This window comes from Strongylocentrotus purpuratus, unplaced genomic scaffold, assembly GCF_000002235.5.
Source record: "Strongylocentrotus purpuratus isolate Spur 01 unplaced genomic scaffold, Spur_5.0 spur5_scaffold_13, whole genome shotgun sequence".
Classification (NCBI taxonomy): domain Eukaryota; kingdom Metazoa; phylum Echinodermata; class Echinoidea; order Camarodonta; family Strongylocentrotidae; genus Strongylocentrotus; species Strongylocentrotus purpuratus.
In genome coordinates this window covers 25,185,648-25,329,826 of record NW_022145598.1, presented here as the reverse complement: position 1 = coordinate 25,329,826, position 144,179 = coordinate 25,185,648, and the positions used below count along the sequence as shown (strand labels likewise).

At 37.2% G+C, this 144,179-nt stretch overlaps 5 protein-coding genes and 1 long non-coding RNA gene across 9 annotated transcripts; 3 read left to right on the top strand and 3 right to left on the bottom strand.

Annotated features, from left to right (window-relative positions):
* Positions 1–10,340: 10,340 nt before the first annotated feature.
* LOC115923064 lies at positions 10,341–33,880 on the top strand. 3 transcript variants are annotated; one of them, XR_004063753.1, is made up of 7 exons: positions 10,341–10,615; positions 21,542–21,621; positions 22,767–22,817; positions 23,927–23,977; positions 30,528–30,575; positions 32,267–32,390; positions 33,414–33,880. It is a non-coding gene; the product is annotated as an uncharacterized LOC115923064 (long non-coding RNA). The 3 variants fall into 3 exon arrangements; XR_004063752.1 differs by having other exon boundaries at positions 21,539–21,621; XR_004063751.1 differs by lacking the exon at positions 10,341–10,615 and having other exon boundaries at positions 21,273–21,621.
* Positions 33,881–42,308: 8,428 nt separating this feature from the next.
* LOC105438813 (transient receptor potential cation channel subfamily A member 1-like) lies at positions 42,309–88,522 on the top strand (the record flags this gene model as incomplete). Its single annotated transcript, XM_030983646.1, has 26 exons — positions 42,309–42,489; positions 44,397–44,572; positions 45,050–45,160; positions 46,045–46,171; positions 47,612–47,757; positions 48,708–48,844; positions 51,032–51,080; positions 58,721–58,921; positions 61,994–62,166; positions 64,804–64,968; positions 65,524–65,638; positions 66,523–66,689; positions 67,114–67,198; positions 67,866–67,925; positions 70,981–71,076; positions 71,901–71,971; positions 72,685–72,862; positions 73,393–73,497; positions 75,340–75,509; positions 75,973–76,102; positions 76,613–76,813; positions 77,276–77,455; positions 78,997–79,056; positions 80,399–80,526; positions 84,500–84,664; positions 87,594–88,522. Coding segments are annotated over 26 exons (3,378 nt in total), but the record flags the coding sequence as incomplete, so codon positions are not given.
* Positions 88,523–90,223: 1,701 nt separating this feature from the next.
* LOC100893565 (ganglioside-induced differentiation-associated protein 1) lies at positions 90,224–97,572 on the bottom strand. 2 transcript variants are annotated; one of them, XM_030983782.1, is made up of 5 exons: positions 97,500–97,572; positions 96,528–96,723; positions 92,884–93,054; positions 91,367–91,570; positions 90,224–90,453 (listed from the first exon to the last, which is right to left on the bottom strand). In XM_030983782.1, the coding sequence occupies exons 1-5, from the start codon at positions 97,551–97,553 to the stop codon at positions 90,236–90,238; spliced, it is 843 nt and encodes a 280-aa protein (XP_030839642.1). In that variant the 5' UTR covers positions 97,554–97,572; the 3' UTR covers positions 90,224–90,235. The 2 variants fall into 2 exon arrangements, with proteins under 2 accessions (XP_030839642.1, XP_030839643.1); XM_030983783.1 differs by having other exon boundaries at positions 90,224–90,450.
* A 3,001-nt stretch (positions 97,573–100,573) lies between these two features.
* On the bottom strand, positions 100,574–106,878 carry LOC763157 (ganglioside-induced differentiation-associated protein 1). Its single transcript, XM_030983645.1, has 5 exons — positions 106,453–106,878; positions 104,977–105,172; positions 104,035–104,177; positions 102,703–102,886; positions 100,574–101,499 (listed from the first exon to the last, which is right to left on the bottom strand). The coding sequence occupies exons 1-5, from the start codon at positions 106,504–106,506 to the stop codon at positions 101,120–101,122; spliced, it is 957 nt and encodes a 318-aa protein (XP_030839505.1). The 5' UTR covers positions 106,507–106,878; the 3' UTR covers positions 100,574–101,119.
* Positions 106,879–114,652: 7,774 nt separating this feature from the next.
* On the top strand, positions 114,653–129,331 carry LOC762584 (acid-sensing ion channel 1B). Its single transcript, XM_030983230.1, has 11 exons — positions 114,653–114,688; positions 115,222–115,499; positions 117,431–117,601; positions 119,563–119,742; positions 121,667–121,791; positions 122,918–123,105; positions 123,698–123,842; positions 124,648–124,704; positions 125,678–125,861; positions 126,344–126,435; positions 128,020–129,331. The coding sequence occupies exons 2-11, from the start codon at positions 115,267–115,269 to the stop codon at positions 128,124–128,126; spliced, it is 1,482 nt and encodes a 493-aa protein (XP_030839090.1). The 5' UTR covers positions 114,653–114,688; positions 115,222–115,266; the 3' UTR covers positions 128,127–129,331.
* Positions 129,332–130,600: 1,269 nt separating this feature from the next.
* On the bottom strand, positions 130,601–143,141 carry LOC576823 (tubulointerstitial nephritis antigen-like). Its single transcript, XM_030983229.1, has 9 exons — positions 142,793–143,141; positions 141,962–142,028; positions 140,753–140,860; positions 139,436–139,668; positions 134,252–134,402; positions 133,645–133,807; positions 132,990–133,035; positions 132,165–132,337; positions 130,601–131,338 (listed from the first exon to the last, which is right to left on the bottom strand). Exons 1-9 carry the CDS (start codon positions 143,067–143,069, stop codon positions 131,207–131,209), a joined length of 1,350 nt encoding a protein of 449 aa, XP_030839089.1. The 5' UTR covers positions 143,070–143,141; the 3' UTR covers positions 130,601–131,206.
* Positions 143,142–144,179: the final 1,038 nt, after the last annotated feature.

Here is a 144,179-nt window from a genome sequence, read left to right as displayed (position 1 = left end):
TAAGTTTTTTTGCGTAGGCCTCCAACAGAAAACCCAAGTATGTCTTCTTTTATCAATATTGTATTCAAACATATTTTTGGAAGAGATCTTTGCAGAAGTGTGCCTTAAACGACATTCTTTTTCACATTATGATACAATATAATTCAAATTTGTCTCTAAATGTTTGACGAATTTGGGGCTCCCAACACTTAAAGGCCCACTGCACTACTGGTAGCTACTTGCGCCCTCTATATAACAAACAATGCCTAATCGGTGACCATTGGTCCCCCACGATCCTCTTTTTCTTATGTTAACTGAGAGCTGAGTTGATGAGATAACCACCTGTCCAGTGACCTTGCAGAGCGGTCTAATCCCTCCTGTAAACTACGGCAGATAAGCTTTAAGAGGGGCTTTAAAGAACTTACAAAACCAATATCCCCATATATCAAAGTTTCTGAAGAATTTCTTTTGACAGGTGAAAACCGAATGAATCTGGAAAACGGGTTGCTAGAAGCAAAGCAAGGCGAAATATACACACCGACAAAATATTAGGAGAAGGGCGGGAGAGGGGCTCTTGACCGAATCATAGTCAACTAGTTTGTTTATTGAGTGAAAGACTTAAATGCTCTATTTCAGAGAATTCTTTATGAAACAAGACATACTAATTAAGATGAAATATATTGCAAATCAGATCAGATGACGGTTGTTCAAAATGTTTGTTATTTAAAGACTGACACAACTGAATTCGCACATTTGCACATTGGCACATACAAATCCGTCCTGATTTTTATATGCTGTTACATGCCATATTTAGAATATGAAGGCATTCGAAGAGCCATGCTTTTCAGGGAACATGTTTTATGTGATGTTCTTCCACACTTGCATAATAACAATAATAACGCTCACAAAATATTGTTCACCTCTTCCCAGAACTCAACCTTCTCTTTAACAACTTTGTTGAAAATGATTTGAGCTAACCTACATGTATGAAAGGCTAAAGAAGAGTTATTTCATTTCCCAAATCCGTTTACGAAGAAATTGAAGGCCTAGTTTTAGTAACAATAAAATCATTTTGTTCTGTCAATGTTTTTGTCAAGGCCCAAAAATAATATCTGTAGAAAAAGAACAAACGAAACATCATGACGAGCAAGGTAAAACCCTTTTCAAATTGATCTACGCGTCACTTAAACAAAATGACGTCATTTTATATTACGATTTGATTATTTGATCTCTTCAATGCATAATGGAAAAGAAAATTTGATGGTAGATCAAAATATAAATAATTCTTTGAACACCTTGCAAACGGGCTTCGACATTGGACGTACTCAATCAAAATGTATGTCACCTTCAACCTCCACTTTTAACGCAGTGCCATGTGGATTAAGCATATCCAATATTATTCATTGCTTTGTCATTGCTTGTCATAAATGTTTGCCTCGCTGTAGAAATTAATTGGGATATTTAGGATTTGAATATTGATAATCGAGACTGAAAGTGTAGAAGCAACGTCAAGGTCGTCTTTCCCGTTTGTTACTTGGAGAGCTATTGCATTTATTAATCGCAGTATTGTTGCTTTAAGGGCGGGTCGGAAGGGTGGGGCTGAGGGCACCTCCCCCGGATGAAGGGCCGGTAAAAAAAAGTAAAAGGGAGATAAATAGAATTAAAAATGACAACATGTAGGAGAGTGAGAGAGAGAGAGAGGGACAGAGCCAGTGTAAAGATAAAAAGAAAAGGAGAAACAGAAAGAGAAAGTTAAAGAGTGATATAGAGAGAGAATGAAAGGAAATTTAAATTCCTTACAAATATTGAAAGCGTAATGGTTTGGTATATATTTCACGCAAACACATTGTATAATCAATATGATATACATGGTATACCCACCCTACATCACATTCTTTGATAGTCTGAATTCGATAACAATTGTAAGGAAACATATTCTTAATTTTTCTCTGACGAAATCAAAGTATATTTCCATGTGTGTTTTTTACAACAAGCTTCATATATTTCCTATATATTCTCTCAAGTATTTGCAGTCAATACAAATCTAATATCAAATGATATGGAAAGGCATAGATGGAAAACACTGTCGAAAACCGGAAGAACTGGTCATTTTGTATTCAGATCTAAAGTGCGTTTCTTTCTTTCTTTCTTTCTAAAAAAAGAGCTGTCGGTTCTCGTATGGAAATCGAAAAAACATCAACATACAAACAAATAAAAAGAGAAGAAATCACTGTGATATAGCGAAAGGAAAATCCTGTTCAAGTGAAAGGAAATCATTCAGCTTGTATAGGTTCAAATGCCATATAAACCATAAACTCTGACTGCCAAGAGATGCACTTAAGTGTCTGGTTGTCAGACTTCTCAAGGGTCTAATAAATATACAAACCCTCTATTTTAACATTCTTATATTTCATGTTCTCTCATGTGTTGGTGAACCATGTTTAGTGAACCACATCTCCCTCGATAATTCGAAGATTGACGAGTGTTGTTATGGAAAGGCGTTGGCAATTTTGACAATAATACAAATATTATAAGAGGGAATAAAGGAATGTGAAACAAAACAAAGATGCTCTACAAATAAATGATTTCAAACTTGCTGATGTCTCGGCAAATTTCACCTGTAACTTCTTGTTGCTCTGAGGATGCAGTCAAGTAATTTTCCAGGACCCTGAAAACATTACATGTATTTTACATCAAGTGCAAGATCTTGATGTAGTATGTTATCCAAATATTATATTCAAATAAACTATGACCCAAACCAAATAACATTTATCAAAAAATTCAGAATGCCTGATCGGCTAATAGACCAATCATTTGTAAAAATCAGGGTATCAATTTATAAATGTTGTACTTAAAACGTTTTGTTTAGTGTGAGGCCGTTCTTTGACTGACTGTGCACCAATGGAGCTTTTAAGTAGAAGTGTTGCATCCGTTGCAGTAATATTAAGCTGATAAAGAGTGCCGAGAATACAAGCCAGCATCGATTCTTAACTTGATGATGATCTCTCACAAAAGATATTAACTATTTACAATCGTGAAGACAGACAATCATGTCATCTGATTCTTGTTCTCCAATCATGTCCATGGAGTGTTTATTTTATTGGTGTTGTTTGTCGTTATGAGTTAATTTCTATCTATATTGTTTGAAGTATGGCAGACTTGGCCGCTAAACAAGAACCCATTCTTTTTCTTCTTTTCCTTCTTTTCCTTCTTCTTCTTCTTTTTCTTTCCCTTTCTCCTCATTGTCTCCCTATTTCCATTTTCGTTTGTACCTTTCTCCTTCTTAAGGAAGAGTGGGAGAGAAGGTGAGAGGCGGAGAGAGAGAGAGACAGTGAGTCGGACAAAGAGAGGTAGTGAGAGAGTCTGAGAGAGAGGGACAGACAGAGAAACATGGAGATGGAGATAGACAGAAAGACAGAGACCCACATATAGAGATAGAGAGATAGAGAGATAGAGAGAGAAGGAGATAAAGAGAGATAGAGAGAGAGAGAGCAAGATAGAGAGAGAGAGAGAGAAAGAGAGAGAGAAAGAGAGAGAAAGAAAGAGAGAGAGGGAGCAAGAGAGAAGGGGGAGAAGTAAAGGAATGGAGAGAAAGGGAGAGATACCACAAATCGCACAAAGATCAATAAGGGGCTAACTTAAGAAACGCTTGACCTGAATCTCTCGCTGTGTCGGCCTTGGCTTCCTTAAAACCTCTAACACCAGAACGCGACGAACCCGTGGAGACAAGATGTTAGGTGTCATTGCACTTCAAGATCATGTCCATTTGCAGACATTGGGGGACAAGACAACCACAATTCACAAGTTAGGCTTCATAAAGGTGTGCTCAATACCACGTAGAGCAATGGCATTTGACATAGCAATGAAGAAATGCGACGTGATCCCGTCCACTCTACCAGACCAATTGACCGAGGAGGCACCACGTGATGTTAATATTTGACTTCGATTACAAGCAATGGTGTCCTATGGATGACATTATCAATTAATGTTTATTTTTTCTTGTAGATCGACATTCAAAACTTATATCTGTAAAGCAGTTTAAGAGGGCCTTCGGTCCTGAAAAGCGCTATATAAGAACTAGCTATTATTATTATTATTATTAAAGGGGCACGTTCCCGCCAGTGTAGTTATCGGAACATGCCATCTGCGTGAGAGCCGTATTCTGTTGGTGTCAATAGGCAGCTATAGCACCGTCCGCCAGCGCGTACGTATTTTGAACGCCCTCTGGAATACGGGGAATATGCCCCTTTAACATCATCGAGTCAAGTGCAGTGCCGAATAGCAAATGCACCTTTCTTTTGAATCAAGCAATTTTGATAATTATAGTCGCAAGTGATACCGTAACCGTTCAGTATAGACGATAACCATGGTGATAACTGCAGCCTGTTCAACTAATAACATGAATATTTCATATGTTATTCCGCTGTGATGAAACATTCATTACGTTTTGACGCCTAAAATAATGAAGAGGAGATAACTTGCGGTGATCTAAACAGATACAACTTATATGAATGCGTGTGCAGCCGCAAAATTTAATCAGTTTGTAAGATAGGAATATAGCCGCCAATTTATTTTAAGTATGATGACATCTGCAGCAGCAACCAATGAGAAAATACATAAATAAATATTTCCAACCCCACCCCTCTTTCTCTTTCTCTCTCTCTCTCTCTCTCTCTCTCTCTCTCTCTCTCTCTCTCTCCCCATCCACTTCTCTCTCTGTCATAATTAACGTATGACTAGTAATAGTTTTCATGGAATTAAAAGTTTGTTGTTGTTATGTCTATACTTCGTAATACTACACTACCATGAGGATTTCGGATAAATAAAATTTCAATTTATTTTAACACGACTGTGGCTCAGATCTTTTTCCCCGTCTGGATAACGTTTGAATAACAACACACTATTCTAACAAGATACATGTGGACGTCATTATTCATTCTACCCTTCAATTGTTTTTCCCGACTCTAATATACTAAGAACACGCCACAAAGAGACAAGAAAGGAATGTCTAGATGACAAAAAGTGCACATTGCAATACCCGTCATGCCCCTATCCCTATTCCTCCACGTTCTAGTGTATTTTCCAATACATACTTTCTGTGTCTTTGGACTCTATCGAGATTATCATGTGCATTTGGATCTTCGATGATGTATGTCAAATAATTGAATTTTGTTAAGTAATCTTTCCAGTAAAATCCAATTTTAATTTTGGCTAAAGATGGGGCAGACAAACAAAAACTTTAGCGTTGATTTACCTGTCTTGATTATGTGTGAGTGGTGTATTTTCAGCTGGGGGTTGTTTCACAAAACTTGTCATCAGTGACAAATGACAATTCTTGTTATAAGCTACTGAAATCCTTGCTTCTGATTGGTTATCAGCAGATTTGTCACTGATTTTTGTCATGTGTCATTGAAAAAAAGGCTTTGTGAAACGGGTACCTGGTATTCAAACAAACCATTGAGTCATAGCACAACCGGTGATAGTTGTAGACAACTCATGCTCTAGTTTTGAGTCATCCGCTTACGCTAAACCCTGGAAAAAGTATGGCGCATCCCGGAATTGATAGACAAGGGCGAATATGGGGATGGGGCTAGACCCCCCCCCCCCCCCTCAGATCGTAATACGAGGTCGTGTGCTATAGACCATGTGCAAATATAATTGATTTCATGTTCCTGGTTATTCAAATAACGGTTGTACTGTGTGTTACATGCCCCGTGCAAGTCTCATTGATTCTATTTTTCTAGGCCTTCGGAGGACGAGGCGAAGGGGGGGGGGGGGGGGGGGGCGGATACGCCACTTAAGAAGCAACCATTTCGAGGCTAAATGCTAGACGCCTTTCCTTAAACTTTATTGATTGAAGCCCTGCGTGCCAGATATGTGTGCTAAATAAGACAAGGTTTATACTCGTGTTTGTCAATTGTAAATCTTCAGATCTGTTTCTCCAGCAGACATATACTTTATAGAGAATGCAAAGGTCGGTGTTTCGAATGAAGCATGGGAGGATGATATACATGGTTTTGATTAAAGGTCAAGAAAAGGCCATGGAAATATCCTTCCTGCGAATGTTCTAGACTGAACTTACGCCTCCTCGGCCTAGTTCGGAGATTTTTTCTTTCTTTGAAGATGACATTATGCGTTCGGCAAGCAATCTATTCCGACCATTTCTTTTCTCTTCCGAAACGTGGAGCACCTAGGACTACATGAGCGGAATTTTCAAAGTACAAATATAAAGAATAAATATTTATTCTTTATAATACAGAGAAATGCAGAGGTTTACTTAAAAACTACTACACGTACAGTTTAACAACACAATTATTCAAACCCTTACCGAGTTTTGTATCTTGTGTAAGCACGTGAATTTAAAAAAAAAAAAAAAAAAAAAAAAAAATATAATAATTTTTCCAGATTCATGTTTCTTGAGAATGTGACATATCACAGCTTACACCTAAAATTATTCAACCAGTCCTCCTATCATTCTTGAGTTACGAAAATCCCACACAAACATCAAATTTACAAGGAATAGGAACCATTCGGTTGATAACTGTGTGTACAGCAGGATGGCTGGTATCAAGGCAATGTTTAAGTTGCTGAGAACAAAATCTGACGTCGAGGGAATTGCGGTATTGCTAGGTAACTCCCTTATCAAATTCATCTCGAGATATGTAACAAGATGAATTCATTCGTTTCATACAGGCCTATACTTTCCTATAATCTTCAGTACGATATTGCCATATTGCATCATTCCTTATCTTTATATCGCTGTATCGTAAATGGCGCCTGAACTGTTTTATACCACGAACTTCTGGTTTGTGTAACGTTGGAATTTCTTTGGATAATTCTGCCCAACTGTCTGTGCTCAATCTAAAGATATATTCTCCTGGGATTGGGGGAAGGAAGGGTACTTTAAGCTGGATTATTCCAGATGGTTAAAAGGGTATGTGAGGAATACATCTATTTAGTGAATAGCGCAACGTCAGGTCCTCCATTCAGAGGGTTTTGGTATTATTGAAGGTGGGGGGGGGGGGGGGGGCTGAAGGCGAAGAAAAAAGCATTGGCAATCCAGTGAAGATGTGAAAGATGTGTGTGTGTGTGGGGGGAGGCTCGTATCACTATTTTGTTTAACGCTACCACTCTACCCCTCCTGTCCTTATCCTTCTTTTTCACTTTTCCTTACATTCGTCATTCGATTGTGGGGGGGGGGGGGGTGCCCCAGTGTCCCTGCAGCTATGCCTCTGCTTCTACTGTTTCCCTGCATGTAGTGTACTTCAGCGCTGTGTAGGACGTAGTTAACGTGAGCCATGTAAACAAAAGAAAAAAACAAAACACAAAGAAATGGAGGATAAAACTTGCGTGAGAAATTTTTCACCCTGATATTCAAACATGCATATGCAGAATACATTAAATGCATAGTATATTTAGATCCAAAACAGAAATTTCTGGTGATAATTTCATATCATATCTCATGTTTTCATGCTTTGCACTGATGTTTAGTGTTCGATTGTTTGCTTCGTGGAGCACATCCTTATACATAGCGTTCTTTGATATAAATTACATGTACGTTCACACAATACTAGCTTTTTTTGTGAAATAAATTGAGCGTTCAATCATTTGTAATATCTATAAAAAGATATGCATTTTATTCTTTCATCGTGATTTTCATTTTTGTCGATGAGTGATGTCGATTTCCATCTTTTTAATCATAGCTGAATGTATAGTAAATAAACAGACTGAATCTCTTCTGTCTGGTGATGTTTCGTATTAGGATCAAATAGTAAAATGCACCAACCATCATGTTCATATATACCATAGGTATACGTTCAAACAAAATGAAAAAATTATAATATCCAAGAAGTAAAGAAGAACATTAATGGATTATGGTATCTTTCTTCATTGAATGAACAATCTACTTCATCTCACCGTAGAGACTTAAAGAGAAGATTGAGTTCTGGGAAGAGGTGAAACATAATTTGTGAGCGCTTTCATTGTTATTATGGAAGTGTGGAAGGACATCAGAGAGAAAAAATGTTCCCTGAAAAGCATGACTCTTCAAATGCATTCATATTCTAAATATGACATTGCACAGGTTAAACATGAGGACCTTATGCTACATGTTTATGTAGTCCCACAAACATCTCTCTGTGTACAGTGCTTGTTACTTTACCAAGACTGGGCCGATTTTTAAATAATATTGATGATTCCAAAACCTTGCAGTACAAACCAATTATGCTACATGATCAACTTTTTCTGATCGACTCTACACAGTTTCCTTCACAATGCATTCACATGACCAGAACTCAACTTTATGTTAAAAACACAATACATAGCTCTTTTAGCCTTTTTTGGAAAGCCGATGTTTTATGAAAACATTCTCCAACATTTTCGAAATAAAGCATTCGTATAGATCAGTAAGATTGAAACAAGAACCCTCAAACACACAAACAAACAAGTCAAGACAGAACAAAACTAGGTCATATTCGCATAATGCAATTTCTTCGATGCCAATGACACCATTTAAAGCATGATAAGTGCGAATGAGTTTCTAATAAGTCTGGTCTCTTATCACCTCTCATTTTTTCCACTGTCCGAATGATTATCGACCGAATTAAGAACCAACGACAGTTGTCGGTCCGAAAGCCATGGCCCTCTGCACATCGGTCCGAATCATGCCGCGGACCAATTTGCCAGGCATTTGACGCTTGGAGGCACGCTGACCAGAGCCGAGTTCTTTGGGTTACCAAATGAACTTAAACGTGTTAAAGAGGAGATTGACTTCTGGCAAAGCGTATGAATGTATCAAGTATATTTATCCTTTTATATGTCATTTATTTCATGTTTATTATGTATAATGCTGTATTTTAACCACCATGATGTATTTTACCTTGTAAATAACCATGCAATTCAGCTTCGGCTGCAAGAACGTCATGTTGAATAAACCCTTATTGACTGATTGACAAATAATATGTGATCTTACTCATACAACATCGTACTATGTAAGTTGGAAGAATATTATAATATAATTTTCCTGAAAAGGATTGCTCTTTAAATCCCCTCATTATATTACGAAAAGTAGCTGATTCGTTGAGACCAATATTTCTTAAATTTAAAGAGGACATCACATTCTGGAAAAGAAATGGATGAGCTTCTTCATTATTAGGTCAATTTGCAAGAATATCGCAGTAGAAAGATTAAACGAAAAAGATTGCTCTTAAAATGCCTTTTTATTCGAAATATGGCGATAAAAATTTTACAAAGCGAGAAAACAAGGGTTAGGACTAAACTTTCAGCATGTTCATGCTTCATACGTGTGTGTAGTCCCTTATACCCATTGTGTAGCTATGTGACTTCCAGCCAAATTTAATCATTAACAAAAAGACAACAATATTTTGATCAATCCAAAACCTCTAAGATTGCATATATTTGTATGCACTATTATAGCCGACCCTCCAATTTCTTTCCAGATAATATCTTCGACAATGTAATCCCGTGACCGGTACTCGATTTCGTCTTTAAGGACTCCAAAGACTTATTTGTGTCCCAGGACATAGGTTTTAAGCGTTTAATCACATAATGGTCCCACTCGTAGATAAATTCGCTGGTCGACCGATGACCCGAGTGTTGGCGGAAACGTTTTTACCGAATTGCGGAATGATTCTGACATAAATGGGTCCATTGAATGACGTCACACCTGATTTCATATCAGCAATGGATCTTAAGCCTCTCTATATATATATATACCAATGGAAGTCAAAGGGATAAATGGATAATAGATGTATAGATAGATATATGGATATATAGATAGATAGGTGAGGAGATAGATAAATGAATGAATAGATAGATAGATACATTTAACAACTAAATTATTCATACCCTTTGTAAATTGATGTTGTTTTTTGTTATCTCAAGAATGAAGGCAGACGGGTTGAATAAGGGCCTTTGTTGCATACTTTTAGATGTAAGCTTTTAAAATACACATTCTCAAGAAACATTAATCTTCAACCATTACTAAACTTGTTAGAAGGATGAATAGTTGAATTATTAACTGTAGATAGGTTGATAGATAGATAGAGTTGGATACAATTTGGAATGGATAGGGACAGAGGGAGGGGAAGGCAAAGACGGAGATATAAATATATATACATATATATATATAGAGAGAGAGAGAGAGAGAGAGAGAGAGAGAGGGAGAGAAAGTGTGAGAGAGAGAGAGAGGAGTGAGGAGGATGAGAGGGGAAGATAGAGAGAGAGAGAGAGAGAGAGAGAGAGAGAGAGAGAGAAAGAGATAGAGAGAGAAAGAGAGAGAGAGAAAGTGAGAGAGAGAGAGAGGGTTTTCCCATGTAAACTTGTTGCCAATTTTTGGTAAAGTTGTTGCCTGTGAATGGTAAAGTTGTTGCAAAAATGGTAAATGTGTTGCTTTTTTTACCGATTTGGTAAAGTTGTTGCCCAAAGCAACAACTTTCCATATGAAAATTGGTAAATGTGTTGTCATCACCATTGACAATACACACGAGCCTGCTCCTGCGTGTATTATCGCATAGACTTTAAAAGAGACTACCAAGGCGCTTGATGGATGCGCATGCTGCATGCATGGAGTCCTACATATATGTATGTACAGTTTGACAGAATGATGGTGTTATGGGTGAGTAATTATACTTGTTGCCTTATCATCTTTGTTGTATTGATTATCTTGACTAATTGATTGCCACTGTGACTGTGACTGTGCTGTCGTAGAACGGTTAGTTATAACACTAGTAACAGTAAGATCAAGTAATGTGTACAACTACAAGTCAATGTTAATTAAATCAGGGTAGGCCTAGCCGCCTACATACATTATTGTATGTATCTTCAATAAATTAGCCCTAGGCCTACATCATGTACATGATGTACATGTCAGATCATGCAGGTACTAATATACTATAAATACTAGTACTATAACTGTTGTTTAGTGTTACTGTGTTGTTTGATTTGGACTAGTGTAATGTTAGGTTTGTGTAGTATCTGTAGAGGGTCTAGACAAGGACAGGTACCTAATTTATATAATGTTATTAAGAAGAAATCACTGGGGGAACGAACAGCTAGCAGCTACATCATTAGACGGGGTCCAGACAACTCGCCACAAAGACATCTCAACCCTGGACAACTCGACACAATACCCTGGACATCTCGCCACAATACTCTGGACAACTCGCCATGGTCGAGTTGTCTAGGGTATTGTGGCGAGATGTCCAGGGTATTGTGTCGAGTTTTCCAAGGGCGAGCTGTCTTTAGGGCGAGTTGTCTGGGATTACTATAGGCTAGATCTACATAACATTAGTACTGATTTAGTCTTATTTCAGTAATTATATTCACATACTACAACCCTTGAAAATGTTTCCATCATGTCATAAATCCCGAACATATGCACTGGCGTAGCTAGAGTCAGAAGTTGAGGGGGGGCTAGCTGGCATCATACGGGGGCACAGGTCTAGTCAGAAAATTGAATGCAAATTTACGATCAGGGGGGAAGGGGTCTAATCGTCTTCTTTTATCTTCCTTTTCCTTTCCCCTTCTTTTTTTCTCTCTTTTTCTTTTTTCTTTCTCTTTTTTTCATTATTCGATCGGAGGGGGGGGGGGGGGGGAGGGCCTCAATCGCCTACATGTATGTATTCTAATAATAGATGCACAGACAAAGGGCTCCCCATCATACAACTACAAGACTGAAGCTTTGGTCGAGTGGGGGGGGGGGGGGGGGTCCATGGCAGTTTCTAAGGTTAAAAACTAATTTTTAAAAAGCCAACCAATCTTGTGTTTTCAGCTAATTTCTTTCACAGTACTGGTACTTTGGTTTGTTATACATCCTGATGTGGATAGTTGTGAAATTTAGAACGATAAATATCAACAATTCAAATTTTCAAGTCCATATTGTTTTGATGCTCGTGTATGGGCAAGTCCAAGGTATTTGGTAATTTTGTGTCATATGTGTTTCATAAGTTATTCTGTAAATATTGAATCAGAATCAAATTAGTCTTTGCTTGGGTAAGCAGAGCAAGTACGTTTTGAAAAGACTTTACATTTTTACATTTTAAAAACTGTATTTTTCCACTATTTGTTAGTCGCTTCTAAGAATGAAATTTCAAATCAACCCCCCAAAAAACTTCCCAAAACTAATTGTGGGGGAGGGGGCAGAGGGCCAATTGGCTCTGCTGGTTAATATAGCAGCCCTTTTACGTACCCCTTGTTTTGCAAGGGTGATCTACAGGGGTAACCTCGCTATTCATAAAACGGAAAAGGGGTCACTATTCATAAAGGCATGATTATTTATAAGGACCGCTATTCATAATGTGAGATGAGGGCAGCTATTCATAATTCACATTAAGGGTCATTACATAGTATACAAATAATGAATGGTTATGAGTTCAATAGTGCGAATATGTTCATGAGTTGAAAGATTAACATTCTATTCAACGAGGCGTCAGCCGAGTTGAATAGAATTAACGTTAATCTTTCAACGAATGAAAATATTTGCACTATTAAACGAATGAAAAACATTCATTATTTGTTTTATACAACATCGAAGAAGACCTAATAGAACGTTAATCAACAAATTATGCTTTACTCCTTATAAAGATAAATTAAAGTTCGAGTCAAGCCTTTTCGATTACATGCAGATTGCCTTCGCGTCAGATACACGCAGGGATACGCGCACTATTCATAACACGGGAACAGGGTTGCTATTCATAATACTAGAAGAGGGTCGCTATTCAATTCTATGAGAAGAGGGTTGCTATCCATAATACGAGAAGAGGGTCGCTATTCAATTCTATGAGAAGAGGGTTGCTATTCATAATACGAGAAGAGGTCGCTATTCAATTCTATGAGAAGGGGTTGCTATTCATAATACTAGAAGAGGGTCGCTATTCAATTCTATGAGAAGAGGGTTGCTATTCATAATACTAGAAGAGGGTCACTATTCAATTCTATGAGAAGAGGGTTGCTATTCATAATACGAGAAGAGGTCGCTATTCAATTCTATGAGAAGGGGTTGCTATTCATAATACGAGAAGAGGGTCGCTATTCAATTCTACATGTATGAGAAGAGGGTTGCTATCCATAATACGAGAAGAGGGTCGCTATTCAATTATATGAGAAGAGGGTTGCTACATGTATTCATAAACATGAGGAAGGTGCGCTATTTATAATACGAGGAGAGGGTCGCTATTCATAATATGAGAAGAGGGTCGCTATTCATAATATGAGAAGAGGGTCGCTATTCATAATATGAGAAGAGGGTGGCTATTTATAATACAAGAAGAGGGTGGCTATTCATAATACGAGAAGAGGGTAACTATTCATAATATGAGAAGAGGGTCGCTACTCATAATACAAGAAGAGGGTGGCTATTCATAATACGAGAAGAGGGTAACTACCCATAAGGACCAAGAAGAGGGTCGATATTCAATTCTATGAGAAGAGGGTTGCTATTCATAAACATGAGGAAGGGGCGCTATTTATTTGTATTGAGGGTCCGTACCCATAAGGACCGAGAAGAGGGTCGCTATTCATAAAACAAGAAGAGGGTCGCTACTCATAATACGAGAAGAGGGTCGCTACCCATAAGGACAGAGAATAGGGTTGCTATTCATAATACAAAAAGAGGGTCGCTATTCAATTCTATGAGAAGAGGGTTGCTATTTATAAACATGAGGAAGGGGCGCTATTCATAATTTGTATTGAGGGTCACTATTCATAATACGAGAAGAGGGTGGCGATTTATAATACGAGATTATCAAGATTTTTGGCCAAATAAGATATGATTTTGTGACCGTCACGCCATATGCAATCAGTGCTGGCGTCCCCTGTATTATGTCTTTCTTTAAAGGTAAAGACCAGTAATGGTCATGCGATTGCATTGTGAAAGAAACGTTGTGGAATCGATCAGAAAAGGTTGATCATCTAGCATCTAGCATCTGCAAGGTTCTGGAATCATCAAAATGATAGGAAATTTGGCCCATTTGTCGTAAAGTTACAAGCACTATACACAGAAAGATGTATATGGGACTACCCTTTATCTCTCACCAGACCATGAGAGAAACAAATTTACCAAATATATGAATTAGTAGGCGGTTTCCCGGCAAATTTGTTATCATCATGTATTAGTCAAAACATATTCTTTCACATGATTGGTAATGAGAGCTTCCATTTCATTTTTTGAAATTGGGGCGTTTCCAATACTGGTCTTTACCTTTAAAAGTATATATTACCTTTTATCTTTGATAATTATATAGAGACATCCTCATAACCTAGCTAATATATTTGCCCCACTTCTGTGATGACAAAAATAAAGTAAAGCATAACAACTTATCCTATCATAATTTGTCCCCATTGTGAGAAATCTTGCCCCACCACTCTGCCCCTTACTGATCTTATCCTGGCTACGCCACTGAGACATTAAGTAGAACAAGCAGGCCCATGCTATTTTAGAAACTAGTAATTGTTTATACAGCAATGTTTTAGTAGGAAATGGTTTTAATAGGACCTATGGACGTACAAATTATATAGCCTTAGCCATATGTCATATCCAGTGCCAAAAGTCAAGGACAGGCACCCAGAAGCTTTTCAATTTTCGCCAATGTAGAGTTTCAAGATTTTCAATACATACACCTGTACCTCAGGATACTAGTACCGGTAATCATACTAATTAACCTAACTCTATTCATCCACAATCTTGATTTCCTGAAACTTTCCTAACACCAAAAACATTAGGAGTTGGACTGGACCAGAAGCTAAGTAATTCCCTGTAGAGAGTCGGGGAGGGGGGGGGGGGGCACTTTGATATTGTGTTTTGTTTGGGGAAAAGGGGGCTTGAACACTTTTGGACCTTTGAGGTTTTTTGCAGTAATGCAATCTGAATATAAACCAAACATTTACTGTCTTTTTTTGTTGGGTGGGGGTGGTGATGATGATGGGTAAGGAGGTCTGATATAAGGTCTAGTTCAACAACAACAACAACAACAAAAATATGTGAGAAATTTGGTTATGTTATTATTTTGGGGGTGGGATATCTAGCCCTTGTAGCAACAAGGGGGCAGGATATAATGATAAATACAGAACAAAAACAGGAAAAATATGGAATGTAAATACAAATATGCGTGCAGGTTCAGAAAAAGTTTAACATTAATCAATTTGAGACATGATAAATTCAAAGCAAACACGGAAAATACACGCAATAATTAATCAAATCCATTTCTGCATGCATTCTGGTTCACACACGATATATAAAGAATCAATAACTTTAAACAGCCAAACCAAAATATAAAATTACAATAAAGTGAACAAACCAAACGAGGTCGACATAAATTGTCATGAAACAAGATAGATAATTGCAGAACAAACACATCATTACATATGAAATATCCCCTGCCCCCTGCCCTGCCAATGATGACAACTCGGACATTCAGATGTCAGACATTTATATTTATTTCCGGGGGGCTGATTGATGATTGGGGGCCCGGGATGATGGGTTGTTTAGATTACTGGGGCATGCCTTTTTTCTTTAATTGTTCAGAAATGTATGTTTTCAATATAAGTTTTCAACAAATATTCAGGGCCATGAGCCGCCCCCTCCCCCATAGCTTTACCATAGCCGTGGGGGTGTCCCCCATCCAATATTTCCCTTTCTTATTATCATTCTGTCTGCTTATTTAATTTTTATGAATAGCGACCCTCTTTCCATATTATGAATAGCCACCCTCTTCTCGTATTATGACCAGCGACCCTCTTCTCGTATTATGAATAGCGACTCCCTTCTTCGATTATGAATAGTGGTCCTTACGAATAATGACTCTCTTCTCGTATTATGAATAGTGACCCTCATTCCACATTATGAATAGCGACTGTCTTCCCGCATTATGAATAGTGACTCTTTTCTTGTATTATGAATAGGGACCCTTAGGAATAACGACAAAAATTTTGTATTATGAAATGCGACCCTATTCTTAGATAATGTTAATTATGGATACAAGAACTCTATTTCAAGTCAGGAGAAAACAAGTTGAAGATGCTATAGAGAACATAGAAAATAGAGAACTTCTAAAGAAAGTGATATACTATTTTTGTTTTGTTTTAGCTAATGAAATAAGAAGAAATGATAAAGACACTACTCTATAGAGCAATGACAAAAGGAAAGGATTATAAATAATTAAAGGCAAAGCAGTGAAAAATTTAGAAGAAAGAAAAGAAACTTCAAGAAAACTTGCTCTAAAAGATATATGTATAAGAAAACTTACTCTAAATGAAACTACCAGAAAACTTACCGGTACTCTAAAAGATAGTGATCAACATTTGAGATGAAAAATACAGTATCATGTAACCTGTAAAACTTGCAGTAATAACCAGGATTTGTTATGTTGTATAATACAAGTCTACTGTTATTACTTTATGCATGACTTTTCAGTTGCCCAAAATAACACTGTAGCTCTTAAGTTTATTGTTCTCACAAATATGGCAACTAATGATGAATATTTGAACTGGTTTTTCATAGCAGAGGGACTGTTAATGGATTTATGTTTTTAGTGTATACCATATACAATAGTTTTGTTGGTTATCAATTTATTTCATTACTATCAGATCAGTTTGGTGAAAACATCCCTCTTTTTAATCCAAGCTTCAAAGAAGGTGAAACAAAATTACTGAATGTCACAGTTCAAAACCTCTTTTATATATACATTGCGTCCCAGAAAAAACGAAACCGAGAATTATCAATATTTAAAAAAAAATTAAAGATATTGAGAATTTAGATATCAAATTAGGTGCAGATATAGATAATACTGAGCTTCTTGACAAAAAATAATGAAAAAAAATGATGAAACCCAAGGTTTTATTGTTCGTTCTCTAATCCAATGGACTGAAGAAGAGTTCCAGATATTTTTGTAATTTATAAAACAGAGTAGAAGAAAAGAAGAGTATATTTAGATTAGAGAATGATAGTAATGACATTATTGTAAATCAACAAACGATTTTGGGAGAAATTCATTCATTTTATCAAGCCCTGTATAAGAGAAGATGCAATGATAATAATTTGGATGGTATAATGGTTAATTTCTTAGATTCCATTGAACTTCCTCAATTAAATGAAGTTCATAAAGATTTTCTTGAAAAACACATTACTAAGCAAAAATTGTTGGAGACACTTAATTCAATGAGTCATAACAAATCACCATCACTGGACAGTTTACCTGTGGAATTTTATATAGTTTTTTGGAAAGACCTTTCTGATATGCTTTTAAACTTGTGTAAATTTTCTTTTCTGCAGGATGGACTAATGTCTACCTCTCAAAAGAATGGAGTTATTACTTAGATTCCTGAAAAAGATAAAGATACTTCCTATCTACCAAAATTTAGACCTATTTCCTTATTAACAGTAGACTACAAGATTTTAGCCAAAACTTTAGCAAACCGTTTGAAAAAATGTCTGTCATACTTGACCAATCTTTTTTTTTAAAGGGTAGGAATATTGGAAACAATTTCTGGTTGATAACAGATTTAAATTGAATCTTATACAGACTCAAAGAAAATTCCAGGTGCAATTGTTCTGCTTGACATTCAGACAGCTTTTGACAGTGTTTCTCATCAGTTCCTTCTTGGTGTATTACAGCATTTAATTTCAGTAATAAATTCAATAACTGGATATAAATGTTTTATTCTGGTCAAAAAAGTTATGTATATAATTATGGAAATTTGATAAATTCTATTAACATGAGAAAATGATATTTTTCAAGGAAGTCCCATATCTTCATACTTGTTTTTATTAGTTATTGAAACTATGGCTCTTACTATTAAACAAAACTTTCAAAGCGAAGGAGTACCAGTTGAAAATAATATATATCTTTATAAATGTAATGCTTCCTGGGAGAAATTTAAATTGTTTAAACAAATTGCTGGCTAACACCCAGTAAATAAAGATTGATTGATTGATCTGTAATTAAAAAACAAGTCAGAAAAAATCTTGGAACTAGTGGGATTTGAACCTGCATCTACTGGGTGTAAGCCAACAATTTGTTTAAACAATTGAAAATATAATAATAATGTAATAATAGTGTAAACTATAGAGCCCACACACCGTCCAGGGACGCTCATGCCTCTAGCAATACATAACAATATCTTTGTTAGCAGATGATTCCACAGTATCTTTTATTGATGGCTCAGTTACCTCCTTTAGATGATTGTTTGACACTATTGGTAATTTTTCTGATAGCTCTGGTTGTAAGCTCAATATATCTAATTCAGAAGCAATATGGATTGGTTCTAAGAAAGGCTCTTATGCATTTCCTTTTCTGTTAACGGTTAAAAGTGGAATAACTCTACTTTAAAAACTTTAGGTGTCCATTTTTCTTTGAATTTAAATCAACTATATGAACTTAATCATAGGACCAAACTCAAATCCATTAAAAAGACTTTAAAGTGCTGGCTGGTAGAATCTTATCCCTCGTTGGGAAGTTCTGTGTTGTAAAGACCCTATTGTTGCCACTACTCCTTTTTTTCTTCCTTCTGTCTTATGTGTTAAAATACCACAGAGTTTTTTCAAACGATTAAATACTTTGTTGTTTAGATGTATATAGAGTGGTGGAAATGGTAGGGCCAAAAGACAATACATGTGTAATGAATTTTCTTTGGGTGGTTTACGAATGATTGACCCCTACTTTCGTCTGTTTCACAAAAAATGTCATGGGTTAAAATGCTCCTTCATGATAATTATGACAGTTGGTGGAAGTCTATTAAATTTCTGTTTGTAACAATTTTAGTGATAGTAAGGATATTCTATGGAACACACATGCATCTGAATATGTTCTTAACAGATTAATCTCAAGTCAATTGGCCAAGTCTCTCCGAACATGTTATATATTTAGGGGAAAAAATTTGGAAGCTGAATTTGATTCACCCTTTTCCCAATTGGTTCTTGTCAGTTTATTTGGTTGAATAGAAACGTTTGCTCAAAATGAAAGCAACATTTCATATATCAGGATAGCTAGGTTAGACAGAGGTAACTATTTATTAGTGATTTACTCAACCCTCCTCACCCTGGTAATAAACTATTTGAGGAGCTTATTCTTGATTATGATATTAGTGCACAGGACAGGAGGAAATGCAACTTTTGAATGTGAAAAATAAACAAAATGAGAGGTTAGTCTCACTTAACCCCACATGAAATTATTGAAGAAATTAGAACCACAGTCCACACTTTTGAAAACTCAGAAAATTCCAAAATATGCATACAGTGTCATGTTAAAACCAGGTGTTCCATACAAACAAATGATATTTAGGAATGATTTTCACAACTCTGATGAGGTCAAATGTGAAAAAAAATCATGTAAATAATTTTAAATCCACCATAAGTACATGTATGCACTCTTTCTATTTAAATTTATTTCTTAAAGCACTAGGTTTCAATGATATTTTGTATAAAATCAAAAGAAAGGACTCCCCCAACTGTTCCCTTTGTAACAATTAATGCCCCTGAAACCTATATACCGGTACATCTTTTTATTGAATTTCCTATTGTAAAACACATTTGGGATGAAAATATGAAAGTTATTTTTCAGGAAACCAAAAAGCCTGATGTACAAAATGTTTCAACATTTGAAAAGATGTTTAGTTATAATGTCGATAAATTCCTAATATATTTGTTTCTTTGACCTAAATATTATACTTACATGTATGTTTGCAAATTCAAAAATAAACCACCAACCTTTTACGGTTATAAAGCATGTACATGTATTGCCGTTAACAAAGATATTGAATATCGTATTGCTAAGAAAAATGACAAACTTCCAATTCATTTTCGGAAATGGAGATTTAAGTTATGAGTACAGTTATTAATTTCTGAAACTACTTTTTTTTTTAAATACTTTCTTTTTCTCCCTCTCTGGAAGAAAAGGAAATTTAATTGTTATGATCTGTAATCCTGTCTGTATATCTACAAAAGCAAAATTATTATGATGATTGCTTTTTTAATCTTTCAAATTCTACATACTTGATACTTAAATGCAAAAATGTTTATCCCTCTACTAAATTAGACACTTGTTTTTTTTCTAATTACAGAGGATAGATATGTGGAAGAGAAAAAGTGACTGCTTTTATTACATGTAGATAGTTACGAAGCACTGTTTTCGTTGTATGCTGTTGTATTGCTGCATTTTGTTTGTTTTTTGTTTGATTGACTTGATTTATGTTTGATATCTTATCAACAAATTATGAAAACCCAATAAAAGTGGCTAAAGGCAAGTAATTGCTGCCTTAATATGAGCTGGTTGCCCTGAATTGGGGAAGGGAAGGGAGTGGGAGGTTTTGCATCCCCCAGCTTAGGGAAGTCATCTAATTCCAGAATATCATTGTCCTCTGATTTCCTGCCTGTTTCACATCTTTACTGCAGGTTTAATTAATGGCTGTCAAACAGGTCTTGTATTAATTATGCTCATTATCAAGCTAGGTATACATTAGTAAACTCTGTTTCTGTTGGTCCTTTGGAACTCCATCAAACTTGAAAGAAATTTCATTCAGATGGAGGACAGGAAGTACATTTTGTTTAAGTGAGCAAAGGAAGCAGGTTGAGACAATTTTACACTTTACCGTTTGAAAATGTATTCTTTAACTGTTGTTGTTGGTAAATCACACATGATGTGGGTACATCATAATCAATTTTCTGACAATTTTTCCAAAGCTAATAACAGAGCATGATGCTTAAGTTTTAAGCTCATATCATGTTGTCCTGTTCTTTGGACCTAAATGTAAATATAACCAAATATAATCAAAATAACATTGGCAGACACATTTTACAACTGACTAAAGATTACAATTCTGTGTGAGTGAATCAAGTGAGTTGTGATAATTTTCACACATTCACAACTGGAAAATGGTATTTCTTCTACCATTTTTGTTTGTAAATTATACCTTTTGTTGGTATGTGTGTTGCATTCTGTCAGTTTGTTGTACCAATAACGTCAGTTTGGTTTACCAATGTTACCAATGACTATGGAAAACGCCATAAAAACCAACAACAACAAATAAGTTTTATCCAAAAGCATTATTAAGGAGGCATGTGTCGCCCTGTCCCCTGGCTACATTAGTGCGAGTAAGGGCATGGCCATCAGCTTGATAAAACCTCAATAACATACTGTACACATGTAAATACCTATGATGTGCCCATACTGGGTGTTTGTAGATTTAGTTGAGAAGTGGAGTTGGGTCTAGAGTCTAATTTAGATGTATCTTATGAATTTCAGAATTATTTAGTCACAGAAAACATTCCAATATATCTAATTTGTATTTGTTATAGTATGTTGATTTTCTATTTTAATAATTAAAACTACCATTTTTAATCAACTTTAGTTCCAACTTTATTTTGCTGAGCTTGCTGAACTTGCTGAGCGCTATTAAAGTTTGGAGTCATACCAGTAATGCTCAATAATCACTACATGACATAATTGGTTTCAATTTTAAAAGAAAAATTTGATGTTTCTGCTAAAACTAAGGTAATGTAAATTTAAGGCATCTCTTGAATGTACAAGTTTTGGTCATTGTCTCTTAGCAGATGAATGAGATGAGAATTACGAATGGAGGTGCTCCCAGTGATTCCAGAGCTGTTCTTCCAAGAGAGTGTCAACTAGCACTGTAAGTTTGCCAATTTTTTTTACACAAATGAAAGTCCTTTTCTATTTTTAATTTGTATTGTAAGTTAGGAATCTGGCTTTTTGTTTGTATCTGTAACATCTCAGTCTTTACCCCAGCCTGAAAAAGCTGTAGACTTCCTTGTTGTTTAGGTTGAACAAGTTTTGTTTTTCTGACATCGCTTACAGTTCTGTCAATAAGGATAATGATTTTTAAAATAGGGAAGTACCTGTATGTAACACCAGTCATGAAAGTGGATGTCCATCTTGTTATTATGTTGGTTTTAAAAAAAGCAAGAAACAAAATAGTGAAATCTAAAGGGAACTCTATATAAAAGCTAAGACATTTAAGACATGTTAAAGTTTTCAAGTTGATGAGTTAAACACAATACTTTGTAATTATATGTTTTCTCTTGAGAGAAGCCTTCCCATTAATTATCACAACACAACCATCCTTAATTGATCAAAGGAATAGATCTATTTTGAAGAAAGATCAACATAATCAAGAGTTAGTAGGCACTCCCTGGTTCAATAGGACACAGGTGCTAGAAAATGATTTTTTGGAAAACAAGTAGAAATTGATGACTATTTCTCTACCCCAAAAATTGTAGACTTTAAAATATTTTGCAGATATCCAACTTCTGATTAATTGAGCATACTTTCAAATTTCATAACTGCTTGTATTTTACACTTCCCTTTTTCTTCAGTTTTCACTGATTGCTTTCTGATGTTTTAATGATGTTCATTATTATAATACTCGTGGGCGAGACTCATTTAAATTTTGGCCAGGAAACAACTATATTTTTTAAATCTGTAAGAAACAATTTTTCTGTTATTTGGAACCCTATTCCTCCTGACATATCCTTAAGCACGTCTTTACTATATGTCAATGATTCTACCATTTTTACTTTGTATGTCACATATGTTTTGAATATATCTTTCGAACATCGTTTGTAATTTTAAATGTTTGTTTTAAAAAAATGGTCGAACCAATCAATGAAATGAAATGATATTCTTGTAACAATAATTACATTGTACAACATGACCTATAAATTGTTTTCAAACTTATGATTTTCTAATGTTTACTTCCATTTGTATTACCTGCCATGAACGATGCCCCTGTCATTTTTGTTTATGTCCTACATATAGGAGCCTGGATGTAAGGATGTTCCTTCTGGATCAAGAAGCGATTTGATTGTGGTAAGTTTCTGGCTAGTGTATTGATATGTAAATACCCCTCATAAAAAGTTCTGCAAGTCAGGTTTGAGCACTGATATTCCTCATTTTCATTTACTGCTCTAATTTACTTATGTTTACGAAGGGAATCCCCCCCCCCCCTGCAATGATGCCTATTTTTAATGATGTTTTCTCATGGAATAAACAGCAATCCTAAATATATCCAAAAGCAAAATGTTTTATACAACACTGTTATTGTCAACGGTGAATTCTTCTTTACTTTTGAAGATGGATTGTGTTTTTAATGATGTTCAGGTAGTTAATGCCAATAATGTTTGTAAGATGAAATGCATTTGTAATCAGCTGATTGAGAAATTGTCATTGTGTTTGAGTATCATACATTTGTTGCATTTTGTTTGAGTACATCATACATTTGTTGCAAGTCTGTCAGTTTACAGCTTTTAGTCCTGCATATAATTACTTTGCAAGGCCTCAACATCTTTCAAACAAATGTAGAATGCGTTCCTGACAATTACAATGCATTTTGCAACATTTCACTTTTAATTTTGCCTTAGACTCATGTTTATTGCACATTCCATGATTACATACGGATAATCATTACAAATGGGGCATCATTATGAAGGGGAATAAACACCATTTAAATTCACACCAAATTCAAGGATATTGTTATACGAGAGACATCATCAGTCAAACTTGATTTATGAACATTGATTTGTATGTGACTCTTAAAACTTAAAATAGTAATCCTGAGAGTAGGTCTTTGTAACTCTTTCAAACATTTTATGTACCTTAAATCTTCACGTCCTTTCACTTTATTCCTATTGATTTTGTTTGTCTTTTAAAGCATATCAGCTTCTTTTTGTTATTGCTTTTGCAAATTAAAATATGTTGCAGGTGCAGTCAAGCCTTCGAGCTTGTAATTTTGAATGTTTGTTTTAAAAAAATGGTTGAACCAATCAATGAAATGAAATGAAATTCTTTAACTAAGAATTACATTGTACAGCGTTACCTATAAATTGTTTTCAAACTTATGATTTTCTAATGTTTACTTCCATTTGTATTACCTGCCATGAACGATGCCCCTGTCATTTTTGTTTATGTCCTACAAATAGGAGCCTGGATGTAAGGATGTTCCTTCTGGATCAAGAAGCGATTTGATTGTGGTAAGTTTCTGGCTAGTGTATTGATATGTAAATACCCCTCATAAAAAGTTCTGCAAGTCAGGTTTGAGCACCGATATTCCTCATTTTCATTTACTGCTCTAATTTACTTACAGTAGGCCCCTATGTTTACGAAGGGAATCCCCCCCCCCCCCTGCAATGATGCCTATTATTAATGATGTTTTCTCATGGAATATACAGCAATCCTAAATATGTCCAAAAGCAAAATGTTTAATACAACACTGTTATTGTCAACAGTGAATTCTTCTTTACTTTTGAAGATGGATTGTGTTTTTAATGATGTTCAGGCAGTTAATGCCAATAATGTCCCATTCTCATCAATATAGCTGTTTTGAATGATGTAAAAAGGGCCATTTATTCTTTAAGGGCAATCTTTTGGTTTTTTGCTTTTGCAAATTAAAATATGTTGCAAGTGCAGCCAAGCATCGAGCTCGGACTATATAAGTGTGGATGGGGGACCTTTTTGTTTGGTGTACAAATGAGCCCCCCCCCCCCCCATCCACACCTACTTCCAGGCCCATTGTTATGCAGCCTCTGGTTGCCTGATGTGAACTCTCAAAATGCTCTCTCTTTTATTTCAAAAGCTTTGAAGCTCACTTATGTAATTTTCATAAACCTAGTTGTCCACAGTTTTTGACATTATCATGGTGATTTTGTTTCACAAATTGTGATTGCAATTTATCTTCACATTCATCAATGAGTGTGATTAGTTAATGTCAAAGAACTATTTGTAGTTGGAAGGCCTGTAAGACATAATTAGATATGATGGATTGTTTTAGGATATATTGTGGAGGGTATCACAGGTGTACTGATAATTGATAAAGTTAAGTTCCCATCATTACTTATTCAAATAAGAATCAGTGATATTCTCAGTCTCTCAAAGTGGGAGATAGAAATCTTGTGTTGACTTCCCAGTACTCTTTTGCTCTTCATATAAGAACATCATGAACTTGTCTAATACAATCACTTGCCAATGTTAGTCAGGGAAATTGGCTTCCCTATCAGATATATTCAGAATTTCCAAAAAAACTTTAGATTTTATAAGGCACTCACTGTTTTCTTAAAAACCAAATAGCTAAATGGCTCTTTGAGAGCCTGAAACTTTTCAAAGATAAAGTATTAGAAATCAGTTGCCAATTTTTCTTGTAGTATGGACCTAGATTGACCTCCCATAGCTTGATGAAAAATTGTCAACTTTGCTTTATGTGCATGAGGTATCCCTGAACAGCAAATTGTTTACAGAATTTTGTAACAAAATTGACATACCATTTTTGGTTGGAGCTGAAAAAAATATGTAGCTACAAACAATATGATTATTTTCTATTGATGATTAATGAGCATAATTGGATCTTAAAGAGAAGGTTCATTGATTTTAAAAACTAACTTTATTGTCATTATTGCAAAGGTGAAACTTTGATTGGACAAGGTTATCAAAATTCAAAGCTTGGAAACATTCAAAGTAACGATTATTATCAGTTACAAAACGCTTAAATAAAGTGATCCATTGCTTGTAAACAAAATAAGATGCCATTGTATTTTCAGCTGCAACACTGTGGTAGTTCGGCGTTTCAAAAGGGAACATATGCTGTCCATGCTATCATTCAGGGTTTTTTCAATTTGAAAGTGTGGTTTCTTTGATTGATCATTAACCCCTATCCTGTGTATTTACAAATAAAAGAATTTAGAATCGGTTTCATACCCCTTTTTGAATGGTGTCAAATGCCATCACATTTATATTCACTAAACTCATTATAATTTGAGAAATAATAGCATTGCAATTATGTTCATTCTTTGTGGGATGTCGTCTGCTTGGGCAGGGATGGTTCATAATGTGACATCATTAAAACATCGTTATTTTTCTGGCGAATCTCTCGTATATCCCAGATGCAATGGAGGTGGTTTTATATGTATTTTTATAAATCACCCGATATGCAGTCGACCTCAAACTTGTACGATGGCCATCTGTTAGCTTACCAGTTTCTAGTGAAGCGTTATTTGCCATATATTTGTGATTTTCTTTGAACAGGGACTTTAAAGAAAGTTAACAGTAATCTGAATCATCTCCTGTATTTTGATGGAACAGTACAATTGAAAATGTTGCTTCAGATGTTACATTTTCTGTAAACAATGTAGATCCCCAATTAACTCACTAGAAAAATAAATTAATGAGATTGTATATAGTTTGAATAAGCTTATTAGTTACTCCAAGTGATTCTATGAAAATGAAATGAAATCAAATTATAGTAGTGCATATTAGAAATAAAGTCAAAAATTGAAAAAGTTGTCTCAACGTCCGAAATTTTTTTCATTAGAGGTAGCAGAAGATATGAACTGCAGGAACTATCTATCATAACATTTTTGAACATCTCAAGGCAGCTAACCACCAAAACAAAGAAATTTTGCAATGCATCATTACAATATTTTTTATAGTTAAAACCAATTTTCTGTTAACAGTTTACTTTTAATGTCTAAATCAAGAAATATCATTTTAATGATGATAATCCATATTTTAGGATATCTGGAGTTCATAAATGTTTATTAAATGAGTTATCATAAGTCCTTACACAAGTCAAAACACAAATCAGGTCTTTCTTATCCAATCATTTTTGGGTAAGCACAAGAAGGCTGTTTCGGACATTACACAATTTCATTGTTAACACCATTTTTGATCATATCTGCAAGTTACGATTTCACAATGAACACTCCTGTTAAGGAAACTATTTTGATAAATTTATATAGGTTTGAATATAAAGATATTAAGAAATATGATGCTAAAAAAGTAAATCAAATTTTCTGTAAAATATCTCAACTTTTTGCGAAATTGATTTATAAAACATACAATATTGAAGCCACACTTTGTGATGCAAGGCATTGCTTGCTGCTTTAAACAGTAAATCCATAATTGTACTTTATCTGAAAAAATCTCAACAAAAGGGACTCGTAAAAATTATTCAGCCATTTTAACAGCACTTTCTGGTATGCTGTTAGCACGTTTCGGACGTTACACTAGACTGTTAACACTTAACAGACATTTTCATACTTTAACTACAGTAGTTTAAATGAGGGGCAAATATAGATGTAAGATTTCAATTTTTCAACCTCTCCTCTTGATATTTTTATTGTTGTGTGTTTGCAAATCATCAGGTTTTCATTTTCATAGAGCGTGTTCCAAATGATGTCATATAACCAAAGAATGTAGATGGTCAATTTAAACTATTTGGTAGATAACAAAAAGCTCAAAATCACCCACTTAAACAATACCCAGTGTACATGGCATGGATATGCTACAGATATATAAGTGTGATAAAATCAAGCAAATTATGATCAAGTAAATGTTGTTTACAAAACCCCTATATAATGTTACAGTGGGATATGTAAAGCAAGATTAGTGAGTTGTATAACATTGTAAGAATAATGGTTGGCAAGATGTCTTTTAGTTTACTCATAGTTCCTATTGTTCTAGACACTTTGCATAGAACTTCATAGACGTGTGCTTTCCACTTTATCTTTATCAATATTAAGAACTTTGTTAAATTTGTATGTTTAATCAAATTCCCATTCATATATATTTTTACTTCACTAGCACACATCTTTGGAAAGTAAAACAACATAACATTTGCAGTTTATTTGCGCTTATCCACTCACTAACTTTTAGGAGTTCATTGTTCAGATTTTGGGTCAGGCATTCGACATCTTTATGCTTATAAAATATATTGGTATCGTCCGTGAACAGTATAAAATTCAAAATGGGAGAGACTGAATGTAAATAATTTAAATGAATTTAAGAGAGCAGGGGGCCTATAATTGACCCCTGCAGAATTCCACAGGAAACTGACTGTAAACTTGAAGTTTTAGAATCGAAAACAGTGAATTGTTTTCTATCATTTAGATAACTGCAAAATAAATTTGAGGGTAACTCCACGAATTCCATAACAATAAAGTTTTGAAAGGAAGAATATCATGGTTGATTGAATCAAAAGCCAGCTTAAAATCTAAAAATATATTACAATATCTTTTAAAAAAGCACCAAGTACATGTAACTAATCTATGTAGAAAGGATTACTACTGCCATTATTCAATACTTAAATTTGCATTCACAGTGCCTGTTCAAAGAAAATCACATATATCTGTAAGTCCGTATATATATATATATGGCAAATTATGTATCACTAGAAACTGGTAAGCTAACAGATGGCCATCGTACAAGTTTGAGGTCAACTCCATATCGGGTGATTTATAAAATTTTCCTCTTGAAATGCCGAACATACCACCGTGGATGCTGCTGAAAATAAAATGGCGTCTTATTTTTGTTACATGGATTCCTTAATTTTTAAATCGCTGCATTTTTTATCAAAATAATACCATGCACGAGGTTTAGAGTGAGGCAATATAGATTACATTTAGCCTGAGGGTAGTGAAGTGAGAGAAATAACTGAAGAGAAGATGACAAAACAGGCAATGAAAATGTTTGAGATGTCATGGGACAGCGTCTGCTTGAGCAAATCATATTCAAAATGTGACGTCACACATCTCAAGTGTTCAGAGAGCTCTTCAGGTGCTATGCCGGGGCTGTATTTAAGCGCTTTGTAATTGATAATAATCCTTACTTCAAATGTTTCCAAGCATTGAATTTTGATAACCTTGTCCAATTAAAGTTTCACCTAGCTTTGCAATAAAGTTAGTTTTGAAAATCAATGAACCTTCTCTTAAATGATAACAATTTATCAAGAAATGTTATGAAATAGGCTTGCACTCTACAAGACACACTCATTGGTTGCATACATGTACAAATACAATTGATTAGCACAAGGGCTTACAGTATGTATTCATAAAACAATAATCAGTTCTAGTATCCATTTCCTATTAGAGAAACTTGTAAAACACATGTTCATGTGGCTGTAATTCTGCCAAATTTCCAAATTACAAGAAAAGGGATTACCAATTTGTGGGGGCAATAAGGTGAAGCCTCTTCAAAATGAATTTATTCATACATTTTTCCTTTCATTTCATTACCCTCACATGTACTAATGACAAATACCTTTCAAACGCTTGACCCTTCCAACAAGATTTACATACATGTACATGTATAAAAGAAAACGGCATTAATACCTTATTCAATGATCCTAAACATATATATTGTATCTTCCTCAAATGTATTTTGTACATTTATAAGGTACATGCAGTGTGAAATATACATGTAAATGGGCTTTAATACTGCTTGTCCTTTTTCTCTTGCTTATTTAACCATTGTTTATTGTCAAACAGAGAAATTGGAAAGATCAAGAAGAAAATAAATGTTTTTATGAATCTATAATGTATTATATTTCACATTTCACAGATAACTAGAATGATTGATTTATGCTCTGAATATCTTGGTATCCAAATACATGTTGGAGCAATGTGCAATCTAAAATACATGTTTAACCTAAACTGTTTGTCACTTATGATATCGGCACAGCAAGAGTAAAGATCAATCAACCAACCAATCAATCCATCCATCCATCCATCGGTCATCAAGTAAATAGATAAATACATATTAAGATTAAGAGCGTTATTGTTACTAACTAGTATTAAAACCTGAAACATACAAAATACATGTAAAATGTCCAATTCTCAGGATGAACAATGCATTAGGATTCCCTTTTTCTAAAACTTAAAATGGCTGGGAAACTTTTTACATTTTGTTGTTGTTGTAATTGTTAATGTTTTGCTTGTTCATACATATGTTTCAGTGATATTCTTGAATGACACATTGTACATGTAGTTTATAGCAAAGAACAAAGCAAGCTGATTAAACATCTATAGTGTAGAGTTTGTAGAAATTGATGATCTGATTGAAATGTTAACATTGTGTAACATCCAAAATAAACCATAGAATACATTGTACCCTGTCTTTCATAACATGCAAAAGAGAGTTATGTTTGTAAGTGAATTTTCTAAGGAGTTTTGATGACTACAATTGCTATTAGCTTCATATTTTACTCTGTTAGATCACATAAGCATTTTTAACTACACGTACTTGCAATGAACAGTACACCTTTCATAATTGAGTAGTCAATACAGACAAACTTAGTATATGTCCTAAACTAATTAAAACTGCACAATGTGTAATTTATTTTTTCCATAAATGTTAAAGAAGTATTTTTCTGCAAGCAATTAATGTAACTTAGGTCAATAATTCCTAACAAAAGCAATTGAGGCAAGTTATGATGTGAACGGTGGTGTGACATATGGAAATTATTAGGCAATGCACTGGTTCCCAATTTGTTTGTATGTATTTACCTTATATCATCAGTCATTAACATTGAATGAGTTTGACCCAAGAAAAAAGCATTTTACCTATCGAAATAACAACTTTAATGAATTTCAAGGTAGTGATAGGCTTTGAATTGATCTTATGATAACTTTATTCTTCTCTGTAAGACAGAATGCTTACCCTTAACTGATCACACTAAAATAAGAAGCAACAAAATAGAATGTTATGAATTTAATGCAATTATACTGATTTCATGTTTTCCCTCTTCGTTTACAGCTTACTGTTGTACAAAGTTGGCAACCGAGTATTGGGGAAGCAGTTGTGGTAAGCTTGAAAGAATTATCTTGATACGTTATTAAATGAGAAGAAAAAAATCCCTATTGTTCCCTATGCAAATTTATCCAGTCATTATAGCTAATATATGACAGGACACCCTACAGTTAATTTTAAAAAGAAAAAAATGTTTCCATGACAATATAGTTCCCTTCCCACTGTCCTAAAAGTTTTTTATCTTTTGATTTCTATATTATTTGAGCATGAGAAATTAGTGAAATTTATTTCTTGAAAACTCATTTCTTTTAACCTTAATAGAAGAAACCATCAGCTATAGATATTTTCTAAGGAATTTCTTGAAAAGGTATTGAAATATTTATTTGGGCAGACTTTTGCAACTTATCTTTTTGGGGGAATATGTATTTCTTGCAGGATGTTTGGATATCAAGAAAATTATGAAATTGTCACAATTTAATATAATTGAGCACAACAAAGTCACATGTAAGTAAATCACACTTGGGAGTGTGATTAAAATGGATTTATCATAAGTTTAGATTTAAAATGTAGTAATGTACCTAAACTTGTAAACATTTGTCAGTACTTATAGACCAGCTAGTAGAAACCAAACACTGTACATCCTTAACTGTCCAATAAACATTCTGCCCTGCTTTGTCAAAAGGAAGCAAAGACATATTATACCTAGTGGGCTCTTCTTCCGGGCCAAATTTTATGCATGAACACTCGTCCTGCTTAGAGATATGTTAGGCAAGACATGCTATTGCATTGGGGTCAGTGTAAATGACAGATGCATTTTGCTCTTTTACTCTTTTACATGAAATGTCACTGTTGTCACTTGTTCCTTTTGCCAAATTAGGGCAGCATTTTGTAAACAAGTTTAATCTTATGTGACAAAAGCTCTCAAAACTCACCTTAGTATAGATACTGGGGGAACCTGAAATACATGTAGGGCTGTTTTCTATAAAGTACACTGTATATCCACAATAAAGTGTGTTTAAATGAGACGTGGATTGTAACTTTCTTGTAGATGATAAATAGTCCAAACCAATATTCAAATGATTAATAATTTTGCTTTCCAAGAAAATTTAAGCATAATTTTTCTTTTTGTTATACACATTTCCTATAAAACATTTGTAATGGGCAATTGTCTGTCTTTTCCATCCTACTTACAAATATTGTAGAGGAATTTTTTTGTACAGTGTGTAAGATTTATTTGAATGAAATGTTAGGTACTCTGTGGGATAAAATGTAAACAAAAATTCTGTTACGCCAAACTTAGAAGAAAAAAATACTTGCCATGTAAACAAATGTCACTGCTAGTAGATACATGCATATGTATGTAGGTACTTTAAAGGCATTGTTTAACAATGTTAAATCTGAGATGCACGGCCCTACATGTTATCAGTGTCTGTGATATGGTGTAATATTGAAGCCCTAAAAGAATCACGCTTCAAAATCATCACTTGTTTTCCCCAATAGACTGTAGTGTCAAAATTTGTAATTCCAATCATAAACATCTTGATAATCAGACAAGCGATCGGCTTGTAAAAGCCTTGGGGTTCCTTACTGACCTAAAGGTTTATAATTATCATTGCAGCATGAGCTAATTCCAGGATTTTGTTTCAGAATCTGAGACAAAGTTACCGGATCCCTTTAAGTATTGGAAAGAAACAAAAATCTATTTTTTGAGGAGTAAGAAATGATATTTTCCACATTTCTTTCAGCACACAACGTGTCCTTCAGCGTAGACTCCTCTAACCAGATGGAGAGCAGACAATGATCAAGCTCATTTTACAGGCTGCCCTTTCAAATGCGTCCAAGATGAAGAAAAGGCCATTTCGAGCATTGGTAAGCATAATAATTGTCATATACTACAGCTAAATTATGTGAAGTATTAGATGCATAGATAATGATAATAATAAACTGTATTTGTATAGATCATATCACTTTTCAGTCCCTATGCACTTTAGTAAAAGTGAATTTTCAGTCTGTTTTTAAACTGGTCTACTATGACTGCCTCCTATACAATATCAGGGGTGTGTTTCCCAAAGAGTTAAGTTTGACTTTAAAGATACTGTGTCCCTTTTGCAACCAACATCAAATTATGTAGAACATTGCAGGAATCATGAATATGGCATGTATGTCCTATATGTGAAATTTAAACGTTAGCAAAGTCCTAGTATTCAAATTATGTAAGGAAACCCGTTTACTTTATAGACTTCACTGTCGGACAACATTGAGTGACTGACTGACTTCTTTTTTCTTTGGTAATAACATAGTACATAAATGAGCTGTAACATGCAGCATTTGTCTACATCAATAACCCACTTCTTATAATGGCCAAAATTAAACTGATCTGGTCTATGTGCAGCACAAATTATAAGACCATTCGGTACAAGGGTCTGAAAATCAGACAATTTACTTCAGTGATTGCAATCTCTAATGTCGATTTGACAACTAATCGTCGTTGTTTTCCCACAAGGCATTTTCAAGCCCTTTACTTTTGACAGAAGTTATAAATTAGTAATATCTTCCAAATGCCATTGGAATTTAATCTTTTCATTTATTTGGCCTGCAAATGGGACATTTACCTTTAAAGTGGCACTTAAAGTCCTAGTTGCTTAATCTACCAATGAGATTTTGCGTTTAATAACGTATGCAAATTGGCCCTTACGTATGACTTTAAGTCAAACTTAACTCTTTGTAGAACACCCTTCAAGTCCATTTCATAGTTAGCTGTTGCTACTTGGAATGAGGTCAAACTCGCCATTATATGAAAAAAATAATACATATAATTGAATCATAGAAGTACATTTTTTATATGGTGCATGAATTGAAATTAACATATAATTCATTTTCTATTCCTTATAGACCAATGCTGTGTATGACCCGATGTCTAGGAAAGGACCCCTAGGATGCTCAGCGAAGGCTTTCTACAAAAAATTAATCATGTAACACTAAGGAATCTGTCACTTGTCAACAAAATAAAATGGCATTGTATTTTCATCTGTTCGCCTGTTCAATGCAGGGACCTATTTGCCTTCTATGCAAGGGGGGGGGGGGGGGTTATGTATAACCTGTATTCCCTGGTCCGGGCAAGAAAGTAATACTGTTCGCCTGTTCAATGCACGGAGTAGTGTCGCCTTTTTTATGGCCGGGGGGGGGGGGGGGGGGGGGGGGGGGGGGGGGGTGTGTACAAAAGTCTTGTCTGTTGGTGGCCACGATGCAGAGAGTACTTAGAGTTGGACATGGTAGCTCCATGCTCCAATGTATGCATATGCAGATACTTGTATAAATGGATCGAAAAATTAATACCTGGGTCCTTCCTAGGGGTGGATTGTAGCCAGGGCTCAAATAATTTTTTGTCCACGGGGGCTCTTCCAAAAAAAAAAGAGCCCCGTGAGCCTTCTCACGGGGGCTCTTTTAGTGCTGACGGGGGCTCTTATTTTAATACAATTTTCCATTGAATTGGTACCCATGAAACTCCTAAATTCCTTGGTATTTTATCATTATCATATTTAAGTCGGCATTTTCCCTCTTAGAAATTTACTTGTTACATAGAGCTGTTATTGGCTTTTATCCCCGTGATGACATTATTTCTTCCCGTTCTGCACATAATGTTCACCTCATTATTCGGAGCAACCTTATTTACATTCTTTCTTTAATTTTAGTCTTTACCATATCCTTCCAAAACACAGGGGCGGATTTAGCTTTTTGCTAAGGTTGGGGGGGCGGAGGTAACCCAAATACGATGTGGAACATCGTCCACGAGCCGCGCAGCGGCGAGGCGATTTTTGTTTGTTGTTGCTATTTTGAACCCGTAAGTGATGTTTTCCTGGCATCTACTAACATGCGAAGCATCGTCACGAGCCGCAAAGCGGCGAGGCGACTTTTTTGTGCTGTTTTGAACCCCCGTTATCCTGGCATCTACTGACATCTACTAATACTGTGTAGGTCTGGACACATGATAGCATTTTTCTATGCACATAACATTTTCACTTGGTAGCCAAAGGGGGGAGGGGGGGGGGTTAAACCCCCTAAACCGCCTAGATCCGCCCCTGCAACATCTTTGGTGATTTCCTTCTCAATAATGATTTACAGGTCGAGTTACATTACTTGCTGGTCTTTTAGAATAACCAGATTTCAGAGGATTCAAACTTTTCACAACGAAAAACTTCTCCATGTTTCAGTCCTTGCGCGATCGTCTCCAGCTCCAGCAGATATTGGGCGTCAGCGTGCACACCGGTACTACCGGCGCAGTATATCCTCTGCTGACGGCTGCACTGCGAGCTTCCGTTGTTTGTATCGGTAATACTCATAGAGATGAAAGAGCAATTAGCGCCATTTAAGTTCTATTTCATTGGTTTAAGGTTTGAAAATTGATACTCAATATTGTGTTAAAGTTATATCAGTAAAGATAATGTTTATTTTATAATTCTACGGGGGCGATTTTTAATTTTGCAATCGCCCCGTGAGCAACCTGACGGGGGCGATTATGGAGCTCACGGGGGCGAATCGCCCACCGCCCCCGTGTATTTTGAGCGCTGATTGTAGCAGTGTAACATGTAAAGTCAAAGTACGACAATGGTTTATCCTTGTATATATACACATTACACCATCTCGGAATCTTTGCTCAGCAGCCGACGCATGTAAACTTATCATTCCCAAATCTAGACTCTCAACAGCTGAAAAACGTTTTGCAGTAGCTGCATTAAAGACTTGGAACAACATCCCTCTTTCTATAAGGGAAATTACCTGTCTTGCCACCTTCAAAAGATCCCTCAAAACTTACCCTTTTCCCCAGTGATCTATGGGATCTACTTCACGTGAGAACATTTTGTTGTCCTCTTTTCATATATATATGTATTTGTAAGCGCTATGGTACTTATTGTTTTTAGCGCTCCTAAATATTTGATATTATTATTATATTCAGTTGGGAAAGTTTGTGTTGTAATTGTTGTTATTGTCATGATGTTGATATTCAGGGTAACAAGAAAACATCCTCTATTAAATCTCAAATAACCGCAAAAAACAGATTCTGTTTCTTTCGTTACTGTGAATGTAAATGAACATTTTTGGTAAAGCTCTGTGGGTTTTTTCGGCTACAATTGTTAACCCTTGTTTTTGTTATGCTTAATATGAAAACTGTCTAAAAAGTTATGACTGTGACCGCTTTATACTGTTATATATTTTTGTTTGTCATTCAACCATTAAAAACATTACACAATGCAATATGTTTAAAACAAATATAACATCTTTTGTATATTTTTGTTCTACATATCCTAATGTCGTTTATGATGACATAAGTGTTGGTAGTGAAGATGGCTATGGTGATGGGAATGATTGTGATAATCTGATGATCGTGAAGATGATGCTCATGTTGATTGTGTGTTGAAGATGAAAATTTCACCAAACATTGCATTTGCATGGTGTACTATTATTTAGCAGAATGGTTTTTCAAGTTACAATACAAATCAAATCTCTTAATCGACATATCTCATTTTGTCGAGATATGCTGTTGATCAGATAATCTAATAGATAATGATAATTATGAGGGTGATGATGATTTTGATTGATTGATTGATTGATTGATTTAGTTTACTTAATTATTAATATGATTTCCAGGAACATAAAAATCAAACATTAACAGTGTGATACATAATGAAATATCAACAAGAACAACAACCAATAGTGGTGATAAATATTCATTTCTGTTTGCCCTCCTTATTGGTTGTTAGGCATACATATAAGATGCAAATAAAGCAGATATACCTTCAAGAACATTATGTGACAGGAACAAAACAACAAAAAAAGTCGTGATTTTTTTAAAGACTGTGTGGGGGGGGGGGGGGTGGTCATCAAAGAGGAAATAATGTAATTATGCAGATAAAGATTTTGAAATGTTTTTATCAACTATTATTGATTGGTACATTACTAACAGAAATGAACATTGGGCCTACGTTATTTGGGGCTTGATGGATCAGTGGCTGAACAGTGTTCAAATAATAATAATAATTATAATAATACTGAATTTATATAGCGTATTTTCCATATACATGTTCAAATGCGCTGTACAAATAACTCAGATTTTGGGTTGCAAACTGAATCTGTATGTTAATTGTACTTTTGTAGTGGCATAGGACGAGAAAGGGGGGGGGGGGGGCACAGGCTCCCTTCTCTGCCCCCTCTAGCTTCACTGCCGTTTTTTAAAAGGCATTATTCCTCAATTTCAAGTTCCGCTATACAGTATTTAAAAGCCATGGGTGTCCACAAGTTATTATAAAGCATAATGCTTGCTTTGAAGGAAAAAATAAATAAATAAGGGATAGAAAACTATCACCGTATGAGAAATTGTTTAAATTACATGTATTTTTTTAAATAAAAGAGATTAAAACTGTTTGTAGATGTGATTATTATCAATCTTGAATAATGAAAATTTCAATGCTATGAAAATGATACACATGTAACTAAAATGCAGCATGTAGTATTATTGACTGGTGTTATTTACACACATTATAAGAATAAAAGAATAGTTAATACAAAAAGTAGAAGGCATTACTTTAGAAAACTTTTGGTGGCAGTAGAGGGCGCTATAATTATTTTTTGGGGACTTTAAAAAATGAAAAAGTGAGAACATATTTTCTCTACTACTTTTAAGCTTTAGGAGGATGGGATGATCATTTTCATTAAATTTTGATATTCAAAATATAGGAAATCTTGATAATAGGGCATTTCCCTGTATTATTTGCATTTTACTGTCATTTTTATCTGGCACACATTTACCAAAATAGTGAACTAAACAATAGAAAACAAAGGCGAAATTTTCAAGTAACACGATTAGGGTTAGAGTTTTAGAGTCAAAATTGTTGTTTTTTAGGGTAATTTTTTTTGTTGAGGCTATATGATTGATATTTTCTATATAAATGAGCAATGACATTGAAGAAAACTGTAGAATTGACTGGTTCCTGTGAAACAACTTTACCATGTTATGGTCATATTTTCTGGAGAAAATGACTATGATGCCCAATAAATTCCATTGAGAAAAAATTATTTAAAAAAATATCGCTGTTTATATCAACATACAAACTGTTAAATTACTTTCATAAATATATTACCTAAGTACTAATACCAAAAGAGAACAATGTGTGATAAGATTAAGTGAAAAAAAAGTTTGATCTTTCAAGTAGAAGTAAAAACAATTTTTTACATTTGCTTCACTATGTTGGTCACATTAGGGGTTGTCTAGTATTATGTTAAAGAGGATACTTTTCAAATTTGGAGAGGGAATAAAAGTGGATTACTGTATCATAGTAATTATTATAAGGGAATGGATTATTCCCTCTGCAAAAATTATATTCTCTTGACTTTTCAATGTCAAATCATGGTGAAAAAACCTGTGTCACAACTTTACCATTTTGTCAACCTGGTAATGGGTAAAGTTGTTGTCATTTTCCTATTCAAAGTGCATGAAAATGTCACAGTCTCATAATTGAGTGAGCAGAAAGGGGAGGGGCTCTAAATGCAAAAAGTGGACAACAACTTTACCATGAGAGACGGAGAGAGGGAGAGAAAGTGAGAGAGAGAGAGAGAGAGAGGAGTGAGGAGGATGAGAGGGGGAGATAGAGAGAGCGAGAGAGATAGAGAGAGAAAGAGAGAGAGAGAGATACAGAGGAGGGGAGGGGGGGGGGGGGGGTAAAGAAAGATATGCGAAGCGGAGAGAGAAATCACTGCATATTGTGTATAATGCTCGTGTACTACGCATTTTGGAAGGGAGACCTAAATATCTAGTATACATAAGTATCTAAAACCCTCGAACTGAATTATGGTTACATAATTCGTATAGACTGTAGATGAAAGATACAATTGCCCCCCTAACAAAAAGAAAATGAATAAACGTGACTTGTCCCTCACTTGTTTGACCCTCTATCCATTGTCCGTGTTAGGAGTTGCCGTCAACATCATGGACATGTACAAATATTATTTTGTAATGATTTTTTGTTTAATGCATATTTCGCCAAGCTTTTTCGTGACCGCCTTGCTGTCCTTAAACTTGTATAGTACACACACACCTGTACAAATTACGTATGTACGACACATAACCATACAATCATGCCTCTTTATTCATTCCACATGCCCACAATAAATTCAAGCCATTTTCTCGTTCACATCCTCGCCACAGATGTACATAATACACACGATGACGTCATTTATTATTCATGATGTACCGGTGATGTTTTCAGTCCAAACATCTCGACCTACTTCAATCGCGTTTCTGCATGGAGAAGGTCTCAGTTTTTAGTCAAAATAGTTCCTTAAATGAGTCCCTCTGCATAGTATTTATGGCGAAACATATTTGTCTTGCTTAAAGCTCCTACTTAATTTATGATGAATCATAATGATATAATCTTTTTAGAATTATTATCATCCTATATTTTTAGTTTTATAAAGCCTGCAATCTTTGTGCGTCACATGCGTCTCCGAATAGTTTTCTAGATTTTGTTATCATTATCATTCTTCCAAAAGGGAATATTATTATTTTATTTTTATTCACCGAACATAATGCATAGATGAGGCGTGCTTATAAATTTCACGCATCTATGGAAAAAGCCTGTCTCCAATCTTTTACGTTGATTTGAGCTTTGCCATGCTTATTTAAATAAAATAGATTTCACGTATAAAATGTGTATCCTTATACATTGCAATTTAAAAATATGAAAGAGATATTGGTGAACATTTTTGAGAATTGCCAAAGAAGACAATAACAATAAAAAATGATGGGTGAAAGAAATACAGGAATAGCATTATCCATAATTTACCTGCTGATGTTTTACGTAGCGACATAATACAGTGCGTCCCAGAAAAAACGAAACCGAGAATCATCGATGTTTTATTATAACTTAATCACAATTATAATTAAAATGACACATATTTGGAAGGCTTAGATCCTCCTCTTTAATTTGATACAACTCATATGATGTATATTTCACGCATGAGTGATTAAAAGCAATTTGAAGAGAGGAAACCAAAAAATCATTTGGCGGGCGGTATCTAAATTTGAAAGGGAAAATCACATTTCTAGAACGTTCAATTTCTGCCCTTTCATATAAGACCTCAATCAGGAAAAATGAGCCAGGAATAACAAAGTTCTGTTTGTTTAAAAAAAATGCTTGCATTTTCATAATTTTATCAAACGGGTTCGTTTTACTGGCTTCTTGCCGTTGCAACGAACAGAGTTGACAAAAGACTTAACTCCGTTTCGTTGACGATCAGCCATGCACTTAAAATACGAAAGACCTGATATTATCATGATGAAAATCCATCATATTCAGGTGATGAACAACCAAACACAACCATTCGCTGCGGAATATCATATGCCTGAATTCATTTTTCAAAATACAATTATACTTGCATATCCTTTTCCTACATGTACCTATTTGTGTAACACATAAGTCTGTGATAACTTGCATGCGTTGTCTCTTCGTTCGATAGATACGTCATTCGCAAAAGAGAAAGAGAGAGAGAGAGAGAGAGAGAGAGAGAGAGAGAGAGAAGGAGAGACAGAAAGAGAGAGAGAGAGAGAGAGAGAGAGAGAGAGAGAGAGAGAGAGAGAGAGAGAGAGAGAGAGATTCGTGTATCAATTGTTCTTTTTTGTATGTGACTTTTCCCTTGTGTCCTTGTCGGCATTTGCTCGAAATTCTGATACTGATATAGAATGTTAATGAATATGGAATCGTTTTGCGATATATCTAATGATATAAATCTCAATACTACTTTATGATACATCGCAAAATGAGTAAAAAGCCCAAGTATCAATATGACTAAATTTGAGTCATCTTATCACTTGATCTTCATACTACCTTAAAACTGGGCAGAGTTGTACATATATGCTTTGGCAACGTCATGTATATAAGAAGATTGGGAAATGTTTGTCTTCTAATTAAAGTACTGATCAAGACAAAAATCTTGAATCTTGAAGAGTGAATGGCTGTCACCCTTGAATGATGGGATATTTACCCAGTTCGTACATGCCCTTTCTCCTCTCAAAACACAACTTTTAAATAATGCCCCTTTTGGTGTTCGTTTGTATCAAATGTGAACGGCTTGCCCATGCCAGAGTTGTGTGGCAAATAAGCCCTTCCTGACAAATTGGTCGTAGCCGAGCTTAATTAAAAAAAAGAAGGGATCTCGTGTTAGGGCCTGGGGATGTTTTCACAGTGGTATTGTTTCCTACAGTATATTGCGGTTATTGTTTGATATGAGAAGGAAAAACTTAGGAGTGACTGGGCATTTACGAGAGAGAACGAGAGGAAAGGGGAACATAAACACACAGGGAGAGAGAGGGAGAGAGAGGGGAGAGAGAGAGAGAGAGAGAGAGAGGGAGAGGGAGAGAGAGAGAGAGACTAGAAGAAAGGGACTGTCTCTGCATCCCCGCTCCCCCGAAAAGGGCGTCACACATCAGCTAATAGAATTTTTTTTTAGGCCGAGTGGAGGATAGTTTAGAATCTAAAAGTTAAAGTAGTTAAAAAAAAAAAATGTGGGTGAAATAAAGATATTCATGGAAGAAAAAAAACGCGGCAGGCTAGACTAGGGATGGGTTTTACCCTGGCTAGACATTAAATATACGATATTACCTGTACAAACCTTGACAAGACCCATTACACACTTCCCTTTAACCATGAATCAAGTTCTGTAATCTGTAAAAAGTGATCGCAAGTTTCTTTACGAGTATGTTAGCTTTGCCTAGCTTCTTATAAGATTTATGAGGGCACATGGGGCAAGATCCCAGACAAGATATTTTGTAATTGGATAGATGCTTGTCCTCCATGTGTCACGATGATACGATGTTATTTCCAACGCTAAATGTGGAATCATCTCTTCACCGGCTTAAATGACATGTATGTGAGTAAGGTATTGTTGGTTATCAGTAGGTAAATAATATAAAGACTATTGTACCATATTTTTAATATAATGGGAGGGGGGGGGTAAGTATATTGATACGAAAATGTTAATGCCATTATGTTAAATGATTATATTAGGAGAAACAGCTATACTTGGTTTATACTTTAGGAGAAGGGGTGGAGTTGTCACACAACAATATTTTACCATCATGTCTTATACAAGTATGCATTGCAAACATAAATTTCAGTCTGACAACTCCTGCCAACTGCTATATAACGCGTTTTTATTTTGCATTTGTGTGTGGTTTATATATCATTCTGTTTTATACTTTGTGAAGAAAGTAGTATTACGTTCTGTCATACCGATTTTGGTCAGTTATAGTGATCGGTGACAGATTGAGGTGTTTTTGTTGTTGTTATAGATTTAGATTAATTGTATAATGATTGACTATGTGTTTCATTGAGCAAAATGATTGTGATTTACAAATTGCACCAAAATGACAACGCTCTTGACTTATTTTTAAACTCTTTTTTTAACCTTTTGATTGGAATCATGTTGGAGAGGTGATGAACAAAAATATATATATAGAGAGAGAGAGAGAGAGAGAGAGAGAGAGAGAGAGAGAGAGAGAGAGATAGCATGATATAGAGAGAGGGAGGGTGGGATCGAGTGGGGTTGCAAGGGTGGATAAAATGCACGGACACAACCCCTGCTCCTAAACAAAACTAAGTGGAAGGAAGTTACACCTATATTTTCCACCAAAGTATGCATACAGTAAACTTTCGATATATCCTTCTGTACAGGAAATATAAATTCCAGACTGACCACACCTGCCTTTGACCATATCATTAATCTAATTCTTGCATTCTTCATGTCTGGTTTCCATTTCAGGTTGCTGTGCGGGGTAGCTTGAAGGACTTTGAACGGGTTTATAAGAAGGACACGTCACGTCTGCACCTGCGTGACTCCAGCAATTCAGTCCCCTTCCACCACGCCTGTGGCGCCGGCAAGCTCGAAATCATGGAGTTCATAATCGAGAAAGGAGGGGGTAAGTGACTGAGATGTAACAATACAAGGGATGAGGTGATCGAAAGGGGAGGGGTAAGTGAGTTAAACGTGGGGAACTAATGCAATGGGGGGGGGGGGGGGGGAGATAGAACAGTGTGTGAAGAAGATGGGGCAGTTCCACCGTGGTGCCGGCAAGCTCGGTATCATGGAGCTTATGCTCCAAGGGAAGGGGTATTGTGGGGGGGGGGGGGACAAATGAAAGGCTGCGGGATGGAAGGGGTTGGGCAATTAAATTTATGTGGTGCCGTGAAGGTTGATATTAGGGAGTTGATATTTGAGAAAGGAGGGGTAAGCGAACTGAAATAAGTGAAGGTATGGAAGGGGTGTATGGGATGATTCGAAAACATCTGTGAATTTGGCATGCTTAACCTAGGAGGTTGGATTAGTGTAAACTCCTTGACTCAACATTGTATGGAGTTCATACTTGAGAATGGAGAAAGAGGTCGGAGAAGAATGACAATGAATAACGGGCTACCATAAATGACAGGAGGCAGACAGTTTTAACTACACCTTGTGTCATGTTGGTACATATGGCGAAGTTTTAGGTGAAGCTGAGTTCACAGTCTGTTGATGATGAGGAAAAGAGACTAGATCGCGGGCTGTCGGTTACTACAATATCTTGTTGAACACGTGGTATTTAACTTCGAGACGTAGACGCAAATTTGGGAGGTAGTAAACTGAAATGCCCATAACAAATAACGTTAAACGAGAAAGTAATGTCACGGAATTGGGTGAATGTCTGCTCTACATTGTGGTTGTCCACGTTATAAAGTTGCGTTGCGTGAGCCCAAGCATTGAGGGTGACTAAAGGCATCATTGGGATGAGGGGGTGGGGGGGGGGGGGGCGCTGGTCTTACACTCGGGAAAGAAAGGTTAATTATCAAGGCTTAGTAGGGGCGCTATCATTTGCTATTTGTTGTCATTTCGCCCTCATTCTGTCTTCGCTTCTCTTTTCCTCCTCTTTTCCGCCATTCGAGTGTAAGGGGGGGGGGGGGGGGTAGACCAATGCCATCCGTTGCTACGTCGCTACACCACTAACTCGTGTTGTTGTGATAGAGTTGTTTAAGGGGTAATTGTCCAAGCGCCTGTGATGCTCAATTAATAAAGAAAAATCAGGGGAACGCCGCAATGGAGTGCATTTATGCTAAAGAGCACGCTTGTTTGAAATGTAAGTGAATACAGTGCTTTTTCTACATTCGCACAAATCATCAAAACATCGCATTCAATCACCCAAGCCGTGTCATACTATATGGCTCTTGAACCATACAATGCAGGTGCATTTTACCTCGAGATATTTTTGGAACTGCCTTTCAAAAATATGTAGATGAAATGGGTTTCTGTTGGAGAGGAGAGGCTGGCTGCCAAAACCTTTCCAACAAAATGAGAAATGTTAAGACCTGAGAGGTTCTCACATTCTTAAAGCGACACATGTAGGTCCTAAAATGCGAAGCGTTTGATGAAAATATCTGTGAAGTTTGTATTATGATGCATGCATAATAATTTTGTTAATGTCATCTATTCTCTTGCTATTTGACACCAAGGTAACATAATGATGATAATAAATAATCATAATAATCATAATAATAATAACAATAATACTAATAAATATGATGAGGCTAATATTAAGAAAAGCATTATACCAAACAAAATATATATCAATAACTTAAACATACAGTTGTAAAAATGAAAGTAACTTAAACATTAAGAAAGATGGAAAGAAATAAGAAAAATTACATTTCACCCATATTATGGGCATAAGGGGTATATGGATTCTTTGACAGAATATTCAAAGAAGGTTATGAGAATAACATGTACGGGAAGGCTCATAATTTACTCCATAATTCAATTCTTTAGTTCAACCATGACGAATACATTTGACTTGTTCAGATTTGGAAGCCATTGACAGCCAGGGCAACTCCGCCTTGCATTGGGCAGCCGAGAAGGGGCAGGCAGCTGCTATCGAGTTCCTTATACTCAAAGGGATCTCGCCCAACATGATGAACCATCAGTGCATGACGCCACTTCATACCGCCTGCGATCTTGACGTCGCCGACTCAGTCGATGTGAGTTGAGTTTGAGATATTTGTGAGTTGAGTTTAAGTTAAGTTAGAGTTGAGTTTCAGTAATTCATGGAGTAGAATCTCTTTCTACAAGTGAACTGAGCTTAGTTCAACTGAATTGCATTAAGTTGAGTTCATGTGAGTTGAGTTTTTTAATTTCCTTTGATTTGGATTTTACTTGAATTTGTTATGACATTTTTGGGGTTTAATTGAGCTGATTAATTGTAGCCCAATTTAAGTAGGAATCGGGTTTGGTTAAGTTTGATATGAGTCTAGTTTGGGGTTAATCTAGATTTGATTTGAGCTTCAATTGAGATGATGTGAATTCGCCCTGAACTGAGTCCCTCAACGACTATTTTTGTTCTAGCCTTCAAACCTTCTCCAAGCTACAAACTTTCAGCTCGTCAATTAGGAATCCTAATAAAATGTTGCCAGTAAAATGATAAATGAAATAGAAAATTCCATCATCCTCTTCTATAGGCATTATGCAAGCATCGATCACTGGTTGATATAGACTGTGCTGGAGAGTTGGGGCAGACACCTCTTCACTATTGCGCTGTAAGAGATAGCGCCAATGCCGCGAGGAAACTGGTAAGTAAAATGGCAACCAGACGAGTGTAATTCTTTAGAAACCGGGTGATCTTTGAAATATCACTACCTCAAAACATAATGAACTTGTATTCGAAGATTAATTTTCCTGGAACATAAATGAATTTGATACCCTCGCCCCAAGCTATGCTTTTAGTGGTATGTCCTCCAATTTATTTGTATCTTTCGGAATGAATATTCTGTACATTTTTGTCATACAATGTATTGCATCATCCGTTCATTTATTACTCAGTATATATATATCTATATTGGAAATAAATGTCTTTCAATTGAAAACAAATTGAATTGAATGAAGTAACACGTGCCTGTTTCCACATTTGGCATGCTTATTGGCCAATTATACTTCTAATTACTTGAATACTTGTTTTAATATGTGATCATTTGAGGCTGCACGAGCGTCCGTTATTGACACAATCGCAAAAACTTTCGAAAAATTGATCAAGGGCTATTCCAAAAGCCTTGTTCATCACCTTCCGAAATGTGTGATCATTGCAATTACGTATTACGTATACAATGGGGACTGCTGGGGGCAGTGAGTCGTTTTTTGAAAGTCGTATCGACCGTATTTCGTCTTCCCCCCTTTGAATAGAAATACCTAAATTGTTTAAACCACACGAAATTTTGCCCACAAACATACACAAAGTATAAAGCATCTATAAAAGTATTGTTATTAATATGTTGATGTATACATTTTCATAGACATATTTACCGTGCTTACAAGTATCTACGAATTGATTCACAATTGTTAGTCCAAATGTATCCGACAACAGAAATTTTACCCAATAAGGAATCGAATTGAAATGAATAATAACACATATAAAACGAACTTTTTGTTATTTGTTTGATTGTTTTGTATTCTCCTACAGCTTGAATTTACGTCGGCTCTTTCTCGGCCTGACCAAAATGGCGTATATCCAATCCATGCCGCGGCTACACACGCCTCGGCTAGGGTGATGGAGCTTCTCTTTGCCGGATGTAAGGACACGGAAGATGGTAGGATATATGAAATATGTTGTAGTTTTAATTTCAATCAATGTTTTAACATTTCATGTTTAATACCGTATTATATACACAATGGAGACAAGGTTACAAGTTGCCAGTAGTAGTGCATATAAATAGAGTCTTTTAAACGTTCCTTCGATTGTTTTTATTAAATTTATACTTAGCACCTTGAATATCATATTTGATTTATGACGTAAATATTTGTATATATCTCTTCTGTATTGTATTTTCCTTTTCCCTTCTACTGATTCCACCTGCTTTCTTTTTTTTTTAATATGCTGCTTATTATGTACTTTCTATAAGGGTCAACGTACAATAAGGCTAAATGTTCTTTTTTGTTGACCCCTCATTCGACATAAAATTGCTTCCTGAACTTATTTCTTTGTTAATTTTATTGTATTCTTATTATCTGTAATGTTACCCTTCTACATGTATTTACGTATTCCAAATTTCATTTTTTTCTTTATACTATGTATGTATTGTATATGGTTTTTTAAATGAAGAATGGAATTAATACCGATACTATTTAGGCTTCATGGTCTACTGGTAGTTGCCCATAGGCATTGAGCGATAGTCGCTCCTGACTCAACTAAATTCTGACAGATTTGTGCTCTGCTCAAGGGTTTATGGAGTTGTATTCAATAGTCAGACCAAGAGCTTGTATTACATCCCATCACACCTCTTAACCGACTTCACCCCGATTTCAAATCGACCAAAACTTTACCATTCGGTGTGATATATTATTTTTGTTTGGTCTTTTATCAGTCTCGTTGATGTGACTGGGGTTTTAACAGACTCCACCCCGCTTCCCAATCGGCGACCGAATCCTTTTCATTCGGTGTAAATGTAATTTTGTGTTCGCTATGTTGCTGGTCATGTCTTGGTCTTGTTGCTGCGACTGAGGTACATATTTAACATGTTTAACACAATCAGTCACGATGCTACCATAATTGAATGTGCATAACCTAATAAAAGGTACAGACGACACAATGGCTTCTAATCCGAACAAGCGGTACAATAAGGCTTTGCAAATTACCGTTTAATTTTCTTTTGTGAAGTCAATGCCATCGACAATTTTGATACATAGATTAATTTGGAATGAAGCACGCTGCTGAGATGTAAAAGAAAACTAAATTAAAAGACAATAGCATTGAGAAACAGACAATATAAAATTGAGAGAGAGAGAAAGAGAGAGAAATGATTGGATTAACAACAAAGAAGAGAAAGGTAGACATAGGAGCAGACGAGGACAGATAAAAGAGGGAAGGAGATACATAGATAGATAGAGAGAGAGAGAGAGAGAGAGAGAGAGAGAGAGGACAGGAAAAGGGGCCTAATTTATACTTCTCATGCAGCAATACTAGGACAAAGTTTCAAATATTTGACGAAATTCAAAGATGGCGTCTTTATTCCCCCCCTTCTCGTCCGCAGCCGGGCAGAACTGTTCCGACCGGTCATCGCTCCTCACGGTGGTCGACAAGGAGGGCAATTCGGCCCTTCACTCGGCCGTCAACAGCGGGGATTTCGCCGCGGTCAAGCTCTGCCTCAAGTACGGAGCGAGGATTGATATACAACAGGTACTTGTAAAGAGGTGCCTCATTAATCATGAAGATGTCTCTGATTAACCATGAAGATGCCGTGACGTTGAGTATAACCTTGGTAGAAGAATGAGCGTACACTTGAAAATGTTTCTGTTAGTAGGCTGATACGTTTTCCGGTACATCGTAGTATTCAGTATCCTTAGAACGACACTTTTTTGTTTGTTGGGGGGGGGGGATATGTTTTGGAATGTGGTAGGTGAAGCCGATGCTGATGATGATGGTGGTGGTGGTGGTGGTGGTGCTGGTGGTGGTTTTGTTGGTGGTGGTGGAGGTGGTGGTGGTGGTGGTGATGAAAATGAAGATGATGATCATAATGGTTATGAAGGTGATGATGATGATTGTGGTGGTGGTAGTTGTGGTGGTTGTGGTTTTGGTGGTGGAGGTGGTGATGAAAATAAAGATGATGATGATGAAATGCTGAAGGGATGGGAGAACACTATAGAGATCAAGGTCATGATAATGGGTAGGGGAAGAAAAGAAAAAGGAAAATGAGGGGAGGAAGGTAATCTTCAGGATGGGAAGGGTTGAAGTTTGGGAAGTATAAGACGAGGGTGATTAGGGTGAAGGATGGTAGGAAAGGAAGAGGGGAGGATGGGGAGATTCGACAAGGAAGATGACGGCAAAGTTGGAATGCAAAAGATGGACCAATGTAAAGAAGAGATCCTTTTAAAAAGCCTTTTTATTATTACTTAACCTCATACAGAGTTCTTTCAACTCAGCTTCAAATTAAAAAAAATATGGCTTTTTTCGGTCAGTTTTTGTACGCACAATCACCTAGTTACCCATATGTAACCGAGCTGGTAAAAACTCCGTGTGCAGACCGCTCTTGAAACAGTCTACGAAACCTGTTAACAAAGTCCACAGACAGACAACCCATCAAGTACAAGAAATTAATATCCCAATATGTTATACTGTTTAATCAATAGGCCGATAAGTCAACACCAGTGCACTTAGCCTCTTCTCAAGGCGCTCTGGACATGGTCCAGCTTATGTTCTCCTCTCAAGACGAAAACAGAAAGTCACTTCGACTCAAGGACGTTCAGAACCAAACACCTTTACACAAGTAAGTAATTTTTTTAAACTGTGTGAATTGTCTACTCATTTGTTATTTTCCCTTCTAAATCTAAGGGCAAGTCCACTCCAATAAAAACTTACTTTCAATAGAAGCAGAAAATCAGACAAACCAATTAAAAAAGGGTTTGAGCAAAATCGGATAACTAATTAGAAAGTGATGAATTTTTAATGACATTAACAACTTTGAAAATCACAAGACAAATCGGCAACTTATTCATGAGTCTGTGAAGTCATTGATTCACATTCCACTAATTGTTTTCTTTATATTGATAATATGCATTTCAAATATTCACCCTAAAAATCTTATTTCCTCACACCAGCATCCAGGTATATTGATAGTAACATGTTCTCGTGTGTATGCACTAATATAGAGTAATTTTGTTATTCTGTTAAATCATGAAAAACGTGAATTTGAATAAACTCAATAATTATGAAAATACAGTATTCCGAAAATAGTATCAATTTTTCAAAGTTCATAATAGATTGTGAAATGTCATGCATGCAATATGATACAAATCATATAACCTGGGCAAAGGCATGGGGAAATGATCAAGTTTGCGGGGATAAAAAGCAAAATGAATGGGATATAAATATTTAAAACAATTGATAAATAGTGAAGCAATGACGTCACAAACTGATAACTGAGCGGCAATTTGCGTAATGTGATTTTCATTGTTCCATAGTTTTTCAAACTTAAAAAAAAGTATAATTTCCTTACTAGTGATCCTATTTGTTTGCACTGTTTCTCCTGTTTTTTCTGCATCTATTGAAAGCAAGTTATTTTTAGAGTGGACTTAGCATTTAATCTTATCAGTAAATCCGTAAATACATATTACAAGAGTCTGAGTCAAATCAATTAACATGAACAAGTGTAAAAATATTATCTTGGTGTCCGTTTTCCTTTGGAATTGTCAGATACTGTAAGTATTTTTCTTTTAAAGATGATATTATGACACGATATGGACTTGTATCTCAACATTTTGCCAGTGACGTCATTATGTTTTATCGAGATTTTACGCACAATTCTTCAAGAATCTGAAGAAAATAATAACTTTCTATATCCCCGTTAAGCAAAACGATGACTTAAATTATTTCAGTGCATTAGTTTATTACAGAATATCACCTGCTATACAAAAAAAGATTTCGTCGTGGCAAAACGACTTCACATATATATTCTGACACCATTAGTTAATTCGTGTATATAGCAATATTGGTTGTTTGAATGGGCCAGAATGAACTGGGACTGAAACAAATACATATGAATATTAAATGGTCACGTCTCACACAAATTTTGACCAGTTAATTAAATGTGGCTTTAATTGCAACGAAGGCGCTGACATGAAATTCAGGGTAAATACTTTTATGTTATTGACAAATATTGACCGAGTTAATGAACAGAGGGAAGGTTGATGGTTGTCAGATTTATCTTTTCAGTGGAGTCATCGTTAATTAATGGACTGAGATTAAAGCAAATAGACAGTTTTAGAATTTAAGTGTCGACGACACAATTAGTAATTTGGACCAGGGTTAATTTAATTCATGTTGACACGGAGGGATAATGCAAGAGTGCAGGGGGGAAGGACGAGTGAGGATTGTGTGTGGAGAGAGAGAGAGAGAGAGAGAGAGAGAGAGAGAGAGAGAGAGAGAGAGGGAGAGAGGGAGGGGGAGAAAGTGTGGACAAAATAAAGAGTGCAAGAAAGAGAGATAGGGAGATAGATATAGGAGAGGGAGGGCGAGAAATAGAGAGAGAGAGAGAGAGAGAGAGAGAGGCTGAGAGAGAGAGAATGAGAGAGAGAGAGAGAGAGAGAGAGAGAGAGAGAGGGAGGGGGAGAGAGTGTGGACAAAATAAAGAGTGCAAGAAAGAGAGATAGGGAGAGGGAGAGAGAGATAGGAGAGGGAGGGAGAGAGAAAGAGAGAGATATATAATGAGAGAGAGAGAGAGAGAAAGAGAGAGAAAGAGAGAGATGGGAGGGGTGGGGGCGGGGTAGCAGGGAAGAAGATTAGGAGGTTTGTATATTCAGAATGTCTGAATATAGAGAATAAATTAATGCCAAGTCATTGCAAAGCATGTGACAGAGGCTGGAAGACATAAATAAAATACAAACCTTAATACATTTGTAGCAAAGTTGACATCATCCCTTAAAATAACAATGTTTCTTTTCCTTCTCTCATCCAGAGCCGCCATGTTTGATCATGCTGAAGTGGTCACATACCTAATAAATGAGGTAAGACAAATTGCTAACGTTGCTAATTGATCAATTTCCTGTTGCAAGAACCATTAGAAGGTTAATTGTTGTATCCCTGGTGTTTTTCTCACTCGATATACTTGAATGAAAAAAGCGTATATGTACGTGTGTGGATTGTGTGTGTTTGTGGATTTTTAAATACAATATTAAAGTTTAAAAACGATTTATTATTGTATTCATCTTACCTCTATTCGCTGCAAGATGAGACTTACACCTTATACTCTTTGCAGTATATTGTACCCGCCAGTTTACCAAGAACAGGTCTGCAATACTATAAACTCGTAGCAGAGCTATGATACGACAGTGTACATAGTCTACATCCCTACACACACCTGACAAAGAAAGCAAATTTCAAAGACTTGTCAACGCACTCTCCGTTCATTTCCTCCGCGAGGCAGATTATTCATGTTCGAAAGAAACATAGTCCGGAGGCGAAGAAATTCCCCCACACAGCTCCGCTTATAGGATTACAACTGTCTACCAGGTTTTGAGCTGATTTTCCTTCTTGCCACAGTCGACGGGCGATTCAATTGGATTTTCATTTTACCATTTTGCATAATCGGGATTACCGATATGTTAGCCTTAGGAAACGCTACACGATGGGCGTCTGTAGCGAGCCGTGAATCTCATTCCACTTTCGGGGAATCTTATAGCCATACATAGTCCTTCCCCTACAATATGTAATAACGGCACAAACGTAGTCGTTGCCCGCCATCTGCTTGCTCTTGCGTGTATCCTTTTTACGAAGGAACATGTATATTAATTTTGAGAGTTGTATGTGTATGGTAATGTCTAGTCTGTCTCTATTTATTTATTTATTTATTTATTTCACTTCTTTATTCAGGGTAGTCTGTTCAGTATACAAAAATAAAAACCTGGTCTTCCACAGAGCCCTGATTATAAAAACAGCACATTAAAAAATTACATAAATTACAATTAGAACTGTACAATATCGGATTATTAAACATTTGACACAATATATGCATGGTTTAGATAATAATAAAAATCAACTACAAAATAAATTAAAAAAACCAAACATGGCCATACATTAACTGAATATAAGATTACACAAAAGAAAAACAATTCATTAATGATAATTATAGGCATTATATGGTAATGGAGTCAAGTAACATGACAAAACTGAATCATCATAGATAATGATAAAATCAACTATGAAAATAAGTTAAACAAAAGCATGGGAATACATTAACTGAATATAATATTACACAAAAGAACAACAATTCATTAATGATAATTATAAGCATTGTATGATAATGGAGTCAAATAACATGGCAAAAACTGAATAGATAATGATAAAATCAACTATGAAAAATAAATTAAACATTATATGATAATGGAGTAAAGTAACATTTCAAAAACTGAATAGATAATGATAAAATCAACTATGAAAATAAATTAAACCAAAACATAGGAATACATTAACTGAATATAATTTTGCACAATAGAACAACAGTTTAGAATTAATGATAATTATAAGCATTGTAAAATGGAGTCAAGTAAAAAATGAAAATGAAGTCAAGATAAAAATCAACTATGCAGAAGAACACCTTATCATGTGAGATTTTCTTTTAGAGCTCTCTTAAAGACTGCTAGGCTCTGTGCTTCTTTAAGTTCAAGTGGAAGATCATTCCAAATTTCACTCCCTGAATAAATGAATGACTTCCTGTAAAATTCTGTTTTACATTTTGGCAATCGCAACATTTTCTTATCTGTGTTGCGAGTTATTCGTTTTGAAACATCGTCGACGAGTATAAATCTGTCATAAACGATTCCGGGTGTTATTCTATTTACACATTTATACATTAAACAGCACATTGTTTTCCAGAACAATTTATCAAGAGTTGGCCAGCATAGTCACTGTAATACATCAAGGGACGGTATATCCCATGACTTATTTGATACTATGTAGGCAGCTCTTTTGTGTAATTTGTTTAAGGTATTGAAATTCCCGACACTTCTGCGCGACCATACATTACAACAGTAAAGAACATGGGGTATAATGTACCCCCAATATATATCAGATAATTGTTTAGTAGAAAAATATGTTTTTAATCTTCTTATTACACCTAGTTTTTGTTTCACCTTCAAAGACACCTTTTCAGTATGTAACTTAAAGTCAAGGCTAGAGTCTATGGTTACACCTAAACACCTAGATTCATCAACACATTCAACAGATTTACCCTTTAATGTAACATGCAACTTTAGATTTGAAAATCGATGTAATTTTTGCCTTGAGCCTATTAGCATGACTTTGGTCTTCTCTGGATTGGGGATCAACTTGTTTCTGTCAACCCATTCATTTACTTCTTGCATTACATTGTTAAGCTGGATTTCTATATCTGTTGGATTGTTTCCATAGACGGATATTGTCGTGTCATCTGCGTACATATAAACATTCCCTTTACTTATATGCGTGGGAAGATCGTTTATCATGACTGTAAACAGGAGGGGCCCAAGGATTGAACCCTGAGCCACTCCTGTGTTGACATTCATGATGTTTGACTTTTTATTTTGCATTGAAACATATTGTTTTCTGTCATTAAGATAGGACCTAAACCAAGTGAGACATTTATCAGAACAACCGTATTTAGCTAATTTACTTTACGTAAGTCTATGAGTGCTAATCCATTCACGTACCCTTTATCAACATTCATTGCTAATTCATCGACCATACAGATTAGGGCGGTCTCACATGAATGATTAGGTCGAAAACCGAACTGTTTGGGGTTAAGTAGTCGTGTTTCTGACAGATATTCAAGGAGATTCTTAGTCACTGCCTTTTCTATTATTTTGGATAAGACAGGGAGAATGGCTATCGGCCTATAATTACATACTTGAAATTTATCTCCACTCTTAAAGATGGGTTGTATTCTTGCTATTTTCCATGCAGCAGGAACTACACCCGTTGTCAGTGACAGATTGTATAAATACGTCAGAGTATCTATGACAATGTTAATGTTACAAACATGTTTCAAAATCTTGACACTTAGTCCATCATTCCCTATAGCCTTGGTTATCGGGAAACCCTTAATTTCTTTCTTTACAAACTCGCTATCAATGACTGGCAGATCAAACAGTCCTGTGGGTTCCGACCGATTATCTTCGGCTGTACTGCATTTTGTGGTTATCAGTTCATCACCTGATGCTCCGAAATTGTCTGTTAAACTTTTCACAGCACTACTAAAATAATTACTGAAAATATTTGCTATTTCTTCTGAATCAGTTATTTCATTTCCCGAGACTTGTAACGTTATCTTTTCAGACACGTTTGCATTTGTTAAACTCTTTAATGTTTTCCATAGGGCACCAGGATTACCCTTATTCTCTTGCAGAAGAGAGTCAACATAAGTCTTCTTTTGTTGATTAACCATCCTATTGACTAAATTTCTGTAATGTTTGTATCTATTCCACATTAAATCACTTTTGGTTTGTAGAGCTTTCTTATGAAAGTGATCACGAGTATTCATCAATTGAATGGTGTCACCAGAAACCCATGGACAAGGATTCTTACGCATACGTTTACTTTTAAGTGGTGCAAATTTGTTCACAACTTCCATTGTTAGGTTATACCACTTCTCCCACGCTTCATTGACATCTGTAATTTGAAATATGTCGTTGAAAGGCTTTTGTGTCATTGAAACTACAAATCCTTCATAATCAAATTTGGAGAAATCCCGCCAGCTTATTAAGTTTTCCAAGGGTTTGTGGCAACTCTCACCATAAATTGTAAAAGTTAAGAAATGATCGCTAAAGAAGGTTTTATATACACCAGTGACAATATGTTTGTCTGGGTTGGTAGAATAAATATGATCGATTATCGATTTTGATGACATAGTGACTCGGGTAGGAACATTAACTAATTGTGTGCATAAGAAACCAGTCATCAAAGATGACAAATGTTTTGCATCTGAATTTAACCTATCCTGACATAAATCACAATTAAAGTCTCCCAGTAAAATCATTTCTACATCGTCGCTAATCGCCCTTTCCATCATACAAGAGATTTGGTCGAAATACTCTACTGGAACATTTGGTGGTCTATATAATACACAAATTAGAAGAGTTTCGTTACGAGATACTTTGACCTTTACACATATGGCTTCCAGTTCATTTACATAGTCCAGCCGTGTATAGTTAATGTCTCTTCGTATATAAAGAGCTACACCTCCACCGTGTCTCGTTCTGTCTTTACGAATAATGTTGTAGTCCTCTATTAATAGTTCGGAGTCTGGTATGGTCTCATCACAGTGAGTTTCTGTTATAGCTATAATATCGAATGGATTATATTTTAGAGTATATTTTAGATCATCTATCTTGGCTGGTAACGAATTGATATTTACATGGCAAATTTTTAGACCATTTCCACTAAAAGGCTTGATATATCCGTTTTCCAGACTATAGTATGCATCATTTTCATCTGCAGTATTCGTAGTTAATAGTATTGATCCGTGTAGGGGTATCCTCTCCGAGTCTCCAAGTCGTCCATCCAGTCGCGTGGAAACACTGCTCCTCTCGGTTTCCACCTGTGATTGGTTGTTTGACGATTCTGAAAAGAATGCTGTGGACTGCGATAAGTATCTGGCCGAAGATGTCGTATTATATTCTGCGCAAACATAGTGACCCCGTTTCTATTCAAATGAACGCCATCTATAGAGAGATGAACATTGGGGCGGATCTCATCGTTGTCAATAATCGCCCATCCACGCTCATTGGCCAGAAGTTTTATGTGGGCGTTCACTCTGTCCACAAAGGCGCCATCTAGTGGGGATTCATCTCGGCGGTGGATTATGGTTGATATTGTCATCGATTTGACATCAGTCTGTGTCACAATTTCGTGACATAGCGACGACAGTCAGTCTCCCTCCCACCACATCTCATCATTTTAACCACTCTTTCTCTTTCCGCCTTCGTTTGACATATACACCTGCATCCATACACCCACATACACCCACATACCCTTTTAAAAACTGTTAGAATTTAATCTATATCTACTTTAGATCCTTTAGGACTTAAAGTGGCACAACGTCGAGTAGGCTGATACTGTTAATACTGATAATCTTATCATCTTATCACAATGTAAAAAAACACGTTGAATTCTACCCATCCCTCTAAAAGCTGAATATTATAATACAAAATGTACACATGACATATTTCAACATCGCTCTCTAGAACACAGTGATAGATAAAACTTTTCTTATCCTTGTTGATTACCATAAATATCGTTTTGCTTTGATAGCATCGGGTATTGACAATCAAAATGTGGCATTAGTTCAGAATCTCTTTCCCAAAACTGACGTAGCTAAGTGCATTAAATCGAGTTGGTACACCAGTCTTTTTTCACTGCAACCCGCCTGGGCCGCTCTATCTGATTTGATATGTAGGTGAGAGGGGGAAGGGTTTGCGTTGCGTGCTTTTTAGGAGAAATAGCTGCCCTCTGATACCGGATCCACTGTATGCACACCTGGACGGGGACAGGCTAATACAAACCGGGAAGGAACGCGACGGCATAGGTGTAGGTTGACGGTTGTTTACCGCCATTAAAGCGAACTTCGGGGTCAAGTTCTTCCGGTGATTACTTAATGCAGGGAGAAGGGAGGAGGCAGGAGGGAGGAAGGAGGAGGGAGGAAGGAGGAAGGAGGAGGGAGGAGGGAGGGGGAGGAGGGAGGAGGGAGGAAGGAGGAGGAAGGAAGGAGGAGGGAGGAGGGAGGAGGGAGGAAGGAGGAGGGAGGAGGGAGGAGGGAGGAAGGAGGAGGGAGGAGGGAGGAAGGAGGAAGGAGGAAGGAGGAGGGAGGAAGGAGGAGGGAGGAAGGAGGAGGGAGGAGGGAGGAAGGAGGAAGGAGGAGGGAGGAGGGAGGAGGGAGGAAGGAGGAGGGAGGAAGGAGGAAGGAGGAAGGAGGAGGGAGGAGGGAGGAGGGAGGGGAGGAGGGAGGAGGGAGGAAGGAGGAGGAAGGAAGGAGGAGGGAGAAGAGAGGAGGGAGGAAGGAGGAGGGAGGAGGGAGGAAGGAGGAAGGAGGAAGGAGGAGGGAGGAAGGAGGAGGGAGGAAGGAGGAGGGAGGAAGGAGGAAGGAGGAGGGAGGAAGGAGGAGGGAGGAGGGAGGAGGGAGGAAGGAGGAGGGAGGAGGGAGGAAGGAGGAGGGAGGAAGGAGGAGGGAGGAGGGAGGAAGGAGGAGGAAGGAAGGAGGAGGAAGGAAGGAGGAGGGAGGAAGGAGGAGGAAGGAAGGAGGAGGGAGGAAGGAGGAGGGAGGAAGGAGGAGGGAGGAGGGAGGAGGGAGGAAGGAGGTAGGAGGAGGCAGGAGGCAGGAGGCAGGAGGGAGAGGTGGGGAAAGAAGCACAAGTTGTGGTGGATTAGAGGGAGGGCAACAGGGGTACGTGCCCCTCCATTACAAAAATATTTTAAAAAACTAACAAACTAGAACGAACAAACCAATAAACGATAGGGAAGAGGAGGAAGAGAAGCACACCCAAAACATGATGACCCCACCCCCCCTTTTTTTTGTCGGTTATCACAGAATTTCATTACGTGCCTCCCCCTCCCCGAACAGAAATCTTGATCTGCCACTGGAAGGGGAGATGAAGGCGGGGATGGGTTGTAAAACTGGAGACAGAATGTGAATAGCAGTTTGTCTACATACAAAACACTATATCGGTGACACATCAATTCAGGAAATAATATTATAGTAGGTCCACATCTACTGTTGATTTCGCTACAAATTTTGTGGTTGCTGAAACGTCTATTTTCGTAGTATTAGGATACAATTTACATTACGATAATATGTATGCCTTTATTTATGTATAAGGCATATAAGGCATATCAAAAATAGAGCTTGTACACAAGACATAACTTATACACAGGACGAAATCTAACTGATACATACGACGAAAGGCATCTCACTCATACATACAATGAGAGGCCACTAATTGATACATACAATGAGAGTAAATAACCGTTATATACAATGAAAGACATCTAATTGATACATACAATGAAAGACATCTAATTGACACATACAATGAAGGACGTCTAACTAATACAATGAAAGGCCTGTAATTGATACAGGCAAATAACTGAAACATTCGCAATTTCAATTACACGAAGATGATGTTACGCCATTTAACTTTTTACATTACTTGTTCTTAATTTTTAAATAGTAAGGAATATAGTTTAAAGAATTCAACATAAAACTAAAGTATTTTAACATTTTAAACACCACTTCCTTCTTTATGTTTATTTCCTTTTTTAGGAATGAGTTTGTTTTTCGTCACAATTAATTATCTTTCTTTCTTTTTTTCGTTGGCCTTACGCTTTTTACCATGAATTGTTTACATATCTTATTTTATGAGAATTGTACTCATGATGACGACGTCAACTCAAACTGTGTATATGAAGACCCTTTTTAAAGATATGATTTTATGTGACCACACATGTTTATAAACGATGTTAAAAATTCATTTACCTGTGATGATGTACGTGTAAATGGAACCAAAATTGAACATCGAATCAATTCAAATCATATTATCACACATTGTGATCATTATTAGTAAACGAGTGATTTTTTTATAATTTTAAATTGTTTTTACTTCCACCTTCACATCCAAAGGGAAGTGACTACGATGCAAAAGACCGTCAGTGCCGCACGCCCCTGCTTCTGGCCACCGCCCGCGGTGCCTGGCGCGCCGTTCGTTCGCTGCTTCAACGCGGAGCAGACTTTACACAGACGGATTGTGACAAGCGAAACGTCCTACATCTGGCGCTCCTACACGGGGGCAATCTCGATTTCTTCGGAAGGGAATTCTTCAAGGTGAGTGTATACAGAGAATACATCCACATTGTCTTTAAGGGTGTTTTCGTAGGTGTAAGGGCACACATTCATTTTTCGGCACTCGGGAGGGGTGCGGAAGTGAATTTTATTGCCCAAATATCAACATTCCAATTTATTAATATTTCGAGCGAACTGAGTGACTAAGTAAAACAAGAAATTAGAGAGTTTCAGGTGAAAATGTATTTTTTTTCCGAAATAAAGATACGATTAAAAATTACAAAATTAAAAGACTACATTGTTGCTCAAATCTTAGTAATACAAAGAAAACACAATTGGCCAAGGGGAAGGTGAAGGGGAAGCGGTGGATGTTGTCGCATTGCCTATAGCAGGCGATGTCAGTTTTTCATTTTTTTGTCGATTGTAAATTAGTTTTAATATGCAATAACTGTTGTTGTAAATCAGCAATGTGAGTTCTTTCCAGCACAGAAACTTCCTCTTGGAGATGTTAATCAACTCTTTTTAATGGGAAATTTATGGTAAACTCCGCCCGGCCCTTCACGTTAAAGATGCATATCGTGCCATGGTTCATTTTGCTAACCATGCCACCCAACCCGTTTATTGGATAACTTAATCAATGGTGCAATGTTTGTCTATATTCATTGAGGGGTTGAGAGTGGCACTACTGGCATGGAGGGGGGGGGGGGGTTCTTACATGGGAATGAAATATGAATATGCCAGGCATCCAACAAGGCTCTTCTGCGGAGAGACGCCCTGATCTTTAATCTTTTCTCGTCCTTCCTATTTTCACTTCCCTTTGTTTCATTTCATTCTCGCTCCTTGTTTAAAAAAAAGATGGGGGCGCTACCCTCCTGCCCCTGTGGCTACGCCATCGATCCTAATACCGACAAGCAGGTAGAAATCAATCCTATATTACCAAATCCAGCACAATCCTATCGCCGAACCCCCTCACACGTCACAATACGTTTAGATGTCGAACAAACCTTTTAGGGCCTTAATAGGATAATGCCCTTCTTCGCCTGCCTTGACCTTGTTCGCACCACGTTCAGAGCCAGACCAAATTGATAAATAAAAAGGAATAAATGAAAGAAAAAGTAAGGGGCTTCTAAAACAAAGAATAATGCACAGGGAATATAGAGCTCTCAATGCAAGGCAGTGTGTATGGGGAAAGTTAGCTTTCTGGTGATGATATATATATAGATATATATATATGTATATATATATATATATGTGTGTGTGTGTGTGTGTGTGTGTGTGTGTGTGTGCTGCGGATATATTTCTTTCAAAATTGTTTGCCATTTGGAAGGTATTTTATAAGACCAATCATTAATAGACTTTTAAAGATAATTGAGATACTGTATTATTTTCAGAAAATATATGATACAGCAGGTTGACTGTCCCCAAGCCTTTCGTTCACTCTGCCTTGAACTGACAGATGAGGGCTCTTCAATTCACTCTGCGTTATCCCTGCATTCGAAGAATGTGCCTGTTAGTGTTAGTGGTTATTTCTGACTGCCAACGGAAAATTTGCCTGTGGAAAAGTTATACAGGAATAATCTGTGACGTGTTTGTATATCAGGTGAAGCATAAACAATATCAACATTTCCGAAATAAGTACATGAGTTGTCTACTCAACAGAAAAGAAAGAAAGGCAAGGGAGGGAGACAGAGAGGGAGGGAGATGTAGAAAGAAATAGAGAGAGAGAGAGAAAAAAAAAAAAAAAAAAGAAAGAAAGAAACCCAACATATTATGTATAGCCACCCACAGTCAAGGGCAGTGGCAATACATGCAGCATACCAAAGAGACAAATGCTAACCTCACTTTAAGGTGATCTGAATCATAGTATTTTCTCCTCATCAGGAAATGTCTTTCGCTTTGGGGGTCTGATGGCACAAATTAACCCCTTGTTAGGCCTATCGACAATCCCACAGGGGAGATAGATAGATAGATGGATGGATAGAGAGAGAGAGAGAGAGAGAGAGAGAGAGAGAGAGAGAGAGAGAGAAATAGGGGAGAAGGGGGAATTACTAGATATTTAAAGGTAAAGAGAGAAAGAGTGAGAGAGAGAGAGAGAGAGAGAGAGAGAGAGAGGGGGGGGGGGGGTGAGGGGGGAGGGGGGTGGGGGGGGGGGGGGGGGGTGAGAGGGGTGAAAAGGAAAATATTATATAGAGATAAGAAGAAACGAAATCAGTTACGGTCTCTGTCTGGCAATGGTAATATCCTTCACTTCCACCACCTCATCTAACTCGTTCCCACCCCACCCCCTTCTACTTCTCCTTTTCTTGTTCCTTTTCTTCCTCGTCCTCTTTTTCTTCTCCTTCATCTTCTTCTTCTTCTTCTCCTTCTTTTGATTCTTTCCGGCCCCTCTTATTCCACCATCTTCCCTGTTGCTCATCTTCAACATCCTCACCCATCTCCAATCTCCCTTTCCTTGCATCATCATCACCATCATCATCAATATCATACCCTAAACATCCCTTTGCCCGGTCATTTACGATTATGACGTCACAGGGACATACATAATGGTACATTACACGTATTATATCAACTCGGACGATGACACGTCTTATCACATGGCCGATTAACTTCCTACTCTACTGCTAGCAATTTAGACATTTGCATGTATTCCTGGTCATTCACTTCAACGTAAAGTACAAGTTAAAGCTTTGCTTGATGCAAACAGTATAGTTAAAACAGCGGCGTAGCGGAAGTTCATCCGTGAGGGGGAGTTGGCATCACTTGGAAAATGTTATGCTAATCGAATCAAGGCTTCTGATCAGGGAAAGGATGTGCTAAGGGGTCTTACTGTTTTTGTTCTAGTCCTGTTTCCAATTTATCCTTTTTCCTTTTCTCTTTTCTTTTCAATTTCCTCATCGTTCATTATTGAAGGAAAAAATATAATCTAAATATCATAATGGTGAGAACAAACACTGGCATGAACGACCTGTCATAGTTAAGTCCAACTTAAAGTCGATCTTAGTCTTTGTGAACACACCCTGTTGTGAAACAGCCCAGCACGTGGTGGATCAGAGTGGAGTGTTCTCTTTTGTATAAATCCAATTTTGTCCTTTCTTGTTTCGCCAACTCTCTAAGCAGAAGGAAGGCGCATTGGAGCTGCTCAACCAGCGGGACTGTTCGGGCTGCACACCGATGCACTACGCCACCCAGCAGGGTAACATCAAATCCGTACAGGGCCTCATCGACTTGGGTGCCACGGTTAATCTGAAGAACAAGGAGAAGCAATCGCCGCTTCATTTCGCAGCCAGGTATTGCATGACGTAAGGCACACCTATCCTTTCCTTACTTCCGAAGTCTAACAGCCCCCCCCTCCCCCCCCGCCCCCCGCCCCATGCCTTTCGATTTCAAGTGCATGAACTATTAAAGCGTATAGGTTACCGCAACAGAGGCTTGATAAACAAATTCAACCAATCAGAACGAACCTTCATCATCAACCAAAAAAGGAAATATTTGAAATTTACAAAGTGGCATCACGTAGTTGCTAAACTGCGTTTGATTAAATTACAATTTTTTTTTTTTAAACCCACACCTTGTACATAATCATCGGATCTTTCTCAAACTTTCACTGATCTCTATTTCTTATTTGCATGTTTTTATAAAAACTAACTTAATATCAGGGTAGACATCCCCTTCCAATAGCTAAAAGGGAAATGAGTACGCCTCTGTTTCGGAAATCCCCCCTCCCTCCCATTCCCCAAACTGCCTGCACTCAGCGTAGAGAGAAGTTGTCAACCCGCAACGCCATTGACAGTGCTACATCAAAATAACATGTGATTAATTTCATTGGCTGTCACCTGACACCATGGCATGCATGTGACAAGGAGCCCGGTTTGCTATTGGCTGATTAGTGTAGTGACGTCAGGCAGGTAGATATGGGAAGGTTTGTTTCTCCATTATGAGAGCATAAAAGGGGAAGTCCACCCTGATATTAAGTCGGTTGTAATAGAAGCAGAAAAATGAGAGAAACAGGTCAGTGACATTTTAAGCAAAAACAGATTCAAAATAAGAAAATTATACATTTTAGAAAGTGCAATCATTAAAAACACATTGTCAACTCTGTGACGTATCTTGCGAGTTCTTCTTCTATTCGCCCTGTCCTACAAAACTTAAATGTTCAATCAGACATTCACCCTAAAAAGACTATCGCAGAATATGTTTTTTACCACTCCTGTATGAAACAAATCTATTCCGTCATGAATAACTAAAAAAAAAATGAAAGTTTATGCCATTTTCTGTACAGAGCAAATTGGAAAGGAGCTACCAGGATACATCACAGAGTTGCCAATTTATGTTTCACTGATGAAAACATTAACAAATCCTATTTCTAATCTTTCTAAAAACTATTTCTAATCTGATCTAATTTCTAATCGGATTTTGCTTAAAATTTCGCTATTTTCCCCCTCTCATTTTTCTGCTTTCTATTAAAATCAACTTAATGTCAGGGAAGACTTTCCATTTCAGAAATGCGGAAGGTTTTAAGTCAGCGTGAGCGTGATTCAGTTTTAAGTTTGCTAACGTAATCGTTGTAATAAGTCTTGAAGATTACCACCTGTATTTAACGTTTGATTCAAAAGAAATATTGAATGGCCATTGAAGCGCAGGAAGCATTAGAAGCTAAACCGTGAAAGTATCAATTTAATTAAAAATGTAGGCCAGGCCCCTGTGAATTCTATACAGGTTATTATTCGCTATGTTACACGATTTCGAGAGGCAAATTTGCGAAATATGGGTTAAGCCATTTGCTATGATATTAGATAAAGAATTCGGTGGAGAAGCCAGTTTGCTACTAGAGAGTTAAAAAAAATGCAAAATAATAGTTTATTGTGTGTGAATGCGCCCTTCCTCTGTTTCAATTTGAATTATTCCCATGTTTTGCATGTCTAACGAATGAAAGCCCCAATATCAAAATGGAAATAAATCAGTAGTACCCTGCGATTTTCAAGTTGCAAGTAACCAATCCATGCATGAAAGAAATATAAATGTAAACGATTAAGCGACTCAGTGTTGTTTGAAACCCTATACCAGCACTTTGCACAATTTTTTTAAATTTCAAATTCAAATATATAAATCTTGATTTGTGTGCGTCATTTAAACTACATAAATGATAAGATAACCAAAGTATGATTGGCTGGACACAAAGAATCGCATTACAATAAACAGAACAACTTACGTGAGGACTTCAAGGAGGGGGGTAGGGGAGGGGGAGAACGTATGCGATTGCAATTTTGTTTTGGACAAACCTTTCATTTAGAAACCGTTGGAAATGATGTACTCTCATTCATTTGTTTCGATGCCAACTAAATTAAATACATTTTAGATGGAAATATTTACCTTAAATTAATTAAAAGAATAAGGAAAACATTGGACTTGCATGTTTTAGTTTTGAAACCCAACTTAGGCTTTTGAATGAAATCAGTACAACATTTCATCAGGAAGATGTGATTATTTTTCTTTTCTTCCTGCATGTATAGGCTACTAATAAATAGCCTTATTAGAGATGTAGAAAACTCATAAGTAATTTTTTTAAAGCTCATTATCACGCGATGAATAAATAATTGTCATGTATTGTTATTATATTAAAAATGTGAAGATATAGCTGTTTTGTATAGTGAGGTCCACCTCCTTCGAGCATTTTTATTTCCTTGTGAAATGTCATAGCCAATTATATTACGTTGGCCCGACTGTCCATATCCGTGGGATTTAAAAAAAAAACGTTTATGAAGGTTTATGATTCTTATTAATCCATAAACACCATATTAGGTATTCATAGATGTAGAATGTCTTTATAATTGCAATTCTACCACCAATACGCACATTAATTATGTCAGTACTACCAAATATTGATTAATTATTTTCCTTTAATTTAAAAATGGCTTCCATTTTAGGTATGGTCGTCTTAATTCGTGTAAACGACTCTTGGACAGTGCAATAGGACCCCATATCTTGAATGAAAGTGATGGGGCAGGCAGGACGGCCCTCCACATCGCCTCTTGGAGCGGTCATGTTAAACTGGTACAGCTCTTACTCAGCAAAGGAGCTTTATTACATAGGTGAGAGCTTACAAATTATCTGAAAGGGATATTTTATTCATTCTAATTTTTATTTGTTAGCAGTACAAGGTTTGTATAAATATTTTTGTCGGATCGAAGCTTTAAATTAACCAAATCCCAAACTAGTATGAGCAATTAAGCACTCGTGTTAATTAATTTTTAATTTATACAGATTTTAAGTGTTTAGGATATTATTGGTGCACTTCAAGTCAGTACAATTTTTGAACTCGTGATTATTCATCCGTTTTTGATATCCGAAAAATTATGGTTGCAGAAATCCACTAGTATCAAAGCTTCTAATCTTAACCTTTCAAGATATTAATGAATGAAAAAAATGAATCGGTAACCCATGATAATCAAAAAACAATAATACAATGATATAAATAACCAAACAACAATAATGAATACAGTAATGACATACTTAAAAAATAGAAATGGAATGAATAATTTGCTTTGATCTAGGTTTTTCTACAGTTATGTGTTCACTTCTTGCACACAATATTAGATACACAAAATATGGTATGAAAAAATAATTGATTAATTTCTTTTCCTCAGGGATCATGAAGGTAGAACGCCTCTGCACTTAGCTGCCATAGAGGGCTACATTAATACGATGAAAGGTTTATTAGCTACACATCCTCATCTTATGAACCAAGCAGATGATGAAGGGGTAATCATATCATTCATCTATTTCACCTCTCCCCTTCCTCCTCCTTCTCATCCTATTCATTATTATCCCCTCATCTTAAGTTTCGCACCTATAATCCCTTGTTCTCCTCCTTTTCTAAATTTTGTCCTTCTCTGCAATCATCTTCATCATCAGCAACATCACCTCAAAAGCATCGTTATGTCAACATCTTCATCATTATAATAATTTTGATAGTAACCATCATCACTATACCATTGTTATCGTCACCGTTATCAACATTAATAATGTAATCATCTTTATCAACATCTTTATCTTAACCCTAAATTCTCTTTAAAGGGACTCGGTAACATTGTTCAAATGAGAGACAGTGGTGCTAAGGTAGTGACTTCAATGCTAGATGTACAATTAAAGATAATCTGAAAATTTGAGTGAAAACGGACATTTAAGGGTTGACAGATTTTTTATAGCCTGTTTTATGTCTTTTTTCATGGAAAAATGGTTGGGAAAATTCAAATATGGTTGGGAGAATTAACTGTTCAATATGGTTAGAGGGTGTCATACCTCGACTCCTTCAAAGAAAACCATAGATATCTTCGTGGTTTGAGAATTTTTTCAGGATTTTTTGCATGTCAAAGGATTAGTACAGTAGAAGGAATATAGTAAGTAACATTTAATATAAAAATTAAGCAATTTTTTCATCAACCTTCAACAATGTTACCAAGTCACTTTAATGATTATCCATTTAATTTCTCTCTTCAAATCCATCCTTTTCCCTATCGCGTTAAATTCTCATCTTCTGGTCTATTACGACAATATTCTGCTTGGTTTTTATCAGTAATAATATCGATATTATAAATGTTCAATTATCCTCAAATACGTTTCGGATATTGATGTTGCCCCCTCAGAACACTGCCTTACACCTGGCGGCGCGGGCCGGTCAGGCCGCCGTAGTCACATTCCTACTCGACAGCCAAGCCGCATTATTACGTAGTAATTCAGACCAGAGCTGTATGGAGGTGGCTATAGAATGCAGAAACAAAGATGTCGCAATGGCCTTCGTCATGAATGAAAGGTAAATTGAGGTGCTTGTAATTTCTCATTCTGTTTCGATAGGCGTATAGTTGTATAGTTGTACATAATAATGGCACCAACAGCCTCCCATAGTCTTCTGTCTGCGAAGTGGGAATTTAGGTGTTGGGTCACGTACTGTTGGCAATTCGAACCTAAGGTGGCGCTGTGCAATAAATAGTACGCTAGGTCAGAAAGGGCATCTGTTCAACATCGCTTCAAAGGGGTAGCACTTTTTCATATCTACGTTCCCATCATTTATATGCCTAATGCATATGTCCACTACATACCTTTATTCCTTTTTATGATTTAATAACTTCAATTTAATATCTTGATCTTAATTTTCACATCTATTTGTCCTCATGTGCATCCCTTTATCTACTTTGTCCACAACATCTCCGTTACCATTGTTTACTGTTTTCACGTAGGTGGCACGAAGCAATGGATGACTGTGGAGAGAGGAAGGCCCCTCACATGCTCGGCCTCATCGAGCAGTTACCAGAAGTGGCTTATGTGAGTTTAATCTGCGCAAATTAAGAAACCATCGACGACTGATGTTACCATGATATGTCATTCCAATCAAAATTAAGATGAAGTACATAATTACAAATGAAAAAATATTCAGATAAGAAGTGTCCATGATCATCACGTAAAACGTGACAAAAGAAAATATAATCCTTTACTTAATAAGAAAACACGTTGGAATTCCAGTAAATATATCAAATGCATGTATAAAGCTTTTCAATTGACAGAGCCATTTTGATAATGGCTCTGAATAGAATTTGAATTTTTATACGGAAAATAAAACCAACCAACCAACCAACCAACCAACATGTTCTAATATAAGTCATACAATATTATATAGATGCCTATTTTTAATTATTAGGAGGATGGATTCAGGACTGAGCATATCCTGCTCTGTTTTGCTCTGCCTCTGGAGGGCATGATATTATTTTATGGGAAAACGCCGAATATTTTGGCAATTGCAACACCTCATTCATCCTACAATTATGTAAACATATCTTTACAAACTGGCTCAACTGATTACCTCTTCTACAATAACTGCCCCTGGTATTACGATTCCAAGTCATTGAAAGCCTGCATTTACCATTTCCCGCTACCGAGTCATGCATATAAAATGATAGCAATAAATACTTTTGATCTTTTGTTTTGATGCTAGACTGTTTTAGAAAGATGTCAAACCGAGAAGAAAGCTGACGAGGAAGATCCAAGAAGTCGGGTAAGTTGCACTTTGACTCGCCCTCGGATTAGATTGCTAAAGAGAAATTGAAAAGAAGTGACTTATTAATCTCACATTATCCCCGAATAGTAACCTCACAAACAGTTTAGACAATGACTACCGAGGGCATTTGATAAAAGTTAAAGAACTTTGTCAGTCAGTGAAACGCTGTGTTTATACTGTCCGACAAAGTGAAATTTAAATGGAGATTCATGAAACGGCTCTTCGAAGAAGAATCTACTGGAGGAATGAAATCTTACTGGCTTCTGGAATCGTATATATTTATTTGACTTATTATTACAGAGTGGATGCATGTACATGTATATATCGTAACAGTATGTATATTATTTACTGTTCAACTCCATTATAAATATCATGTCTTGTTTTTGAAGATAAGTTACAAACACACTTCAATAAAAAACAAAAGAATCGTTATGAAAACAAAATTATTTCGGGAATTTCTTTGAAAAAAGTACTTTAACCTTATTTTCAAATCATTTACATCCTGTTTATATCGGGAGCCTCTTCCTTCTCTTATATTGTCTGAAATTTGACTGAAATTAAACTCAAACAAAAATACTCATCAACGTAATGTGATCAAGTGATTTTTTATATAATTTTTTCATTTTTTTCTCCCACGGAAATGCACACCGTACTTGGTAATGATACCTCCGAATAGCCGGTATTAAATCTAAATTTCTCTTTGTGTACTTAATCACATCTTCTTGATTCTTGTATATTCATATCCCAACTAAAGCTGTAGAATTCTAACTTAATTCTAAGACTATTGCTGCTAATCTTTGCCATCATATCCTATTTATTTCTGCTTCTCTCAGACACTTAATATGTCGATTCTAATGTATTGAATAGATTAAGTATTGTTATTTGAGTTGGTAATCTATTCCCACTCTTCTTTGGTATTTGATTGTTTTGGCATTCGATTATTCTCTCTAATTTGTCTTTGTACAAAAGATTGGTATTCGGATATATTTTTCTCGAGTTCCTGTTTTCTCAAATCAAAACTATTCTATGATGCTTAGCACTAACCATCTCTTTGTTATCTTTTTCGAATCTGAGTGCCGTGAAATGTTATACTCCTACAGCAAATAGTATACGCTGTTCGATCTCTGTGTCGTATTTATTCTTTATCAAATCATATGATAAAATATCTTCATTAAGCTCTATTTTCGTTTTCCTATGCTATTTACCTGTGACTGGTGTATCAGTCTATCAAAACTATTACGTGGAGGATTTTCCCCTGCTCATGTTCATATACATGCATTATTCTTGTGAGATACGTCCCTAGAAATGGATATAAAAGCATCAATTGGAAGCTTTCTTCGGTATAATGATAATAATATTAATAATAATAATAATGATAATTATAACAATAATGGTCACATTTGTATAGCGCTATATATTACATTTCAAAGTACTTTACATTGTAAGTATTACTACCCCGGTCATTTGATTCAATTGCTAATCCGCACATGTTAGAGCACCCGCCATTTTATATGCGCACACATGCCAATCCACATTTACGTTCGCATCCTACCGGGTACCCATTTAACACCTTGGTAGAAAGTGGCAAATGTAGATTGATGTCTTGCCAAAGTGCCCCGGTGGGACTCAAACCGCAAACCATGTGGTCCCCAATGTTGTGAAATATCTACTAGACCATGAAACCTCTGCTATAGTTCCTAAATCGATGCCTTCACTCTTCTCAAAAGGGGACCAAATTAAAATATGGTTTACTCTCTATGCAATAGGGGGTGACACCAGTGGCGGATCCAGGGGGGGGGGGGGGCCCGGGGGGCCCGGGCCCCCCCCCCCCCCCTTGAGAAAAAAATCATGTAAAATCACGTGATTTTTACCTTTTTTGGGGGTTGGCGCTCAAGGGGGGGGGGTGCAAATTGAATTTTTTTTTTGAGGATCCAAAATTTTTTTGGCCGGCGCGTTTTTTCAAATTTTCGGGAGCAAAAAGAAAAAAAGAAAAAAAAAAAAATTGTGCTCTGTACCCCCCCCCCCCCCCCCCCCCCCCCCCCACTGAGCGACTTTTCGGCCGGCGCGATTTTCAAATTTTCGGGAGCAAAAAAAAAAAAAAAGTTGGGCCCCCTCCCCTAAGAAATCCTGGATCCGCGCCTGGGTGACACGACATTTGCTCCTGCGACAATTGCTCCGGGCTTTATTTCGTCTAAGATGTAGGGTTAGGGTTAGGGTTTCAATCGGGTTTTATGTTAGGTTTAGGGTTAGGTTTAGGGTAGGGTATAGTGTTGAATCCAGGGTTGAAGTTAGCCATTCGATTAGTGTATGAAATTTACAGCGGAGCAATTGTCGCCGGAGCAAATGTCATGGAATCGCTTAGGGATCTGTGCAAGGTATCTTTCTTCAAATATCGCTCTCCGATATTATTCCTATACAATGTATGTATATTGCAGGTTTAAATAATTGTAATTGCAACTATATGCAACTTTGAAATTAACTCCGAGTCTTGCTAGCATTTACTTAGACAAAATTATACATATACTTATAATGCTCTATAATCTTTACTATTTGGTGGTCTCTTTCATTTCTTATACTGTTGGTGTTTATGTTTCTTTGTTTTTGTTAATAAGGTGTTTTTTGGTGGGGATGGTGATTATTAAATCCAAGTAAACGAAATATGTTTTTGTTATGAATTTCGTTATTATTTGACTCTTAAAATATTTTCCCGAATATTTTGTTATCAATTTGCAAATATCAATGAACAATAAAAATAGCAAAGCATTTGAAGTTTAGGAATATCAAAACAAAACGGGATCTATCGGTTTGATTGCCAGTTGTATTTTTCTTATTCTCTTTTTGGTATTTTTGTTGGTAATGAAAATAAAAATCAACGACAAAAAATGTTTACAATAATATAATATCAATAAAGTAAATGTATGTATACAGAACACGGTGTATTGCGAGTTGTAATTGAGCATTGCGCTTTACACGAGTTTAATCTATCTTAGATACTATCACGTATGTCGCTTGATTAATGGTGGTCTCTGTCTCTCTCTCTCTTTCTCTTTAGCGGAATTATGATTTTGCTTATCTTCGATGTATAAAGGACAAGCAACTCAAGTTCCTTAACAGTGAAGAAGGTTTCGTGCCTCTTCTTGTCTTAAATGTAAGTATAAATTTTATGGATAGTTTGTAGTAATAGAAAAATATGGAATAAAATGATGTAATGTAATCTCTTAGAAGAAGTCCATAAGGATGGTTGAAACAATCAATAATCAATCTATTACAATCTTAAAAAGTTCTTACCAGTGGCAGTTTTGATGAATCTTCTTCAGACAACTTCTTCAGACGTGCATTGAACTGGAGTTGAAGTTAACTACCAGTTTTAGGATCATTAGAAGATGCCGTTTTAACGATCGCTATAGCATACATCCTAGAGGGCAATCCAACCCTTGAAATAAGTTGATTTGTATGAAAACAGAAAATGAAACAAACAGAGAAGTGAAAGTTCTGAAGAAATCGGACCCCTTATAAAAGAATTATGAATGGCTGAAATATGAGATTATTAAATCTCAAATTGGCAATTTTGTCTGCAGATTGTGGCGTAGACTCAGAAAATCCTAATCACTTTTTGATTGCCTCTTAAGTGCTTACTACCTTGGGGCGCTACTCGAAATATATCATGGATCGCATATTAATATAGGTCCTCTGAAGAGAACAGAGCGCCCTGAGTCATACATTTTTCAAAAATTGAAATTCTTGTCATTTTGTGAGTTGGAACGAATGGGAAAGTTGTCCGCTACTGCATCACAGAGAAAAATATCAAAACCATATAAAATGCATCACATTTCATGAATATATAAGTACGCATTTGCCATTCCTATGATGTAAAATCTAGTGTTGGGCTTACGTAATTTCATTTTGCGTGTAATATAACTTTTAATTAATATTTTCGATTATAATTATGTGTCATGTGTGTTTGCTTTGCAGACAATGGTGAAATTCAATAGAATCAATTTACTATCCCACCCTGTGTGTGTTAACTACTTAGCAATGAAATGGTAAGTATAATCTTATTCTTTTACTTACTTGTCTTCTCTAGATATTGTTACTATAATCATAAGATGGAACTGTGGAGGTCAAAATTAAAAGACTAAAACAAAAGTCAATAAAATAAAGACAAAGCTCACAAAACAAAACATAGCAAACTAAAACATAGGACAAAAATATCGATAGAAATATGAAAAACATTTCATCCTTTGGCTTAAATCATATTCTTGTTATTTCTAGGAATGCCCATGTACGAGCCTGGCACATGACTAACATCAACATCTACCTGGTTTTTTCTTTTCTTTCTGAACTGTCTACCCTATTTATTTCCGTCAGCATGGTATTGCTCAGAATTTCAATCCCAAGTCTCATTGTTTATAAGATGATGAAGCGGATCCTAATTAAATGATTGGTCGAGGGCATACACATGACCAGGCATTTATTTTGCCTCACACGTAATTTGACTAGTGACCGGTCATTAGCAAATACGTATGACCGGTCATTAATAAAATCATGTTACAAAACATAATTTTATAAACCAAATAAAAGATCATTTTAGAAAACAAATAATACACATCAGTTTGTTGGGAGATTAGTAAAATTACCCACACTCGGTACCTCGGGCGTGTTAGACCTTGTGTTGGTAATTCTTACTAATGCCCTAACTTCTGTGTATTATTTGTATGATACGAGGGAATGGAAATGTTTTTGTTGCGTTTTCTAGGAATGCCTATGGACGAGCCTGTCACGTGACCAACATCACGATCTACCTGGTCTTTGTTTTCTTCCTAACCTACTTCGTGTGTGTGACCGATGTACCCGACAGCTTCCGGGTCCATAACAGAACCGACTTCGTGCAAAGCGACAGTGTTGAAGAATACCTTCGGTTACCCTACTCAGATGTGAGTATATACCCTCCCTCGGGTAGGAATCTAAACGAGGGTTACGTCGAATCAGGAGAACCACATTCAAATAGAGGACTGCACTACTTTTTCAAGTTATGTGTAATGGAATAAACAGCTTTTACTTTGTAAAAACCGTGGTTCCATACAAGTTATTGGTCGCTAGGAAGAGTTGCTCTGATTATCTTTAATACCGTTGACTTTTTCCCAATTTGTGATCAAAATAATAGTATTGAGCTCCCTGCTTCCACCTTATTTTACCGCGGTTACGAAGGGAAGTCAGTACCCACGGTAAAATAAGGCGGGGGCACGGAACTCAATATTATTCTTATGATCACAAATTGGGGAAAAGTCCACGGTAAGACAAACAGTTTTGTTGGAAGCACAAGACATACTACGTTTACACAAAGTACAATGTTATAATAAAGTTATAATAACACGAAGGTGCATAATAGTCATCGAGTAACTATTGACATTTTGTCCTTTTAACATTCACAACTAAATTGTTACATTTCTTGTTGATTTGACAGTTCACAATGTCCACCATTGTAGCTGTGTGGGTAATATGCGGCTTTGCCTCCATGAATATACTGAAGGAAATCGTCCAACTCTTGCAACAGGCAAGTATAACTGGTGTAAGTTTCCTATCTATATCAAACCACAAAAAAGGCTGCCAATTTGACGGCGCTTCGGCATGCTTTAGAGTTTAGCCCATTGCACCCCACGCACTCGTGGTGAGCTGTCCATAGCATGTACTGTCTTGTTTCGATGAGAGTTTGAGGGTTAATTTCCGCTGCATGGTGAGTATGTATACCGATTGTCTATTAAAGTCAGGACACGAAACATGCTAGATTATCTGGGCTTACCAATACGTAGTTATAGTATAGTAAACCGCATGTATTGATCTAAATATCATCACTAGAAAATTACGAAAATTTAAAATAAAGAATAGCAACTACTTTGCATGACTGTATACAATTATAAATTTAATCATGCTATCAACGTATAGAATGGAGCATGCAAAATATAGCTGCTAAGCTTTGAAGAGAGCCGCTTGGCGTTGTGTTGGTAGTGCCTGTGGTGATGGTAGTGGTGAGGGGATGGGTATTTCGGAGAGTGTTTTCCTATGTAAGGTAGTATAGTTGTCATAAGGTCACCCCAATATATTCTTACGAGGAGTTTAAAGTTTGGAAATTATTTTCTTTCTCTTGGAAACACACACTGAAAAAATGAGTTGAAACACAATAAGACAAATGTTTTCAACTTTACACTAATTGAACATGTATAATTATCTGAAGATCCAAATTCCTAATCATAAATTATTTTGCTAGACAGGTGGGTCATTGGATATCATTTTGTTTAACATGCATGGTTCTGGATTGCTAGAATTAATATAATATTGTGTTGTTTGTAGACAGTGCATACCTTTTGATAGTCTAAAATTAAAAAGATATAGAAGGAGTATAGTTAACACATGAGTAACCTACTACACTATCTTACAGCATATAATAATATCAGTGGTTGAGATATAAAGTTGTAAATTAGTGATTGTTGTATTATATTGTTTTTGATTTCATTTTGCTTATGGTGACGAAGTCCTATGTTATTCCTGAGCTTAAAAATAGGTAGTGCAATTCCTATTCCCAATATTGATGACTACCTACCTGCTTAAAAAAAGTGCTGTTGCAATTGCTCCATTTCGGATAATTATGCTTTTCAGGATCTAGTGCTTGGTGCACACGATGCGTTATTTCATTTCCATCATTCATAGATATTCGGGGAAAAACACCATCGCCCATAAAGTTAGAATAATGTTTTCTTATCTCTTGTTATGACATGATTGTGACGATATGATTCATCCTTGGTAAAAGAAGGTTATGGATCTTCTCAGAACTGTATTGATCCACCTAAACTGTCATAAAGGTTGATTAATAGGATTCAGAAAAGATTTAAACTTTATTTATCAAGATTTGTGTATTTGTCAAGAACAAAACGATGGTGTCACATTCACTTCATGACAAGAAGTAAGAACAAATTGTTACAATTTCATGGGCACATGTCTAAACTCATAGAACAGGTCCAGGAACAATCTCTGGCCTCAGACGCAATACCTTGGACATGTTGAAGCAGAAGGTTTGCGATTTGTCCGAAAATAGATTTTCGACAGGAAAACAGCAAAAGAAGAAGAAGAAGAAATCAACAAAATATACAGGGGTTACAATAATGCGTACATAATTATACAACGTTGTATCAAACTCTGGACGCCGTCATCATTTACGTAGGGCCTGTTCTCTGCCCCAGTTACTGTGACATGAAATCTAATGCTCTTAAAATTAGGTGACGTAATCGGCGGTAATGAAATAACGCATTGTGTGCACTAGGTAAAATTAAGATGAACTTGTAGACATGAATGAAATAATAATCAAAGTTTCAATACCTACCCTCTAATTTTGTTATCACCATCTTTCCTCTGCCAGAAAGGGAAATATTTCTATGAATTCACCAATCTGCTAGAATGGACGTTGTACGCCACCTCGTTAGCCTTCGTCGCCCCTTACCTTGCGGGGGAGAACAAGGATTTCCAATGGCAGTGCGGCGCCATAGCAGTTTTCCTCGCGTGGTTTAATTTTTTACTTTATTTACAAAGGTAAGTATCAGAATATGTGCGAGTTTTCTTTCCATGCATAAGCACTAAAAGTCGGAGCTTTTTCTCTTAAAGGCAGGGTATTTTACAGACGTCACTACCACTGGAGTAACGTATTTCCAATTGCCACACCTTTCGGTGAAGGCGTTCATAGAGCGAATTCAGTCGACAAAGGTTGTAGTGGTAATTTGTAACTCGTATTAAGTTCACCTGAAACGCCTAGAATGTATCTTTTAAGCTTCGTTCTTATATGACATGGCATTAGAACAAAATGATGAAGTAATGTATACTACGCCTTACATTCTTGTATCTTGTAACACAGAGCTCAGTAAAAACACGCTTATAATCTAATTTTTTTTTTTTTAATGCGGCGGGTTTTTTGGGGTTGCAGTTAACCATGTCATATCTAAACAAACCCTCACGAGGGTATTATTTTTACTACTTTGTTCTCCTTAAAACTATATAGATTCGATATATTTGGGATCTACGTAGTGATGTTTCTAGAGATTCTTCGTACATTAGTCCAAGTTCTACTTGTCTTCTCAATCCTCATCGTCGCGTTCGGCCTCACGTTTCACATCTTATTACCACGAGAGGCAAGTAACACTTCTCGACATTGGCATAACGAGGGTCAGGCGGTTAAGGGACACTGGCCTCATTGGGGCGGGTGGGAAGATTGGGGGGGGGGCGTCAGATCATCTTATCATTTCTCCATAATTTTGCCCTTCTCACACTCTTTTGTTTCCATTTTCTCTTTGTTTATTTTCATGATTTTGTCAGGGGGGTTCTAGCCTTCGTGTCCGTGCCTTTTCGTATCTACACCACTGCTTCTGTGCTATAAATCTGTTACGATCGGTTGTCTGCAGCATTTTCAGATAGTTAACGACAATTTAATGGTTTCGATTCATTATTAAGCTTTAGCAAGAGTAAAAGGATTCATATCCTTATATTTACCATGTCTTATTCATTTCATGCACTTACACTAATTACTAAATCGTGTTTTTATTTGGGAAAATCAAATATCTGTAAATCATGCATGCAATTCAGCCATTGGCTGCGATATGATGATGGATAAACACCTCACCTTACCTTACCTTATTATATAGGACAACCACGCACATAACACACCCGCCATGTCCCTCCTTCGCGTTTCCACCGCGCTTCTCCTGGGCGAACTCGACTTCATCAACTCATTCGTCGACCCGCTCAACGATGGCAACAATATCACCATGCCTTATCCAGAACTCACCTATTTCTTTCTCATCGGCCTTGTACTGCTTATGCCGATCCTGCTCATGAATCTCTTGGTAGGTATTGACACCTCTACATCGTTAACGTTGTTAGCGAAAAGGGGTAAGGGGAGGGAGAGTCAACTTCCCAGTTGAACTTTGTCGGACAAATCAAAATTATTTTTGTTCTCGATTGCCCCGTAAAAATAAACATTCAACCATTACTAACTCCTTTAGTGGCAAATGTATGACATTTGGTCCGAGGTCTGAGTCCTACTTTTTCTTTTTAAAACAAGTGATATGAGACAAACATGACAAAATGTCGTCAGTAAATGAATTAGATGAATCCGGACCATTTTTTTATATTTTTTTTTAGGGGGGGGGGGGATTTGTCGTGCTTGGGGGTTGTCTACCAAGTTAAACATACAATCTGTTTCGATATTCAATCACTGGCCCGATTCAAATTATTTTCAAAAGGTAAGAATGTCATTATTGTTTACGGTCGCAACATAATGACTGGTACTCGTTCTTCCTTCATAGATTGGTTTGGCGGTCGGCGACATCGCCTCGATGCAACACAACGCTCATCTCAAGCGTCTCGCCATGCAGGTCGAACTCCACACCGACCTAGAGCAGAAGCTTCCCGCTCGCATCTTACAAGCAGGCGAGAGAGACCAGTACACCGTATACACCCATACCGCCAAGTACTTTATACTCAGGGTAAAGGTGAACAGTTCAGCGTGACATCTCTGTGGCGTGACTAACCCGCACCACCGTTAGGCGTTAACAAAATTTAAAAAAAATGTTGTATTGCCATTTGCGACAGACCCGGAAATCTTAAAATCTAAGGTCGGCTTTTAAAAATTAAAAAAAAAAAACTGTTTTTAAAAGGGAAAAGAAGTATTTTGTTTGTTTAAATGTGATTTAAATGCCTAAAATAATCAAATCCTTACTTGTCTTTTGCCCTCGTTTCGAAATCCTGCAAGGGTAAATAAGTAGTCACAGCCTCGCGTACGTGCATATACCATGCATTGCACCATCTAGAAACCAGCGAGATGTGGATGACGGTCGCTGTTTTGAGTTTTTTGGGTGACGGTCGCTATTTTGAGTTTTTTGGGTGACGGTCGCTGTTTTGAGTTTTTTGGGTAACGGTCGCAGTTTTGAGTTTTTTGGGTGACGGTCGCTGTTTTTAGGCGAAAAAAAGAAAGAAAATATATACGACCGACCGACCCAAGTTCTGCCACCTAAATGGCAATACAACACCTTTTTTCAAGGGCCTTAATCAGTGAGCGAACTCACACGCAATTACACATAGTACATTCGTAGTGTACAGGGTGCTCTGGTATTTTTTTTTAATTAGATCGTGTACTACGTGCGACCACGTGTGAGTTTGCAAAGTGACCCTCTGCAATGCGATTGCGACAGTCAGTCACGCGACAGAGAGGTCACAGTAAAGAGAGCCCAGGCTAAGGAATAAGATGGGAATTTGGGAATTTTGTACTTCGGAAGAAGCGGAATGGGTGAAACAAGAACAAAATCTAAGAAAAATCTAAATTGATAAAAACCGGATAAAAAGAGATAGTAGTGATTTTTTTTGTTCGTTCGTTTGTTCGTTTGTTTGTTGTATGTTGTTTTAAAGTTGATATTTTGAAAATAAATTATGTCCCAATAGCAGTGAGTGGTAGGCAGAAATGTCTGTCCTACTTTTAAATTGGAAAAAGTATCAATTTAGAACACACCACATAGTGTGTAAGATATGACACACAATAGCCACAATGCAACGTTACAGTACAAAAGTTCTCATTCGTTGTAAGAATTTTCTCAATTTTTCACTGAGTTTTGTTTCTTTCCTGCCATCACTCTTACGAAGGATCAACTCAACGCTAAGTTCCGGCAGTCTTTTGCTGAAGAACTGTGCCCCCCTTTTAAAAAATAGATATTCCACCAAAAATGTGTTATGATATTTATAATATATGTATATTCATATACCGGGTAGAAAAACTCTATGTATGCCTGAAAATGAGCTGTGCTGGCGTATCCCTTTTTATCAAGGTGATTGCACCTTTCATTTTCATTTTCATTCATTAACATCAAATTATCATTTTGCACATTTACCTTTCTCTTCATTCATGAATATTCTCTCATGGCAACCTATATTATCATACTTAATTCAGTCATCAGCATGCTTATATTCATACTCCCGTTTTATTTTGTTATTTTGATACCTATGACCCGGAAATACGACCTTTGCAACTGATCAGGCTCATGAGAGAGGGAAATACTTCTTCTATATAAAGATGCTGCAGTACTTCATTTATAGGGTGAGGATATTTTTTGTGCCGTGGGATGCTATAGATTAGTATTTAAATGCTTGCTTTTTATTTTCGTGTTAACATTTTATCGATCCCAGCCATATAAATACTAAGCAGAGGAATTGAATAATCGAATCATATTGTCTAAAACTTACAAATTGTTTTCTTCTTTTTTTCCTTCGTTATATGGGCAAGCTCTAGAAAGCTTTAAGTCATGCCTCAAAACCCATCTTTTCAAGCAAATGTGTAGTCCATGATTTTTAGAGGAGCGGGCGCCTTTGCATGTTTGAAACAGATAAATGGCGCCATACAAATGCTGTGGATCATCATCATCATCTCTATCTCTGTTAAGCGCGCAAAGCCATTTTGGTGATATGTACAAACAAGCTTATGAAAACTGTATTGTATACGTTGCAATGAAATTGTATCTTCCTTTTTACCATCGCTAACATTTCTACTTTTGCAATCATTTCCCGACTTTCAAATTCTTGTACATGATTTTCAAAACTATTTTCGATTTTTGTATTTACTTATATTATGTATCATATCAATAACATGTAATACTTTAAAGATCATATCACTGCTGTCAACAGTTGCACTGCTCCCATCATCATGCCGCTTCAATAAATGCTCTCAAAATTTGATCAGTTTCATGTAACACGGGTACTGTCAATTCCAAAGATTCCATCATTTCTATTCCAATGTTATTATTTGAATAACTCCATCCAGGAATATTGACTATTGCTTATTGTTACCATTTATATTACAAAGTACTTTAGTAGCAACATGTGTTAAAACACCATTTGGGAATATTTCTTCTGGCGAGACAGGTATACTAATATTGATGAGTACATGACTTTATAAAAATGTACACTCTTGTAATATACCTCTTCCTCCTATTACTCTAAACACTACTCCTACTTCTACTACCACTACTACTACTAAATAATAATGATAATACTAATCATCATCATGAATTGCCAAGTTCTTTTACAAAGCTTTTTTCTAAGCGAAACCAACAAGTTATATACGCAAGAACAATTGAATACGTCGGCGGAAAGTAAACTAATAAAAGTGTTGCACTTACGATATATCATGCCTGTTGTCTGTCAGGTTATACTATGGTTTGCTAATCTCAAGGATCGCAGAAATTTTCGAAAAATCCACGTTCGGCGATTTCATCAGCCGTCATGTCCACCCTTTATCGAAATGGGCGAACAATACAAAGACCCATTTTGTAATACGATCATTATTTGAAAAGGGATGTACAAACAAGGTATTGCATTTCTCCGTGCGTTACATTATGGGAACACAAGTTACAGGTCGTGTTTTATATGTTTCGAAAAAACAGATTTGGAATAAAATCCGTGAAACAGCCGGAATGGAAGGAAACGCCATCGGTTCAAAGTTGGGAGGTGATGCTGCAAACGATCCCCAGCTTGTTATACTCCAAAACGAGATGATTAGCCAGAAGAGAAGGTATGTAAACAATTTAGGCGCACCACTCACTCACTCCCTTCACCCTCACCCGCACCCACTCTCACACACACCCACACCCACCCCCTGGTTGTACGACACATGCTCCGGTAACAATATACCGATTTACTGACGTATTACAATTTATATGCATACTTTTAAACAAATATTGTTCTTGACGACCTGAGACCCTGCTCGAGGATTGTCCGACATAGCACTAGGTAATGTACACAGACTGGAGTTCTAGTATCGTAATTCATTCATTATTGACGGGTTAATGGAATAAGTCGTCACCGGGTCCCCAGGAAAGAAACATCCATACATTTATATTACACCGCGGTTATTCATGAAGAGTCAATTAATCCCGAACTTCCATCCCAATTCTAACCCTGTACATTACCCAAATCCTAAAATTTAAAGCAGAATATTTTACCGACATCGCTAACACTGCTGCAATGTATTTTCAATTGCGTAATCTGTCCTTGAAGGCATAGCATGGACCTGTTGGCAGATCAGCCCTGTGCCAAACAACTTATCCAATAATATAGATATATCGACTGCTTTAATATGCAAGTCCTAGCTGTTTCTATACTGGCTCTCGGGGACGTTGCATCCTGCCATGACCCCGAAGCGCCGTAGCAAATGTCGCTTAAAGATAAAGACCAGTTCTAGTCATGCGATTGCATTGTAAAAGAAACGTTGTGGAATTGTTCAGAAAAGGTTGATCATCTAGCATACACGTTTTGCTGTGTACTGCAAGGTTCTGGAATCATCAAAATGATAAGAAATTTGGAAGAGTCTTGGTAAAGTTACAATCACTGTACACAGAAAGATGTATATGGGACTACGCGACACGTGAGCGATATCTATCAGGTCCAAATAGATATAATAATTTACCAAAAATATCAATTAGTAGACGGTTTCTCTGCAAAATTTGTATCATTACGTATTAGTCAAAACATATTCTTTCACATGATTGGTAATAAGAGCTTCTATTTCATTTTTGAGAGGGGGGGGGGCATTTCCAAAAACTGGTCTTTACCCTTTCATCCCATTCATCCCCTTCCATTTCGTTTTGCACCTCCCCTCGTCATTTAGAATGTACTGTAGTTATTAACATGGTAAATTATACACATGTTGTTTGAATATTTGTGACCTTTTTGTTGTTGATTTTTTTTGTGTAAATTGCTTTTACAGTTGTCAACTCACACGTAATGTTTGTGAACTTAAGGATTTGTCATGGTCTGTTTTTGTGTGAAAACTCTTGGATGTGTGGGAAGATTGAAATTTTACTTGGACAATATAAATTATTTAAGAATGGAATGAATGGAATGATTATAATTCATTGATATTTGATTAATCCTGTTTAACAAAAGATTCGTTTTAATCGGAAGTGCATCTCGACTTACATGTGTACTGGATTTTGAAACGTCCTCTAAGCAATGCTTACGAAATTGTATAGGTCACCTTAATTTCAAAGTGACGTTCATAACTGATTTTTATCCTGCTATTTCACGAATTCATCCTTCTTCTTGTCAAGAGGTTCCCAATAATACTAGGTTCCATATTAACGCCATACACCAAGTATGCGCGTGGTATAATCTGTGTTAGATAAAATTTCATTCCGTTCCCTCGCTAGTGTTGGAATGATCGTCATTATCTGCAGTTGTCCAATAAGCTGTCATTTTTTATTTTAAAAAAAATTGTATGTGTTTATGTGATTCATAAATATTACTTAATTCATTTTTTACTATGGACATACTGGCTAATTTTTACTAAAACCCCAAAACTGTTTCTACACCCTTGTTTATCTTTTGACTATTTTTCAATAATGTTATCAACATTATTTGTCAATCGTTGCTGGTCATAATGTATTACATCATCTGTTTTACGTGAACATCGTTTCCCACGTTTTTTGTATCTCTTTATAATTAGTTTAATGGTGGTAGAGCTAAAAAGGAAATAAACAGGTTTGACCAAGTTATAATGATTGGTTGAAACAATATAATACACCGAATCAAAATTCCTTGGGAATGTATCTTTTTAACAAAACAAAATTCAATAACGACATACATTCACAAAGTCGTATACAGTTTACAGTAAGATTTTAAACTTGCCCCATATCTGTAGTAATATAATATGTACTTAATCTGAGGGCAAATTATCAAAATTCCTCAAAATAACCGAGATTCTTTTAATTTTATTAATGAAGTATGAATCATATTCGATTAATTGAATGATTAATGATACTTATTGGCTTTGATTTTAATGTGGTGTTCATTTTACATGATTAAATGATTGACAGTCCTTTGAAACCATCTGGGCATCTACTTTTCCCCATTCTCTTTGTATCTCTTGCTTGGCATATCTGCGGCAGACTAATAACGAATACGGCATCTTCCTTAACTGACGGGTGAGGTATTCAACAAGTAGACATTGACAGTTTAAGAAATAACCAACAAAAAGTGCCTGCGCTTTTAGATTTTGGATATTGTCATTAATTCATCCCGCTTGGGCCCCAAGACCTAGTCTAGACATTACGCCCCCCTAGTCATCCCCAAATACCCTGTAGAGCGAAAATTGCTGTTACCCCCATCCTAATTCATACCCAATGCGCATGCGTGTGCACGTCCCTTTTTTCCAACTGAGTATTAGACCACATAAACAATTTTTTTTTAAAGAGGAAACAAATTAAAACAACAGCAACAAAAAAAGAAGAGAAAACAATATATTTTTCTTTCTTCAGAAAATTTGCTACTAAAAATTATGAATGAATCGATTCTTTAAAAGATGATGTATTCCAACTTTCCGGGCTACTACACTTATGCTATTGTTTGGATAGAATCAAAGGTGATGAAAATTATCGGTATTTTCTCACAACCATCCCTATCCACGATTGCAAACTTGCTTTACACACTGTTTTTCTGTAAATCAGGCAGACCTTTTCATTCACGAAATTGCATGTTGTTACCTCACCCTTCAGTTCAAAGTTTGAAGAAAGACAAAAAATAATCAGAAGTGCAAATTTCCTGCCACTCGTGCATTTTTCTACTCTTCTAAATCTTGTTTCATATTGTTTTGCATTACGTGCATGCATTTGCATTTGTATTTCATTTATTTGTATCATTTGTGTTCTTGTAGACATAATTTGGGCGACATCAACTAGGTCTATTTTACGACAAGATGAGCTGCTTGCTGCTTCTAATGTACTTTTAAGCACGTTTATTTCCTTTAGTACCATATCATCATTCGATCTAGCAGTAATAACGATTATAACATTATTTCAAGTTGTCTTTGAATTATTCTTCGTTCGTTACTAACAACTTAAGTTAAATGTTGAACAAATGTATGATTTGATTGATACTAGAATTTACCTCTTAAGGCATTAATAGGGGTTATCTCAACCCAAGTTCAGCTGTTAATTTCCTAGAACGTTAATTATGGTCCATTTACTTATACTTTTGATTTATTTGTTTATTCTTTACAATTGATATGCTTTAATTTATATGTTTTGATTGATTGACTAATTTATTTTATTTCATTTCATATAATAATTGTTTACACAATAAAGAACAAAGTTGACAAAGTAAGATCAAAATTATGAAATGAAACAGGAACAGCAGCAAATATACCACCAAGATTATCAAAATGCGTTAGCCATATTCAACTGAGTAAAATATTCTGGCACCCCTAAAGAGCTCATTTTGAAGAAATAAAGATGCATTATCCTAGCATGTTTAGACGTTTATTTTACTTTTATTTTCTACCTCTTATTATATTTAGTTTTCGCTCTAAACATCTTTAAAGCGGCTTGTATATTGATAAGTAGTTAATAGGCATTTCGCTATGGGCGGTTACAATACCGTTTCCAAATAGATAGGCTGCGGTGCATTCTCTCTTCCTCCTTCTCCTCCCCTGTATTCGTGCGGAAGTGACGTCATTAGTTCATTTTCAGGTTGACCTTAATCTCCCGCAGACTGAAAGAGGTCAAAGAGCAACTGGACCGGCAGTACGACCTGCTGCGCCTCATCGTGCAGAAAATGGAGATCCGCAGCGAGGCGGAGGACCGCGACGAAGGCGAAGGACCGGGCGAGCACGGCAGGTCAGGGCAGCTTGAATTAGACTGGCTAGCAGAGTACTAGTAAGCACCACCCTCTGTTCCATCTCATCTTACATTCATTTTACACTCTCATATTTTATGTTCTTCCGCCGTGGTATCTCGACATTCTTAGACGTACGCTTTTGCGCGTTTTATTTTGCGAGGTAAAGAGCATCATACCCTACTTGTTTACTGATCGCGTAGTGAGGTCCGTTCTCAAACAGGCCAACTCACACACTCGTTTTTGTCCGCACACAAACGCGCGGCAAAGTAATCGCGATTGTTTAAAAAAAGAAAATTGCACTTTAAGTGCGATTCTGATCAGAATTGAAAACTTAAATTGGAAAGTGTTTTGGACCATATAATGTTTTTGTCCCAATAAATGTTGCAAAAGAAAAGCAGTGAAGAGGGTAGTACTGTAAGGCACGTGCACCTCTGTGCGTCCGAGATCTCACAGCGGCCTGATATCATTTTCATCGTTATTTTAAATAAATCATGATGTACAAAGCCCAGCAAATTTACACTACCATCATTTCCCCGATTTAGTTTTGTATCATTATTTAATTGTGCTGGAATTACTATTGATTCAAATATTTACAGTTTTACAGTATTATATATTTTTTTTTAATTTAAAAGCTATCAACCAGTTTCCGGGAATACCAAAGGAAAAAAAATCTAAATGCAAAAGATTTGGTAATTCATTCAATTTAACTAGAGAGAAAAATTCGTAAAAGGCAACTGATTTCATACACTGTGCAAACAATCAAAAGGTGGATTCCTCTCAGTCTCTGTAAGAAGTGATACATTTCCCTCATATAACGTTATGACTGTTTTATTTCCTGGTATATCATTGCGTCAGACCAGGTAAAATTGTCCAGAATTATCAAAGTGGTTTTTAAAAGTATCTTGAATATGTTGTTGTATAGAAAATTGTTAAAGAATTCGAACATTAAAGGGTAGATATTATTAATAATAAAGTTGCATATAAAACATAAAATAAAATAGGACATATACATAATACTGACTAAGTTTCAACTTTGGGCTATCATGATTTTCTTGATTCAAAATGTGTTTACTCTCATTTGCATTTTGCATGACATTTGTGGATGTGCATGTGTTATGATTTAGGTTTGAAAGTTGTTGATTTGTGCTAAAAAATAGTCACTTTTGTTTGTATTATCTCTGCCATCTTAACAATAAAATAACTGTATTTTTTATAGTATTTTCCCGTCAGGCAAGATTGCATATTTGTTGTAACCTCTTGTATTGATTGTGTTTGTGTTTTTCATGGTTCGAAATAAATGTTGATGATGCACGTAGCGAGTTAAAAAGCCAATCAAAATAAGTTATTTGACTTTTCCGATGGATATTGGCAATAATCAAAGGTAAGGTTGAAAAACAAAATCATTTGAATTTATAAATTGCAGTCTGATGCGTGTATTTGCAGTGTATATGAGCAAGCTCCGAGCTTGTAAAACAAAAAATAGAGGTTGAAATTAAATAGAGAATGCGAGATTATGTTTAAATTACTTGCTGTGGCCCCATCACCGTCACGAATCCTGTTTTTTCTCTCCATTCAGCACCCCCTACTCTTTAGTCTTAGACATGTTTCGACCTTCAGGGTATATACTGTATGTATATAATTCTATTACGCTCTTTTGTAATATATTTAATTTGACTTGATTTAAAATCAGTTAAACGCACACTATACGACGAATCAATGTCGTATTGCATCACGGGGTTCGGAAATGTAAATGTAACGGCCTAATTCAGTGCATTGAGATGCTTGTCGTGTGCATGTGCTAATGACTTCTATAGATTGCCTTGTAGCAGGATAGTAACGGAAAATGAAGAATTTGTAACAATAATGAGTAAGTAAATCATTTTTATCACCCATATTAACATATACTGTTTACCCATCCCTAACCCAAACCTTGTAATTGATATTGGCAAACTAACAATGTCCCCAAATGCAATTGCTACTAATTCTATCGTGATAGTCCAGATATTTCTAGCATTTTTTTTGTCTCAAACAAATATCATTGTCCATCATTGCCTTCCATTCGAACTTTGTCATGATTTCATTGGGGGTAATACCATGAGTACTTTAATCCTTGTAGTTTAAAAAAATAGCTACTATGTTATTTGTCCTTTTGTTAACCGTAACCGAGTAATTTTAGGTTCGCATGCCTTTACATTTTAGACGCTTATTCTGTATTTTCTCAATTTCTTTTTCCATATATTAATCAAAAACCCATATGCGGACACACTATAACCATTGTCATTTTCTTCTATTTCAACTCCACTCCTCCGCCTGCTTGTATCCGTCCTTAACACTGCACTCCCTAATCTCTCCGACTATAAACTCGCCCTCTAAAATGTTTCATTGTTCGTACCGAACATTATTGTCTGTCAATATTTGTGTGTTTCTTTCCTGCAACTTAATAACCACTTCTTGCCAAAACAACCGCCTTTACCCAACATCCACCCAAATAACCATCACTTTGCCATAACATTGTATTTAAACATCTGGTGTTCTTAAATCATCTTGTTGTTGTCCCTGAATGCCTCCTTTCTTTCCTTGTCCACTACCTTATCACCTTTACCATTTACACTCATCACAAACGCCATCACTACCACTTACACCTTCACTACCACTTACACCACCACCACCACCATAATCCTCCTCACCCCTTTCATCATCGCCATCGCAACCATTTGAACGGACACCCCAACCACCATGCCCACCAACGCCTCCAATACCACAACCATCATGACCACCACCTCTACCACCTTTACCACTCCACCATAATTACCACCTAACACCGCCACCACATCTTTCACGGCGATCTCTAATACAACCACCACAACTACAACAACCACAACCACTACCACTACCACTACCACCACCACCACTACCACCTCTACTGTCACCTCTTCCCGTTTGTACTGCTTCATTCTCAAACCTTAGATGGTTACCTTCAGCCAACTACGGCACCGACTTCTCCCAGTTCGTCTCATCTCGCAGCTCCAGGAGCTCCAGTCTAGCGAGTGTCGGAGGGCTCGGCACCGTGATCAGGCAGGACAGCGCCCCCACCGTCCCCACCAGATCATCACCATCCTCTGTGCGTGCGGCGTCCACCTGGAGTTTACCCCGGTCGCGGTTACTTTCATCTTCAGAGTCAACGATCTGAGATTTTCCATTGGCCCATAACCGTTGACATACTTTTTTTGCAGCACGTTATTTAGTGACGCCACATTCGCCTTGTCACTCTATGCCGCACTTCCAAAGTCTGATATTAGTGTCCGTAAAGAAGCATACGTTAACCGAATTTCGATGACTATGTTCTGATTTTGTTCGATATTAGTGGAAACAAGGATGTGCAAAAGCTTTACATTATGTCCAGATTCTTATTGGAATTTCAAACTAACAAATGTAATGTTGAATCGTGCAATGGTTTACGCAAACTGTTTCCCTTACTTAGCCAGGCCAAACAATTATATTAAGCCATATTAAGTCACTTGTTCATGTACAGTACACCTAGGGCCAGCTTCTTGAAACCGTCATAGGTCTAAGTTCGTGGATATCCCATAGAAACGCGTGTCAATTATATAACACACGTTTCAATAAGATGTCTAAGAACTTAGACTTATGACGGTTTCGAGAAATGCCCCCATAGGGCAACGGCATCAGTGATGTTAATACAAGTTCAACGACACGTGTTTCAATGGCCTATCAGTGAAGTTGTAACTCATGGTGGATTCGTGAAATGACGCTATGGACCCGAACACACTGGGCCATCTTATAGTTGTGTACACACGTTACTTATAATTCATGCAAAACTGGGGACATTTTTTTAAATATCATCTTTGATATTTTTATTCCTCGCGAGGTGAGTTCATGTATATGTTCCAAATGGGAAATTACTTTCAATTCATTCAAAAAGTGTTCCTCACCTTTTTTGCCATTCCTGACTTTCGTCTTCAATATTTACATTCAGTAATAGAATGCAACATATTTGATAAGTGCATGTATATTTTTCTTTTTAAATTGTTTCTCCAGACCTTTAAATAAAGGATGAATATTGCATTGTCGTTGGAAGTTGCAAAGATAAAAAAAAAACGGAACAAAGGTTGATGACAACAAATTTGACCTTTTTCTTGTGATTGGTACATTTTAAAGATATTTCACACCTGATAAAGGTTTCAAGGAAACAAGTTTCTGAAATAAAAGCTCAGTCACAGTCGACATAATTACCTAATAAATTATCCTGTTAAGCTATGTGTAATGAACAAAATCATCACACCTTCTTCTGAGACAACACTTTTAAAAATTCTATTACTGTGTGTAGATGGTCCACGGGCTTGACATCTTAGAGAAAGAATTTAAAATTTGATTGTGATTAAGAATATATTAAATCTTCTTTATCTCCATCGCCTTATAGAACCTGGCGTTTCCTGTATCAAAACTTACGCCTTAAATCAATGTTGTCTTTTTATAGTACCCAACGTGTTAAGCTGCTAAGCATTTACTGACTCTCTCTCCAGGCAAATTTGATTTGTAAAATGTATTTAAAAAAAATATTTCTTATCTTTAAACTTTGTAAACAGCCATATCTTTTTCGAAAACTGTAATCTTGAACGTCAATGTGCAATTTATAAAGCAAAAGCATTGTATGACCTTGTAAGGTGATGCTAGGTGAAGAAAAAAGACTGGACAATGAATTTTAAAGAAATCCTTCGTCTATGTTATCTTACACAAAAAGAGACGAAACTTTTAAATGTGATCACAGCGTGAATATTCCTTACAGTTCTCTGAATGAGATTAGGCATTATATGTTTAATCTTTATTCACTAGTGTTCCCGATGTGAATGAGGCGGATACAATAATCGTTGCATCCACTTATAAATTCACAATGTGATGTTCAACAGAAGTCCGGAAACAAAATGCCTCTTTTCTCTACTAAAATATAAACTATTACGCTATGTATTTCTTATTCTGATTTGATACTCACAAGAGTACAGTAGCTAGTTTTACTCGTTTACATTATGGACTGAAGCAGTCTTTGAAGTAAATACAATTTTACGAAATACTTTATGATATTCCTAGCATTGAACAGTCTTATGTGATGAAATGCTAATGACATATTTTTGTAACTGGTACATAATATGAACTTGTTAAAATATATAAAGGTATACAATGTTTAATATTGACTTTGCTTCAGGGAAGTGATCTGATGTTGTACATCACAGTGATAAAAATTAAACAGTTTATTGTGCTGTATTAAATGCTATAATCTGTGATATCACAATAAACATTTTGATTGGAAAATGATTAATTCTTCAAGCGTGTCACTTAATGTCCGGAAGTTGTAGTGTGGTATTTGAATGTTTAAAGATAGAGAGCGATTTCACCTTAGGCACGAGTTCAGCGTTATTATATACAGAATACACAAGCTTTGTCATGCAGTTGGAAATAGAATAGATTGATGTAATAATGACTTATGCCGAGAGCATGAACTAAATCGACACACTTCATTTAGATTTCATCTGGAAATTCGTCTTGAATTGCGTCGTGAATTGGCACAAGAACACTTTAGTAAAAGCTAATCTTCATTTTGTTTTTAAGAAGCGGCTGTTCGCATCGCCACATGCTACCCGGAAGGAATTCCTCTGGAGTATACGGTTGTAGTAGTCCGTCATTAGAGGGCGCTTCGACAGGTAAAACCTTTGGGCCTGACCCACGAAGGTCAAACGATGAAGAAAGCAGGATAGGTGAATATCTGCGACCGTGACGGTATTGCCACACAGCCAGTACTCATCATCACCTGCTTTGAATATAATAAAATTCAAAGAAAAGGAAACATTAAACGCAAGGAAACCGCTTGTTTTTCACATAGCTCTCATCTTTTTTTTCTCGTTCTCGACGTGCCTTCAGGAGCCTACATGAAATCCGATCTACTTCTATTTCTTTCCTCTTTGGATTTCTTTTCTCTCTCTCTCTCTCTCTCGTCACAGCCCCACCCCCAAAAAATCTACCTGTTCTTTACAACACAGGAGTGGAATCCACTTCAAATAATAATTTTTCTGTCAGAAATACTACTAAACTTTGAAACGAAATGAATCATCGTTGCAATGGGAGCATCTCTCAAAAACCTACTACATTCAATTTGTTGTCTTGTTCTGGTATCTTTGCCTGTGCCACCGTATCTCATTAGAGAGACGGTGCTATTACCCTCGTCACACCGATAAGACCAACACCAGACAGACACCAGACCGATCAAATCATTACATTACCCCCAGTGGCAAAGACTCGGTCGGCTTCGTGTCGGTTTGGTGTTGTGGAGATATTTTGTTATTAGAAACATGAAGGAGCAAGTAAAGACAGAACTTTTTTTGTCGATAGATTTGTGCCTTTATATTGAATAATAATGATGACTTTACGCAGGTGAAAAAGGGGTTTAACATCATTACTATGAAGGATTATCATCATTATCCGGTACAAGCTATCATTTCCCCTTTCTTTTTCTGCTTCTTCTCTCTCTCTCTCTCTCTCTCTGCGTCTCTATCTCAACCCTCCCCTCCCCCTCTCTCTGTCTCTCTTTCTCCCTCTTTACTCCCTCTCTCTTTCTTTACCCCTCTCTCTTTCTCTCTCTCTCTCTCATTCTCTTTCGCTGTCTGTCTTCCACTTTGTACAGGCCTATAATCATTTTTAATAATATGAAGATCATATCTTGTTCGTACCGAATTCTGCTTTTCGTTTCTGTAGTTCTTCTTCGACTTCGCCAAAGATTCTGTCGACGTCCTCGAAGACCGCAATAACCCTCTTTTCATCAAAGATGGTGTCAGCCTCGTCGTACAGTCCCCTTCTCCCACTCAAACCTGCCTTCAAATCGGGGTTTTGCTCTTGGACAATAGCTAGGTTTTTTCCAAAGCCCTCAATCCTCGCTATAAATAGTGAGAATATATTACGTTGAAATGATATAGTATGCAATCAATTTGTATAGCGCATATTAATACCTACAATTTAATTTCTATGCGCTTTACATTACAAAATTGGCTAACGCGAACATAACATAAAGCTACAGTCCCATATACGTCCCGGACCATCCCGGACCATCCCGGACCCCATCCGGGGTGATCCGGGATTCGGTCCGTGTTGACACCGTGTTGGCACCGGGGTGGTCCTGGATGGTCCTGGATGGTCCTGGATGGTCCTGGGCGGTCTGGGAGTCGACCCCGGATGTTTTTGACGGTCAAAAACTGCCGGGGTGGTCCGGGACGGTCCGGGACAATAGTTTGATCCGGGGTGATCCGTGTAGCCACCGTGCTGGATCCGGGGTCATCCGTAGTGGCGCCGGGGCGGTCCGTGTTGATCCGTGGCAGTCCGGGAGTGAGTTATTGACCGCCCAGGACCATCCAGGACCATCCAGGACCATCCAGGACCACCCCGGTGCCAACACGGTGTCAACACGGACCGAATCCCGGATCACCCCGGATGGGGTCCGGGATGGTCCGGGATGGTCCGGGACGGTCCGGGACGTATATGGGACTGTAGCTTTTAAAGCATCACACTTTTTTGAACAAAACATCCCGGACCATCCCGGATCAACCCAGACCATGGTCCGGGATGGTCCGGAGTGGTCCGTGCTCGTCCGTGCTGGTCCGGCTTTATATGGGACTGGGGCTTAAGACAAATAAAACTCTAATGCAAGCCTGAGGAGCGAATGTCTTTAGTGCTTCTTTAAACGTATTTAGAGAAGATGTATTCCTAATTGCTAAGGAGTAATTCCACAAAGCAGGAGCTGATGCTATAGAGGATCGGTTTCCATAAATGAAATTAAATCAATTACTGTTTACAGGATTTTCAGCCGTAAGGTATACTGTGATGATGGTCGAAGTGTACGTAATTGAATGCCTATATGAACACAGTCTGATATATAAGAAATAAACACCCACAACAAATTTCTTAGGTCAGAAAACGAAGCAACTGCGGTCGCTGATTGCAAGATGACGATAATTCCCAAAAGCCATATTCAATAATCCAAACATTGATAGAACAAATAAGAGAATTTTAAAATATATTCTACCCTTTCAGCAATGGACTTGATTCACACATATACCAGTAGTCTTTGATATGGGACTGCACAAAACACTGGACATCAAACTTAACTGCTTCTTTATCAAAAACATTAACAAAACAAAAAAGCAAGGCATATAGTAAAACAGAGCAATCAACAAAAAATGAACATGAAGCTTACCTCGTACTTTCTCCTTTGTCATGAGAGGAGAAACTTGGCTGTCAACTGTTAGGTGTCGATGAAAAATAGAGCCATAACTAACGACCCTAACATTGATAGATCCTAGGAGATCGGAGAAGTGTCCTACCCTGTCCCCCATCACTGAGGAATCGTCGGGGAACAGCTTCGGTCCTGGGATGAATTTAAGATAGAGAGTTAGAGAGAGAGAGAGAGAGAGAGAGAGAGCGGGGATGAGAGATATGACATAGACAGATAGATGAAGAGAATGGAAAGGTGGGGGACACAGAAAAGGGGGAAAGGAGGGAGAGCAGTGACAAAGCGAGAGAGAGAGAGAAAGAGAAAAGACGAAGACAAAAAGAAGATCACCTAGGATCTATCAATGGGGAGAAAGACAGGAAGAGAAAGAGAGAGAGATTAAGAAGAAGAGAAGGAACGGAGGGATAGACAGGAAGAAATAGAGAGAGAGAGAGAGAGAGAGAGAGAAAGCTCGGTGACAACGCAATAAGGGAGTTTACAGATAGCACATGGTACAAATGACCCCAAATATCCACAGATCTTTTACACATGGAGAAGTTTCACTTTGAGCATCTTAGAATAATAACTGCCAAAGTCCTAGATGTGCTTCATGAATACCTTTTGTTTGACCTCTTGAAAAGAATACTTCCACCTGCGTATCATAGAACGTTGGTGCATAAATGAATAATGTTACATAACTTTCATGAGCGCACATCCAGTATTCATTTCTGGGTTTTACCATTTTGGTACAAATGACCTTTATCTGCCCATGCGCAGATTGTATCTGTAAACTCCCTTATTAATTTGATTTTACGTCAGAGTTTTCAACATACCCGAACCATGTTAAACAGTAAGATAATTTTGCTTTCATTAATATCATTGTTAAATCTCATGAAGCTTTCAAGGGAAACTCTATTCCCCCACCCCCACCCCCACCCCACCCCCCCCCCCCCAACAAAAAATGATAATAATAATAATAGTGCACAGCGCGTATATCACTGAAATCTATACGAATCCCTTTTCTATTATCACTTTTATTTAAAAAAATACTAACGTATTAATTATATGTTTCTCACGTTCCTTCTTCAAATTGGACTACGTAGAATTGTACTGAGAAAACATCCCCGTGCTTTTAACTTTAGATTTCTTTTGTCGTTGTCTGTTTCACGTATTATTATTCATTTTTCTAGAATTGTTTACGGGGATATAAGACAACATTATATTTAAAACTGTCCATTTTCCAGTCGTGATGTCAGCGTCGTGATGTCAGTCGTGAGGTACATCTACCCTGTATCGTAGTGAAACATGGACTTTTAGCCTCTGATACTTAAAAGCGTTTGGAAAGTTGCGAAATCCGGTTTTTAAGAAGAATGATGAAAATCCCCTGGACTGACAAAGTTAGTAATGAAGAAGTTTTTACACGAGCTGGAGTGCAGGCGCGGATCCAGGGGGGGGGGGCCGAGCGGGCCTTGGGCCCCCCCCCCCCGCAAAAACAAAAAAAAGAGAGAGAAGAAAGGAAAAGAAGGGAAAGAGAAAGAAGAGAGAAAGGGAAAGAAAGAAGAGGAAGAAGAAAAGAAAAGGGGGAAGAAGGAGATTGGGGAAGGCGAAAGGGCCTTGCCTCCCAGGCTGTTGACCCCCCCCCCCCCCCCAATCAAAAAAATAAGAGAGAAGGAAGGAAAGGGAAAGAAAAAAGGAAAAGAGGAGATACTGGCGTACTGATAGGGGGGGGGGGCTTGGGGGAAATCAAATTCAAACGTGGTTTATTTCTAATTCCACAACGGTGGATTACAAATAATGCTGAAATGACATAAGTTCCGAGATTTTTCCTCACTTTTTAGTTGATTCCTACTTGTCAGGGCCCGAGGTACGGCGGGGATCGGGAGCCCCGAGCCCCCCCCCCCCTACTTTTTTGAAAAAGTATATTAAAGAGAAATAAAATAGAATGAGAGCAAGAAAGAAAGAATAGTTAACTGCCAGTGTTGAAAAATAATGAGACATCAAAATATGCTCATCTGACCGTGATTAATGCCTAAAACCCCTAAGCTTCCAGGGGCTCTGCCCCCTGGATTTCACCTAGGGCCCTACGGCGGGCCCTTAGATGCTCATCTGACGGTAATTTAATGCCTAAAACCCCTGATATTTTGGGGCTCCGCCCCCTGGACCCCACGCCAAATAGTGACGTGCCAGTCTCACAAAATAATAAGGTATACAAAAAAATGCTCATCTGACCTTAATTAAACGCCTAAAACCCCTGAGCTTCCGGAGCCGGCTCCGCCGCCTCGACCCCCCCCCCCAGGGGCCCTAAGACGGCCCCTGATTCAGACAAGGATTAAGAGTATAGAGAACGATACAACGCATCGTCTTCTTTCTCTAATAATATAATGAAACGTCAAAGCTTCGCGCAGGAGGGGAGGGGGGGGGACTGAATTCAGACAAGGATTAAGAATCGAGAACGGTACAACGAATCGTCTTCTTTCTCTCATAATCTTATGAAACGTCAAAGCTTCCGCGCTTCGCGCGGGAGGGGGGAACCTGAATTCAGACGAGGATTCAGAGGCGAGAACGGTAATACGAATCTTTAATGATTTAATGAAAGGTAAAAGCTTCCGCGCTTCGTGCGGGATGGAGGGGGAACTAAATTCCGATGAGGATTATTTTCGAAAAACGGTACAACGAATCGTCTATTTTCTCTAATGATTTAATGAAACGTAAAAGCGTCCGCGCTTCGCGCGGGAGGAGGGGGTTGGGGGAGAATCTAAATTCAGACGAGGATCATTTTCGAAAACGGTACAACGAATCGTCTTCTTTCTCTAATGATTTAAGGAAATTTAAAAGCTTCCACGCTTCGCAAGGGAGGGGGGAACCTAAATTCAGACGAGGATTAAGAGTCGAGAACTCGACAACGAATCGTCTCCTTTCTCTAATAATTTAATAAATCGTAAAAGCTTCCGCGCTTCGCACGGGAGGGGGAACCTAAATTCAGACGAGGATAAAGAGTCGAGAACTCGACAACGAATCGTCTTCTTTCTCTAATAATTTAATAAATCGTAAAATTTTCCGCGTTTCGCGCGGGAGGGGGAAAACTAAATTCAGACGAGAATTATTTTCGAAAACGGTACAACGAATCGTCTTTTCTCTCTAATAATTTAATGAAACGTCAAAGCTTCCGCGTTTCGCGGAGGAGGGAGGGGGAAAATCGCCCCTCCCTGCACCGACCCCCCCCCCCCCCCGCATTACGTCACTGTTGGTCACCATTACGTACCAATATTTGGCTCGCAAAATTTCAAATTTGGGCCCCTCCCCCCCAGAAATCCTGGATCCGCGCCTGCTGGAGTGCAAAGGAAAATGATATGTGAGGTGCTGGTTAGGGAGTTGAAGTTCATGGGTCACATTACACGTAAAGAATGCCTAGAGAATCTTGCTTTGACAGGGAAAATTGTTGGTAGAAGGAGTAGGGGAAGAAGGAGGATACTTTGGTTGGATTGTTGGAAGAGAGAGGAGTGAAAGAACTGGGAGTGGTACTAATACAAAAGGCTAGAAGCCGAGGGTTGTGGAACAGCATGATCGCCAAAGTCAAACGATATGGCACTTAGAGAGAGAGAGAGAGAGAGAGATGTCAGCGTACATACCGTCAGATGGTAAAGTGTCCACATACACCATAATGTCACTCGAGTCTGTATAGTACTTTCCATGATGTTCCATGGCCGGTACCATTCCCTTAGGGTTGACTGTCCTCAGGAACCATGCCTCGTGCATCTCGTCTGTCGCTAGGCTGATCAGGTGACTCTTGTAGTCGATGCCCTTCTCGGCCAGAGCTAACCGAGCCTGGTAAGACAACGATTCATGATAATATTCATGATAATAATAATAATAATAATGGCGATGACGACAATGATGATGATGATAATAATAATAATAATAATGATAATAATAATAATGATTACAATAATAATAAAACTAATAGTAATAATAATAATCATGATAAAAATAATAACAATACTTATAATAATGATATTAGTAATAATGATAATAATATTTTTTCAAAAATAATGATAACAGGATATGGATAATAATAATGATAGTAAAAATAATTATAAGGGTATTAATGTTAATTATAATGATAATAACAATAACAACAATAACTACAATACTCAGTTGATATGTTCACGTAGTTTATGCTATCTTTCAAATATGTGAATCACAAAGTCTGGTGAGACAAAGGTTAAAATGTAAAGTAAATACTAAGTGTCTATTTATCAAAGGAAGTAAGTCTGAGGTATTCGTTTTCCTTTGTAAACGTGATCTTAGATCCAGGTTCCAGTTAGGAGTCGAATTAGTAGTATACACGAGGTATACAAGGAGTATACAGGTAGTATACATGGAGTATACATGTACATGGAATAATTACGACGGGTTAATGGCTGTCTGGCTTTTAGCAGACGACTTGTTTTCTTTTGCTTCACTGCCAGTCTTCACTGCCAGACGTAGTGATCTTATAAATCGTAGCTCAAAGTCCACCTTCAATACAATTCTACAATACCACCAGGCAATCCAAACATCCAAACATACAAACATCCAAACATACAAATCCATATCCATACCAGTTGTGAGAAGTAGCCTTCTTCTGCGTGGTATAGAACGGGAACAGACGCCATTGTGGAACGTATTACTCCAGTCTGACTGTCAGGCCTGATATCTGAGGCAAGAACTCAAGTAGATGATGTAAACTTCAGCGCAGGTATATACGATATATTAGGTAGGGCGATACATACGGTTTCTAAGTATTTTCAAATCAAAAACAAAGAGGAGCTGGTATAAAACGTCGGTTGCGGGTAGACTTGTGTATAATGAACTTGACCTCTGTGTCAGACAATCGGTACACATTCAGCGATTGGAAATAAACACAATGGCCCATTTCCGTGATTTAATGCTTCTACTACTATCCAGCCGGCGGCAATTATAAGATAACTTATTTGTTTTGTCCAATTCGTGAGACAAAATATTTACCAGCTATTTATTCAGCCGAGCAGGGGGGGGGGGGGGGGGGGGGGGGGGGGGGGGGGGGTGTGCTGGAGAAGAGGACCACTCATTTTTTTTTCGGGGGGGGGCAATATCATTAAAATATTTGTTAATTTTTTTTAAAGGTAAAATTTACGTTACTATCCTATTTTTGTACCGTTTTGGGGGCTAAGGGGCAATTTGCAGTTTGTGGTATACAAATATCTTATTATTATTATTATTAAGGGGATGGGGCCGTGGATCCGCGCATGACTACTTCTACAAGTAGTAATATTTCTAATACTTCTCATACTTCTGCTACTACTAATTTTACAACTACTACTACTACTACTACTACTACTACTTCTACTAATTCTACTTATTCTACTACTAATACTACTACTGCTACTTATTCTATTAATCCTATCTTTTCTACTACTACTACTACTACTACTACTACTACTACTACTTCTAATCATCATAATCTGTCGTTGTGTAATTTTTCATTTACTTGACTCTCAATCCAATTGTTGAGGTTTCCGAATCACTCCGTACTTACATCGCTAAGATGCCACTCTCCACCCAGGTGTACAGGGTACCTGCCAATTGCTGGGGTAGTAATGATTGTAGGGCACTCAGAAAGAACATATCATAAATGTCAAGTTTCTGTATTAAATCAAAGAATAATTTCTGTTTTTGTTATTACTATTAAAATTGTCATTATTAGTATCATTATCATTTGTTTTGGTTTTGTTATCACGAGTATCATAATTAATAGTATTATATTAAAATATATCTTGTATTTACCTTGTAGGCTTATCAGGAATTTATATAATATTATAATCAGTGTGTCGGGCTTAACAGAAGAAAAATGCATGAGAGTTTAAATGTTTAATGAAATATATCTCATTGTTTATCGATTAGCGTTCAATACATTCACATACCCCCACTGGACAATAACATTCGAGATGACATCTGAGAATGCACGCAAATGTCTTATTAGAACAGCAGCGACATGATGGAATGATGGAAATTGACATGAACAAGAATCCATTTTTTAAATTTTCACTCAAGAAATGGTTTAGTAAAAGAACGAGTTAATAATTTTGGGGGACCTCCTCCACAATGCGAAAATTACGTTACTAATGTGATAGGCGTAGATCAGTTTGACTTTAAAGGATCACTTTTTAATCAGCACATGCTTGCCTAATGATTACACGCAGCGACCATCCATTGCGTGATATTCTTATCTCACGTTTGTTAATTTATACCCGAAGGAGGGGGGGGGGGGTAGTCACATATTAAGACATATATATCGGGATGTGCCGCCCTAATGGGTCACTTTTTCACAAAAATATTGGTCCCATTTTTAACAAAGATATCCTAAAGAATTATGAGAAATGGGCTTTACTTCGAGAAAAATACCCCAAAGCGACCCTTAAAATGGGAAGGAGTTTCGAGGCTTGAGCGGCACACACCCGTTGAAAACGGAATCTGAGTACCCCCCCCCCCCCTGCGACTTTATACTCTATATAATTGAACAACACTTGAGAACGTCAATACAGTGTAGCAATCGGGGTTTGTTTAAAGTTATACGTCCGCTTGTCTTTCCCCCTACCAGCCCCTATCCCCCCGCCCCCTCTCCTCACACACAAAAAGGAAAGTCCAAAGAGTAAGGCCTGAGGTCTTTGGCAATTTGTATTTTATTAAGAAAACTATTTCATTCACATGGAGCATCAATTTTGATATTTGATTTACAAAACACAAGTATACAATAACGAATATGAGACATCACGTGAAGAATACATGGAAACAGTAGGCAGATACGCATTTCTTTAAATGAAAATAAATGTTCGGAAGACAGTCAGCGGTCATTCGTGTAAATCACTCTAAAAATCAATCATTAAATATACCCGCCGAAGTGTTAGATATGGTAGGTAACGTATGTGACAATATACCTGGGAATTGCCCATGTCGGCCGTGAACTTAGTATAGTGTTGAAAGTTACACTTGTGCGAAGAAACTTTTTGTATTGAACAAGTTCCATCGTCGCAGTCTTACAACTTAATTGCCATTGGAATACAATTGAAAAGTACATATATTTACAAGTTAAAAGTACAATAGTCTTAGTCTTCTGCAGGTGGTCAAATTCAAACATAGTACAATTGTGAAATTAAGTATGATCAAAGATATCAGTCGTGCTAAAAGTACAGGAAATTAAAAGACTCGAGACTAGTGAATAGAAAAGGCCCGAAATAGGCGGAGGAGGAAATTAGGATGAGATTAAAGATAAACTTTAGTACTGGTAATGCGATTGCATTGTGAAAGAAAAGGTGTGGAAAGGATCAGAAACAGTTGATCATGTAGCATGTAAGTATTGGTGTGCACTGCAAGGTTCTGGAGTCATCAAAATCATAATAAATTTGACCGAGTCTTGGTAAAGTAACAACTACTGTACACAGAAAGCTATATGTGGGACAACATATATGGTGTCGGGGCTAGTACTACTTGATTTCCTTGTCTTTCTATGCTCATTACTCAGCCAGTATACATTTTCTTCCAAAATTGTTTGGCACATATCTTTTATTTGTAATCTTGAAAATTCAGTGTAAGTTTCGTTTGATTCTGTGAGAATTAATTTTCTTTTTTTTACCAGAACTAAAGTTTCTCTTTAAAGTGTAAAGATAAAAGCGTTTCAGTAGGAATTCAAAAAACCAACAACCAGCATACTATTTATACTGTCCATTTCTTTTGAGATTCATTTCATTGTAATAAGTATTTAAGTTTGAGTGTAATCAATAAGCGTAATTATTAGTCTTTCATCAAATAACGATTCACTCGCAATGACGATCTATAAGCCTAACAAGAAAAGGCAGAACACAACTTCAATAAAATGCCACACTGAGAAAACATAGATGCAAATTTAAGAATACCTAAAATGCTAAAGATCTTCAGCTCCATTTAAACAATTTTGTAAAGGAAGATGCATAATACCATTCTTAGAGCAGGAAATACACGAAGGGCTGCAATATGACATTAACAATCAAGAATTATCCTCAAGAAAAAAGGATACGCATGTATCAATTTGTATATATATTCCTGTACACTTATCACTAGTGTGGCATTCTACTTGTGCCAAACGGACTGAATGATTAGTTCCGTGATTTCAGTTCATCATCTTGATTTAGAACCAAATAGAGATATAGGGGCGTCAAACTTTAAGTTAATCAGTGTCTACTTCCGGGAATAAACTTCTGAACTTTACAAACATTTCATTTCCTAGATCGATAATTTCTTCTTTTTTGTAATACGCAATCACCCCAATGGCTATTGCAGAAACGACGAATAGAAAAGGACGCGCTTTCTTCACTTTTGCGCGCAACATTGGCATGAACATTGACCAGAACATATTGTTTGCGTATACGCATTCTTTACGGAAGGATTTGCGTAACAGTACGCGATTGTAGTAGTCCGTCACAAGAGGGCGTTTCGACAGGAATAACCTTTCGGCCTGCCCTACAAAGGTCAGACGATGGAGAAGACAGGATAGGTAGATATCTGCAATCGTGAACGTCTTGCCACATAGCCAGTACTCAGCATCACCTGGTATATGGAGGAAGAAAAGAAGAAGAAATACAATGATAAGTGAGACAGAGAGACAGGGGGGGGGGTGATGAATCGAAGCGGATGCTACAGCCCATGTTACCAACAGCCTTCTAAACTGACAACCCACAACAAGGATGTTCTCAAGGGCCTATTATGAAATGACCTAAAGGTTATCGAGACTGATGGGCCAAGAGGCCATTTTAGCGCATGTAATATATCCATGTCAGGACGATTTTTTTCCTTTTTAAACCAAATAGGCATATGATCACGAATGACACGTTTCGAAAAAGATAAACACGACCGCATAGTCTTTTGAGAAATCAACCAAAGTCGATTCCAATAACCATATCTGTCACAATTTGAAATATGCGAACAATATAAAGTTGCAAATTTGGCAATACAATGGTTTACTGAAATCGCCCCTAACTTGAATCTAACGCTTTATTATGTCAACGTTTTGAGAGCCTCCTTACACCTAACCCTATATTTAAGATAATAATTTGATAGGAGGAATTAAATGTAAAAAGTCTACTTGATATTTCTCCCCCTTTTCACCCTTCTTGTATCGTCAAAAGAGAATTTATGGGAATTCGATTGAAATAAAGTGCATGTCAACTAAATGTTATCAAACAGACAAATCTAGTTTCTTGAATTGTGATCCGTAAATGGAAATATTGAATATACTGATGATGACCGACAATAATATGGCGTCAACAATTTTTTTCCAATGATCATCTTTCTTGATGATGTTGATGGCGATGACGGTGATGGTGATGATGATGGCGATGATGATGGTGATGATGGTGATGATGATGATGATGATGGTGATGAGGATGATGATGGCTATGAGGATGATGATGACGATGATGATGGTGGCAATGATGATAATGGCGATGATGAGTAGGGGGAGGAGGAGGAGGAGGAGGAGGATGAAATTGATAATCAGGATGATGATGAGGATAAGGATGATGATGAGAAGGATGAGGATGAAGATGGTGATGGTGATGAATGGCTCTAGTATAGCGCCGGTATTCGCCTCTCTTTGATGCTCATGTTGCCCACTCTCGAATGTTTCACAAACTCAACGATCTTTAATGTCAGTGTGTCGAATTGAGATTGAAATCATTTTCAATTAGTCTTCGTTACCACTTGAAATAATGTCATAGCTGAGAAAAGGAAAAAAGATTCTTACCGAAATACGCTTTCTGTTTCTGCAGTTCCTCTTCGATTTCCCAAGAATTCCGTCGACGTCGTTTAAGATGGCGATGACCTTTTCCTCGTCGAAGATGATGTCAGTATTTCCCTTCCGTTCGCTCAGACCGGCTACCAGATCTGGACTTTTCTCCTGAAGCGATGTTAGATTTTTCCCCACAGCAGTAAACCGCTCTGAGGTACAGAATAAAAGCAGCATAAAGTAGATTACTGGTCAAGTGATTGTACTGTGAAAATTACGTTATTACGGTTTTTGCGAGGGGGTTATTGTATATTGTGAGGGTCTTTAATCCTCAGAATAAGGCATTAACCCTCATTAAAGATGGACTTTGTTGTTTCATCTCCATTACACTTACAGGTACGGCAGAGACTTGAAACAAAGAATAAACTATTTGAATACTTGTTACCGGTTCATGCCAAGTTTGTTTTTATTATTAGCGACATGAGAGAGAGAGAGAGAGAGAGGGGGGCACAAACTCATTTATATAAGACCGTGGACGCTAAATGGCCTAATCTCTGTAAACATAATGCAACAAAGTTGAGAACTTGTCATGCTATTTTATTGTCAAATTAATAAACATTTATTGGGAAAAGGTACTGATGTAAGACTTAAACATAATGGTGGAATATGAATCATCAAAATTGAATGAAATTGACACACAATGTGAAATAACGCACAAAAAGGTTATAGAACCAGAAACACAGGTGACATTCTCAAGTTATTTCAAAACTAAAATTTGTTTGTAATCATGATTCGATTCGAATATGAGAGCATTTGGAGCGTCATCTTTTATAAAGGGAATATTTTTGCTTTGATTTATTCATGACTCTTTTAGTTCACTTTGTTAAATTTGTTTGGAATTGAATTATATATTCATTTATTTATACATTTATGTTTGCATCTAATTACCTTCGTATTATCATTGTCCGCATATATGTTATCATATTACCAATTTCATATTTATTATTATTTACATTAGTGTTATGAATATCATCATTATTATCAGATTTTTATCATAACTTTTATTATTCTTATTATTATCATCATCATCATTATTGTTATTGTTATCATTCATTTTTATTATATTATAATTACAATTATTCTTAATGTTTATCATCATTATCGTTATTATTTGTATCATTATTGTTATTAATATTATTATTATTATTAGCAGTATTAATTTTGTTATTATTATTATCGTTATTATCATTATCATCATCAGCAGCAGCAGCAGCAAAGATAACAACCTGTGTAAGCAGTGGTGGAGAGAGAAAGATTTTCGCTGTTTACCTTTGATGCTGTCTTTACTGATGAAGTTAGGAGCCAAGGCGTTGACAGTCAGGTGACGGTGGTACAATGAGCCAAACGAGACGGCAAAAACATTGATGGATTCCAGTTTTCTCGCGGTAGTAACCAACCTTTTTAGACATATCTGAGGAATCATCCGGACAGAGCTTCGGTTCTAAAAAAAGGGATTGAAATTGATCCAAACGCAAAATGACGAAGGCGCAGTGGCGGATCCAGGGGGGGGGGGGGGTGGGGTGGGGGGGGGGGGGGGGGGGGGGGGGGGGGGGGGGGGGGGGGGGGGTGCAAATTTTTAAATTTTGGAGGGACAAAAAAAAATGTGCTCACTACCCCCCCCCCCCCCCCCTCCCCCTCCCCCCAAACAATGAAACATCTGAGATGCACGGTCCTACGTGTAATCAGTGTCTGTGATATGGTGTAATATTAAAGCCCTCTAAAAAGTAAAAATCTTGGAATGACCGGTTTTACCATACTCGTTTCTCCCAGTAGATTGTAGTGCTATGAAAACCGTAAGGAAAACACAAAATTTGGCTTCGATTTCCAATCATAAATATCTTGATAATAAGACAAGTGATCGACTTATAAAAGTTATGGGGTTTCTGACTGATAGTGATAGTGGTGGTTATTTTACATGACAGCTAAGAAAGCATTAAATGCTTGTTAGTAAGTACCAGAAGACCGACGGCTTAAGGTCTTCTCCGAGGGACCTGGTAATGAGGATTAATGCCTTACCAAAGGGCACTGTCGCATGGACTTGGTTTCGAACCCGGGTCACCGGATAACGAGCCACTGCTCTACCGACTGAGCTATCGCGCCTCCAAACTGGCCTAAAGGTATATAATTATCATTGAAGCATTAGCTAAATCCAGGATTTTGTTTCAGAATCTGAGACAAAGTTACCGGATCCCTTAAGAAAAAAGGCTAAAGACCTAGACATGCCTTTTCCTTTGACTTACTGTTAGAGGGTAATGTATCGACGTATTCAATGATATCGCAAGAGTCTCTGTAGAATTGACCTTGATGTTCCATAGCTGGGACTTGACCTTTGGGGTTGATCTTCCTCAGAAACCATTCTTCATGCACCTCTCCGGCCATGAGGTTGATCACATGGCTTTTGTATTTGATGCCCTTTTCAGCAAAAGAAAGCCGAGCCTTAACACAAAAATAAAGAATAAGTAATGACCATAATCAGAACGAGGCAGACAGTGGTTATAACACGACTTCAAAGGCTTTCGAGAAATGAACCAACTGAAGGTAAACTCAATTGCCTTTTCACAAGATTTGGAACGTACGCACATGACTATAACGTATTACGTATAAATCCGAAAATGATCTCTATAGGATATGCACTAGGGTATTAGAACCTTTGCTTTGAACTTTTTTACCTTTACCTTTACCCGAGATTCTGGAAGAATGCTGTGTTCCCAGCAGTCGGGCTTCCAGTTCAATTTCATTTTCTTCCTTCTCGTAGTTGGGTGTATTCATCTTGGTAAGTTTGTCTGGCTCAGTTCTGTGTCGGGTATTCTTGGACAAGGCATTAATCTACATCGTAAAAAACTATCGATGCCCAAGTTGAAGAAATATTAATATTCGAGGGCCCCGTTTTATAAAGATCTGCGATTGGTCCATATCAATCTGAGATCAATCGCAACTCTTATCTCTAGAGTACACAGTTGCGATTAATTTCAAGTTATGATTGTTTTTAATTAATCGTTACTCTTGACCATACAGCTAGGGCCCAGACCTGTTTATCGAGTGTATGCATATACATTTTAACAATGTTTCTCTCTTGACGACTGAAAAGTTTGCGAGAGCTTTACCCGACAAAGCACCATGGATTCCTCAAATAGAGGTGCCATTCGCCATGGCGGTCCGGGGGGGCCCCCCCCCTTGAGAAAAAAATCATGTAAAATCACGTGATTTTTACCTTTTTTGGGGTTGGCCCCCCCCCCTGCGCTCAAGGGGGGTGCAAATTGAAATTTTTTTGAGGATCAAAAAAAAAAATGTGCTCACTACCCCCCCCCCCCCCCCCCCCCCCCCCCCCCCCCCCCCCCCCCCCCCCCCACTGAGCGAAGTTTTGGCCGGCGCGTTTTTCAAATTTTCGGGAGCAAAAAAAAAAAAAAAAAAAAAAAAATGTGCTCTGTACACCCCCCCACCCCCCCCCCCCCCCCCCCCCCCCCCCACTGAGCGACTTTTCGGCCGGCGCGATTTTCAAATTTTCTGGAGCAAAAAAAAAAAAATTGGGCCCCCTCCCCTAAGAAATCCTGGATCCGCACCTGCCATTCGCCATAGCAAGTAAATGGAATATGGCTCTAAGCCAGGGGATATAGGTAGACAAACATGCATAGATTGAAATGCATTAGTAAAGAGCTCCATTGTTTTATTAATCTAATACCGTAGCTCTAGAATAGCACAGCATTTAAATGACTTACCCTTTGCGAATAGAAAGAGGCTTCAGCGTGATACAAGACCGGAACAGACGACATTTTGGAACTTTAACTCTACCACGTACCCGATCAGATTCGAGTACAGACCTGGTAATGACTGAAGAAAATGTTAAGACACGACTGCACCGCCAGTACATACATAAATAACGATTTCATAGCTATACAGGGCCACGTATCCAGGACCACGTATCCATGACCTTTGTCTGCCCAGGCAGAAAGGTGTTTAGGAAGTAGGCAATACCGATGCTGTACATTCGTATTGAGCACTCAAACGCGGGCAGCGAATCCCTGTGCCTGTTGGTTTTTCAGTTGTCTGTAGGCCTACGTGTAGTATGTGCTGAACTGTATTGTTTACACAGCAAATCGCATCTTGATTCGCGGACGAGATTTGTACAGAGCAAAGGTTTGGCATTGTGTGATATTTGCGAGAGCTTTGTTTGAAAAAGAAACTTCTGAATATACCCAGATATACTGTATGTACATTAAGGCATAACCTATGAAGTATGAACAGATCATGGTAACAAAAAGGTACAAAGAGAATTAGGGGGAGGGGGTCATAAGAGGCTTTCATCGAAAGGGTGCGGTGCGGTGCGGCGCGGTGTGGTGTGCTCAACGCACCCATTCGATAAAAGAGGGGGGGGGGGGGCTTTTCTCGAAAGGGTGCGTTGAGAGCGGAGTACCGTTTTAACACACCCTTTCGATAAAAGCGGGGGGGGGGGGGGGCTTTTCTCGAAAGGGTGCGTCGACTAGTCTTTCGCATCAGTCGTTTAAAATGAGGATCTGGGACAGAAGATAATAGTTGCCAATTTAAGTATATCGAAAATGTATTAAATAAAATGGAATGGTTGTTGTTGTTGTTTTAGTTTTAAGGGCGTGTGTCATTCAATTATGAATATTTACGCCGTCTTGATTACAGAGTGATCTCTTTCGTTATTACTATGTTAATGGGGGAGACAGAGAGAAGGAAAAAAGGGAAAGGGAAAGGGGAGATAAAAGGAAAGAAAGAAGAATAAGAAGAAAAGAGGGAAACGGGGGGGCGAAGGGCTCTTGCCTCCTCCTCACCCCCGCCCCCCCCCCGCCAAAAAAATAAATAAGAGAGAGAGAGAAGGGAAAGGGAAAGGGAAAGAAAATATAAAAGGAAAGAAAGAGGAAGAAGGAAAGAGGGAAACGGGGGAAGGGCGAAAGGCTCTTACCCCCCCCCCCCGCCAAAAAATAAATAAGAGAGAGAGAAGGGAAAGGGAAAGAAAGAAGAGGAATAAGAAGGAAAGAGGGGAAACGTGGGAAGGGCGAAGGGCTCTTGCCTACTTCCCCCCCCCCCCACCCCCGCCAAAAATAAATAAGAGAGAGAGAGAGAAGGGAAAGGGAAAGAAAAAGGAAAGAAAGAAGAGGAAAAAGAATAAGAAAAGAGGGAAACGGGGGAAGGGCAAAAGGCTCTTACCTCCCCCCCCCCCCTCCCGCCAAAAAATAAATAAGAGAGAGAGAGAGAGAGAGAGAGAGAGAGAAGGAAAGGGAAAGAGAAGATAAAAGGAAAGAAAGAAGAGGAAGAAGAAGAAAAGAGGGAAACGGGGGCAAAGGGCTCTTGCCTCCTTTTTTCCCTTTCTTTTCCTTTCTTTCCTATTCTCCCTCTTTTTCGTTTTTCTCTTTCTTTCTTTTTCTTTTTCCTTTCCCTCTCTTTTTTCCCCTCCCCCTTTTCTCTTTTTTCCCGACGGCAGCGCAATTTTACCGACAATATCCTGACAGGTGGGGGGGGGGGGGGAGACGCCCCTACCTACGCCACTGTTGGCGACCACAAGGCTATCAATACAAATTAAGACATATTAATGAAGATTCTTTTTTAATGTTGCAGAGAGATAAGTATTTTCTCTATGAACTTGTTTAATGGAAGGATAATAAATAATATTAAAAACATGAATACTATAGCGGTATAATGATGAGAGAGATGATTTAAGTCATACTTTTTTCAATGTGATTGGAGTAGACTTGAGGGTGAGGGGGGGGGTCCCCCTAAGATCTCGGCCGTTTCACAGCCGATCGCCGCGAAAATGTGCATGCATGTCAAGTGAAGTGCATAAAAAACTATGGTAATTTCAATTTTTTGAAAAATTCACTCATTTGCATATTTATGATAATTTATGCAAACAAGGTCAGAGAATTCACATTTTTACCCATAAATCATATATAATTCATATTCAAGCGTTCTTTTTCACTACATATATTCGTTAGAATAATAATACGACAACAAAGTTGGAAGAGCCAGTTTATCCCTATGTTATCTCTTGTTTTGATAATTTGTATTTATGTATTATATTGTTTTTGTTGTTTTATTTCATTTCTAACCACAATTCAACTTATTTGGCCCAAAACAAACACATTAACTTGAAAACAAGACCAAATAACCAATGTTTTCTCTTTTTTTTAAAAGAATAAATGGTATTTCCATATGTTTGGTACATAAATCACAAAAATGAGCGATTTTAGGGCTGACATGCAAAAACAAAAGGTCACGTGACTCCGCAACTATACGTCCAATTTTCAACAAAAAAATTGTTTCAAAAGATGCATAAGACTCGAAAGAAAAAGTCATGAAAGAAAAACTTTATATCTGCCGCGGTTCCGGAGTAGTCGCGAAATTACTAGAGAGCACTAATCTTTTTTTGGGGCCCTCGAAAATTTGAAAAATCGTACCCCCCCCCCTAGAACGCCAGGGAGGGGGGGCCTATCTCCCAAAACGGTAAAATAAACGTGTTTTTTTTACACGTTTTTTTTCACAGGGCGGAGCCCTCAGAAGCTCAGGGGTATTAAACATCAAAATTAATGTCGGATGAGCATAATTTTATACCTTATTTGTGACAGTGGCAGGACACAATTTGGTGTTGGTCCAGGGGCGGAGCCCCCAGAAGCTCAGGAGTTTTGTACATTAAATTATTATTATTATATACCTTATTTGTGACACAGGGGTCTCGAATGGGCGTGGGGTCAAGGGGGTGGAGCCCCCGGAAGCTCAGGGGTTTTGGGCAATAAATAACGGTCAGATGAGCATATTTTTATATCTATTTGTGACACTGGCAGGACACAAATTGGTGTTGGATCCAGGGGCGGAGCCCCAAGAAGGTGAGGGGTTTTATACATCAAATTCTCGTCAGATGAGCATATTTTTATATCTATTTGTGACACTGGCAGGACACAAATTCTTCTTCCTCTTCTTTCTTTCCTTTTATCTTCTCTTTCCCTTTCCTTCTATCTCTCTCTCTCTCTTATTATTTTTTGGCGGGGGGGAAGGAGGAGGCAAGAGCCCTTCGCCCCCGTTTCCCTCTTTTCTTATTCTTTTTCCTCTTCTTTCTTTCCGTTTAGATTTTCTTTCCCTCTCCCTTCTCTCTCTCTCTCTCTCTCTCTTATTTATTTTTTTGGCGGGGGGGGGGGTGGGGAGGGAGGAGGCAAGAGCCCTTCGCCCTTCCACGTTTCCCTCTTTCCTTCTTATTCCTCTTCTTTCTTTCCTTTTATATTTTCTTTCCCTTTCCCTTCTCTCTCTCTCTCTGATTTTTTTTTTGGCGGGGGGGGGGGGGGGTGAGGAGGAGGCAAGGGCCCTTCGCCCCCCCCCCCGGTTTCCCTCTTTTCTTCTTATTCTTCTTTCTTTCATTGTATCCTCACTTTCCCTTTCCCTTTTTTCCTTCTCTCTGTCTCACCCATCAACATAGTAATAACGATAGAGATCACTCTGCAATCAAGACCATTCCATTTTATTTAATACATTTTCGATATACTTAAATTGGCAACTATTATCTTTTGTCCCAGATCCTCATTTTAAACGACTGATGCGAAAGACTAGTCGACGCACCCTTTCGAGAAAAGCCCCCCCCCCCCCCCGCTTTTATCGAAAGGGTGTGTTAAAACGGTACTCCGCTCTCAACGCACCCTTTCGAGAAAAGCCCCCCCCCCCCCCCTCCCCCCTCTTTTATCGAATGGGTGCGTTGAGCACACCACACCGCGCCGCACCGCACCGCACCCTTTCGATGAAAGCCGTCATAAGAAGCCTATTTCCCAGATCCATATATCATTCGGAAGAATGAATTTTGTATATGAAATCATTTTAAACACTATAAATGATTGGAACAAATCTACGAAATATATGTAATCTATCAGAAAAGCTCTTACATTTTGAAATATGAGCCAGAATTCCATGATTTAGATATGATAAGATAATAACAGAATAGAACATGATGAGGGATGGCAATGGAAGACCTTGATAAAGTTGGGTAATGACTCCAATACTTGACACAGGTTTACAAACGTTATCAATATGTGGATTCCATGATAGTTTATTGTATTTCGAACTTCTTTAATTGCAGTATTATATAATAATATTTGATGAAGCAGAAGTGGCAATGACTGACTAAAACGCATGCATTTTTGTTGTTGCAAATTCAAAGAAATTTGTTCACAAGCTTAAAAGACCGTGTTGTGTACAGGCGCGTACGCAGGGGGCATGGGGTGGTTTTGGGGTTAACAACCCCCCCCCCCCCTCGATTTTTTTTTGTATGTGTATGTTTTAACTATGTTATTTTGAAACCCTCCCCCCCCCCCTTTTGAGAATTCTTTTTTTTTAAATAAATAAGTGTCCTCTTACCCCCCCCCCCCCGCTTATTCAGCGGCTGGCTGAATCGTTGCGATATTTTGGACCCGATTTGAACCCCCCCCCCCCCCCCCTCCTTGAAAAAATCCTGCGTACGCCACTGTGTGTACATAAAAGATTGGAGTCAAAGGAAAAAACAAAATGAAAACATATCAGAGGAACTATTGATTTTACTTTTCATGTCATTTAAATAAATTATAGATAAACGAAAACCAAGAAGGATGCCTGCCTTGTGGAATTCCATATGTTACAGGTTTAGTGGACCTTTCTGTTTTGTTTACAATTATGGTATGACGGGGGTATTTCCCGGTCAAAACGCCAACACCACTAGCTCCAAATCGGCTCTTAACAGTATTTTTTCTGTTTTAACATTCATGATATTGATCTTTTGTGAGTCTGGTGTCGATCTTATTGGTGTGATAACGTAGTGTGACCGGGGCCCGCCCCCCCCCCCCCCCACTCAGAGGTCGGAATGACCGCATGCGTGTTTCCAAAATGTCCGGTAAAGGGGTACTTTTCGTGCGACAAAGCCCGGTCCGAGAATTGTAAAAAAAAAGGGGTGTATTTGACTTTTCACCCGGAGATTTCGTTAAAAAGGGGGTGTTTTTTCTTTTGTTCTGTCATCTTTTTGGACTCCTGAGAAATTATTCCGAATTTAGGGGGGGGGTACATAGAGCATTTTTCCTGATTTATGGGGGTCTCCAAGGCAGGAAAAGCCCGCGAAAAGCCCGCGAAAGGGGGTTTGAAAATGCTGGCAGTCCTCAGATAGGGGGTGCTTTCAAAAAGAGGGAACAAGCATATGCGTACCCTAAATAACACTGAGTGGGGGGGGGGGGCGGGGACCGGGGTTCTATTTTCCCTGTCACAACGTTAACCCGACCTTTAAACAAACCATTCAGGTAAATTAACATTTTTGTTCAGTTTTAAAAAGTGTTTCTGTCTGGTGTCATCATCCTTGGTGTGGTGGATCGTATCACGTGATCATTAATCCTCAAAAGGCGACCTGTATTTAAATCGATACTGAACTGACGAAGTTGCACAGCGCCATCCCAAGGGCAAGTTGCGAACAGTACATAACACAAACAGTGCGCAACCCTACGGTACAATGTAGTGAGTAGAGATCAGTGGATCCAGGGAGTTGATAGAGAAGGAGTGGAAACTCTTATAATTTGTTCAAACGTATGCGTGAGTTCTAACTTGGCTTTGAAGTTCCATGCTCCGAGCCGCTGCGGCTCTTCCACTACGGGGAATTCCGTAGGCCAGGCACCAGTTACACATTTATTAAATTACCGGTAATATTCCAGCGTAATTTACAAAGTCTATTAGGGGATTGTATTGGGAATAGTGAATCAAACTTCCTATAATTTGTGTGCCAGAGTTGGTAACAAAAAATGGATTCTGACAAAAGCTCAATATTATAGGATAATTCGATCATTTTTGCATGTTTTGAGAGATTAAAAAAGTTTGTGTTCGCTTGTTCAACTCATTAAACATTCAACAGTTGATACGAAATCATTGAAAAGAACAGCGAACATTTGCTGAGATACCATTTTCTGATGTAGGAATTCTATATCCTGATATTTCATGCGTTCTTTTTATCTCCCAACCTGGTCAACAGTTGCAGATTAGCGCATACCTTTTTTGGCGGCTTGGAGCATAGGGTCAGAGAAGAGTGGCTTGATTCCACTCCTTCTCTATCACCTCACTGGTAGAACCAACAGGGCAGTGAGTTAAGGGACCTTACTGCGACAGCTGACCTGAGATGGCGCTAGAGGTAGTGCCTCTCGTATAGTCTGGCTTTACAGGATACGAATAACCTCGGAAAAACTTGTGCACAACTGCTAGAAGATAAAATATATCAACCTCAAAGAACTTTGCTCAGCATTCTACAGGCTAACGTAAAAGAAGCCTGAATGAATAAAGAATATTGTAAAACTGTTCACCCAGAAACCAAGTCGGAGTTGTGTTCCGTGCTGACCCTATTTTATGCGAGCGCTTAGTCTACTAAAAACTTTAATATTATAGTGGCTAGTGCCAGAAGGAACTATTAAACGTAGTACAAAGTTTTGGTATGGGGTCATGAATTTGGTTGAAATGAACATATTGGAAGCATATGCGATCCTACAATATTCAGTGATCGTTGTCGCGGTTGAAATCGAGGCTGAAGTTATGGAATTGTAATTAAAAAAACTCTTTATGTTGTATAGCTCCCTCTCGATGTCAAGATATTAATTAAGCTATAAAACAATGTTTCTTGACTAAAATCGACAGATTAGCTATTTCCGTTTGGAATTGATATATCACAACTACATATTCTGAGAATTTCATGGTTGCAGCTACCGTTTATATACGACCGTAGGCGCCATTTGAAATTTACTAAAATTTACCGGGAGCACCGGTAAATTGTTATATTCAATTTTTCCTGGAAACAGAAGTCTTTTAGAGGCTTAATTTTCTAGTGCTTATAATACATCCACAGGGGCATCCAAATATATCAAACTTGTAAAGAATCACTATCCACCAAATTTTCAAAATTTCCCAAACCTGTGTATTACATTTTTTGTTTGTATGACTGGTACCCCGTAAATAATATACCTCTTCAGGTGCTTGACCAAATATTACGTAACATTTCTTAGGTGCAGCTGGTTGCAACAGCTCTTTAACCTAGAATGATTTAATGGAAATGTATCATCATCAAATTTTAACATTACAATGACAGTCAGATATACGCGTAGAAGAAAGAGGCGGGGAAGGGTGAGTTTTTTCCGTCTTATATAAGGACAGAATAAGGGAGAAAGAGAGATATATATCTGTATATATACAAAGAGATAGATAGATATATATATATATATAGAGAGAGAGAGAGAGAGAAAGAAAGAAATAAAGAGAGGGGGAGGGGTGGTGAAAGAAATACTGCACGATAGAGGAGGTTAATAGAATTATTCAAAGGATATGGAATTGAACATTAATTTTTAACAAGGCGAGGCACAGCAGGTAGAATTGATGCATTCATTGGAAATAATCGTCATGAGAGAAGGGATGCTTGAAAGGCATGAGAAGGTATGAATAATTAAGCATAGTGACAAAAATAGAATCAATTACAAAGAAGGATATTTTCATACATCAAACTGCAATAGACATGTTGACGATGGCTACTAACTGTTCGGCTAGTCTGACTGAAACTATGCAAACGCAATATCAGTTTGATAATATATAAACTATTCATCACTACATTGATTTCAAATCAATAAAATGATGTACTTCTTTTTTTGTAATTTTTGTCCTTGTATTTTTTGTTATTGCATACTCCTTTATGTTCCTGGAAATGAAATCAAATGAAATAAAATAAATGAAAATAAATGCCCGCACCATTAAGAGAAAAGGCCAAATAATTAGATTGCAAGTGAATATAATATAATTGAGAGGAAACAAGTGCTTTTGAAATTTGTAATCAGATAGCTTTGGGGTCAGTCCTGGATCGACAAACTTTAGCCTCGGCTAATATACTTGATTGGTGGTTCATTTATCGTTAGACTGCCAAGCGGATCATTTTCTTGATTTACGGGTCTGATTGAAAATCGAATCTTTGTGGTTAGTCATCGTCGGATCATTTCGTATTGGAATAGATATACACGCTAGAAGATAGTGAAATCTACTCCGAAATGAGCAATTCAGCCACTACTTTTTGAGTGGATTCCACTTTCATCTTGACTTCCCGAAAACCACATTTTAGAGTTAAGAGTGAACCTCAACACTAAGACATAAGGAAATAGTGAAAACGGCTCTCGATCAGGAAATACATTCTTTTGTTTGGATTGCACCATACCTTTGAATTCGATTTAACTCAACTACTGAAGTTATTCATATCATCATTCTCCCGAAGTGAATTTTAGGGAATCATAATTAGGTCTATCAAAACGATGAAATGTGAGAGAGTGAAACCCACTTTTACCCTAATATTACTCCCTAAAAGAGTGGATATTGCAGGAGTCATAAACGACACTTTAATCAAACCTACTCCAAAGTTGCGATTGGATTACCTTTCTAAGAGTGGAATAAAATTTTCTTTTTTGAACTCCCTATATAAATTATAATATGATTTCTTAAACGTTGATTTCCACCAGAAACAGTGATTTTTCACTGCTCTGTATCAAGAGAGGAAGAAGGTGATGGAGAACAAACACCATACTACCACCGACCCCAGGGGGTTTGTTACCGTCGAGCTGGGCATGGAGGACCGCGGAAACATGCAGCATGCTGGAGCTAAAAGGTTGGACCGGAGCTTATCAGGAGTTCAGCTTGTCTCGTCTTGGTGGCTGGCACTGTCTCACGATGCCCCGGAAGGGATAGGCATCGCAGGAGTCAAGTACGTCCTGATGTCTAGGGAGAGCAGATTGAGGAGGTGAGACAGTAACTAAAGGACTATTCAAACTTAACTCTTATCATGGCATAGGGCTAATCCCCATTGTGCCAAGCCCCAAATCCCCCCGTTCCAGGTTTATTTTGAGATAATCTGATTAATGCGTTGGTTCTATGAATAGCGCATGCGAAACACACAGCACACTACAATGAACATGAACAATAAATGTTATTACGGATGCGTGTAAGCATGCATGAAGCACCGAAGTAATGGCTCTCTCGCATGTACAAAGCACTATATAACGGTAGCGTGCATGCATCCTTATCGCAGGCTATGAGTTAATAGGCAGGTACTCTAAACAGAAACAGAACAAATTAGAGAAGCAGACTGTTAAAAGTTTGAACGAAATCGGACAAAAATAAGAAAGTTATGAATGTTTGTAAGTTTTATTCACTATACCTTTGGCACTTCAAATTGGCTCAATCGGTATTGTTACTGTGACATATAGTGCCGGACAAGTTTTCCATTTGTCTCAACACACAAAATGACTAAATGTCATATTTTTTCAAACAATATTACTCAGGAGGGTCTTTTCTTTTATGATTATGTTCGAGTAATGCCCCAAGAGATGACACTTAAAACAAAAACATAAATTAATAGTTTTTTGTAAACGACGAACCGGAAAGTGACTAGGTCACAATACAATGACCGAATTAATAGTTTGACATAGCATTATAGTGATCTCATTTTTCAAACATTCAAAACTCGTTCATAAATGGTCCGATTGATTTCAAAGTTTCGCCATTCTTTTATTACAAAGGTTTGTCCATTTCACAGATAGGACATACATGTACTACACATGACATATTCATGATCCCTGCAAAGTTCTACAGAATTTGATGTTGGTTCCAAAAGGGACATAGTATCTTTAAACTCTCGGTTTATAAAGTATAACTAAAGCATTGGGGCACGGTGAGGCATTTTTGTGTGTGCATATTTTCTCTCACAATTATTATACACATCTATCACATTGTTCTATGTTAAATATTGACTCAGCATGTATCATATACATGCTTATCATGATGTTCTTTTGTGTCGACCTGTTGCACTAGTGCGACTCGACCTATTGATTTCAAGTGATTTGAGAGCCTTACAAATGTTATATCTGAAAGGTTAAATATTGAAACGGATTAATGAATAAAACAAATAAATCAATCAAAGGTCGTCTTTATTGTCCATGCAGAACACTTGATATTCGTACTTTTTCCACTATTTTAACACATAAGGTCGCATCATAAATCATTCATAGAAGAAGCTTGAATCGACGTCCTGATCATAAGCTAAATATGAATGTTAATCAAATAAAAATCAATATCGTGTAACGGAAAGTGGGAGACCTGAAGCAATGAAACGGGAGCAATGTAGAGTATTGGTGAAGGTTCTTGCATACGAGAGGTTTACCGGTTTTGATCATTGCTCAGTATAATCTTACTGAAGGTGTTTTGCCCACATTTGCCCCACTCCATCAAGGTGAAATTGGTACATAGATAGGGTAATGATGAGTGCAGGGCCCACAGGGAGAGCAGCATCAAAACCGATGTGGTTACCCTGGGTAAATAAGACTCATTAAGAGGAAAATCGATACAAATCGTAGGACCAGGGCCCTTTAATACAAAACCGACTTGCAATCAATCGTAAAAGATCTCCAAATCTTGCTCGTATCTTAAAATGGTTAATTGACGGTGTAAACAATTACAATCCAACGAATCTATCTCTTTCCTTCTTTCTTTCCGTCTCTCATTTTCCCTTTCTCCCCCTCTCTTTTCCTTTCTTTTTTATGTTTCTTTCTTTTTCTCTGTATCTGTCTATCTCTTTCTCCCTCTATGTCTGTTTCTCTCTCCCTTTCTCTCATTATCATATCTATCTATCTGTCTACCTATCTCTTAATCGTTCAACATCTATTTTATTTCTAGACTGGGATGGTTAGTCATCCTCATGGTTGCTATGACAATAGTCTCTTATGAGATCGTAGACAGGGGTATTTATTTCTCAACTGGCCCTCTCTCGGTGAACATTGCTGTGAATCAGAGTGAAAAGGAGCTCACATTTCCGAAGGTCGTCGTTTGCAACTATAATATTTACGTGTAAGCTGATATTTTTTTATTATATAAATAGATTGCTGTCCATAAATAAAAGTTGGAATAGTTTGTTCTAACCTCTTTTCAAGAAATTATTGTAACAATACGGCTTATTCTTGACAGATAAATAAAGTTGTTATCTTTTCAGAACTCTATTGAGAAATTGATCAATTTTCGGTTCTGAGAAGATGCAAACTTATTCTATCGAGAATATACCATATGGTTACATTTATTTCATGAAAAAAGGTAAGAAAAATATAATTTCAAGTTTATGGACATGAATGGCTCGTTTAAATACACTACTTCTATTTTTACCACTGCACTACTGCTACTACTAAAACTACTACGACGACTACTATTACTACAACTGCTGCTGATCCTGTTAATAATACTATCTCTACTACTACTGTTACTACTACTACTACTACAACTATTACTACTACTACTACGACTACTTTTACTTCTACTGCTACTGCTCCTGCTACTACTACTCCTCCTACTACTCCTCCTACAATAACTACTATTATATCCTGCATCAAAAATTTGTTGGCTTTTGATTGGTTGAGAGCTCGTCACATGACCAAAATATTTGACCTATTTTTAGAAAGTACTATTTGAGAATATTATTTTGGTTTACTATTTGGGAGTTGAAAAAAAAAAATGTCAATTTTTTTTTTCAAATCTTAATTTAATGAAAAAAAAATATTTTAAATCTTTTTAGATAAAAATTGACATTTTTTTTGTTTTAAATTTGTTTTCTCCCAAAAATGTTTTTTTTTAATTTTTTTTAAAATAATTTTGATGCAGGATATAAAAAAAAATATACCATGCCTTCTATTCGAGGTACTGGTTAAACTATGGGTCTCAGTGACTCCAAAAGTACCATTTGCTTAGGGGCTGCGCCCCTCAGCAAATAGTACTATTGGAGTCACCTCTTGCGCATAGTTTTAACCAGAACCTCTCAAGGCAGTGTATATTTGTATACTACTACTACTACTACTACTACTACTACTATTGCTACTATTGCTGTTGATACTATTACTAGTACATGGACTACTATTACTACTACTACTTCTTCTACTACTATTGATACTACTACCAATATTACTACTACTACTACTACTAATACTACTACAGCTGTTGCCAATACTACCATTACCTCTACTAGTACTACTAATACTACTTCTACTATTACCGCCTCTTCTATTGCTATCAAGATTTACTATTACCACTTTTACCACCACTACTACTACTACTACTACTACTACTGCTACTACTACTACTACTACTACTACTACTACTACTACTAGTAGTACTACTACTACTATTACTACTACTACTACTACTGCTACTACTACTACTACTACTACTACTACTGCTACTACTACTACTACTACTAAAAACTACCTCTGCAACTACCACTATACTACTACTAATACTATCAATATTGCTACTATTGGTGCTCAACTACTACTTCTACAACAAAAATTGATGCAATCGCTACTGCCTCTACGTCCACTTCTAATACTACTACCTCTACTTCTATACTACTAAATCGTGTTTTTATATTCCGTAAAATTGATATTAATAAACAGGCTACTACTAGTACCAATGCTACTACTCTACTACATACAACAACAACTATTACTAGTACCACCGATGCTACGACTACTACTACTACTACAACTACTACTACTTCTTCTAGTCCTACTAATTCTACTACGCTGCGTGTATTTATGAAAATAATATCCACAAGGTCCGTTAATCTAACACCACTCTCTTATTTTGAAGGAAATCGAAAGTGCAAACCCTACCAGCGGTAAATAATGTTGTGGGGAATTACGAGAACCTCTTACAACTATATCATACCTGGTATGGGATACGTGCACTTGATGACAAGTTATACGTTATGTTAATAATATTCATTAATCTATCACTCACCATTTCTTTTTTAATTTTTGTTTTAGGAAATCAAAAATGCAGGCCTTACCAGCAGTCGATAAAGTTTTGAGGAATTATGAGTACCACCACTACGATCCCAATAGGACCATTGCGTTAACACCGGAGGAGGTGTCAGAAGTTAAAGCTACGGACACGGCCCGATTGTTAGAGCAAGTAGCGCATGAAAAAGAGCACATGTTTCTCAGGTAGGAAAGTTTCTCCTGTGTTCATAATGCTCATACGGTATATATTGATTGTACATCTAGCGATAGAAATTTGTGGTATTCTATTATGGCATCCGAGGACAACTGAAATGGCTCGAAAGCTATCTTAGTGATAGAATGTAATTTGTAAAATACAAAGAGTCATCATCAGAAAGTAGATATATCAAATGTGGTGTACAACAAGGTTCTGTCTTGTGACCAACTCTGTTTTTATTGCCAACTGTGACAAATTATTTCAATTTCAAACTATTTGCAGATGATTCTAGTATTTGTCATACTTTTCGCAAAGGTGTAGATCAAATAGATGAGTCTGAAGTAAATACAAATTTAGATTTGATACAGAATTGGTGCACTGCAAATAAGCTTACTATCAATGCGTCAAAAACCAATGTCATGTTGTTTAGTAGCCGTAGAAGAAAGGCCGTGCTTAAAGGGAGATTACAAATATTTAAGGCAGAATTAAGAGAAGTGGAGGAAGCAACATTTGTTGGCATTACCATTTAACATGGAATTCACATATACAATTTGTTAATGACTGTATAACATAACGTAATACATTATATTTATAATTCGCTTAATATTCATGTTTCTATGAAGCGCAAGGACAATAAGAAAGGAATAGGAAGGAAAAGTGAGAGACATACCAAAGAAACATGTTAAAAATATTGAATTACAAGTAAACGGCAAAGAAAAAAGTGACGGAGAAAGGTCGCTATCCTCTTTGAATTACGGCACTTTGTCCCTAAACATATATTGATACTGTTGTATAAAGCTCTGATACAGCCACATATTACATATGGCATTGAGGTTTTGGGAAGTACTTATAAATCACACTCAAAATGTGGTTGTACGTGCTTTAACTTTCTAGCCACATAGTTCTCATACTAATGCATTGTTTCATGACCTCAAATCATTGAATGTTTTGAAATTGCATAAATTATCTATTTGTACTCTTGTGTTTGATTTGGTAAATGAACGATTACCTCATTCCTTAAAACATTATTGCAGTATATGACACAACATGGATATTCCACGAAACAAAAAACGAGTCGACAATTACGTCTTCCTATATTCAAAACAGACCAAGGAAAGTTTTCTATTTCGTTTGTGGGAAGTAATTTTGGAATATGCTTCCTACTGATCTAAGAATTGAGAGATCAAACACCTCTTTTTGTATAAAAATTACAAGATTACTCTTGGGTGAAAACCATAAATTATAACCTTGTATTTATAGCTACCAGTCTCTTTTTTTTTTGTAATTGTAAAATTATAAACAAATCTTATTTATAGGATTTGGAAACACATTGCGTATTTTCAATAAACTTTATTTCAGGCTTTAGATAACGAGAGTCAGACTCGACTAGCACATGTGCTTTTTTTTTACTCTATTTACCATCGATCACAAACTCCTTGTAAATAGTCATTTATTGTTTTACTCTTGACACTAAAATTACTTATAACTATTTTTAAATATTTTTATAATGTACATGTTTATCGCTGTAGAACATGTATTTTTATAATTCATGTCATGTTTTTATGTTATATTGACATTGTCATTGTCAATGGTGGTGAATAAATTCAAATTCAATTCAAATTCAATTAAATATATCGGCTCAGCTACAGCCAATGTAATAATATGTTACTTTGTATTGAGCGCAGTAAGGGGTATTCATAGTAGCTGCGCTATATAAATGGACCTATGATTATTATTATTATCTACTCCTGACCAGTCTGGGCTAAAACACACAAATCCCTTCGGAGCCAATTCTACATATTAATTATAAAGCTATGCAAGGGTATCAAGTGATTGAATGAATAAAATATGTCATTGAATTTAAAAAAATGTGTTAGGATGGACGGTAAACCCTATGTTTATTACCCCCTCCACCCCCCCCCCCCCCCTTAGAGCGAATTTTGCCGGGAAACCGATCAATCTGGACGACATTGTACCGGTATTTACCAAAGAGGGGCGGTGCTTCGAGATTAACGACGGTCTCAATGGTACGGAGCTCCTTAAATCCAAAGGAATAGGTAAGCGAATTATCAATATCAAATGGCGTAGTTAGGAGACGGCAAGGGAACTTGTTCAGACCCCAAACCCCCACCCCATTGAATTACGAAAAAACGGTGATAATAATAATAATAGCTAGTTCTTATATAGCGCTTTTCAGGACCGAAGGCCCTCTCAAAGCGCTTTACAGATATATATATTATTACCCCGGTCATAGGATTCAGGCTTACCCGCACACAATGTATGCACATTCTCCACTCCCTGGGGAGCATTCCAGCCAGGCGTCTTTTTGTACAAGCGCACACTTGCTAATCTAACCACATTAGCTTTCGCATCCTACCGGGTACCCATTTAACACCTGGGTGGAGAGTGGCAAATGTAGATCAATGTCTTGCCAAAGGACATTAGTGCCGCGGTGGGACTTGAACCGCGAACCTTGTGATCCACAGTCCGGTGACATATCCACTCGTCCACGACACCTCTACAATTTGAAAATAACAAAAGAGACAAAGGAAGAGAGGAAATGAGAAGGAAATGGGACATACAAAAGAAAATCATAAGATCCCCTTCAAGACCTTCCCTCAATGTGACGGCCTTAATATTTTGCTTTCGAATTGCGTAGTAATGGCGGTGCCCCGACATTTCACCCTTCTTCGCAAGATTGCACAAAAATACGTCATGATTTTTATGATGTTACGTGCCATATTTAAAATATTAAGGCATTTGAAGAGCCATGATATTCAGGGAACATGTTTTATCTGATGTTCTTCCAAAATTACATAATACAATGATAACGCTCAAAAATTATTTGTTCACCTCTTCCCAGAACTCAACATTCTCTTTAAGCAATATTACTGTTTCAGCAGATATTGCTGCCTCTTGGGTAATCTGTTTGTAAGGTTATACTAATTACAATTTTAAATATTAATAATGGTAACAATAATACTAATAAATAAGATTATGACAATTATGATATTAATTATCTTCATCATCATTTTAACATCATCATCATCATCATCATCATCATCATCATCATCAGTAATCATACTGTTTCCCTTCAGGGGCCAGTATTCATCTACTTACCTTACCCCCCACAAATGTCAATTAGCCCATTTTGACCTCCTATCAATAATGTACTTTTAACAGGTAGAGCGTTTGGCATGACTCTGGTTCTGAACACGGAACAAGATGAATATTACTACAACAAATACCTGAACGACGCAGCGGGATTCATTATCCAGCTACTAGATCAAGATGAAGTGCCTCAAGTATTAGAGCAGGGGTTTGATGTTGGACCGGGCACACTTACTTCTGTCGCCATTATGGCTACTCAGGTGATTCCATACCTCGTTTTCTTGTCCACATAACTGAGCCCGTTGCACACGGGGCACCGTTTCGATTGGGTTTCGATTAGGGTTAAGATGGGGATGCATATTTGTTAGATATGTTAATATATAAATAATGTACCTGGCACTATATATGACCCCTAACCCCCCCCCCCCCCAAAAAAAAAAAAAAAAATGCGTACTAAAGCTTGCGACAACTACCCCTTTAGAAGGCAAGGGCACCTACTCTCGGTCAATAATTTACAACTATCCCCCATGACACAGTAGCCGGTCTGCATTTTTTAAACTCACCGGACGAATGAAATCGTTGGATGATGTTATTTGTTTTAATTGTTACATGTAGGTCTATTTTTATTTTTATTTTTTTATTTTTATTTTTCGGGTGTGGAAGGGTTTATCTCTTACTTTTCAATCCTTTTTTTCTGAGCTCAGTGATTAATTCCCCTTGTATATTCGTCAACTTTTTAGAAATAATCATGCTGAAAAATCTCAATTTCCTTTACTTTTTGCCTCAGAGGCAAAAAGTAAGGGAAATTGAGATTAAGAGTCTTTCACACGTCTCCTCTTTTGATTTCTAAAGCATATCTATGAAAAGCCACCTTACGGCGTCTGTGGAGAAAAGAAAGAGAAATTTTATGAGAAGTATTCACAGCAAAAGTGTGATTTGGAATGCACGACGGATTATGTTGTTGGCGAGTGTGGATGCAGAACAGCATATATGCCTGGTGAGTACATTTTGTTTTCACCGTAATGCCCGTTGCACATCATGTGCCATTTGCCGAGCTAAAGCAAGGCTGTGCATTTGACTGCGACAGGAGTTCATGCGTCAGTGTAGCGTTACGTCGTTCAAAATGGACGCTGCCTGAAAAGTGAATATTGCTCGTTGCACATGACACGTATATGCTCAGACTGACCTAGGCCTGTTATTTGCAAAGGATGACGCAAGGCTGAGTCATTTGGTAACGCAGTATTCCATGCGTCATTGTAGGGTAACATCGCACAAAATGAATGCTTCCTAAATGCTGCTCAACGCATATGACACGTATATGCTCAGATTGACCTAGGCCTGTTATTTGCAAAGGATGACGCAAGATTGCGTCATAGACTATCGTAGTTTTCACGCGCCATTTTACTGAGGCAACGTAGAAATAAGTGAATACTTTTAAACCAAACGGTGTTAGTATTGCGTTGAATACTGGCAGATCCACTTATTTCTTGTCATGTATCACCTAACGTACAGTGTAGGTAATAACGCAATGGTAATGACGTCTTGTCCATGAAAAATAATCATTGCTAGCGTATTGGCATATCATATTGCTGGTAGTCAAGCGCACAGCTATAGGATCCACCTTTATTTTCATGACAGACGACTATTCACACCTAGTGACAGAAACACATACAGGCACACAACATATATATATATATCTAAATATATATACATATATATATATATATATATATATATATATATATATATATATATATTATCGTACACATAATTCATCAATTCGTCTATCATATTACTTATAGGTAACGCAACAGTTTGTGACCCGATTACCACCGCTACCTGTACGACATTTATTATTGGTGAGTAGGCTAGGAATTTGTGAAATATTTGTATCTGCACACACAAAACACACACACACACGCACACACACATGTGTATATATATATATATATATATATATATAACAAATGTAAGGGAATAACCAATGCAACAATTATTATTTTTCCAATTTTCTTTCTCATTATTCACACTGCTGTCCGTAGAGTTGGAAACAACTTTTTTTACTTCTTTTTCATTAAATAATTTTAACAGTATGATTTATTCTTGACATATAAAGTTATGTCTTGTCAAAACATTACGGATCAATATTCATGAATCTTTAGAGTGTTCCTTAGACTTCTAGGAAGATATCAACTTTCCTAGTCAAGAATGAATCATAGTTATTGTCACGATAACTTTACGAAAAGCGGTATTAAAGAATCATTCCAACTTTATGGGCAACAGTTTGTATATATACATTTATATAGGTACATATAACATATAGGCCTACATATTCATGTATGTAAACTGGAATAAATTGTAATCTTCTCATGATACACAATTTTATATTCACTATTTTTTGAGAATTTATTTACCAATTGATTATAGAAAAAAATATAACAGGAAACGTGCAATATTTTACTAGAGATTTTATCTGAAACATTCTCTAGGGTTGGGAGTGGAAGAGAAATAAAAAGAAGGAAACACAGCTATTGGAATGAGGCAATAAATAATGACTTCTTTTCGATTCCCGGCAAAACAAATTCCGAATCTTGGGATTTTAAATAATTATGTAAGGCAGGATGAGTAATATAGATAGAGCTACGCATCAACACACCCATATGTAAAAAAAAAAAATATCAAAGCATAAACACGTGACTTGAATACAGGTTTACCATTGGCTACATTCTTGAACCCGTCTAATAAAACCTATTTGTACTTATGATTCTACAATGCCCTGTTTATGTTTGACATGAGAGTAAGTGTCATCTTTACTGCTATTGCCATTCATAGACAAAGGGCATGGCGAGTATGATAACTGCACGTGCCCGATCGAATGCGAGAAAAAGACATTTTCTGCGTCACTGTCATCTGCCAAGTACCCTTCGGATTTCCGTGCTAATCTCTTTGAAGAATACCTGAATGAAAGCGTGCTCAACTTTCCCTCTCTCAAACGAGCTGATAGTTCCTTCATCAAGTAGGTAGTTTCCTATGGCCGGCATTCAATGCCATGAAGTTCATTAAATAATGAGATCTAACGTTTTATCAATCAGAAAAAGAAATGCCAATCGATCAATGTTTGAAAAATACCAATTTCTTCCATATTTCTTTTGATGGCATTCAGTGACACTATATGCGTGGTCATTGGTTCGTGGAACGAATGCACCACTCACAGAAAAAGTGGTGACAAACTTGATTAGTAATTTACTTAATTATCAGTTTTTCCTTATAATTTGTTGGTTATAATAAAAATTCATACACTCTTTTATTTACAAATATTATCTTTTATTCTGCAAAAAAAGACATTGTATAGATATTTAATCGAAAAAACAGAATAGAAACTGCGAGCTGCCAGGAAGGAAAAGTTGCCATTTGGGTTTAATCAATCACATATTCAATCATTAAATAAACTTTACTTGCCTTTATCATAATTTTTGTATTTGTTTGAAATCTTTGCAGGGATAACTTTGTAGCAGTTGATCTGTTTTTCTCTAGTTTGGGAACTAATGTAATAACTCAGCAGGCATCCTATACTATCGTTTCTTTCATGTGTGAGTATCTAAATATCTCCCGTAATTCTTAATTTAGAATAATGAGCAACGGAAGCTTGGTAACAGCTTTTTCATTGAACGCAATAAAGAAAATTACTGAAGTGATAACATGGTTATCAATTTTGCTGCTTCTCTTAAACATTCACAGACATTCTTGTTCATTTTCTTCTGCATTATGTTGTAATGGGAGAGAATTCTTTTATCACTCTAAAATATTTTAAATTGACATTTTAATCGGTGCTTTATAGTAGATATTCATTGATTTTAAAAAGTACCTTTTTTTTATTATTGCAAAGTTGAAACTTTGATTCGACGAGGTTATCAAAATTCAATGCTTGGAAACATTCGAAGTAATGATTATTATAAATTACAAAACGCTTAATTACAGCCCCGGCATAGCACCTGAAGAGCTTTCCGAACGCTGCTGAGATGTGTGAGATCACAGTATGGACATGACTTGCACAAGCAGACGATGCCCCATGACATCTCACACATTTTCAGTGCCTGTGTTTTCATCTTCTCTTGAGTTCTTTCTCTTACTTCGCTACCGTCAGGCTAAATGTATAATCTATTGCCTCACTCTAAACCCCGCGCATGGTTTTATTTTGTTGACAAATGCAGCGATACAAAAATAAAGGAATCTTTTGCTAGTAACCAAAATAAGACGCCATTGTATATTCAGCTGCACACACCGGGGTATGTTCGGCGTTTCAAGAGGGAACAAATGGGGGGGGGGGTTCAATTTGAAAGTCTGGTTTCTTTGATTGTTAATTAACCCCTTTCCTGTGTATTTACAAGCAAAGATTTTAGTTATCAGAATCGGGTCATATCCCCTTTTGAATGGTTTGACATGCCATTACATTTATATACACTAAACTCATTATAATTTGAGAAATAATAGCTTTGCAATTTCATTGTTCATTCTCTATGGGATGTCGTCTGCTTGGGCAGTGTTGGTCCATATAGTGACGTCATTAAAACATCGTTAATTTTCCGGCGAATCTCTCGTATATCCCAGCTGCTATGAAGGTGGTTGTATGTGTAGTTTTATAAATCACCCGATATGTAGTTGATACATTACTTGTACGATGACCATCTGTTAGCTTACCAGCTTCTAGTGATACATTAGTTGACATATTTGTGATTTTCTTTGAATTTCACCTTTAAGAGGATGGGAATGTGTGAATAAACCTAGCAGAAGGCACATATTGCCTGTGAGCCTACATGTATGTCGGTCGCTTCCTCTACCGGGGCATAGTCTCTAGCGTCCCATGAAGATCACCTAACTCTTCGTTTTCCGAAATCACTCAAGGTACCCGTCCAGATGCCATTCTGTCCGTTTCGGGGACTTTTTTTTAGGCTTTTCTTTCTGCCTTCCTTTCTCCAATTTGCCAAATGTACAGAATTCTTACACATTGGTCTATATAGAGAGATGCTCTTTCATCTGAGAGGTATAAACACGGGCGTCAATCCAGGCACATCGTTCTAAAAGGATTGCACCTCTAATTATCATTACTATCATGAAATCAATTACTGATATCATTATCTAACACATATTGCTTTTATACCCCTTTTTCTTTCCAGGCGACGCAGGGGGTGCTATGGGCTTATGGCTTGGCGGCAGTCTCCTGACACTTTATGAAATAATCGATCTTTGTGGACACTCATTCTTCTCTACGAGACACCCATAGTTAAAGTCATAGACAGGATGATGAAAAGATAATTGTTTTTTTTGGAAAAATTGATTAGAGACCAAACAGATATTTGCGAATATACAAAATAACTAGGAACCCGTCGGTCTGCAGTGGATCTAGATCCGGTTTGATAGTGTGATTGACTTGGTATGAGAAGCACGGAACAATCGCGATAAAGGTTGGGCGACCCCAGCCTGGGGAGAGGGTGATTGATGATCCGATATTTTCCGGCAAATTTATTTCGAACTTAAAATTGTTCATACCCTTAATACCATAATTTTTAACTTTAAAAAGCTGGTGGAAATATATTTGTCCCGATTTGTGTTTCATGAGAGTATGGCATATTAAAGCTTACATCTTAAAGTATTCAACAAGGTCCCAATTCAACAAGTCCATCATTCATTCTTGAGTTACGAAAAGCACAAACTTCAAATCTACAAGCAATATGAAGGATATTTAGTGGTACACTGTATTTATAGATTTTAGCAATATTTGAGCAAAGTTCGGATTAACTTCATGAACTCTCTATTGCTCCTCGCCTCCCTCCCATCATCTATTCGCGAAATTGACAACCTTGACCACTTAAAAGCTTCACTCAAAACTCACATCTTCCTTCAGACATTGAAATGCTAACTTTATTGGAGGAGCTCGTGCCTTTGAATGTTTTTGTGAAACAGATTATGGCGCCATACAAATGCTGTGAATCATCATCATCATCAACCCTAGATCCCACAGTACTACAGGAACAATTATTACCAGTAACTTCATGGTCAGACACTTTCTTTCAAACTTCCCACGCACGACCAGTGCTCAGTTTTAGGTTCCTTTTTAAGTTTGGTTTGAGTCTGTGAAAATGTTTTCTTCACCATCACCAAAATTCAAGGTTCAGACATAACAGCACCAACAACAGCAATAACAATAATGAGGCTGGGACTACCTTAAAGCATTTTATTACAGGCATCTGCATATTTCTTCATGGCGAGTAAAAGATTGTATATAATATGTTAAATAACTGATTTCAAACTCAATGCATCCCACGAGGATGAAGCTTACATGTGATATTTCAGATTGAAGCCATATTCAATAATGAATACATGTTCTTACTGCGCTGAACAATTAAGAAATGCAGCATATATAAGAATTATAATACACCTATATAAAAAAATACTTTGTACATTATACCGTCACATATATAATAGTAATAAGCGATGTATGTATATTGATACCATTTAAAAGCAATTTTTTTACACAATATGATTAATGTAAAGCTTACAAATTCATGAAAAATTAAAATTAAGAATATGAAGACTTAGTCTTTTGTCGCTGTTATGCTTGTCAATAAAGTCATACTCATTTGTTCCACCAACTGCTCCTTGAGTTTAAAAAGAGTGGACCATTCATTATAATCAATGAAACAGTAAATATGATTAAATTCACTTTTTAAGAGTATGAAAGGATATTATATAATAAATATAAAAGGACACCCGACTAGTGAAAAAGACTGATTGGGTGAAGTAGTGGTCTTGAGACCGGGATGTTTGGGCTCAAAACTAAGCAATAAATACAATTTCCGTTGGCAGTGCATTTATCAGGAATGTATTTGATTATCTTCAAAAATTACTTGATAGTGAATGTCGATAAGTTAATTCATTTTTAAGATAACTCAATTAACGTGATAAATTATTTTTTTCGAGATACTAAAATAAATATCAATAATATAAGATTGATATAGATCTCTGTGACCGCAAGTAGTTTTCGAGACGTATCTTTTAAAAATCATTGATAGTTATTTTCAACAGTTATTGTTTTTATCGTTATGTATCCTTCTGGACCGTATTGGAGAGGGGTGTTTTGGCAAGGGTGTCATCCGGTATGGGACTCGTTGTTTGACGACTTTTTCTTCAGTTGTCGTGTATTCATATTCGAATTGTGAGATCTCGATATCGCCTAAAAAAATTATTTTGGGAAGAATTTTTGAGTTGCTCCCATCTGTAGTCTAAAAGTCTAAATGTCCATATGTTACTTATTGATCTAAACAAATTTATACAGAATATGAGAAATCGTGGATAATATGTGAAGAGCTCGGTTCCAAAAGGTACTACATCCATAAATCACAGAAAAACACGATTCTTTTAATTAGCATAGCTCGTACATTTTAAAAACGTTTGGCAATATTTCTTCTAAAATTTTGCCCAACGTTGTGCCAATAGTCAGCCCAACCATCTATTGGGCAATATTTAACCCAGTGGTATTGGTAAACGTAAGTACCCTATTTCACACGTGCATAGTTACGTATTTACTCCAAAATGTGGGCAAAAATATGACCTTTCAACTGCCCGACTACGGTAGCCCACTTGTTGGGAAAATCTCTACCAGCTGTTGGGCAAAATACGAAACAATTATGCACGTACAATACGTTTACCAATACCACTGGGCAAAATATTGCCCAATAGATGGTTGGGTTGACTTCTGGCACAACGTTGGGCAAAGTGTTGGAAAATATTGCCCAACCTTTTCACAGTGTAATGTCAGTGAAATGATACAAGTATAGAACCACTCTTTAAGTCTGCACAAATATTGTTCATTAAGTTATGTTCTTTTAATTTTTGTTCATGTAGTACCTTTTAGAAGCGAAATTGGATGTAGTACTTTTTTGGCACCGAAAATCTTTCATAATGTATGAAAGTTACAATGCATGATTTGAATGATATGGATATTGTACCTTTTGGAGCCGAAGTGATTTTAAATGCCATTTCTTTTACTTTTTTGGGAAATTCAGCTTTTTGGAAGTGTCAGTGTATGAGGCTACTGGAAATGTGTACATTAATGTAACATCAACAAAAAATGGATAAAAATGAATGTAGTACTTTTGGAACCGAGCTCTTCATATCACATTCGTAATTTCGTATAGTTTTTCTTATAAAAAGAGCGCGAACTTAGGACGCCCCATCTTACACATATAGCCATAATAAATATCAAGATCCCGATCTCATCCATGCTAGCATCCATTATATATCATAGTCTATTTCGTAGTCCTCATCATGAAGCTCTGGTCGTGGTCGCCTTCCTAATCATCGTTACATATGGTTATTACCGACCTGCATCCAGACGCCAAGTACAAAGGATTCGATCTCGCATTCGTTGACGCCTCGTACGATCCGGAACATGCCCTGTTCACCCCAGTTGCGGCCCCACGAGTTGGTACAGAGCTTTGAAATAAATCGATTTAAATATTTGAAGATTAATAAGTTTTTTTACGGGCAAATTGTGCCTGTATATCTTTCTGTAAACTAACTTGTCTATGTCTCATTTGGTCACTCATTTCTTCTCTGACACTGAATCGCTAAATTCAATGTTGATCCCCTCTTTTCTTGTTAACAATTCATTATCATTGAGGATACATATGACCCTCCCCCATATTTAAGTCGTTTATGGTCTGACTCTTACTTATCTTATCGGGAGTTTAACGCATGCATGTCATGCCTCTGTCTGTCACTATAGTATTCTTCTCTTAGCCTTATTATCTACTCTTTACATTTCCTCTTCCGCGGTTTTTCTTGTTAATGTTTGTTAAAGATGTACTTGTATCTTCTTAATCTCACCTTTTCTTCATTCACATTTCTCACCTCACACACACGCGCGCGCTCACGCACATACCCACCTCGCACGCGCACACCACCTCCCTCCACTTTAAACACACACACACTTTTTTAACAACCTGTCCAAGGGTGTGTTTCACAAAGATCCTAAGTCGAACTTAACTCTAAGTTCGACTTAAATATTATGGAGAGCCATTAAGCCTTAAAATAAAATATTTTCAATAGCGAAAATTCAAATATTTTAGAAATTTATACATTCCACATCAAGAACATGAAATCTCCTTGATAATAAAAATATTAATAATTTGAATCAACATTTTATGCCTTTTCAAAATAACTTTTACAAAATATTTTCATAGATGCTAACGGCTTTCCATAATTTTTAAGTCCAACTTAGGATCTTTGTGACCCCCCCCCCCCCCCCCAACCTACTTACCCAATACTTGATAGGATTGTACCAGTCTGAGCGATCAATCCCCCAGCCCACAATCTTAACGGAGTGCCAGCCTGCTTGGTCGGCGTCGGACTGGCTGGCGGTGAACTCCTGCTTGACATTACGGTACACGCCCCGGTTGTAGACGAAGAAATCATTCTTTACGTTGAAGGTAGCTGCAATAATGATGTTTGACAATATAATGATAAATAATAAATTCAGTATTTGTTATGCGCCATCGATCTAGTAAACTACTCTGAGGCGCAGAGGGATAGAATAAGAATGAGTAACATAGAGAAATTAGAACAAATATGCATAGATGTACTTTCAACATAATAATGAGCTAAAATAATATGCGAACATATAAGACTTTAGATTCTTTTAAAATGTTTCTAGGGATTCTAGGGATCAGTTTTTCAGTACGATATGTTCGAAATATACATATTATATACATAATAACATGTAAACATTTTAAAGGGATAAATGTTAATGATAATACTTTACTGTGAGAATGTAAAAAGATGTTACAGGTAAAAATCGAAAAACAAAACAATACAAATGATCAGAGATGCTCGACCCCCCCCCCCCCCCCCCCCCCCCCCCCCTCTTTGCAAAAAATGAAGATTCATGTAAGAAACCCTCAGAGGATTGTGTCATTATTATTATGACATTAATCGCAACTAAATTGCGATTGATATTACTCGCAACTATGTACATAAGAGAAAGGAGACTGCAAACTTGCGATTGATTGGAGGACTTGCGATTAATTAGGATCAATCGCAACTCTTTATAAGACTGAGCAAAGAAAGAAAAAGGATACGCATATACCTTGGACTGGACCATTCTGGTAAATCTCAGTCATGATATCCACCTCCTGTTTATAAAAAAAAAAGATAACGATGAGTATGGGTGCTAAAACGTTTATAAGTTTGTCGCTATTGTTTTGGCACAACCGAAAGAGGGCGAAATATATTTCGTTTTTTATCATGTTTACATATTCAAGGGAACAGTTAATAAGGAAAGAGAGGGTACATCACAACAATTTAATGGACAGAAAAATTTGCAAGTTACGTCAGCGATAGACTGATCTTTAAGCCATTTCCAGCTTTTATGGATCACAGCTTTCAAATCATCATAATTTATCAAAATTGCGAATATATTTCGTTTTTATCATGTTTTCACATTCAATGCATTTCAGTGATTTTGTTTTTTGTTTTTACACAATGCACGTTGTTACAAAAGCTGGGTTTCCATAGTTGCATCCGAGGCGTCATTTCTCTGACGGAGTACTACGTCAGCAGCTGGCGCATCTTTTAACAACGTATTGTAAGAGTGATATAGTTCTGAGTGTGAATGCAAAAAGCAATGGAGCAACACTGTGATGAATTACTGACGCAGGCATTACATTTCCTGCTAGGCCCTATTAGCGCAAGTAATGACGCAATCGAAATGACGCCTCGTATTGTATTGAAAGAATACCAACCCTCGCAGCAATACGGTACGGCGGTGTGCTGAGGTACAGGTCTGACGTCACGCCCCGCTCAGGGCATTGAGAAGACCCATAGGGGACTCGACACCGGAGCTTTTGCATGATAGTGTCTTCATCCAATCCGCTGTGGTACGGGTAGCATGCACGGGAAACCGCTCTGTTATCGAATGATAAATCAATAAATTGCCAATTTAAGTTTCACAAAGGTTTAGCTATTAAAATTCATGAGTATAAGTCATTTGTATATATTCGGTATTAACTATTACTCTCAAAGTATTTGAACATAGATTTTAATATTAATTGTATTGTATATTCACATACCTAATTTGAATATTCATGTTTAGCTGGTGACATTCTTAGGTTAGGGGTAATAATGGGATTAATATTATGCCATTTTCCCCTTTTAAAATATATATCATAAATCATAAATAAATAAATAAAACATAAATCATGAGACATTTAAAAAAAACTTGGGACAAAAACAGGTGAACGATTACGTTGAATTTGTAGGACTAATCTCGCCATTTACAATGTCAACAGCAAAACATGAATATATTTAAATATTTGCTTATTCATAACATATGGTAAATGCCATTCTTACCCCGCCCTGCGCAAATGGTACCAGGCCCTGTCAAGATAACCACCGCTGCATCCCCTCTGGCCTCGGATGTTGCAAGACAGGAGATGCTGCTCCGAAAGGCGAGGGTTGACCTCACCCATAGACTGGATGGCAAGACGATCAGATGCAACGCCTGGTGAATGAATGATGGGATAGAGAGAGAGAGACAAAGAAAGAGTGTGAGAGAGAGAGAGAGAGAGAGAGAGAGAGAGGGAGAGAGAGGGGGAGGTGAGGGGGAGGATTTTGGAAGGAATGGGACGGGAGAGGAGGGATGGAGGAGAGTGAGGAGAAAGGGAAGTGGCGGAGAGGGAGGGACAGAGTGGTAAAGGAGGGAAGGATAAAAGAGGGAAGGGGTGAGAGGACAGAGAGGTTAGAGAATGGAGGTAATTAAATAGGGAGAGAGGTGGGTAGTGGGAGAGAGAGAGAGAGAGAGAGAGATGGAGAGGGGTGGGAGGAGGGGCAAAGGGAGACAGACAGACAGAGATGGAGAGAGTAAGGAGAGAGAGAGATGCGAAGGTGGGGTGGGGAGAGAAGATAGAGATAGAGAGCGAAAGAGACGGAAAGAAGAGATAAGACATGAAGGAAAATGGAGAACAAGAAACGGAAAAACGAAAAAATTAGGAATGAAGTGGTATATAATACAGAATTATAACAAAGGATAAAACGTGATGTTTAATGAAACAGACTTAATGGTAAAAAAGGACGAAAATTGGACGATCCGACATAATCAGGTAAAATTTGTTCTTGAATATGACCTTCAAAAAAGACAAGCTTTTATTATAGTTGTGGGAAAATATTTTAACTCTTTTTTTGTCAATATATTTATACTTTCAACAAATCAATCAAGATACAATATACAAGTATCAGATTCTAAGGTGACATACGTCCGATATAAAATATTGGCTTTGGGTGTATTGGCCTCGAACAGGGATAAGCTATAATAAACAATAAACATCAACAAAAATCGGAAATACCCGAGCGAGCACAATTTAACAACCTAAGAAAATTACAAGGAGTTTTATCACTCGTAACCGTGTATGGAGATCTAAATTGAGTATAATCTTATTTGAAAAGGCATTCGTACTTTTGTCATGACGATCGAGTGTGCATGAAAGCTTTTAAATGTAATTATCTCATTGGGTGGGCTTCTGTTGATGACAATGACTTGTAATTGAACTATTGACACAAAATTGTGTGTATCCCAACATCGCGACAACAAACATTAAACAAGTAATATATATCCCAAATGTACCGTGAAACTCATCATCTAAAGAGTCGTGATTGATGTCGAATTTGACGGCAAAAATAACAATACGAATAGCCATTAATCATGTTTTTGTTAAGACTAGATGGGTAATTGTACTTTGCGATCGACAGGAAGCCTCTCATCTGATCCTTGTCAATCGCCATTCTTAAGAAGACGGGGGCTGAAATGCCCCCCCCCCCCCCAAGGAAAACCAATATATGAATATATACATATAGGAACAAAGGAAGCGACAAGCAAATCAAATCAAACACAGATGAAAAACAAAGAAACAAAGCGACAAAATGTTCAAGTTAAAAAGTTGAAATATTTCACGTAAATTACCGTAGCCTACAGTGTCAGCAGTTTCACATATCACTTGCATCATAATTATTCCTAATTTTTCTTGGCAACAGCTACAAAATCAACAAAGAAATTCTGAAGATAATAGAATTGATGGGGAAAAGTTTGAGGAGGGGGAAACAAACTAATGGCCTCAAAACAGATTCAAAATCTCGCCATATCAGAAGTTTCAAATTTGTATATTGTCATTTACTAAATTTCTAAGCGCTTTACATTGCAATCATTATTACCCCGGTCGTTGGATTCAATTGCTAATCCGCACATGATAGTGTCCATGCTCCGCTCCCTGGGGAGTATTCCGACCGGGCGCCATTTTGCAAGAGCACATATCATGCCAATCCAGCCACATTAACGTTGGCATTCTACCGGGTAAACATTTAACACCTGGGTGGAGGGTGGCAAATGTAGATTGATGCATGTCAAAGGACATTAGTGCCGCGACCGGACTCGAACCGCGAACCATGTGATCCACAGTCCGGCGACATATCCACTAGAACACGACACCTCTAAACCTCTGCTTCTGATAACAGGATGAAAGCAGAGTATAAGATTCAAATCTAAATAACATGAGACTTCGAGCCAGAGGAGACAGCTTGCAAAAACTTCATTTCTATTATGATGAATCCTGAAGCTCAAGACTTTCAAAGCATAAGCCACACATTTCATGACCTGCCGAATGGAAACATACCCCTTACGTTTCACTCAGAATCGAGATAAGAAATTCAAAATATGACCCAAATATTTCACGACCTGCCAATCGAAAACGTATTTTCCTGGTTTCATTGACAATATAGGGAAACGACAGCCCACTGGTGCTCACATATCAGATTTTATTCATTAACATTACTTTTTTTTAAATACGCGTAAATATTTTGGAGTAGAAATAGAACACCCATTGAAAATGGTATAAATACATGAGGAACGAAGAAACATGAAAAGTAGAGTGGTAAAGACGGAGATGAAGAGAGAAAGAGAGAGAGAGAAAGAGAGAGAGAGAGAGAGAGAGAGAGATATAGAGGGAGAGAGAGAGGGAGAGAGAGAGGGGGGCGGGGTAGGAGGGCCGGGGTAGGAGGAAGAGATTCAAAATAAGAAGATAGAGTAATAAACAGAGAGAGAGAGGGGGTATTAGAGACTATTACAGGATTTAAACAAAAATAAAGAAATAGGAGATGGAAGGAAGTAAGGTGCCGTGTTTGTCTCTGATAGGAGCCTAACCTAAATATTGTAGAAAACGGTATTGACCTTGTACATGTAGACTGGAAAAAGGACCTAGACAATGGATATTGCACACCAAGTTATGATAACAGCCTAATGAACTTTCAGAGTTACGTTACACCTTGATTCTAAACTACAGGTGTGTCTATAATACTACACGTGCCTCGTGTAATTTGATAATCTTATCTGTGTACATGTATACATAGGTGCATTCTGCCCATGTTGTAAGCAGTTCTCTTTTTTTTTTATCTAAATCTCCTTTTCTTCATTGTTTTTATCCTCCTCCTCCTCTTCTTCTTCTTCATCTTCTTCTTCTTTTACTACTTCTTCTTCTTCTCATCCTTCTTCTTCTTCCTCCTGTTGATGTTGATTTTGTTGTTTTGTTCCTTTTCCTCGTCTTCTTCTCCTCCTTCCTTTTCTCTTCTTCTTCTTCTTCTTCTTCTTCTTCTTCTTCTTCTTCTTCTCCTTCTTCTTCTTCTTCTTCTTCTTCTCCTTCCTCTTCGTTTTTTTTTTCTTTTTTTCTTCTTTTTCTTCTTCTTCTTCTTCTTCTTCTTCTTCTTTTTTTTGTTCTTCTTCTTCTTTTTTTCTTCTTCTTCTTCTTCGTCTCTTTTTTCTTCTTCTCCTTCTTCTTTTTTTCTTCTCGGGTAACTCTGTCCTTATAGTTTCCGAATCCCTTGAACTGGATACATTTGGATCGTTTGCAATTCTCATTTGGACATGCCAGATAAAGATAAATGAATAGATTGGAGTAGGAAAAAAAATTCATACATTAAACTGGACAATCAATCTTATTTGCGTAGCGGTTTGTGGATTATGTTTGGCTTATGAATGGATTAGTGTTATGTGACAAATCCGATTAGAAAGAAGTTCAAATGAAAAAGGTGCAGCCGGTTTTTCAATCATTTCTGTTATTTTTGCGCTATTCTTCTCGATGGCTAACCCATCTTCTTTAAAGTACAGTGGCATTGATTTGAAACGAACGGACAATTAAATAAACAGGAGCTGGTAAATGTGAAAAGGCAGAGATCAGGGATAGGCTTTTGTGATAGATTTCTTTTTCTTCAAATAAAAATGGCAGCTTTCACAATGCTGCACCTCACATGTGGATAATGCCCTTTACTACTCATGATAATTTTTCGGCAGTACGAACTTGGGGTGAATAGCAGTTTTTGTCCATATATTGCGAAAATGGAGAAAAGTGTGAGCCTGTGTTGGATGTAGTTGGATAGCCTGGGCCTCGCCATCGAGGGGCACTGGATTCACGGGGGGGGGGGGGGTAACATTCTTACGAGTTAGATGAAATGTGAATTAAGAAGGCCACCATTTATCATGATTACAGAATGTGAGAAAGTTCCTATCTCCTACTTAACTTTTAAGTTTATTTTCTACTCTTCTTTCATCTCGTTGCTTCTGAGGACGAAAACAAAATTCAAAGTATCTAAACTAGTTGAACTTTCAATACGGGTTGGAATGCAAGAAAAACATTTTATTTCCTTTTTTGCCAAAGTTCTACAACCGGTACCACTGTAAGCTAAACGATGATTTGATTTACAGTTCGGTCTTTCAAAAATAGTGTGCCACTATGTTTCTGTAATCGAAAGGTTCTACCACACCTTAATGCGTTCTTCGATCAAAGTTTACAAGTGGCAGAAACATCATCCTTCATTATACATTCGGATGGTGAGAAGAGATGGAGGGGTTATGAGCAGAGAGAGAGAGAGAATGATAACGACACACAGCGAGAAAGATAAAGAAAGAGAGATGAAGAGAGAGAGAGGGTGAAAGATATAGGGAGAGACTGGGAGAAGGAGATAGAAAGAGAGAGAGGGAAAGAGAGAGAGAGGGAAAGAGGGAGAGAGCGGGAAGGAATAGAGAGGGATAGAAAGATAGAGATATGATATATACAGAGAGAGAGAGAGAGATAGGAAGAGAAAGAGAAAAGGAAAGAGAGAGAGAGAGAGAGAGAGAGCGTTAAAGAGACTACAGACAACTATAAATATATACAGCGCTGTCGGAGGGAGGGAGTTCGCGAAACATGACAAAGAGTTGCTTACATGCCTCCTTGGTTTGTCATTTGTGAGGCTTAACTTGTATTGTTAACACATAATAATACGGAATGTTAATGCAGGGTAACAATGAGGTGCAATACCACTTTTCATATCAATATGAGTGGTGTCATACTACAATAGGGGTGTCGTACTCGGGTGATTTGAACGCTTGGATATACTTTGGGAAGGTGAAGTCGTCGGTATTAATGTACATTTGTCACTCTCGACCCAGGTGCATATAGGTGAAACCGCGGAGAAGATGAGCGCTTTTTCAAAACAGGACCTTTAATGACTTACTGGCAGTCGATATCGCCCACGAGCTTCCACATTTTCCCTGGTCAATGACCTCGTCTATGAGCCCCGGCCAATTCTCTCGGGCGTCAAATGTTTCCGGGAGCGCTCCTTCTGTGTCGATGTTGACTTCGGCCATTTCCGACAACGCTCGGCCCGGTGGGAATGTTCCGAGGCGATAAAGGACTCCTTCCGCTTGGGTCAGGCCCCAAAGAAAGGAATAGTTGCTAGCTCTCCATCTACAAAAATAAAATAAATGAAATAAATAAATGAATAAATCCTAAAGATCCTGATAGAACTAAATAAACAAGATATAAATCATATAAATAAATGAACAAATGAAATAATATATATATATAACAAATCAATAAACATATGAATAAATGAATAAATAGGTAAAGAAAAAAACATATTAAAAGATAAATAAATTTATAGATACATAAACAAATGAATGAATAAATCAATAAAGAATAGTAGATAAGGAACAATACCAAGTTTAGGCTGTATTTCGATACAAACATTGGTGGAAGACGGTCGATGACATTCGCAATATAATGCACGTAAAGACTTCTGTTTCGCATACATATACAGTGTATATATTTATTTATATATATATATTTGTGTTATAAGGGACACTCTGTTTGATTATGTTTCACGAAGATATGTTGCATAGTTAGAGAAACAAATACAACGGTATCATTTGACATGAACACGAAAGAAAAATGGCTGAATTTTGAAGGATCTGACAGGAATGGAATTGCACCATTATACGAATTTTCAAGGCAGGATATTCTAGAAATTAGGTCAATATCATTCTAAATGAATTGCAACTGACATAATCTGGTTTCGTCTTTACGTTACAATCTTTACAATTTTGCCAAATGATATAGAGATGACTATTTGCGACATACTAGCATGTAGAAAAAGACGAAGTTCAAGAAACATTCAAAAATAAAGTATTACTCGACCCGGGAGTATTAGAAAGTGCATGAACATATTAACCATCGGACATTTTTAATATTACATGTATCAAACCACCCAGGCGGATGACTGAAGCCTGCGTTGAGTGTTAACGAGCCCCTTCCCGAATTTCATAGACGCAGGTTGTGTCAAGTGGAAAACACTCCGTCCCTCGGATAGGACGTTAAATGGAGGCCCCGTGTAGAGAAGAGTCACTACCTTTGCACCTTAAGAACCCACTGCACTATTCGTATAAGAGTAGGGGAACCCCGGTGTAGTGGTCTACCTGCACACACCCCCAGTATAGTACGATAATACTCTGTAAAGAGGTCTGTACTCAAAAGGAAGAAGGATATAACCTACCCAAGGTAATAATCTTCATTGACATCACTGATTGTTATGGAATCAACGAGACAAGGAATGTCATCGCACACGAAGTCGGCATTGCCATCAGGTGCAAGTGTGCATACACTAAAATGAAGTATAAAATGGAAAATAGTATATAACAATATTCAACCAAAAAATAATATTATAAGTATTACTTTTGAAACCGCCTTGCCAACTGAAGTAAGGGGAATATAAAGCAAATTTCCACAATTTTATTGATAAGTAACTAAACTGAATAACGAAGCATTGTATAGTCAATCAAATATTCATTAACAAATCACCAATTGTAAGTAAGAATTGGAAAGCCTTCACTCTCGTCCATAATTTTAAGGATTAATGACTATATACTAAATACAATATTCAAGATCACATCGATTGCAACATCAACTTTTGCCAATTTTTTTATGACCAATCAATACAAAATTGCATTTATTTACTTTCTGTCACTTTTTTTCCTCAAAATTGTCAGAATTATTTTGATTATATAGATCATAAATCACAAATATAATAGTGCATGTATAATCTTGAGAGACTATTCAGGTGAAGGTTATGTCAGATTCAACTGAGCAGTTCATATTGACTTTTAATTCGGATTTTTTTTTTTTTAGGGTTCATGGGTTTAGAATAGATTCTCATTTTTATCTTTTTCAAATTTGAATGGGTCCATACAAATATCAAATTACTCTCTTTCGTCAGAGATTTCACCAGGCAATCAGATATTTTTAGATATTCAGATATTCAAATATTCTTTTTAAATGTTTTCGTACAATCGGGAGGTATCGTGGTACAGTTATATCTTATATATCTTTCGAATAATTTCTTATTATCAGGAGGTGGCGAGGTATAGAACAGTATTTCATTCACTTGACTTTCAATCTGAGGGCTGAGGGTTCGAATCCCAGCCCAGCACTAACGTTCTTTGGGAAGACATTAATCCACATTTGTCGCTCTCCACCCGGGTGTTAATGGGTACTTGGCATTAGTTGGGGGTAATAACAATGGAAGATTTTCGAAGAAAAAGCAAGTAATAAAGCTAATGAGGCTTACATGGGAAAACATAATTATAATTATCATAATAATGATGATGATTATTATTATCGTTATTTTTTTATTATTATTGTCATTATTATTATTGTTATTATTATTAGTATTGTAATTATTATTACTATGAAAGTTCGTACTTACCATGTATTGCAATTGCGTTTGATAGAACTTCCAGGATAGTAGACGACCCCACTGGAAATACAGTAATCTATAAAGAGAGAAAGAGAGAGAAAGAGAGAGAGAGAGAGAGAGAGAGAGAGTGTGTGTGTGTGTGTGTGATAGAGAAAGAGGGGGAGAGAGTGAGAGAGAGTGAGAGAGGGAGATAGAGGGAGAGAGAAAGAGAGAGAGATAGGGGAAGATATCATAAAAAAGAGAGAGAAAGAGACAGAAGGGGGACGATGAGAAAAAGAGAAAGATAGACAGAGAAAGAGAGAGAGAGAGAGAGAAAGAGAGAGAGAGAGAGAAAGAGAGAGAAAGAGAGAGAGAGAGAGAGAGAAAGAAAGAGAGAGAGATAGAGAGAGAGAGAGAGAGAGAGAGAATGGGATGGGCAAATGGTGAAAGGGGAAGGGAAATAAGTGTAATACCTCAGTCACACTGCCCAACCGACACCAAACCGATTCCAAACCGGTAGACTCTTTCGGATATTCGGGGTAATGAAATTGTTATTTACCAGCCCTCCCCACACGTGCACCCGAAAACCGCTCCCATGATACCAGTGCTCCAACATTTCAGCGGGGCAAAGTGACAACATGTACATGTGTAGCATCAACAGATAAGGGGATGGTCATCTTTTTTATAGGGGTGTCCCAAGGGGCCGCTCAATTTTTTGGCTTAAGGGCCGTTCGAATCGTGGTCTAAGTGTCGGTTGAATTGTTTTATGTAGGAAATATGGGCTAGTTCCCTTCAACGGAATTTTACTCCCAATCCGTCCTCAGTAAGAGGGGGAGGGGGGGGGGTCGAAAAGAGACTTACCAATTAAAGGTTTTTCTATGAGCGGACGCGTCCGGCGAGGCGCCCCCATGCAGTAGTACCAAAAATCGGGACAGCAGTCCATGGCTGTCGTGTTGCAGAAGATGTCGCAGTAGCAAAGCGTGTCGAAATATCGGGTGGTGCACTCGTCATCTCTTCCCGGGCAACATCCCCGTGATGTGCAGTACTGGGCCTGGGTGGGGCTCGGAAGCAGCACGACTGCTAGGAGGACCAATGTAGCGCCCAGTGGAACGAGACGACGCAGCTCTGAATTTAGCATCTTGATTGGGCTTGAGATGATCTCGGTGTAGTCGAAGAATTGGGACAGATGTGAACTTATGATGTCCGATTCTTATCTGTATTAAATCACACCAGAAAAAAATTCATTACACCCAAAATACCCATTTCCTTTAGCGTTGGAACACAGGACCCTTTGGAAGAAATTGTTTACGTTATTTCAATCGCTCATACTTTTTCAATGGTAAAACAAGATTTCAAATGGAACCATTAAGACATATTCATATCATAAACATAACATTATCGGCCTTTCTCAGGAAATCCTTTACTGCTATCGACATTACACGGCCTTAATATCATCCTTGCAGAGAGCTGACGAAATAATTTTTATATTAGCCTATATTACCGCCATGACAAATTCGCACACGCTCTCAATAAAAAATAGCGTCACTAATTGACGAGCATGTCAATGAGTGACGATAACGATGACGACGGTGTTGACGAATATTAAAACATTTAGAACAGGAATGATGAGACGATTTAAATATCGATGAGGGTAACGATGACGATTTAGTAAAGGACGATGATGACGCAACGACGACGATGATGATGATGAATATATGAGGGCGAAGCTCATTAGAACAATGTATGTAGGCCTATATGTGACTAGGACATTGAGTTTAGAATGGTATAGTCACACAGGTCATACATGATACGCCTGTTTGTCGCTTAAAAATGCTCCGACGAAAATGGCTCCGCGCGGTCAATTCGTACAATAATCGAATTCCCAACGTCAACTCTGGACTCAAAACAATATACCTGATCCTCACCCTAACCCTAAACCTAACCCAAGACCCAATCGTAACCCTAACCCTATATCTTGAAGAAAATAATGCCAATAAAATGTCGATTAGGCAAGTACGTGGTCAGCCCTTCTGTATGCGTATCATTTCGTAAACTATTTCCGTCGAAAATATTATAGAAAAACTTTCGAGTTTACTTACAGTACGGTTACCAGAAGAACAGTGCGTCCTTACTGCCCCTACCCATAGGATAACTTCGAATGTAATAACCAACAACCCTAACTTCAAGTTTACGGACTGCCATGTAAACTGAAACTAAAAGTATTACTAGCAATACAAACAGTATCACA

Bases quoted from the DNA above. Each gene is read 5' to 3' on its own strand.
- LOC576823 (XM_030983229.1), bottom strand. From the start codon at position 143,069: ATGCTAAATTCAGAGCTGCGTCGTCTCGTTCCACTGGGCGCTACATTG. The intron at 140,861-141,961 runs GTAAGTACGAAC...ACTTCATTTTAG, and splicing joins AAACGCAATTGCAATACATG to TGTATGCACACTTGCACCTG. The intron at 131,339-132,164 runs GTAAGTAGGTTG...TTTATTTCAAAG, and splicing joins ACAATCCTATCAAGTATTGG to CTCTGTACCAACTCGTGGGG.
- LOC762584 (XM_030983230.1), top strand. From the start codon at position 115,267: ATGGAGAACAAACACCATACTACCACCGACCCCAGGGGGTTTGTTACC. The intron at 117,602-119,562 runs GTAAGCTGATAT...TTTTTGTTTTAG, and splicing joins TGCAACTATAATATTTACGT to GAAATCAAAAATGCAGGCCT. The intron at 125,862-126,343 runs GTAGGTAGTTTC...AAATCTTTGCAG, and splicing joins GCTGATAGTTCCTTCATCAA to GGATAACTTTGTAGCAGTTG.
- LOC763157 (XM_030983645.1), bottom strand. From the start codon at position 106,506: ATGTCGTCTGTTCCGGTCTTGTATCACGCTGAAGCCTCTTTCTATTCG. The intron at 105,173-106,452 runs GTAAGTCATTTA...TTTTGTGTTAAG, and splicing joins CCTCTTTCTATTCGCAAAGG to GCTCGGCTTTCTTTTGCTGA. The intron at 104,178-104,976 runs GTAAGTCAAAGG...CCCTTTTTTTAG, and splicing joins CGATACATTACCCTCTAACA to AACCGAAGCTCTGTCCGGAT.
- LOC100893565 (XM_030983782.1), bottom strand. From the start codon at position 97,553: ATGGCGTCTGTTCCCGTTCTATACCACGCAGAAGAAGGCTACTTCTCA. The intron at 96,724-97,499 runs GTATGGATATGG...TTGTCTTACCAG, and splicing joins AAGGCTACTTCTCACAACTG to GCTCGGTTAGCTCTGGCCGA. The intron at 91,571-92,883 runs GTAAGCTTCATG...CACTATTTATAG, and splicing joins GACAAAGGAGAAAGTACGAG to CGAGGATTGAGGGCTTTGGA.